We start from the raw sequence: 119,852 nt of genomic DNA, 5'->3' as shown, positions 1-119,852 counted from the left end.
TCACTATTTTTATTTCTTTATTTTTATTTATTTGTTTTGAGATGGAGTTTCACTCTTGTTGCCCAGACTGGAGTGCAATGGCACGATCTCGGCCTACTGCAACTTCTGCCTCCTGGGTTCAAGCAATTCTCCTGCCTCAGCCTCTGGAGCTGCTGGGATTACAGGCATGCACCACCACGCCCGGCTAATTTTGTATTTTTCATAGAGGCGGAGTTTCGCCTTATTGGTCAGGCTGGTCTCGAACTCCTGACCTCAGGTGATCTGCCCGCCTTGGCCTCCCAAAGTGCTGGAATTACACACAGGAGCCACCGTGCCTGGCCCCAGAATTTCATTCATTTTAATGGAAAAATCACACTGCATTTGATTCATCCATTCACCTGCTGAGGACATTTGGTTTATTTCTACCTTGTATATATTGTATTTGTTTGTTTGTTTGCTTGAGACGGAATCTCGTTCTGTTGCCCAGGCTGGAGTGCAGTATACGACCTCAGCTCACTGCAACCTCTGCCTCCTGGGTTTAAGTGATTCCCCTGCCTCAGCCTCCTAAGTAGTGGGACTACAGGCAGGCACCACCACACCCCCCTAATTTTTGTATTTTTAAAAAATATTTATTTATTTATCTATCTAGTTATTTTACCTAATGGATATGGAATGGTATCTTACTGTGGTTTTGATTTGCATTTCCCCAGTGACTAATGAGGTTGAGCATCTTTTCAAGTGCTTCGTGGCCATTTGTGTGTGGCATATGTATATTTTTTGTTTGTTTGTTTGTTTTGGAGACGGAGTCTCGCTCTGTCACCCAGACTGGAGTGCAGTGGCGCGATCTCGGCTCACGGCAACCTCTGCCTCCCAGGTTCAGGCGATTCTCCTGCCTCAGCCTCCTGAGTAGCTGGGACTACAGGTGCTTGCCACCACGCCTGACTAATTTTTTTGTATTTTTAGTAGAGACAGGGTTTCACCATGTTAGCCAGGCTGGTCTCCATCTGCTGACCTCATGATCCGCCCACGTCGGCCTCCCAAAGTGCTGGGATTACAGGTGTGAGGCACAGTGCCCAGCCATATTTTTTTTAAGACAGAGTCTCACACTGTTGCCCAGGCTGGAGTGCAGTGGTGCATTCTTGGCTCACTGGAACCTCTGTCTCCCAGGATCAAGCGATTCTCCCACCTCCGCCTCCCAAGTAGCTGGGATTATGGGCGCCCGCCCCTATACCCAGCAAATTTTTGTATTTGTAGTAGAGACGGGGTTTCACCGTGTTGGCCAGACTGTTCTCGAACTCCTGACCTCAAGGGATCCGCCTGCCTCGGCCTCCCAAAGTGCTGGGATTACAGGCGTGAGCCACTGCACCAGGGCATTTGTGTATCTTCTTTGAAGAAATGTCTATTCAAGTCCTTTACCCATTTTCATTATTTATTTTATTTTGAGACAGGGTCTCACTTTGTTGCCCAGCCTGGAATATATTGGCTCAATCACAGCTCACAGTGGCCTCAACCTCCTGGACTCAAATGATCCTCCCACCTCAGACTCCCAAAAAGCTGTGACTATAGGCTCACGCAACCATACCCAGCTAATGTTTGTATTTTTAGTAGAGACAGGGTTTCTTTCTTTTTTCTTTTTTTTTTTTTTTTTTTGAGACGGAGTCTCGCTCTGTTGCCCAGGCTGGAGTGCAGTGGCGCGATCTCGGCTCACTGCAAGCCCCGCCTCCTGGGTTCACGCCATTCTCTTGCCTCAGCCTCCCGCGTAGCTGGGACTACAGGTGCCCGCCACCACGCCCGGCTAATTTTGTGTAATTTTAGTAGAGATGGGGTTTCACCATGTTAGCCAGGATGGTCTCGATCTCCTGACCTCAAGATCTGCCCGTCTCGGCCTCCCAAAGTGCTGAGATTACAGGCGTGAGCCACCGCGCCCGGCCTGTTTTGGAGGATCTTCTATACATAAGACCATGCCATCTGCAAGTAGAAATAGTTTTCTTTTCCAATTTTGGATACCTTTAATTTCTTTTTCTTGATTAATGCTCTGGCTAGAACGTCCAGAACAATGTTGAACAGAAGCAGCAGCAGTGGGCATCCTTGTCTCTTTAAAAGGCTTTTTGTTTCTCACCATTGAGTATGATGGCTGTGTTTGTTTTTTGTTTGTTTGAGACAGTCTCCCTCTGTCATTCAGGGTGGAGTGCAGTGGTGCGATCTCGTCTCACTGCAGCCTCCACCTCCTGGATTCACGTAATTCTCGTGTCTCAGCCTCCTGAGTAGCTGGGACTATAGGCGTGCGCCACCATGCCCAGCTAATTTTAATTTTTGTATTTTTAGTGGAGATGGGATTTCAACATATTGGGCATCTGGTCTTGAACTCCTGACCTCAAGTGATCCACCCGCCTCGGCCTTCTGAAGTGCTGGGATTACAGGCGTGAGTCACGGTGCCCGGCCTGATGAAGTTTGTTTCTATTCCTAGTTTTTTGAGTCTTATTATCATGAAAGGGTTTTGAATTTTATGAAATTTTTTTTTCTGCATCAATTGAGATGATCGCATGGGTTTTTCTTCATTCTGTTAGAGTGGCGTATGACATTGAATTTCATCTGTTCACTCACCCTTGCATTCCTGGGATAAATCCCACTGGGTTATGGTGCATAATCCTTTAAAAAATGCTGTTTTTCAGCCAGGCACTGTGGCTCACACCTGTAATCCCAGCACTTTGGGAGGCCGAAGTGGGCGGATCATGAGGTCAGGAGTTTGTGACCAGCCTGGCCAACGTAGTGAAACCCTGTCTCTACTAAAAATACCAAAATTAACCGGGCGTGGTGGTTTGCGCCTGTAGTCCCAGCTGTTTGGGAGGCTGAGGCAGGAGAACTGCTGGAACTCGGGAGGCAGAGCTTATGGTGAGCTGAGATCACACCACTGCACTCCAGCCCTGGGTGACAGAGCAAGACTCCATCTCAAAAAAAAAAAAAAAAATGCTGCTTTTCTGGCAGGCAGCACTTTAAAAGGGACTGTGTTTGCTCATATTTTTTTGAGAACTTTTGCATCTATATTCATAAAGGATACTCATTTGGAATTTTCTTTTTGTGATGTCATTACTGTTGAGTTTTGAGAATTATTAATATTTTTTGTATACAAGCTATTTGCTGGATACATGATTGCTAATTTTTTAAAAAAATTTGTTTCTATTTTTTTATTTTTATTTTTTATTTATTTATTTATTTGTTTTGAGATGGAGTCTCGCTCTGTCACCCAGGCTGGAGTGCAGTGGTGCGATCTCGGCTCACTGCAAGCTCTGCCTCCCAGGTTCACGCCATTCCCTTGCCTCAGCTTCCTTAGTAGCTGGGACTACAGGCGCCTGCCAGCATGCCTGGCTAATTTTTTGTATTTTTAGTAGAGACGGGGTTTCACTGTGTTAGCCAGGATGGTCTCGATCTCCTGACTTTGTGATCCACCTGCCTTGGCCTCCCAAAGTGCTGGGATTACAGGCATGAGCCACCTCGCCCGGCCTATTTATTTATTTTTTGACAGAGTCTTGCTCTGCCGCCCAGGCCAGAGTGCAATGACGTGATCTCCGCTCACCGCAACCTCTGCCTCCTGGGTTCAAGCGATTCTCCTTCCTCAGCCTGCCAAGCAGCTGGGATTACAGGCACGCACCACCACGCCTGGCTAATTTTTTTTTTTTTTTTTTTGAGACGGAGTCTTGCTCTGTCACCCAGGCTGGAGTGCAGTGGCGCAATCTTGGCTCACTGCAATCTCCACCTCCCGGGTTCACGCCATTCTCCTGCCTCAGCCTCCTTAGTAGCTGGGATTACAGGCGCCCGCCACCACGCCCAGCTAATTTTTTTGTATTTTTTAGTAGAGACAGGGTTTCACCGTGTTAGCCAGGATGGTCTCGATCTCCTGACCTTGTGATCCGCCTGCCTCGGCCTCCCAAAGTGCTGGGATTACAGGCGTGAGCCACTGTGCCCGGCCAATTATTTGTGTTTTTAGTAGAGACGGGGTTTCACCATGTTGGCCAGGCTGGTCTTGAACTCCTGACCTGGTGATCCACCCGGCTCGGCCTCCCAAAGTGCTGGGATTACAGGCATGAGCCACCGCACCTGGTGTAGACAACCCAATTTTTAACAAAAGCAAAGATTTTTAACAGGCACATTCCAGAAGAGTTAACAGTTAACAGGCACATTCCAGAAGAGGGCATGCTGACAGTTAACAGGCACATGGGAGAAGTGGGGAAACATGAGTAGCCATCAGGAAAACGGACAACGTCCTACTGCACTAAAACGGAAAAAACATTGCCGGACGTGGCCATTTGCAAATACCGTTTCCTGGTCTGTGTCTTTTGATTCTCTTGACAGCATATTTGAGTTAATTTTTTAATGTGTAAGGTATGAGTGGAGGTCCTTATTAAAAATTGTTTAGGCTGGCTGTGTGGCTTATGCCTGTAATCACGGCACTTCGAGAGGCTGAAGTGGGAGGATCATTTGAGCCCAGGAGTTTGAGACCAGCTGGGCTGACATGGCGAAACCCTGTCTTTACAAAAAATAAGAAAATTAGCTGGGTGTGGCACCACGCATCTGTGGTCTCAGTTGTACAGGAGGCTGAGGCCAGAGGATCACTTGAACCCAGGAGATTGAGGCTGCAGTGAGCCATGGTTGCAGTGAGATGTGATCACATCCAGTTACATTTGATTTTCAGATAAACAACAGAAGTTTAGTATAGACTGGGGGCAGTGGTTCACACCTGTAATCCCAGCACTGTAGGAAGCTGAGGCACGTGGATCACCTGAGGTCAGGAGTTTGAGACCAGCCTGGCCAACATGATGAAACCCCGTCTCTACTAAAAATACAAAAAAATTAGCCGGGTGTGCTGGCGGGCACCTATAATCCCAGCTACTTGGGAGGCTGAGGCAGGAGAATCGCTTGAATCTGGGAGACAGAGGTTGCAGTAAGCCAAGATTGTGCTGCTGCACTCCAGCCTGGGCGATAAGAGTGAAACTCCGTCTCAAAAAAACAAAAAGAAATTGGGGCTGTCTTTTCTCATTGTTTTAAAAGCACCTTTATATTCTGGATCTGTGTATCAGAGATGTGTACTGCACACATCCTTTCTCCACCTAGCTTTGTTTTCACTCTTGGTGGTCGCAGACATCTTGGGGGCCACTTGAAGGAACTCTAAGCCACCAGAGGCTGGGCTGGACTCACCGTTTGGCGCCCAGCCGGAGACCCCAGGGCCACCCTCCCTGGTTCCATCCTGGGAGAGAAGAAACTCCCACTGTCCCAGTCTCTTCTGTGGTGACTTCTTTTTCTCAAGGGTTCTCAAGGGCGGCAGACTGATCTGCACAAGAGGGACTGAGCCTGGCTGCGGCCGTACCTGCTGCCTGTGCACACCTGCCCCTGGTGCAGGCCCTTCCCCTGCAGACCCGGTGACCTTGCCCTCTGACACTCCCGGTGCCTGCTCCTTCTCAGAGCCCTCATTTCTCCCTTTAACGCACACCCTGTCAGCGCCTCCATCTAGCCCGTGTCCTCCAGACCTTTGAGGTCAGGGGCCTCAATTCCTGGCACGGCCCCTCCACTCCAGGCCTCCCAGAAACAAAGACAAGAGCATCAGGATGTGCACCGCCTGGGGTCCCACAGAGTGGTGCCCCCTTTTAGTGTCTTCTAAGCCCCTTTAGTGAGAGACTACAGAAAATACCTCTCAAGTCACCCCTCTTTGATGAAGAGTCCATAGAATTCTCTGCTGCGCTTTGCAAGCACTTTCTCTTCTGCACGTTTGGAACCTGCCAGGGCCTGTCCTGTCTTTCTCCTTGCCTCCTCGCAAGCTGAACCTACTTCCGGTCCCAGGACCCCCTGCCCAGGGTCAGAAGGGCGCCAACCTAGCTGAGGGTCTTGGGCCGGAGGGAATGGAGGAGGGAGCGGGGTCGACCGCTCAGCTGTCTGCCCGGGGATGGAGGGTCGTGGGGGAGGTGCCGGCCCAGTTTCGGGGGTGGCCACGTGAGGACCAACTGTGCAACGAGTGGGGCCGCGGCTGACCGTGGTGGTCACGGGGGCTGAGGACCAGAGGCTGCTGGGGGACGGGGGTAGGGCTAGGCGTCGGCGGTTGAGTGGGGCGCGGAGTCGGGGGGGGGGTGCGTGGAGGGTGCGCGCGAGGTCGAGGCGAGTCCGCCGGGGAGGCGGTCAGAGCCTGAGCTCAGGTCTTTCGGCGTCTGGAGGAACGGGCCTGGGAGGGACGTCTTCCCAGATACCGGGTGGACCAGGTGGAGCGCCCGAGGGCCGGGACGCACGCACGGGCCGGGCAGGATGGCGCTGGCGTCGATGCCTGCGCGCTTCAGGGCCTGGTCTGGCCGTCCCGCCATCCTTGTCGGTTTCTCGGGTTGCGGACCCCGCGCGGTGCTGGGCGATGCTGGCCTGCCCATGGCCACCACCTCGCTTCATTCCAGTCTCTTTGGGCCGCCGCATTCGTCCATCTGCCCGTCTCTCCCTGCGCAAAATTCCAAGATCAGCAAATACTGGGCACACGGTGGAGCGCTGCGGGGGCCCCCCTGAGCGCGGGTCGGGGGCGGGACCAGGGTCCGGCTGGGGCGTGCCCGAGGGGAGGGACTCCCCGGCTTGTGGCCGGGTGCTGCCCGCGGTGCTCAGCGCCCGCCCAGGCGCGCCATGGGGAACCGCACCACCGCGGACGCGGACGGGCTGCTGGCTGGGCGCGGGCCGGACGCGGGGACTGCTGCGGGGGCATCTGCCGGGCTGGCTGGGCCGGGCGCGGTGGCGCTGGTGGGGGGCGTGCTGCTCATCGGCGCGGTGCTCGCGGGGAATTCGCTCGTGTGCTTGAGCGTGGCCACCGAGCGCGCCCTGCAGACGCCCACCAACTCTTTCATCGTGAGCCTGGCGGCCGCCGACCTCCTCCTCGCTCTCCTGGTGCTGCCGCTCTTCGTCTACTCCGAGGTGAGCCGCGTCCGGCCGCACGAGCATCCTCACCTGCTCCTCTGTTCCCCGTCCCTGTCCCTGCGGAGGACCCGGCGTGACCCGGCCCCTTTCTGCTCGGGAGCTTCCAGCTGGGGCGGCGGCAGGGGCGCTGCGCCTTGTCCCTCCGCGCTACACCCCTACACCCACCGCCGCCACCTCGCGACCTTCCATCCGCTGCGCTGTCTGTACCCCGACCCCCGTTCCTCTCCTCCCTTCCCCCTCTGTCTTGGCGTCTGCTATCCAGGAGATGCCCGTCCTTCGATCCAGGGACCCCAGAAACAGGCGACTTTGTCAAGCCCAGTCCCTTCCGTAGCTGGATTTCACCCCCAGGGCAGCCAGCTGGACAGACAGGCAGATGCAGGCTCAGCCCCCTGGCTGCCGTGGGACGGACACACACACACACTGCGCACGGCCACAGCCACTGCCCACCACGCACACCTAGTGCAGATGCTGGCACACCCCCAGAAGGAGGCTCACAGCTCACAGGGGAGACCTGGGCTGGACAGAACCCAGGGGCGGGGAGGGTGTGCGGGGGGCCAGGCCCCTGCTGAGAACCCTGGGGGGAAGCCTGCGGGGGAATTGGGGGATGGAGCCCACACTCCACACCAGGTCTGGCCCTCTAGTGGGTCGGCCTTGGTGCCAGCCCCTCTGCGTGCGGCCAGAGAAAAGCAGCTTAGAGCTGAGCTGGGGACGCGGTGTCCCGGACTGTGGGGGAGGGGGGACTCGGGGTTTCCCCTTGATGGACACGGTGAGTCCAGGCGGCTGGGGCAGAGACCAGCAGCACGGGACACGCATGACCTGTGCTCCTTTCGAGCCGCAGACGTCACAGTGACGACGTTTAAGCTCCTAATCTTCCCAAATCGGCGGGAAGGGATTAGAGGGGCTGCCTGCTCCTTTGCCCTTGGAGAGAGTCACTCCACGTGGAGTCCTACGCTGGGCACTGGGCATGGTCTTCATATTTTTATAATTTGTCTTCAAGACAATTATGATGTGGATACTATCATCACCCTCGTCTTATAGATGAGGAAACAGAAATGAATTAACGCGCCCAAGCCTCCCATAGAGAGCTTCACCAGACAGGCTGGCTCATGCCCTGAGGGACAGAGCAGCCAGCTTCACATCTAGGCCCAGCGGGGACCCTGCCTACCCCAGGCTGGGGGGGGGGCTCCCCTTGAGCCCGATGACATCAGGACCCGCCCCAGGGAATTCCCCAGGCCGTTCTCATGTTTGTAACAAAAGGGAGACCAAGGCCAGGAGCGGTGGCTCATGCCTGTAATCCCAGGACTTTGGGAGGCCAAGGCAGGGGATAGCTTGAGCCCAAGAGTTTGAGACCAGCCTGGGAAACATATCAGGCCCGGTATCTACAAAAAATTAAAATATCAGCCAGGGGTGGTGGCTGCGGCTGTTGTCTCAGCTATTCGGGGGAGCTGAGGCAGGAGAATCGCTTAAACCTGGGAGGCGGAGGTTGCAGTGAGTTGAGATCGCGCCACTGCACTCCAGCCTGGGCAACAAGAGCGAAACTCCGTCTCAAAAAACAAACAGAAAAACAAAACAAAGAAGTCACCGGGGGTGGTGGCGCGCGGCTGTAGTCCCAGCTACTCTGGAGACTAAGGTGGGAGGATCGCTTGAGTCCAGGAGTTCCAGGCTACAGTGAGCCATGATGGAGCCACAGCACTCCAGCCGCCGTGACACAGCGAGACCCTGACGCAAAACAAAGGGAGATCTGAGTGGGGAGGGGGTGTTTCTCTGCCCGCTCCTCTGGCCTCTGACTCACAGCCGGGCCCCCTTCTCCATATTCAGCCCTGGAACTACCCATAAGAGTTGGGGTCACAAGGGCCCGCGGTGGCTGGGAAACCTCAGGGCCTGTGGTGTCGCCGCGCAGGTCCAGGGTGGCGCGTGGCTGCTGAGCCCCCGCCTGTGCGACGCCCTCATGGCCATGGACGTCATGCTGTGCACCGCCTCCATCTTCAACCTGTGCGCCATCAGCGTGGACAGGTGCGCCGCCCTCCCCACCCGCGCCCCCGCGCCCCTCCCGCCGCCGCCGCCCTCACCGCGGCCTCTGCGCTGTCCGGCGCCCGCTCGGCGCTCCCCGCAGGTTCGTGGCCGTGGCCGTGCCGCTGCGCTACAACCGCCAGGGTGGGAGCCGCCGGCAGCTACTGCTCATCGGCGCCACGTGGCTGCTGTCCGCGGCGGTGGCGGCGCCTGTACTGTGCGGCCTCAACGACGTGCGCGGCCGCGACCCCGCCGTGTGCCGCCTGGAGGACCGCGACTACGTGGTCTACTCATCCGTGTGCTCCTTCTTCCTACCCTGCCCGCTCATGCTGCTGCTCTACTGGGCCACGTTCCGCGGCCTGCAGCGCTGGGAGGTGGCACGTCGCGCCAAGCTGCACGGCCGCGCGCCCCGCCGACCCAGCGGCCCCGGCCCGCCTTCCCCCACGCCCCCCGCGCCCCGCCTCCCACAGGACCCTTGCGGCCCTGACTGTGCGCCCCCCGCGCCCGGCCTTCCCCAGGGTCCCTGTAGCCCCGACTGCGCGTCCCCGGCGCCCGCCCTTCCCCAGGGTCCCTACGGCCCCGACTGTGCGCCCCCCGCGCCCGGCCTTCCCCAGGGTCCCTACGGCCCCGACTGTGCGTCCCCCGCGCCCGGCCTTCCCCGGGGTCCCTGCGGCCCCGACTGTGCGCACTCCGCGCCCGGCCTTCCTCGGGGTCCCTGCGGCCCCGACTGTGCGCCCGCTGTGCCCGGCCTTCCCTGGGGTCCCTGCGGCCCCGACTGTGCGGCCCCCGCGCCCGGCCTCCCCCCGGACCCCTGCGGCTCCAACTGTGCGCCCCCCGACGCCGTCAGAGCCGCCGCGCTCCCACCCCAGACTCCACCGCAGACCCGCAGGAGGCGGCGTGCCAAGATCACCGGCCGGGAGCGCAAGGCCATGAGGGTCCTGCCGGTGGTGGTCGGTGGGTTCCTGTCCTGGGGGAAGGGGGGGAGGGGAGTACGAGGCACGGATGGGCGGGGGGCGCTAACGCGGCTCTCGGCGCCCCCAGGGGCCTTCCTGCTGTGCTGGACGCCCTTCTTCGTGGTGCACATCACGCAGGCGCTGTGTCCTGCCTGCTCCGTGCCCCCGCGGCTGGTCAGCGCCGTCACCTGGCTGGGCTACGTTAACAGCGCCCTCAACCCCGTCATCTACACTGTCTTCAACGCCGAGTTCCGCAACGTCTTCCGCAAGGCCCTGCGTGCCTGCTGCTGAGCCGGGCACCCACGGACGCCCCCGGGCCTGATGTCCAGGCCTCAGGGACCAAGGAGACGGGGAGGGCGCTTTTGTACGTTAATTAAACAAATTCCTTCCCAAACTCAGCTGTGAAGGCTCCTGGGGGTTGATGGGGAGGGGGAAGGGGGGTTTCTGCCCCAGTGGCCCCAGGCCCCCCAGCCAGTTAATCTCTTCCTTCCCGCCAAGGAACCCACAGAGCAGACCCCACCAAGCCGGCCGCCTGCTCAGGGTGAGGTGGGAAGGGGCCCCCGGAGAGCCACTCAATTCGGCAGCGCTCAGGCCCAGCCTCCCCTCTCTGCAGGGGAGAGGAAATAGCACCCAGCAGAGCAAGGTGTCTCCTGGCCAAGCCCAGTTCCACTGGGAAGAGAGGAATGGGGAGAGGCGGGGTGGGGGGTGTCAGCCGCCAGGCCCTGCCCAGGCCAACTCCCACCTCTGAGAACCAGGCACAGGGGGCTCCAGGTTCTGCTGCCCCAGCACACCCCGGCAGGGGAGCCCAACCTATCATTTTAGAAGCTGCCTTGAGACCAGAGCATAGGTTCCTGCCAGTCCCTGGCCAGAGGATGCCCCAAGCCCCACAGCAAGGGGCCTGTGGTGATGGGTGGGGCCCCACCAAGTGGCTTCCCTGGAGGGAGCTCTGTGCTCAGTCACTCCTGGTGCCCAGCCAACCTCTGCCCAGCGTCCACCCATGTGGCTGGGCCAAGGGGTGGGAGCAGGGAGGAGGCAGCAGGGCCAGAGGGTGGGCAGAGCGACCCAAGCTGCCTGTCCGCACTGGGCTGCCTGGCTCCGTCAACCACAGTGCAGCCCCTGACCCTAGGGCATGAGGGGCGGCTCCCAGGGCCCTCCATGCAGGAACAGCCTACCCTGGACTGGATCCAGCTCTCTCCCAGGCCCAGGCTGTGGGAGAAATGGCGGGCCCTCCGCCTCCCAGTCATGCTGGCTGGAACTTTCCTGTGCTGGGGATGCGGCGTTTGCAGCCAGGGCGGCCAGTCAGGGTGCCAGGCTCCCGTCTGAACATTGACAGACTGTGGGCCGTGCAGTCTACAGCACTGGGCACAACCTCAGCTTGCTAAAATACTCAGTGCAGGCTGGGTGCGGTGGTCACGCCTGTAATCCTAGCTACTCGGGAGGCTGAGGCAGGAGGATCCCTTAAAGCTAGGGGGTCAAGGCTGCAGTGAGCCGAGATCGCGCCACTTCACTCCAGCCTGGGTGACAGAGTGAGACCCTGTCTCAAAAAAGAAAAGAAAATAAATACTGGGTGGAGAGACGACCAAGCCCAATTACTACTTTAGTGCGGCTGCCCCGTCCCGTCTGGTGACCACGCACTTCTGTCATGGCCTCAGCAACTGCCTCCTCCAGGACACCTTCCCTGACTACCTACCTCCCAGGACCAGCCTGTCCCAGTCACCCCCAGAACAGACTGAGTCACAGCGGATTCTTGTCAGACACCCATGAGAGTAAAGGAGGGGCTCCCGCCAGCTTTGTCCCAGGACCCACAGCCCCACATGTACCTCACTGACAGCACTGGAGGCCATGGGAGGTGCACATGCATCTGGGGGTCCTGGGGGTGCTGACAGCCCTGGGGCAGGGTGACCTCTGACCATCAGCCTCCCAGGCTTGGAAAGGAGGAGCTGTGGAAACCTGGGATCCCAACAGATGCGTGGTGCTCCGGCTTCCGTTTTATGGAAAATCGGGGAAGAGTAAGTTGCCCCCACAATTCCAGGGAGTACCCCCACTCCATTCCTGCAGGGCCTGGTCGCAGGAGGCCAGGTGACATCACTGCTGGCGGGGGTCACTGTGCCAGGGGGCTCCCACGGTGCCTCCCCCACCAGGCAGGGGTTCAGCTACTTCCTGCAGCTGTGCTCTCTGCAGAGATGCTGGTGTTCTCAGCTTTGGGGGATTATTCTTAAGAGGTGCAGGTCCTGGATTCCCTGCCACCTTTATGTTGGTTAAAACCCAAAGGAGCAGGCCCAGCCCTGCTGCCTCATGGAGGTCAACCCACAGCCCGCCTGCCTGGACAGGGCGAGGCTAAGCAGGGCCTCTGAGATGCCTCCACCCTGCGGCAATGGCGGACCCTGCTGGGTTGGACTAAATGCCGCTCATTGTAGAGTCTCAGAGGAAGGGCCAGGAGGGGTGAGGGTCAGAGGAAGGGACAGGCGGGGTGAGGGACAAGCGGGGTGAGGTGCAGCATCTGGAGCGTGTCCTGCAGCAGGCCAGACACGTTTTCCAGCCTCCACTGCTCACTGGCAGCACCAACGGTGCAGCACCGGGCACGCCTGAGCAAGACAATGAAAACATCAGTGGGAGCTTGGCCCGGCTGGGCAGAGACTTTACTAAGTAAATAGGCCGGGGCGGTGGCTCAAGCCTGTAACCCCAGCACTTTGGGAGGTCGAGGTGGGTGGATCACCTGAGGACAGGAGTTCGAGACCAGCCTGGCCAACACGGAGAAACCCCATCTCTACTGAAAATCCCTAAACTAGCTGGGTGTGGTGGTGGCCACCTACAATCCCAGCTACTCAGGAGGCTGAGGCAAGAGAACTGCTTGAACCTGGGAGGCGGAGGTTGCAGTGAGCCAAGATTGTGCCACTGCACTCCAGCCTGGGTGACAGGGTGAGACTCTGTCTCAAAGAAAAAAAAAAGAAAACCAGAATAAACCAGGTGGTCCCGAGAAACCCAGAGACTCAAAATACGGGAGGGCCTATGCGGGGCCCACAGAGCTAGTGAGCCCTGTTCCAGTGCACAGCCCCTTCCAAGGGGGCTTTGGCCACCTCTCGGGCTCAGCAACACCTGGTGCAGAAAGCGCTTCAGAGGCAAACATCAGAATCGCTGGTGCAGGTTCCTCCTGGCGCTGCCAGCCCACCCCAGGTGCCTGCTGAGCTATTGCTGAGTCTGTACTTTCTCGCCCCAATGCAGCCACAGCCATGGAGCCTTCTGTGTGCAGAGAACACAGGCCATGAGGGCAGAAGCTTCCAGAACAAGAGTGATGCTGCTCCAGCAGCGTTCTTGGTCAGGAGAGCAGGTGGGTCCCATGTCCAGGCCCAGCCCAGTGCCCAAACATGCTGGACGCGCCCCATTGTGCCCCCAGCAGGCTTCAGCCCTTTCTCTCTCCTCCACCTGGCGCCAGGGCCATGAGAAACAAGGGGGAGACCAGGAGGCCATGAGGCTCTGCATGTGGATCCCTGGACCGAGGCCACTGAGCTGTCCACCTGGACTCAACAGGCTGTGCTGGGCCATCGGGCTCGCTCAAGCAGCCTGGGCACAGGAGGGCACCATGTGCTCAGAAACCTGGTGGGAAGGGCCGCAGGCCTGCTGCACCTCCCAGCAGCCACGAGGTTCTCGTGGAACAGAAGGAATGAAGACCTCCTGGACTACATGTGCCACCAGACGCCAGGGCTCCGGCCTGGCCACGGTGCCCTGTGCACCGGAGGCTCCAGCCTGGCCACCCTGTCCGGTGCACCAGAGGTGCGGTGGGCTTGGTTTTCCCACCTGCACAGGAGGAGGAAGGGGAGGAAACCCCCCCGAGGGCTGGCACTTCAATGGGCCATCCGCGTGGGGCAGGGGGACCTTATTTACACTTTATTGACAGACACAACACGTATGTACATGCGTCACAGCACAGGCCCTGTGGGCAAGACCGGACGCTCATGATCCCAGGGATAAAAAATCTGTCCGCGAGCGGGCAGGGGGCCCAGGTGGGGGGAGTCCGCTCCCCAGGGCACCATTCGCTTAAAGTGTGTTAGTAACTTGTCCAGCAAGTTTCCTTACCTTCCCACACCCCTCTTCTCAACGTCCCCCCAGAGTCCTCAGGGGGGCCTTCGACCTGCAAAAGCCTCACAGGAGTGCAAGGGGCCCCAGCTCCCAGGGCGGCCGACGGAGCCTCACACGGTCACCTTCTCCATCACGCTTTCAGCCACGTGGACTTCGTCTGCCTGGACGGTGACAGCTGCTGACTGGCCGCATATGTGCTGGTGATCCTTCCAGTCCTGGAAGGGAGGACACACCCATGTCAGCAGGGTCTGGACAGGGTCCCCAAGGCGGACCCCAGGCTCCTCACCCCAGAGGGTGCAGCCTCTGTGAGCTCACCTGGGGGTGCTGAGAATGCCCTCCCCAGCCCCCGTGCACCCGTATTCTGGTGGTCTCTGCTCCAATACAGCTTTCCCCACACTCTCTTGTTTTGAGGAATTGGATCAAAAGGCAAACGACAGGCGGGGCATGGTGGCTCACACCTGTAATCCCAGCACTGTGGGAGGCCCAGGCGGGTGGATCCCCTGAGGTCAGGAGTTCGAGACCAGCCTGGCCAACATGGTGAAACCTCCTATCTACTAAAAATACAAAAATTAGCTGGGCATGGTGGCAAGTGCCTGTAATCCCAGCTACTCAGGAGGCTGAGGCAGGAGAACTACTTGGACCTGGGAGGTGGAGGTTGCAGGGAGCCGAGATGGTGCCACTGCACTCCAGCCCGGGTGACAGAACAACTCCATATAAAAAAAAAAAAAAAAAAGTCAAACAACAAACCATGATAAGACTCTCCAAACCAGTTGTTTTGTGTTAGGGATGTAAAAAAATATCACACATACAGAAAAACATTTAAATATGTAAATATTACATATATAAATTACGATCAAGTTCTGTGGGGTTTTTTTTTGTTGTTTTTGGGACAGATTTTCGCTCTTGTTGCCCAGGCTGGAGTGTAACATGCAATCTCAGCTCACCACAACCTCTCCCTGCTGGGTTCAAGCAATTCTCTTGCCTCAGCCTCCCTAGTAGCTGGGATTACAGGTGCACGCCACCACATCTGGCTAATGTTTTGCATTTTTAGTAGAGACAGGGTTTCACCATGTTGGTTAGGCTGGTCTCGAACTCCCGACCTCAGGGGATCCGCCCGCCTCAGCCTCCCGAAGTGCTGGGATTACAGGTGTGAGCCACCGTGCCCGGCCCCAGTTCTGTTTTCAATGGCAAAGATGAAAAAGCAAACTGGAACCAGCTTGGAAGAAGCCACAGCTCCTGTGAGGTCAGCACACACACCCAGGCCCTGCCTCCCTGCTACTTCGAGCACGTTGGAATAGAGCAGAACTCTGGAGGAAGCGCCAGGTGCTGAAGCTGAGGTGACCTCGTCAGACAGAGGCAGCTCCGTGCACGGGGGCGTGATAGGTACATATATAACACACAGAGCAGAAATAAATGCTTCCAAATGGTGACAGAGGAAGCATTTCCAAATGCTTCCAAATGCTTCCAAATTATTCCCTAGAGGGCAAAATTCCAGCTGATTATAATAAAAAAGCAAAATTAGGCCGGGCGCAGTGGTTCACGGCTGTAATCCCATCATGTTGGGAGGCCAAGGTGGGCAGATCACCTGAGGCCAGGAGCTCGAGACCAGCCTGCCAAACATGGCAAAACCCCATCTCTACTAAAAATACAAAAACTAGCCGCCTGTGGTCACGCACACCTGCAATCTCAGCTACTTCGGAGGCTGAGGCACAAGAATTGCTTGAACCTGGGAGGCGGAGGTTGCAGTGAGCCAAGATTGTGCCACAGCACTCCAGCCCGGGCCACAGAGTGAGACTACGTCTCAAAAAAAAAAAAAAAAAAAAAATTAAAATTACCTGGTAATAGACTATAAATCTACATAGCATGAAAGCACACACATCAGCAAACTGCAGCATCGGGTGCAGACCCACCGCCCGCCCCTCCCCGGCCTCCACTCTGGGGCAACCAGGAAGGGTTCCGGTTCCTGCCCAGACTCTGTGTGGGGTGAGGGGCCTGCACCCCTCATGGGAGCTGCCCCCAGTGAGAGGATGTGGGCCCCGGACAAGACCCCCAGGAGTTCTAGATGCTTCCTTCTCTGGTCTACAGGTTTGAGCCACTCCTTGGGGCCTGTGCAGATGGAGGGAGAGAGGGCGCACATCAGTGCTGACTCTGAGCTACAGGAGCTTCCATCAAGTTCTTCAAGCAAAGAGGCAAATGCCCAGGGTTGACTTTTAAAATCAGAACTACTGAGTTCTTTTTTAAAGCAAATTTTTCCATCTTAAACATCAATGTGATACTTCTTACAGTATAATGTTAAAATATTTTTGAAAAAAAATCATTATCTGAAAAGCCAGAACTAGAAATTAGTGTTTCAGTTTTTGAAAAATAGAAAAAAAAGGTTAAATTCACAAGAAGCTAACAATGAAAGTGCCTGATACAAATAAATGACAAAAGCCAACATCACAGACTTTAAAAAGAATGACTTTGGGAGGTTGAGGTCACTTGAGGTCAGGGGTTGGAGACCAGCCTGAGCAACATAGCAAGACCCTATCTCTATAAAAAAAAAAGTTTTGAAATTAGCTGGGTGTGGTGGCTCATGCCTGTGGTTCAAGCTACTTGGGAGACAGAGGCAGGAGGATCACTTGAGCCAGGAGGCACCACTGGACTCCAGCCTGAGTGACAAAGCGAGACCCTGTCTATAGAAAACCTAAAATAGGCTGGGTACGGTGGCTCATGCCAGTAATCTCAGCACTTTGGGAGGACAAGGCAGGCAGATCATGAGGTCAAGAGTTCAAGACCAGCCTGAACAACATGGTGAAACCCCGTCTCTGCTAAAATTACGAAAATTAGCCAGGTGTGGTGGCACACACCTGTAATCCCAGCTACTAGGGAGGCTGAGGCAGGAGAATCACTTGAACCTGGGAGGCGGAGGTTGCAGTGAGCCGAGATCGCGCCACTGCACTCCAGCCTGGGCGACAGAGCCAGACTCTGTCTCAAAAACAGAAACAAAACCAAAAACAAACGAACAAACAAAAACCAAAAATAAGTAATGAAATAAAAACAGTGACTAAAAATCCAATTAAGACACAATCCAAATCTGATTTACAGTGATCCAGGCCTCACAAATGAAAATAATGATGCATGGGGCTTGTTTTAAAATGCTCAGCCCTCAGCCCGAAGAGAGAGGGGGACAAGCCAGGAGGGCAGGCGCTAAAGCAGCTGATACAGGCGAGGGCGACGGGCCTCTCATGAGTGATCCAACTCATGTGCACGTCTCACATTTTCCAAAGTTAAGGATTAAAAGAAAGTGTTGCCACCACAGCAGGTAGGTGACTCAATCCAGGCGGTGCTGGGAGCAGGTGGGTGGACTTGACCCAGGCGGTGCTGGGAGCAGGCCACAGGCAGGACACCAGAGCTGGGTGGGGAAAAATGCCCAGAGCCTCCAGACCCTCCTAGGGAACAGGCCCTGCTGTGGGGACTGCAGAGGTGCCCTGTCTACAGGCGCGCGTGTGTGGAGAAAGCATAAAGAGCACAGGTGCCAGAAACACGCCTCAGCTGACGGCCCCCAGGCCTGGGAGGGGCTGAATCTCACGGAGCTTGGCCCCCAAGGCTGGCTTTCTTCAGGTGGATGCTGGGTGCAGGGGATTCCTGTTGGGGCTTCATAACATGCATAAACTCGTGTATACTTTTGTGTACATACCAAGTCCTGTATAATGAATTTTTAAAATTATCACTGCCTTTTTTTTTTTTTTTTGAGACGGAGTCTCCCTTTGTCACCCAGGCTGGAGTGCTGTGGTGCGATCTCGGCTCACTGCAAGCCCCGCCTCCTGGGTTCACGCCATTCTCCTGCCTAAGCCTCCCGAGTACCTGGGACTACAGGTGCCCACCACCACGCCCGGCTAATTTTTTTGTATTTTTAATAGAGACGGGGTTTCACCATATTAGCCAGGATGGTCTCGATCTCCTAACCTCGGGATCCGCCTGCCTCGGCCTCCCAAAGTGCTGGGATTCCAGGCGTGAGCCACTGCGCCCGGCTGAAGGCAGCTTTTTAAAGAACAGGATCTGAGGGAGGCTTGGAGACAGAGTGTCCTGGGCTGGAGGTCCGGCTGGAAGGCAGCTTTTTAAAGAACGGGATGTGTTCGTTCTGTAGGTGAAAGGAGCTCAGTAAGTGCTTATATTGGGGCCCAAATACTGTTTGCCAGGAATGTATACACTCAGCCTCTGCAGTATGCTTTCCCTGCTTGAGGAAATTCTATCCTCCCACTGAAACTGAGATAAATTAAAATGTGTATATATATATATATATTTTTTTTTTTTTTTTTTTTTGAGTCAGAGTCTGGCTCTGTCCCCCAGGCTGGAGTGCAGTGGCACCATCTCGGCTCACTGCAAGCTCCGCCTCCCGGGTTCACACCATTCTCCTGCCTCAGCCTCCCGAGTAGCTGGGACTACAGGCGCCCGCCACCACGCCCTGCTAATTTTTTTGTATTTTTAGTAGAGACAGGGTTTCACTATGTTGGCCAGGATGGTCTGGAACTCCTGACCTCGTGATCCGCCCACCTTGGCCTCCCAAAGTGCTGGGATTACAGGCGTGAGCCACCGCGCCTGGCCAAATTAAAATGTATATTGTAATACCTATAGCAGTAAGAAAATAACAATTTTAAAGATACTGTTTAAAAATGTTCAACAGAAGAATTGAAGTGGTACACTAGAAAATACACATTTAACAGAAAAGGCAGTGAAAGAACAGAGGAGCAAAACATGAAACATAAACTGCAAATACAAACACAAATCCACTCACATTTATAATTACATTAAATATGAGATTAGGTTTTGCGCAGTGGCTCATGCCTATAATCCCAGCACTTTGGGAGGCCAAGGTGGGCGGGTTACTTGAGCCCAGGAGTTCAAGACCAGCCTGGCCAACATGGCAAAACCCTATCTCAACAAAAATTAGCCCGGCATGGTGGCGCATGCCTGTAATCCCAACTACCTGGGAGGCTGGGGCAGGAGAATCACTTGAACCCGGGAAGCAGAGGTTGCAGTGAGCCGAGATCGCAGCACTGCACTCCAGCCTGGGCAACAGTGCAACACTCCGTCTCACACACACACAACAACAACAAAAAAACCGGGCATGGTGGCGGGTGCCTGTAATCCCAGTTACTAGGGAGGCTGAGGGAGGAGTATTGCTTGAACCCGGGAAGCGGAGGTTGCACTGAGCTGAGACTGTGCCACTGCACTCCGGCCTGGGTGACAGAGACTCCACTTAAAAAAAAAAACACAACAAACAAAACGGCCGGCTGCAGTGGCTCACACCTATAATCCCAGCACCTTGGGAGGCCGAGGCAGGCGGATCACTTGAGGTCAGGAGCTCAAGACCAGCCTGACCAACATGGTGAAACCCTGTGTCAACTAAAAATACAAAAATTAGCCGGGTCTGGTGGCACACTCCTGCAGTCCCAGTTACTCGGGAGAATGAAGCACAAGAATCCCTTGAACCCAGGAGGTGGAGGTTGCAGTGAGCCGAGATTACGCCAGTGCACTCCAGCCTGGACAACAGAGTGATACTCTGTCTCAATTCAAAAAACGAAACAGGCCGAGTGCCAGTGCGGTGGCTCACACCTGTAATCTTAGAACTTTGGGAGGCTGAGGCGTGTGGATCACCTGAGGTCAGGAATTCGAGACCAGCCTGGCCAACATGGAGAAACCCCATCTCTACTAAAAATACAAAAATTAGTTGGACGTGGTGGCTCATGCCTGTAATCCCAGCTACTCAGGAGGCTGAGGAAGGGGAATCACTTGAACCCGGGACGTTGAGGTTGCAGTGGGCTGAGATCGCGCCACTGCACTCCAGCCTGGCGACAGAACGAGATTGTCTAAAAAAACAAAAACAAAAACAGAAACAAAAACAAGGCCGGGTGCGGTGGCTCACGCTTGTAATCCCAGCACTTTGGGAGGCTGAGGCGGGCGGATCACGAGGTCAGGAGATCGAGACCACGGTGAAACCCCGTCTCTACTAAAAAAAAAAAATACAAAGAATTAGCCGGGTGTGGTGGCGGGAGCCTGTAGTCCCAGCTACTCAGAGAGGCTGAGGCAGGAGAATGGCATGAACCCGGGAGGCGGAGCTTGCAGTGAGCCGAGATTGGACCACTGCACTCCAGCCTGGGCGACAGAGCGAGACTCTATCTCAAAACAAAAAACAAAAAACAAAAAACAAAAACAAAAACAAAAACAAAAAAAAGTAGATCAAACACTTTAATCAAGAGGCAGAGACTACTGCGGTGGCTCACACCTGTAATCCCACCACTTTGGGAGGCTGAGGCAGGTGAATCCCTTGAGATCAAGAGTTTGAGACCAGCCTGGCCAACGTGGTGAAACCCTGTCTCTATTAAAAATACAAAAATTAGCGGAGTGTGGTGGCGGGAGCCTGTAATCCCAGCTACTCGGGAGGCTGAGGTATGAGAATCACTTGAACCCAGGAGATGGAGGTTGCAGTGAGTGGAGATCGAGCCACTGCACTCCAGCCTGAGGGACAGGGCGAGACTCTGTCTAAAAAAAAAAAAAAAAAAGGCAGAGACTATCAGACTAGATTAAAACCTAAGATCCAAGCACATTCTGTCTCTAAGGGAATGCTTAAGAGCCAAGGACACAAATTAGAAGTAACAAGATGTTTGTTTATTTATGTATTTATTTATTTAAAAAATAGAAGCAGGGGCCGGGCGCGGTGGCTCACGCTTGTAATCCCAGCACTTTGGGAGGCCGAGGCGGGTGGATCACGAGGTCAGGAGATCGAGACCACAGTGAAACCCCGTCTCTACTAAAAAATACAAACAAATTAGCCGGGCGTGGTGGCAGGCGCCTGTAGTCCCAGCTACTCGGAGAGGCTGAGGCAGGAGAATGGCGTGAACCCAGGAGGCGGAGCTTGCAGTGAGCCGAGACTGCGCCACTGCACTCCAGCCTGGGTGACAGAGTGAGACTCCGTCTCAAAAAAAAAAAAAAAAAATAGAAGCAGGGTCTTGCTTTGTTGGCCAGGCTGGTCCTGGGCTCAAGCGATCCTCCCCTCTTGGCCTCCCAAAGTATTGGAATTACTGGTGTGGGCCACTGCACCCAGCCAAAAAAATGTTTTTTAAAAAGATGCAGGCTGGGCGCAGTGACTCATGCCTGTCATCCAGCACTTTGGGGGGCCAAGCAGGGGTGGAACACTTGAGTCCAAGCGTTCGAGACCAGCCTGGGCAACATGGCGAAACCCCGTCTCAACTAAAAATACAAAAAATTAGCTGGGCCTGGGGTGTGTATCTGTAGAGGCTGCAGTGAGTCAAGATCATGCCACTGCACCCCAGTCTGGATGACAGAGTGAAACTCTGTCTCAAAAATAAAAGATGCAAACATTAACCATAAGACAGGTGGAGTGTCTATACTACTATCAGAAAAGATAATTTTTTTTTTTTTTGAGATGGAGTCTCACTCTGTTGCCCAGGATGGAGTGCAGTGGAGCGATCTCGGCTTACTGCAACCTCCACCTCCCAGGTTCAAGCAATCCTCCTGCCTCAGCCCCCCTAGTAGCTGGGATTACAGGCACGTGCCACCACGCCAGGCTAATTTTTGTATTTTTAGTAGAGATGGGGTCTTACCATGTTGGCCAAGTTGGTCTCAAACTCCTGACAGGTGATCCACCTGCCTCAACCTCCCAAAGTGCTGGGATGACAGGCATGAGTCACTGTGCCCAGCTAGAAAAAATATATTTTAATATAAAAACTTCTATTGGCTGGTGTAGTGCCTCATGCCTATAATCCTAGCACTTTGGGAGGCTGAGATGGGAGGATCGCCCGAAGCTAGGAGATGGAGACCAGGTTGGTCAACATAGTAAGACCCCATCTCTGTAAGAAAAAAAAAAAAAATTAAAGAAATAAAAAATAAAAACTTACTGAGACAAAGAAGGATGTTTTATAATGATAAAAGAGCTAATTCATCAGGAATGATAATTATAAACTAAACATATATGCACCTAACAACAGAGTCCCAAAATAAATGAAGCAAAAACAGGCATAATTGCAGATAAAAACAGATAATTCGGCCAGGCATGGTGGCTCACGCCTGTAATCCCAGCACTTTGAAAGGAGGCCGAGGAGGGCAGATCACAAGGTCAGGAGATCGAGACCATCCTGGCTAACACAGTGAAACCCCGTCTCTACTAAAAATACAAAAAATTAGCCGGGCGTGGTGGCGGGCACCTGTAGTCCCAGCTACTCGGGAGACTGAGGCAGAAGAATGGCGTGAACCCGGGAGGCGGAGCTTGCAGTGAGCCGAGATGGTGCCACTGCACTCCAGCCTGGGTGACAGAGCGAGACTCTGTCTCAAAACAAAAACAAAAACAAAAACCAGATAATTCAACAGTAATAGCTGGAGAGTTCAACACTGCACTCTAAATAAGGGGTAGAACAAGCAGAGAAAATCAGCAAGAATATGAAAGAGTTGAACAATACTATCAACCAACCTGATATCTATCTCACACTCCATCCAACAGAGCAGAATATACAAGCAACACTCTCCATGATAAGACCAAACGCTAGGCCCTAACACAAATCTCAATAAATTTAAAGGTACTGAAAAATACTAAGTATGTTCTTGAACCACAATGTAATTAAAGTAGAAATTAATTATAAAGGTACATTTAAGAAATCCAGAAATATTTGAAATTAGCATACTTCTACTTCTTTTTTAGATCTACTCCTGAATCCAGCACACACTTCCAAATAACTCATAGGTCACAGAAAAAAATCACACGGCAAATATTTTCAACTGCATAAAATATTTGAACTGAATAAAGATGAAACACAGGCCGGGTGCCGTGGCTCACACTTGTAATCCCAGCAATTTGGGAGGCCGAAGCAGGCAGATCACTTGAGGCCAGAAGTTTGAGACCAGCCTGGGCAACATGGTGAAACCCTGTCTCTACTAAAAACATAAAAATTACCTGGGGGTGGAGGTGCATGCCTGTAATCCCAGCTACTCAGGAGGTTGAGGTAGGAGAATCACTTGAACCTGGGAGGCGGAGGTTGCAGTGAGCCGAGATCGTGCCACTGCACTCCAGCCTGGGCTACAGAGCAAAACTGTCTCAAAAAGAAAATAGAGGAGGAGGCAGAAGGGCACACTTCCCAATTGATTCGAAAGCCCAGTGTTGCTCTGACACCAAAATGAGACAAAGACATCACAGGAGAAAACACAGACCAGCATCTCTCATAAATATGAGAAAAAAAAACATCAAAAAGATTAGTAAAGCTGCCAGGCACAGTAGCTCATGCTTCTAAATCCCAGCACTTTGGGAGGCCAAGGTGGGCGGATCACCTGAGGGTCAGGATTTTGACACCAGCCAGGCCAACACGGTGAAACCCCATCTCTACTAAAAATACAAAAATTGGCCGGGCGTGGTGGCACATGCCTGTAATCCCAGCTACTCGGGAGGCTGAGGCAGAAGAATCGCTTGAACCCGGGAGGCAGAGGTTGCAGTGAGCCGAGATCGCACTACTGCACTTCAGCCTGGGCGACAGAACGAGACTCTGTCTCAAAAAAAAAAAAAAAAAAAGAGTGACTAAATGCTCCCAAGTACTCTGATTATGGTAGAAAAAGTTATACAATCCTGAACTACCGTTTCTAGCCTACAAAATTTATCTTGAATTTCTGTGGAGCGGAGGGCTGAATAATAGAGGAACTGTGGACAGTCTCTTGCGTGGCTGTGCAGGGGTGTGGAGGGCTGGGAAGCGCTGACCAGCAGCCCTCAGGGTTTCCAGCCACCACCTGTGGGGCCTCACATGAGAGCACTACCTGGCCATGGCACATGTGAGCCTTCTGCAAGGTCTTCACGGAGCCAGGCAGGAGCCCCGGATTCCCAGAGGGAGGGACAGGGAGAGGAGTCAGGCGTGGTCTGAGGCACCAGGACCACAAGGGGACGGAGGGCCACCCAGGGGTCTTCGTAGCGAGGGAGGAGGTGGGGGCACTGGGCGTGGTGCAGGTGAGACCTACCTTGCGCTGGCAGAAGGTGGAGCAGTAGTTGACCTTGTGGCAGCCCGTGCACTCGCTCATAGCCTCCCGGCCACAGTTAACGCAGGATTGCTGCAAAAAGGACACAAGAGGCCGGTCAGTGACGTGGCCACGGAGAGCCCCTGAGACGCCGGGGACAGAGGCAGGTGCAGACGGGAGGCCCCGAGGTCTCCGGTCTCCCCATTGGACTTTTTTTTTTTTTTTTTGAGACGGAGTCTCGCTCTGTCCCCCAGGCTGGAGTGCAATGGCGCGATCTCGGCTCACTGCAACCTCCGCCTTCTGGGTTCAAGCAATTCTCCTGCCTCAGCCTCCTGAGCAGCTGGAGTTAGAGGTGCCTGCCACCACGCCCAGCTAATTTTTATATTTCTAATTTTTGTATTTTTAGTTGAGACAGGGTTTCACCATGTTGGTCAGGCTGGTCTTGAACCCCTGACCTCGTGATCCACCTGCCTCGGCCTCCCAAAGTGCTGGGATTACAGGCGTGAGCTACTGCGCCCAGCCCCCATTGGACTCTTGACTGGGCCTCCGCCCCAGTGCTGCTCAGAACATTCTCATCACCTCCAGAATCAGCTCTTTTCTGGCCTCAGTGCAGTTTGCCCCCTACATTCATTCACTGGAAGATCAGCATGGGCCAGGAGCAGTGGCTCACACCTGTAGTCCCAGGACTTTGGGCAGCCGAGGCAGGCGGATCACCTGAGGTCAGGAGTTCAGCACAGCCAACGCTGCAAAACCCCATCTCTAATAATAATACAAAAATTAGCTGGGTGTGGTGGTGGCCGCCTGTAATCCCAGCTACTTGGGAGGCTGAGGTGGGAGAATCACTTGCACCCGGGAGGTGGAGGTTTCAGTGAGCCGAGATCACACTACTGCACTCCAGCCTGGGTGACAGAGCGAGACTCTTGTCTCAAAAAAAAGGGAAATCAGGACCGGATGGGGTGGCTCGTGCCTGTAATCCCAGCACTTTGGGAGGCTGAGGTGGGCAGATCACGAAGTTAGGAGATCGAGACCATCCTGGCTAACACAGTGAAACCCTGAGATCGCACCACTGCACTCCAGCCTGGGTGACAGAGCAAGACTGTCTCAAAAAACAAAAACAAAAACAAACAAAAAAAACAAAGGGAAATCAGCATGGAAATCTTTCTCCAAACTCCAAGGAGCTTCACTCCAGCCAGGCCAGCACAGAAAATCAAACTCAGGAGTCCACCGCTCCCAGCACTCCTGAGCAGGGCTGTGGGCGTCAGCCTGGGCGCACCGTGGCAGGCGTGTGTCCCAAACGGCTGCGGCGGTGCCACGGCCAACACCCCCACCGCCCACCCGAGCCGGTTTCTGTGGTGGATTGAAAAGATGACACCAGAGGTTTGTATACTTTCTCCTGGAATTACATTATTGGAGCTTTTCTTTTTAATCAGCACATAGGTCACATGCTGTCAATGATTAATGTTTGCAGCATGACTAATGTGCTTGACAGTTGTGAGCTCCGCCGTCAATGCTCTCTGAGACGGAGAAGACCACCAGGCCTAGGAGAGGCCTTGGCGCCGCGACCCACACGCCCGGTAAGCGCTCAGATCATCCGCAGGTGCTGCGGGAGGGGCCGTGACCAGTGGGTGAGTGGCAGCGTATGTGAGCACCACAGGAAACGACTCCAGCGCGGCCACACGGCTCCTGCACGCGTGCAGACCTGCTCCGAGGTTCTGCTCTGATGCTTGCCTCCCGTCTTTGCAAACGTGATCTTTAACATTTTCCCAGTTGTAAGACATTCAGAGCTCCAACATTCAGTCACTCACTTCAGAAAACAGGAGCATTAGGAGGAATTTTGGTGCTAATTTAGGTTGCCCCCTGCCTCTACTTTATTATTATTTTTTGAGATGGAGTCTCACTCTGTCGCCAGGCTGGAGTGCAGTGGCACGATCTCAGCTCACTGCAACCTCTGCCTCCCGGGTTCAAGTGATTCTCCTGCCTCAACCTCCCAAGTAGCTGAGACTACAGGTGCCCGCCACCACACCTGGCTAATTTTTTTTTTTTTTTTTAAGTAGAGACAGGGTTTCACCATGTTGGCCAGGATGGTCTCGATCTCTTGATCTCATGATCCACCTGCCTTGGCTTTCCAAAGTGCTGGGATTACGGGCTTGAGCCACTGCACCCAGCCTTTTATTTATTTATTTATTCATTTTTGAGACAAAGTCTCGCTCTGTTGCCCAGGCTGGAGTGCAGTGGCGCAATCTTGGCTCATTGCAACCTCCACCTCCTGGGTTCAAGTGATTCTCGTGCCTCAGCCTCCCCACAGCTGGGACTACAGGCACGGACCACCACGCCTGGCTAATTTTTTTGTACTTTTAGTACAGATGGGGTTTCACCATATTGGTCAGGCTGGTCTTGAACTCCTGACCTCAAATGATCCACCTGAGTCGGCCTCCCAAAGTGCTGGGATTACAGGCAGGAGCCACCACGCCTCGCCTGTGCCTCTACTTTAAATGATAAAATTTTTTTTTTTTTTTTTTTTTTTTGAGATGGAATCTCGCTCTGTTGCCCAGGCTGGAGTGCAGTGGCACGATCTCAGCTCACTGTAACCACCACCTCCCAGGTTCAAGCAATGCTTCCAACTTAGCCTCCCAAGTAGCCGGGATTATAGGCGCTCGCCACCATGCCTGGCTAATTTTTGTATTTTTAGTAGAGACGGGGTTTCGCCCTGTTGGCCAGACTGGTCTCAAACTCCTGACCTCAGGTATCTGCCTGCCTTGGCCTCCTAAAATGCTGGGATTACCAGCATGAGCCACCGCGCCTGGCCGACAAAATATTTCTTAAAAAGTCTGTAACCACAGAGAAGTTTCTCGAAGGAGAACACAGCTTCTGTAGGCTTTATTAACATCCTGGGTTGCTCCGTGGATGGCCAGGCCAGGCAGGACCCTGGTCCAGCCCCTCACAGACAGAGGTCAGGTGGGGTGGGAGGCTGGCGGGAGCGTGGTCACTGTCCCGGGGAGCGGCCCCCACGCTGAGAAGGGCGCAAGGCTCCGTGTCCAGCAGTCCCTGAGCACCACACACCAGGACGTCCTGTACTTGCCACCCAGCATAGTTCCTGGAGGACAGCACCCCTGAACTGAACGGGAAGCCTGTCCTGTTGCCTCACAGGCGCCTCTTCGGCCTCAGCTGGGACTTTCAACTGCTTGGGCCTTTCGCAGTACGCCCTTTGCAAAACTTTTTTCTTTAAAAAAAAAAAAAAACTAAAAAATAACGCTCTAGGAAGGTTAGAAGGAGCTTTGGGGTCTGAATTAGAGTCAGAGGCAGTAGCATGAACTCATGTTCTCTTCACAGATACAGAAGTGGCTGCGGAGATGTTCATACACACAGGTGACACCCTCGTCCCTGCTCTGCAGCTGAACAGGTGACACCCTCTCCCTGCTCTGCAGCTGAGGGCCTCCAAGTGACAACATCCCAGCAACATCGGACCCACCTGGCACCCACTTGGCACCCAGGCCTCACTAAGACTCTCCAATAAAAGGACCCGGGGCTTCTTGGAGAAGGGGCTGATTCCCGGGCCAGGGCAGTGAATGCAGGAGGAGCCTGGAGCACCCTGCAGTGCCAGGAAGTCAGGACATGCCCCGAAATGAAAAGTCTGTTGATGGGGGTGCATCAGGGGACCCAGGAGCCGACGGCAGGAGCTCCCTAGGGCCAAGGACAGACAGTGTGATTCACAAAAGAGTAGTGTTGCATTCTAGCTCAGAGTTTAAAACATATATAAAATGAGCCCATCCTGATACAAACAAATGATCAAATAAATAAAGTCCAAACTATTCCGGATCCTCCGCTGTCTAGGAGAAGCCCCCCACGGCCATGGACTTGCTCCCTGACTAAATGTGCAAAGGGAGAAGCAATCCTGTCACCAAGGAAACACCTGCAGACACCTGACTCTGGTGAGGAAGGTCAGAGCTGTCTGTAATGTCACTTGGATGTCAGGGACGCCACAGTGGGGTGAGACAGGCGGCGGCACCCCTCCCTGAAACCTGTCGTCCACCCCCACGAGAAAGCACAAGACAAGCCTGGATCAGGGCACCTGGACAAACTGCCTGGCCAGGCCCTCTCAGAACTGCAGGGCATGGAAGACAAGGAAAGACTGAGAGACAGTCACAGGCCTGAGGGTGCTGGGCAAATGGTGCATGGGAGGCCGTCTCCCACAGGTGGCAGCGGGGACAAGGTCCTAGAGCAGAAACAGGACGTTGACAGTGAAATTCAAAGTCTGGAGTTCACAGTGACACCCAGCGCTGGTTTCTCAGCTACAACAGCCATGCCCTGTGGGCTTAGAAGTTACAGAGGGGAGGCTGCGGAGTGGCAGAAGGGACCCTCTGTGCTCACTTTGCCACTTTTCTGTAAACCTAAAATTATCCCGAAATACGTTTATTTTTAAAAATAACCTTTCATTAGCCGGGCACGGTGGCTCACACCTGTAATCCCACCAATTTGGGAGGCCGAGTCAGGCGGATCACGAGGTCAGGAGATCGAGACCATCCTGGCTAACACAGTGAAACCCTGTCTCTACTAAAAATACAAAAAAATTAGCCAGGCGTGTTGGCAGGTGCCTGTAGTTCCGGCTACTCGGGAGGCTGAGGCAGAAGAATGGCGTGAACCCAGGAGGCGGAGCTTGCGGTGAGCTGAGAACGCGCCACTGCACTCCAGCCTGGGTGACAGAGCGAGACTCCGTCTCAAAAAAAAAAAAAAAAAAAAAACATTCATTACTGCGGAAGAGGTGAGTGTGCGTTGCAGAAGGTTAGGACAAGAAACTGTGTTTCTGCAGCCAAGGACATCGACAAGTCCCATTCTGCGCTTTCAGGAAACCGTCAGGAAATCACAGGACTGCGGATGGCACAGAGGGCAGAAGTGCCCAGGCCTGCCCGGGCGCCCCGAGAAGCTCATGCTGCCAAGCAGCTGGCATTGCCATTGGCATTCAGAATTCTCTGGGCCGCGGGCGGGCAGACGAGGAGACTGCAGCAGAGCACCCTGTGGGGAGTCCTGCCCGAGCAGCGGGTCTGGCCCCTCAGTAGACTGCGAAGGGGTTTCCTGGCCTGCCTTCCCTGCTGCAGGGGCCCCCCATCTGCACATCACACAACAGGAACACACCTACCTTTGGCAACACAATAGTTGCTGTACTTTGGTCCAGGTGGAAAAAAGCCTTGTGAATCACATATGCTGGTTTCATTATAATTGATTTTTAAATTAGACGAATTACAGATGACAGAGCCACTCCTTTAGAAACAGCCAACCAAGAGTAAGACCATAAGATCACATACAAAATGCCTATTAATTTCTAACTATCAAAGAATAAGTTAATAATGTATTCATTATTCTTTCTGCAAATAAAACTAAGTCTAACTTGAAAACCTAGATACTGGCCAGGCACGGTGGCTACACCTGTAATCCCAGCACTTTGGGAGGCCGAGGCAGGAGCATCGCTTGAGCCCAAGAGTTTAAGGCCAGCCTGGGTGACATGGCAAAACCCTGTCTCTACAAAAACAAAAAAAAAACAAAAATTAGCTGGGCATGGTGGCATGCACCTCTCAGCTACTAGAGAGGCTGAGGTGGGAGGATTGCTTGAGCCTGGGAGATGGAGGTTGCAGTGAGCGGAGGTCGCACCAGTGCACTCCAGCCTGGGTGACAGAGGGAGAACATGTCTCAAATGATAAAAAAATAATGAAAAAGAAAACCTAGACACACCCCAGATGGAGCTGAGGCTGTGGTTGGAGGCAGCCTGGTGGACTGTGTATCTCACGAGGAGTGCTTTCTTTACGACTTATTCTTAGAGGATGTGAACGCTGCCAGGAGCCTCGATGGAGCCAACTCCATGTCACCATCACACCTGAACCAACTGGGGCCACAGGCCCACTGTGCACAGGGGACTCCACCTGCTTCAGGGGCCAGGTGATTGGAGGGCGAGTTGGACTCGGGGTTCAGAGCCGCTGGGAGAACCCTGAGTAGCCTTTGCAGATCCGCTCCTGGGTCTAGTCCCAGAGGCTCCTTTCCCAGCACTGCAGTGAGTTCAGGTGAAGCAGCCACCTAATTCCACAGGCCTGGCCTCCTCTGGAGAGACGGAGCAGGAGAGGGGAGAGTGAGCAAGAAGCCGGTGGTAGACGGGGCTTCAGGAGAACCTGCTGGACCCTGAGGCCGTGAACTGGAAGCTGGGGAGTCCCAGCGTCACCCTGCATGGAGGCTGAAATACAAAGTCCCCAACACAGGGCAGGTGGGGCCAGGCGGGGCTTGGGCAGGCGGGGCCCAAGGGGCTGCTGCTGCTCACCCTTGAGGTCTGTCCCCAGGACCACTGTGGCTTCACCAATGCCCACCATGGGGCAGGGGGCTCCCCATGACTGTGTCCTGTGAGAGCGCAGCAGCTCAGCTTAAAAGTAAGAGAAATACGGCCGGGTGTGGTGGCTCATGCCTATAATCCCAGCGCTTTGGGAGGCTGAGGCGGGCGGATCACAAGGTCAGGAGTTCGAGACCAGCCTGGCCAATATGGTAAAACCCTGTCTCTACTAAAAATACAAAAATTAGCTGGGCGTGGTGGCAGACACCTGTAGTCCCAGCTACTTGGGAGGCTGAGGCAGGAGAATCGCTTGAACCTGGGAGGCAGAGGTTGTCGTGAGCTGAGATCGGGTCACTGCACTCCAGCCTGGGAGACAGAGCGAGACTCCGTCTCAAAAAAAAAAAAAAAAAAAAAAGTAAGAGAAATGCAAATTAGACTGGATTACTCTCCCTCGAGGAAGCAACTGAAATAAGAGAAAACCCTCAAAAAATCAAGCAGGTTTATCTGAAAGCTGAGCCGCACACGTAAGGAGATCAAAGGATTAGTCTAATAGCATCCTTTTGAGCTGGGACAGAGTTTGCCGTTTCTATGAAATGACCATGATACAGATCTCTGAGGAAGCATCGGGCAAAATCAAATTTACAACCTGTCCCTGCCCCTGCCCCCAAAAGCCCACACACCTCATCCCGCTGGTCAGGCAGGGTCCCACTGAAGTGGGACTGCAAAGCCACCTCTGTGCTTTTCCCAGCCTGCCCCGCCAGTGCTGCCTCACCCCGTCCTGGGCACCTTTTCCCAGCCTGCCCCGCCAGTGCTGCCTCACCCCGTCCCGGGCACCTTTTCCCAGCCTGCCCCGCCAGCACCGCCTCACCCCGTCCCGGGCACCTGGCCGCCCCTCCCACCACCACACCCCCGGCTCCCTCGGGAGACTACAAGGCTGCATTTCCGTGGGCTTCCACGCTGCCAGGGGTGCTCCGAAGAGTTCCCTGGGGACACGGGGACGGCGGGCTGCTCCCAAGTATCCCAAAGACACCAGCAACCCTCGCTCACTCGGCCACGGCAGGACATTGGTCCAGCTTTGGAATCTGACCTTTGATGCAGAACAGGTGACTACGCTGTCTTGGGTCTCGCCAGGCCCATTTGGCTCACGTGAGTGTTAGGCGGACACTGCAGAACAAGGCAGGCAAAAGCCCTCATCTACAAAAGCCCCATACCTGGACTTCAAGGAAATGTCACTGAAACACAAGCCCCTCTCGGTGCTGCTTGTGGTACTGGCGGCCTTACAGTGTCGGGAGAGGCCCCGCGGGGAAGCGGGTGCTCTGGGGTCTGGCTCCATCCTTCCAGATCCCCAGGCACAGAGGCGCCATCCAGGTACAGCACAGACCTATTTCTGAGCTTCCTAGGAGTCAATGACATTGTTATTTACTGTCCAACTTACGTATTCTTCTCCCTTTCATACCCTTCTGTGCTGTACTATATTTAACACTTTAAAAGTAAGTTAGGGAGACTGGAGAAAGCCTGAGAGAGAGCTACTAGAAACGGGGACAGACTGGAGGAACGGGGTTTGCGCTCAGGGCAGCATGGCCAACAAGCTGAGGCCAGGGCAGTGAGTCCAAGACCCTGCAGCCACTCGGCTTCCACTGGACACTGTGCCCTTGACAGCCAAGGGCATCTGCTCTTCTGCCTTGTCGAATCTCTGCAGAGCTCATTACATACACACGAATGCAGATTTCCCATGGTTAAAACTGGCAACAATCCCCTTAATAGCTTCAGCTGGGCTACATTTGATTTTTTTTTTTTTTTTAATTCCAGATAAAAGGCCAGGCACGGAGGCTCATGCCTGTAATCCCAGCACTTTGGAAGGCCGAGGCAGGTGGATAACCTGAGGTCAGGGGTTCAACACCAGCCTGGCCAACATGGTGAAACACCGCGTCTACTAAAAATACAAAAATTAGCCAGGTGTGGTGGCAAGCGCCTGTAACCCCACCTACTTGGGAGGCTGAGGCAGAAGAATCACTTGAACCTGGGAGGCACAGGTTGCAGTGAGCTGAGATTGCACCACTGCACTCCAGCCTGGGCAACAAGAGTGAAACTCCGTCTCAAAAACAAACATTCCAGATAGAATGTGGAAGCGGCAGCATCAGGCCTGCCCTCCCACTGCTGGAGGCACGGCTGCTCTGTCAGGCTGCTCATGAGCAAGGCTTCCTCATTCCCACACATGGACCTTTCCATTCAGAGACAGCAGTGTCTGCCTTTCAAACCCTTCCTTTCCAGCACTAATTACAAATAACAATTTAATGGCACAAAGCAAGCTTGTCCAACCCATGGCCCGTGGGCCGCATGCAGCCCAGGATGGCTTTGCATGAGGCCCAACACACATTCGTAAACTTTCTTAAAACATCATGGGCCGGGCGCAGTGGCTCACGCCTATAATCCCAACACTTTGAGAGGCCGAGGTGGGCGGATCACCTGAGGTCAGGAGTTCAAGATCAGCCTGGCCAACATGGCAAAATACAAAAACTAGCTGGGTGCAGTAGTGCACACCTGTAATCCCACTTACTCAAGAGGCTGGAGCAAGAGAATCACTTGAACCCAGGAGGCAGAGGTTGTGTGTGGTGAGCCGAGATCACGCCACTGCACTCCAGCCTGGGCGACAGAGCAAGATTCCGTCTCATAAAACAAAAAAAATTATGAGATTTTTAATGTGTGGCCCAAGAGAATTCCTCTTCTTCCAGTGTGGCCCAGGGAAAAGATTGGACACCCCGGCATAAAGCCTTCCTCCCATTCTGCAGTGGCGTGGGATCAGGGAACGGAAACTCATTTTCACCCTACTGTTGTGGGGAACCATTCAGTACTTCCTACAGGGCAGGAGGACGCCAACATGCGACCACCTTCCTCCCCTCGCCAACTTCCAACTCCCGCCCGGCCCAGGCGACCCCAGGCTCCCGGAGGCCGCTCCGCGCTGCTGTTGCCGCAGGCTGAAGTGACACAGGTTTAGAGGCCCCTCCTTGTAGGACTTCTGAGCCTCACCCCCGAGCCCTCATAAGATACCTGTGGGGCTGATCTCAAAGAAATCTCCACATCTAATTCAGAACCATCATCTCACCAGGACCCAGCGGCCCTGCTCCTGCCTGGGTGCTGTAGCCATGATGGCACCACAATGGTCCAAGTGACCACCACCTTTGCTAGAACGGCTTCATGCATACAGAACCAGGCACAACCACGTCTCCAAGTGCCCGTGACTGTTCACCATGTCAACCCTCAGCAGGGCAGCAGGGGACAGCGGCACCATGAATCTCTCCTCAGGCAAGTGACCGTGCCATACCCCCAGGGGGCACGATGCCCATTCCCAGCCTCCCTAAGCACAACTGCCGTCCTGATGCTCTGAAAGGGATGATATCTTGCTTTTTACTACTGGCCTGGGGGCCAGAAGCAGGGGCTCAGGCCTAGAGTCCCAGCACTCTGGGAGGCTGACTCGGCGAATACCTTGAGACCAGGTGTTCAGGACCAGCCTCGGCAACATAGCGAGATCCTGTCTCTATAAAAAAAACAAAACCTAGCTGGGCGTGGTGGCTTCCGTCTGTAATCCCAGCACTTTGGGAGGCCAAGGAGAGTGGATCACCTGAACTCAGGGGTTGAAAACCAGCCTGGCTAATAGGGCGAAACCCCATCTGTACTAAAAATACAAAAATTAGCCAGTCGTGGTGGCGCATGCCTGTAATTCCAGCCACTCAGGAGACTGAGGCAGGAGAATCGCTTGAACCCGGGAGGCGGAGGTTGCAGTGAGCCGAGATCCTGCCACTGCACTTCAGCCTGGGTGACAGAGTGAGACTCAACAACAACAAAAAAGGACTGCCTCTGGAGTGAATACCAGGCTTTTGGCCTTTCCTCTCCCATCGCCTCAGCGACTGCCGCTGGAGTGATAACCAGGCTTTTGGCCCCTCCGCCTCTATCTCCTCAGTGACTGCCTCTGCAGTGAACACCAGGCTTTTGGCCTTTCCTCCTCCATGTCCTCAGCGACTGCCTCTGCAGTGAATATCAGGCTTTTGGCCTTTCCTCCTCCATCTCCTCAGTGGTTTTTCTTGTGAAGGTCTGGTCTGCTGGGCTCTAGGAGATGGCCACCTCACGGAAAGCACTGTGGTCCTGTCTGCTAGCATGGCTTCCCGAAGTTATACGTTCATTTATTTAAGATGTCTCAAGAAAATGGACAAAATAGGGCCTGGTGTGGTGGCTCACGCCTATAATCCCAGCTCTTTGGGAGGCTGAGGTGGGCGGATCACGTGAGGTTGGGAGTTCGAGACCAGTCTGACCGACATGAAGAAACCCCGTCTCTACTAAAAATACAAAAATTAGCCGGGCATGGTGGCACATGCCTGTATTCCCAGCTACTCAGGAGGCTGAGGTAGAAGAATCCCTTGAACCCAGGAGGCAGAGGTTGCTGTGAGCCAAGATCACGCCATTGCACTCCAGCCTGGGCAACAAGAGTGAAAATCTGTCTCAAGAAAAAAAGAAAAAAAAAAAAGAAAAAAGTTCACTTTTGTAGCCACCAGAGAAAAGAAAAAAAAAAGAAAATGAAACCCACTGTGTCTGGGCCACCCTGCAGGAGTGTGAAGCAGCGTCCACCCCAAGCCATGGCCCTGAGAGGAGGAAGACAGAAAGGGTATCACATTCGGAGCCTCTAAGTCCTGACTCCAGCTATTCACACCGAGAGGAGGAAGACAGGGCGTCACACTCGGTCATTCTAAGTCCTGGCTCAGCTATTCACACCGAGAGGAGGAGGACAGGGCGTCACACTCAGAGCCTCTAAGTCCTGGCTCAGCTATTCCCACTGAGAGGAGAAGGACAGGGGGTCACACTCAGTCACTCTAAGTCCTGACTCAGCTATTCCCACTGAGAGGAGAAGGACAGGGCATCACACTTGGACCCTCTAAGTCCTGACTCAGCTATTCACACTGACAGGAGGAGGACAGGGCATCACACTCGGACCCCCTAAGTCCTGACTCAGCTATTCAACTAATGGCTTTACGAATGACACGTCCGATACACAGCTTTAGAGAAAGGGAACACATCGCTTCTAACACTTCCTGACATTTCTTCTAACTCCTGACATTTTCAGAAGCACGGGATGTTCACTGCAACAGCTGCTTCCAGCCGAGAAAGGGGCCGCCCTTTCTAACTTTTTAAAAGGCTTAGCTGTCTACCAAACGGGATTTTAAGGATAAAGGGATTTCATGCCACATTTCTTTCATAGAAATACATAAAATTACAAATAAAATTCAAAGCCCAGCCTTTCAGGGCAGGGACCCAGGTGATGCAGCGGCATCAGATGCTCTGGCTGCCAAATGAGCAGGGGAGAGAGGCAGCCAGGTGACATAGCAGGGACAGGTGACGTAGCAGGGACAGGTGACGTAGCAGGGAGATGTAGCCAGGATGGCTTCTCCCGGAGGCAGCCCCAGGCCACCAGACATGGGTGGCCACACCATGGTAGCAGGCTGCAGTCACCCTGGCCAGAGCTGACAAAGTGGCTGGAAAATGAGGGGAGAAACTCTAGAAAGGAGCAGGCACAGAGACAGGACATCCCCGTCCAGCACATAAACGCTCCCCACGTCCCTGTCTGACCCTGAGCTGATGACACAGCGTCCCCAGGGGCCCAGCAGAAATGGACGGCTGAAGACCGAGAACACTGAGCAGAGACCGTGGCTGCTGCTCCCCACCTGAAAGAGTCTGGAGTTTGAACCTTCACAAGTTAGAGGCTGAAAAACACCACGGGCTTCCCAGGAACATCCAGAAAAACCACATCTTCGCAGATCCAAGACTAAGCATGTGTTAGGCCGAAGAAAAAGCCAGACAGACCTGCCCTAACAGCATCGACACTGAGCCTCTTCAGGGTGATCCACAGGAATTCAGCCTGCGAGAACGAAGCCCAACACTCTTCAGGGGAAGACAACAGAATCCAACAGAATTCAGTCTCTACCATATAAACAGTATATAAACTAAAATTCCAACAGACAATCAGGAAGTACTGGACGTGTGAAGAAGGGTAACAGGATCCATGCTGAAGGGAAAAAATAGCCAAAAGAAGTAGATCCTGAGGCTGGGCACAGTGGCTCACACCTGTAATCCCAGGCGGGCAGATCACGAGATCAGGAGATTGTGAACATCCTGGCTAACACAGTGAAACCTCCTCTCTACTAAAAATACAAAAAATTAGCCAGGCGTGGTGGCATGCACCTGTAGTCCCACCTACTTGGGAGGCTGAGGCAGGAGAATCACTTGAACCCGGGAGGCAGAGGTTGCAGTGAGCTGAGATCGTGCCACTGCACTCCAACCCTGGGCGACAGAGCAAGATTCTGTCTCAAAACAAAACAAAACAAAGTATTAGCCAGGTGTGGTGGTGCACACTTGTAGTCCCATCTACTTGGAAGGCTGAGGCAAGAGGATCGCTTGAACCTGGGAGGTGGAGCTTGCAGTGAGCTGAGATCGTGTCACTGCACTCTAGCCTGGGGAGCAAGACTCCGTCTCCAAAAATAAAAAAATAAAAAAATAAAGAGGGTGGAGCCAAGATGGCCGAATAGGAACAGCTCCGGTCTACAGCTCCCAGCCTGAGCGACACAGAAGACGGGTGATTTCTGCATTTCCGTTTGAGGTACCGGGTTCATCTCACTAGGGATTGCCAAACAGTGGGTGCAGGACAGTCGGTGCAGCGCACTGTGTGTGAGTCAAAGCAGGGCGAGGCATTGCCTCACTCGGGAAGCGCAAGGGGTCATGGAGTTCCCTTTCCTAGTCAAAGAAAGGGGTAACAGACGGCACCTGGAAAATCGGGTCAGTCCCACCCTAATACTGCGCTTTTCCAACGGGCCTGGAAAACGGCACACTAGGAGATTGTGTCCCACACCTGGCTCGGAGGGTCCTATGCCCACGGAGTCTCGCTGATTGCTAGCACAGCAGTCTGAGATCAAACTGCAAGGCTGCAGCGAGGCTGGGGGAGGGGCGCCTGCCATTGCCCAGGCTTGCTTAGGTAAACAAAGCAGCCAGGAAGCTCGAACTGGGTGGAGCCCACCACAGCTCAAGGAGGCCTGCCTGCCTCTGTAGGCTCCACCTCTGGGGGCAGGGCACAGACAAACAAAAATTCAGCAGGAACCTCTGCAGACTTAAATGTCCCTGTCTGACTGACAGCTTTGAAGAGAGTAGTGGTTCTCCCAGCACACAGGTGGAGATCTGAGAACGGACAGACTGCCTCCTAAAGTGGGTCCCTGACCCCCGAGCAGCCTAACTGGGAGGCACCCCCCAGTAGGAACAGAATGACACCTCACTCGGCCGGGTACTCCTCTGAGACAAAACTTCCAGAGGAACTATCAGACAGCTGAATTTGTGGTCTCACGAAAATCCGCTGTTCTGCAGCCACCACTGCTGACACCCAGCCAAACAGGGTCTGGAGTGGACCTCTAGTAAACTCCAACAGACCTGCAGCTGAGGGGCCTGTCTGGTAGAAGGAAAACTAACAAACAGAAAGGACATCCACACCAAAAACCCATCTGTACATCACCATCATCAAAGACCAAAAGTAGATAAAACCACAAACATGGGGAAAAAACAGAGCAGAAAAACTGGAAACTCTAAAAAGCAGAACACCTCTCCTCCTCCAAAGGAACACAGTTCCTCACCAGCAACGGAACAAAGCTGGACAGAGGATGACTTTGATGAGTTGAGAGAAGAAGGCTTCAGACGATCAAACTACTCTGAGCTACGGGAGGAAATTCAAAACAATAGCAAAGAAGTTAAAAACTTTGAAAAAAAATTAGATGAATGGATAACTAGAATAACCAATGGAGAGAAGGGCTTAAAGGAGCTGATGGAGCTGAAAGCCAAATTTCGAGAACTACGCGAAGATTGCAGAAGCCTCGGTAGCAGATGCGATCAACTGGAAGAAAGGGTATCGCTGATGGAAGATGAAATGAATGAAATGAAGCGAGAAGGGAAGTTTAGAGAAAAAAGAATAAAAAGAAATGAACAAAGCCTCCAAGAAATTTGGGACTATGTGAAAAGACCAAACCTACGCCTGATTGATGTACCTGAAAATGACGGGGAGAATGGAACCAAGTTGGAAAACACTCTGCAGGATATTATCCAGGAGAACTTCCCCAATCTAGCAAGGCAGGCCAACATTCAGATTCAGGAAATACAGAGAATGCCACAAAGATACTCCTCGAGAAGAGCAACTCCAAGACACATAATTGTCAGATTCACCAAAGTTGAAATGAAGGAAAAAATGTTAAGGGCAGCCAGACAGAAAGGTCGGGTTACCCACAAAGGGAAGCCCATCAGACTAACAGCTCATCTCTCAGCAGAAACTCTACAAGCCAGAAGAGAGTGGGGGCTGATATTCAACATTCTTAAAGAAAAGAATTTTCAACCCAGAATTTCATATCCAGCCAAACTAAGCTTCATAAGTGAAGGAGAAATAAAATACTTTACAGACAAGCAAACGCTGAGTGATTTTGTCACCACCAGGCCTGCCCTAAAAGAGCTCCTGAAGGAAGCACTAAACATGGAAAGGAACAACCAGTACCAGCCCCTGCAAAAACATGTCAAATTGTAAAGACCATCGAGGCTAGGAAGAAACTGCATCAACTAATGAGCAAAATAACCAACTAACATCATAATGACAGGATCAGATTCATACATAACAATATTAACTTTAAATGTAAATGGGCTAAATGCTCCAATTAAAAGACACAGACTGGCAAACTGGATAAGGAGTCAGGACCCATCAGTGTGCTGTATTCAGGAAACTCATCTCACGTGCAGAGACACACATAGACTCAAAATAAAGGGATGGAGGAAGATCTATCAAATAAATGGAAAACAGAAAAAGGCAGGGGTTGCAATCCTAGTCTCTGATAAAATAGACTTTAAACCAACAAAGATCAAAAGAGACAAAGGCCATTATATAATGGTAAAGGGATCAATTCAACAAGAAGAGCTAACTATCCTAAATATATATGCACCCAACACAGGAGCACCGAGATTCATAAAGCAAGTCCTGAGTGACCTACAAAGGGACTTAAACTCCCACACAATAATAATGGGAGATTTTAACACCCCACTGTCAACATTAGACAGATCAACAAGACAGAAAGTTAACAAGGATATCCAGGAATTGAACTCAGCTCTGCACAAAGTGGACCTAATAGACATCTACAGAACTCTCCACCCCAAATCAACAGAATATACATTTTTTTCAGCACCACACCACACCTATTCCAAAATTGACCACATAGTTGGAAGTAAAGCTCTCCTCAGCAAATGTAAAAGAACAGAAATTATAACAAACTGTCTCTCAGACCACAGTGCAATCAAACTAGAACTCAGGATTAAGAAACTGACTCAAAACCGCTCAACTACATGGAAACTGAACAACCTGCTCCTGAATGACTATTGGGTACACAATGAAATGAAGGCAGAAATAAAGATGTTCTTTGAAACCAACGAGAACAAAGACACAACATACCAGAATCTCTGGGACACGTTCAAAGCAGTGTGTAGAGGGAAATTTATAGCACTAAATGCCCACAAGAGAAAGCAGGAAAGATCCAAAATTGACACCCTAACATCACAATTAAAAGAACTAGAAAAGCAAGAGCAAGCACATTCAAAAGCTAGCAGAAGGCTAGAAATAACTAAAATCAGAGCAGAACTGAAGGAAATAGAGACACAAAAAACCCTTCAAAAAATTAATGAATCCAGGAGCTGGTTTTTTGAAAAGATCAACAAAACTGATAGATCGCCAGCAAGACTAATAAAGAAAAGAGAGAAGAATCAAATAGATGCAATAAAAAATGAAAAAGGGGATATCACCACCGATCCCACAGAAATACAATCTACCATCAGAGAATACTACAAACACCTCTATGCAAATAAACTAGAAAATCTAGAAGAAATGGATAAATTCCTCGACAAATACACCCTCCCAAGACTAAACCAGGAAGAAGTTGAATCTCTGAACAGACCAATAACAGGTTCTGAAATTGTGGCAACAATCAATAGCTTACCAACCAAAAAGAGTCCAGGACCTGATGGATTCACAGCTGAATTCTACCAGAGGTACAAGGAGGAACTGGTACCATTCCTTCTGAAACTATTCCAATCAATAGAAAAAGAGGGAATCCTCCCTAACCCATTTTATGAAGCCAGCATCTTCCTGATACCAAAGCCTGGCAGAGACATAACCAAAAAAGAGAATTTCAGACCAAGATCCTTGATGAACATTGATGCAAAAATCCTCAATAAAATACTGGAAAACCGAATCCAGCAGCACATCAAAAAGCTTATACAACATGATCAAGTGGGCTTCATCCCTGGGATGCAAGGCTGGTTCAACATAGGCAAATCAATAAATGTAATCCAGCATATAAACAGAACCAAAGACAAAAACCACACGATTATCTCAATAGATGCAGAAAAGGCCTTTGACAAAATTCAACAACCCTTCATGCTAAAAACTCTCAATAAATTAGGTATTGATGGGACGCATCTCAAAATAATAAGAGCTGTCTATGACAAACCCACAGCCAATATCATACTGAATGGGCAAAAACTGGAAGCATTCCCTTTGAAAACTGGCACAGGAGAGGGATGCCCTCTCTCACCACTCCTATTCAACATAGTGCTGGAAGTTCTGGCCAGAGCAATCAGGCAGGAGAAGGAAATAAAGGGTATTCAATTAGGAAAAGAGGAAGTCAAATTATCCCTGTTTGCAGATGACATGATTGTATATCTAGAAAACCCCATCGTCTCAGCCCAAAATCTCCTTAAGCTGATTAGCAACTTCACCAAAGCCTCAGGATACAAAATCAATGTACAAAAATCACAAGCATTCTTGTACACCAATCACAGACAAACAGAGAGCCAAATCATGAGTGAACTCCCATTCACAATTGCTTCAAAGAGAATAAAATACCTAGGAATCCAACTTACAAGGGATGTGAAGGACCTCTTCAAGGAGAACTACAAACCACTGCTCAATGAAATAAAAGAGGATACAAACAAATGGAAGAACATTCCATGCTCATGGGTTAGAAGAATCAATATCGTGAAAATGGCCATACTGCCCAAGGTAATTTATAGATTTAATGCCATCCCCATCAAGCTACCAATGACTTTCTTCACAGAATTGGAAAAAACTACTTTAAAGTTCATATGGAACCAAAAAAGAGCCCGCATCGCCAAGTCAATCCTAAGCCAAAAGAACAAAGCTGGAGGCATCATGCTACCTGACTTCAAACTATACTACAAGGCTACAGTAACCAAAACAGCATGGTACTGGTACCACAACAGAGACATAGATCAATGGAACAGAACAGAGCCCTCAGAAATGATGCCACATATCTACAACTATCTGATCTTTGACAAACCTGACAAAAACAAGAAATGGGGAAAGGATTCCCTATTTAATAAATGGTGCTGGGAAAACTGGCTAGCCATATGTAGAAAGCTGAAACTGGATCCCTTCCTTACACCTTATACAAAAATTAATTCAAGATGGATTAAAGACTTAAATGTTAGACCTAAAACCATTAAAATCCTACAAGAAAACCTAGGCAATACCATTCAGGACTATGGGCAAGGACTTCATGTCTAAAACACCAAAAGCAATGGCAACAAAAGCCAAAATTGACAAATGGGATCTCATTAAACTAAAGAGCTTCTGCACAGCAAAAGAAACTACCATCAGAGTGAACAGGCAACCTACAGAATGGGAGAAAATTTTTGTAACCTACTCATCTGACAAAGGGCTAATATCCAGAATCTACAATGAAGTCAAACAAATTTACAAGAAAAAAACAAACAACCCCATCAAAAAGTGGGCAAAGGACATGAATAATCACTTCTTAAAAGAAGACATTTATGCAGCCAAAAAACACATGAAAAAATGCTCATCATCACTGGCCATCAGAGAAATGCAAATCAAAACCACAGTGAGATACCATCTCACACCAGTTAGAATGGCCATCATTAAAAAGTCAGGAAACAACAGGTGCTGGAGAGGATGTGGAGAAATAGGAACACTTTTACACTATTGGTGGGACTGTAAACTAGTTCAACCATTGTGGAAGTGAGTGTGGCGATTCCTCAGGGATCTAGAACTAGAAATACCATTTGACCCAGCCATCCCATTACTGGGTATATACCCAAAGGACTATAAGTCATGCTGCTATAAAGACACATGCACACGTATGTTTATTGCAGCACTATTCACAATAGCAAAGAGTTGGAACCAACCCAAATGTCCAACAATGATAGACTGGATTAAGAAAATGTGGCACATATACACCATGGAATACTATGCAGCCACGAAAAAGATGAGTTCATGTCCTTTGTAGGGACATGGATGAAACTGGAAAACATCATTCTCAGTAAACTATCGCAAGGACAAAAAACCAAACACCGCATGTTCTCACTCATAGGTGGGAATTGAACAATGAGAACTCATGGACACAGGAAGGGGAACATCACACTCCGGGGACTGTTGTGGGGTGGGGGGAGGGGGGAGGGACAGCATTAGGAGATATACCTAATGCTAAATGACGAGTTAATGGGTGCAGCAAAACAACATGGCACATGGATACATATGTAACAAACCTGCACATTGTGCACATGTACCCTAAAACCTAAAGTATAATAAAAAAAAAAGAGATTAAAAAAAATAAATAAAATAAACAAAATAAAAAAATAAAAATAAATAGGTTATAGCCAGGAGCAGTGGCTCATGCTGGTAATCCCAGTACTTTGGGAGGCCAAGGAAGGTGGGTTGCTTGAGTCCAGGAGTTCAAGACCAGCCTGAGAAACATAGTGAAACCCCATCTATAAAAAAAAAAAAAAAAAGCTGGGCATGGTGGTACACATCTGTAGTCCCAGCTACTCAGAAGGCTGAGGCAAGAGGATCACTTGAGCCAAGGAGTTTGAGGCCAGCCTGGGCATCATGGTGAAACCCCAGCTAAAAAATTGGCCGGGCGTAGTGGCCAGTGCCGGTAGTCCTAGCTACTCTGGAGGCTGAGGGAAAATCACCTGAGCCCAGGAAGTCAAGGCCGCATTGAGATGTGATCACAACACTGCTTCTTAGCCTCGGTGACAGAGAGTGACCCTGTCTCAAAAAAGAAAGAAAAAGGAAAGAAGGAAGGAAGGGAGGGAGGGAGGGAAGGAAGGAGGGAAGGAGGAAAGGAAGGAAGGCAGGCAGGCAGGCTGGCCAGAAGATGATGGAAAGACATCTTTAAACTGGTGAATGATAAAAAGTGACAACCCAGGCTTGGCGCAGTAGGTCACGCCTATAATCCCAGCACTTTGGGAGGCCGAGGCAGGTGAATCACCTGAGGTCGGTCAGGAGTTCAAGACCGGTCTGGCCAACATGGCAAAACCCCGTCTCTAATAAAAAATACAAAAAATTAGCCGGGCATGGTGGTGTGTGCCTGTAATCCCAGCTACTCAGGAGGCGGAGGCAGGAGAATCGCTTGAACCAGGGAGTTGGAGGTTGCAGCGAGCCGAGACGGCACCACTGCACTCCAGCCTGGTGACAGAGCGAGACTTGGTCTCAAAAAATAATAAATAAATAGGCCGGTGTGTTAGCTCATGCCTGTAATCCCAGCACTTTGGGAGGCCCAGGAGGGTGGATCACTTGAGCCCAGGAGTTCAACACCAGCCTGAGCTCGGAGGTTGCAGCGAGCCGAGATGGCACCACTGCACTCCAGCCTGGTGACAGAGCAAGACTTGGTCTCAAAAAATAATAAATAAATAAATAAATAAATAAATAAATAAATAGGCCGGTGTGTTAGCTCACGCCTGTAATCCCAGCACTTTGGGAGGCCCAGGAGGGTGGATCACTTGAGCCCAGGAGTTCAACACCAGCCTGAGCAACATGGCGAAACCCCGTCTCTACCAAAAATACAAAAATTAGCTGGGTGTGGTGGCACACGCCTATAGTCCCAGCTACTCAGGAGGCTGAGGCAGGAGAATTGCTTGAACCCGGGAAGTGGAGGTTGCAGTGAGCTGAGTTCGCGCTCACTACACTCCAGCCTGGAAAACAAGAGCGAGATTCTGTCTCAAAAATAAAGGTGAAAGAGGGACATTACAGACAAACAAAAACAGAGAATTCATGGCCAACAGACCTATATGAAAAGAAAAGCTAAAAGTACATCTTTAGGTTGAAGAAAAACAAGATTTGAACCACACTATGAACCACCTTGACCTAATGACATTACTGAATAAAACTCTTTTCAAGTGTGTATGCAATATTCACCACGAAGAGTATATACATGATCATAAAACACATCTTTTTGTTTTTTGAGACAGGGTCTCATTCTGTTGCCCAGGCTGGAGCACAGCAGCATGATCACAGCTCGCTGCAGCCTCTACCCCTGGGCTCCAGTGATCTGGCTAATGAACAAAACATTTTGGCCAGGCACAGTGGTTCATGCCTGTCATCCCAGCACTTTGGGAAGCTGAGGTGGGTGGATGGCCTGAGCTCAGGAGTTTGAGATCAGCCTGGCAACACAGCGAGACCCTCTCTCTACGAAAAATATAAAAATTAGCCAAGCATGGTGGCACGTGCCCATAGTCCCAGCTACTTGGGGTGCTGAGGCCAGAGGATTGCTTGAGCCTGGGAACTTGAGGCTGCAGTGAGCTGAGGTCACACGTCTGTACTCCAGCCTGGGTGACAAAGTGAAACCCTTTAAAAAAAAGTTTTTTGTTTTTTTTTTTTAGACAGAGTCTCGCTCTGTAGCCCAGGCTGGACTGCAGTGGTGCAATCTCGGCTCACTGCAAGCCCCGCCTCCTGGATTCATGCCATTCTCCTGCCTCAGCCTCCTGAGCAGCTGGGACTATAGGCACCTGCCATCATGCCTGGATAATTTTTTGTATTTTTAGTAGAGAAGGGGTTTCACGGTGTTAGCCAGGATGGTCTCGATCTCCTGACCTCGTGATCTGCCCACCTTGGCCTCCCAAAGTGCTGGGATTATAGGTGTGAGTCACCATGCCTGGCCGAAATAAATCTTAATCAATGTAAAAGAACTGAAATCAGAGTATACTTTCTAAGCATATTGGAGTTGAATTAGAAATCAGTTGTGGTAGGAAATCTAGAAAATCAACTGGGTGCAGTACCTCACACCTGTCATCCCAGCACTTTGGGAGGCCAAGGTGGGCAGATCACCTGAGGTCAGGAGTTCGAGACCAGCCTGACCTAAATAAATGGTGAAACCCTGTCTTTACTGAAAATACAAAATTAGCTGGGCGTGGTGGCACATGCCTGTAATCTCAGCTACTTGAGAGGCTGAGGCAGGAGAATCTCTTGAACCTGGGAGGTGGAGGTTATGGTGAGCCAAGATTGTGCCATTGGATTCCAGCCTGGGCAACAAGAGCGAAACTCTGTCTCAAAAAAAAAGAAAAGAGGCCAGGTGCGGTGGCTCATGCCTCTAATCCCAGCACTTTGGTAAGCTGAGGCAGGAGGATCACCTGAGGTCAGGAGTTCAGGACCAGCCTGACCAACATGGTGAAACCTTGTCTCTACTAAAAATACAAAAATTTGCTGGGCATGGTGTCATGTGCCTGTAATCCCAGCTATTTGGGAGGCTGAGGCAGGAGAATCACTTGAACCTGGGAGGCGAAGGCTGCAGTGAGCTGAGACTGCACCAGTGCACTCCAGCCTGGGTGACACAGTGAGATGCTGTCTCAAAAGAGAAAAGAAAAAAGAAAACAAATAAATGAGAGCAGTGGCTGTCCATGGGGCAGGGGACCGGTGGAAGGGGACATGAGTGGCGCTTCTGCAGGGATTGAAATGGTCTCATGACTAGGTTCATGCATTCATCAAAACTCACTACATTTTATGGTGAAGACTGAGGCACTTTGCTGTACATACAGTTTACCTCAATTACCAAAAAAGACCAAAAGGACACACAGCAAGTGTTCACAGTCATTATCTTTGGGTGCAGGGTTATAGATTTTTTTGCCTTTAAACTTTCTTTTCCTCTATAAATTTCAGCATTAAGTAGCTGTTTATTTGGAAGTATACTTTTTTTTTTAAAAAAAAAAGTATTTTTCTGGCCAGGTGCGGTGGCTCACACCTGTAATCCCAACACTTTGGGAGGCCAAGGCAGGTAGATCACTTGAGGCCTGGAGTTTAAGACCAGCCTAGCCAACATGACGAAACCTCTTCTCTCCTAGAACACCAAAACATAGCTGGGCGTGGTTGCACACACCTGTAATTCCAGCTATCTGGGAAGCTGAGGCACAAGAATCGCTTGAACCCGGGAGGCGGAAGTTGCAGTGAGCCGAGATCACACCACTGCACTCTAGCCTGGGTGACACAGCAAGACCATCTCAAAAATATATATGTCTTTTTCTTTATTTTTTTCCTTTTTAATTTCTTTTTTTTTTTTTTGAGACAAGGTCTCACTCTGTTGCCCAGGCTGGAGTGCAGTGGTGTGATCACGGCTCACTGCAGCATCAACCTCCTAGGCTCAAGCCATCCTCACATTTCAGCCTCTTGACTGGCATGTCACCACACCTGGCTAATTTTTGGGTTTTTTTTTTTTTTTTTTTTTTTTTTGAGACAGAGTCTTACTTTGTCACCCAGGCTGGAGGGCAGTGGCGTGATCTCGGCTCACTGCAATCTCCACCTCCCGGGTTCACGCCATTCTCCTGCCTCAGCCTCTCCGAGTAGCTGGGACTACAGGCGCCCGCCACCACGCCCAGCTAATTTTTTTTTTTTTTTTATTTTTAGTAGAGACGGGGTTTCACCGTGGTCTCGATCTCCTGACCTTGTGATCTGCCTGCCTTGGCCTCCCAAAGTGCTGGGATTACAAGCGTGAGCCACCGCGCCCGGCCTAATTTTTTGTATTTTTAATAGAGACAGGGTTTCACCATGTTAGCCAGGATGGTCTCGATCTCCTGACCTTGTGATCCGCCCGCCTCAGCCTCCCAAGTGTTGGGATTACAGGCGTGAGCCACCGCGCCCGGCTTTTTGTTTGTTTTTTTGAGAGAGTTTTGCTCTGTCGCCAGGCTGGAGTGCAGTGCCCCGATCTCAGCTCACTGCAACCTCCGCCTCCTGGGTTCAAGCGAGTCTCCTGCCTCAGCCTCCTAAGTAGCTGAGACTACAGGCACCCACCACCACACCCAGCTAATTTTTACATTTTTTTGTAGAGACAGGGTTTCACCATGTTGTCCAAGCTGGACTCAAACTCCTGGGCTCAAAAGATCCTCCCACCTCAGCCTCTCAAAGTGCTGAGATTACAAGCGTGATCCACTGTGCCCAGTGAAAAAGTATTTTAAAATTATCTTTGTCTTCAGGAGTAGAAACGCTTTTCTTCCTTGAAAGAAAATTAAGACTGGGTCCACTGGCTCACGCCTGTAATCTCAGCACTTCGAGAGGCTGAGGCAGGAGGATCTCTTGAGCCCAGGAGTTTGAGAACACCTTGGGCAACATGGCAAGACCCAGTCTCTACAAAAAATAAAAAATAAAAAAATAAATTAGGCAGGCGTAGTGGCATGCATCTGTATTTCCAGGAGTTTGAGCCTACAATGAGCCATGAGCCTAGGCAACAGAGTGAGACCTTACCTCTTAAAAAAAACAAAAAACAAACAAAAAAACAAAACTAATCACATATTGATCAGTCATTTAAAAAATTAAGAATCTAAAAAGCTCTTCTGCTCGCCTGTCACCATTAAGACATGCTTTTCCTCCCGCTTTGCCGTCTGCCATGATGGTGAGACCTCCCCAGCCATGTGGAGCTGCAGTGTCGCTGCCATCACCTCAACAGTCATTGAGTGGTGTTGCTGTTGTTTGGAGCTGCAGCATAACTAAAGACCATGCATTCCTCCTACGGAAGGCTTCTGGACAATCACCACTACAGGTCCTGGGGAAACTACACAAACCCCTAACATTGAATACGGCCTGGGATGAGAATCACTGTTCGTTATGTGCTCGTCTAGTAGAATCTGTAACTAACCCCTAACATTGAATACGGCCTGGGATGAGAATCACTGTTCGTTATGTGCTCGTCTAGTAGAATCTGTAACTAACCCCTAACATTGAATACGGCCTGGGATGAGAATCACTGTTCGTTATGTGCTCGTCTAGTAGAATCTGTAACTAACCCCTAACATTGAATACGGCCTGGGATGAGAATCACTGTTCGTTATGTGCTCGTCTAGTAGAATCTGTAACAAACTCCTAACATTGAATACGGCCTGGGATGAGAATCACTGTTCGTTATGTGCTTGTCTAGCAGAATCTGTAACAAACTCCTAACATTGAATACAGCCTGGGATGAGAATCACTGTTCGTTATGTGCTCGTCTAGTAGAATCTGTAACTAACCCCTAACATTGAATACGGCCTGGGATGAGAATCACTGTTCGGTGTGCACTTATCTAGTAGAATCTGTAACAAGTACCTGATGTGCACTGAATGACAGAAAAATTTAAAAATTAAAAAATTAAAAAATAAGGCCGGGCGCAGTGGCTCACGCTTGTAATCCCAGCACTTTGGGAGGCCGAGGCGGGCGGACCACGAGGTCAGGAGATCGAGACCATGGTGAAACCCCGTCTCTACTAAAAAAATACAAAAAATTAGCCGGGCGTGGTGGCGGGCGCCTGTAGTCCCAGCTACTCGGAGAGGCTGAGGCAGGAGAATGGCGTGAACCCAGGAGGCGGAGCTTGCAGTGAGCCGAGATGGTGCCACTGCACTCCAGCCTGGGCGACAGAGCGAGACTCCGTCTCAAAAAAAAAAAAAAAATTTAAAAAATAAATAGGCCGGGCACGGTGGCTCACACCTGTAATCCCAGCACTTTGGGAGGCCGAGGTGGGTGGATCACCTGAGGTCAGGGGTTCGAGACCAGCCTGGCTAACATAGTGAAACCCCATCTTTACTAAAAATACAAAACATCAGCCAGGTGTGGTAGCACATGCCTGTAATCCCAGCTACTCCGGAGGCTGAGGCAGGAGAATCACTTGAACCCGGGAGGAGGAGGCTGCAGTGAGCTGAGATCGTGCCACTGCACTCCAGCCTGAGCGACACAGCAAGACTCCGTCTCAAAAAAAAAAAAAATTAAAAATAGATAAATAAATAAATACCTATAATCCCAGCACTTTAAGAGGCTGAGGCGAGTAGCTCGCTTAAGGTCAGGAGTTTGAGACCAGCCTGGCCAACACGGTGAAACCCTGTCTCTACTAAAAATACAAGAATTAGCCAGGCATGGCAGCAGGCACCTGCAGTCCCAGCTACTCGGGAGGCTGAGGCAGGAGAATTGCTTGATCCCAGGAAGTGGAGGTTACAGTTAGCAAAGATCGTGCCACTGCACTCCAGCCTGGGTGATGGAATGAGACTCCGTCTCAAAAAATAAAATAAAGTAAAATAAAGCAGCAACTAAAAAAAAAAAATAATAATGATAATAAAATAAATACATAAATAAAAAGTTCTTCTATAAAAAGTAGAAGCCGGGCATGGTGGCTCACATCTGCAATCCCAGCACTTTAAGAGGCTGAGGCAGGTAGATCACCTGAGCTCAGGAGTGTGAGACCAGCCTGGGCAACGTGGTAAAACTCCATCTCTACCAAAAATACAGAAAATTAGCCGGGTGTGGTGGTGAGTGCCTGTAGTCCTAGCTACTTGGGAGGCTGAGGCACAAGAATCGCTGGAGCCCGGGAGGCGAAGGTTGCGGTGAGCCGAGATTGTGCCACTACATTCTAGCCTGGGCGACAGAGTGACAGCCTGTTCCACAAATAAAAATAAAAATAGAAAGTAGAAATAGGGGAAAACGTTTCTTTCTTTTTTTTTTTGAGATGGAGTCTTGCTCTGTTGCCCAGGCTGGAGTGCAGTGGCGCAATCTCGGCTCACTGCAAGCTCCGCCTCCTGGGTTCACGCCATTCTCCTGCCTCAGCCTCTCCAAGTAGCTGGGACTACAGGCGCCCACCACCACACCTGGCTAATTTTTTTGTATTTTTAGTAGAGACGGGGTTTCACCATGGTCTCGATCTCCTGACCTCGTGATCCACCCGCCTCGGCCTCCCAAAGTGCTGGGTTTACAAGTGTGAGCCACCGCGCCCGGCCGAAAACGTTTCTTACGTAGATTTGGTGGGAAAAATATGAATTTGACTTTTGTTTACAAACCAAAGTCCACGTTACCATACCTGAAAAAGCAGCTACAACAAAATCCATCCCTGTCCTTTCCTGTGGCCTTCAGAGCTCCCCACCTGTGCCGAGGAGACTGGCGCCCTCCTCTCTCACCTTCTCATCCCCGTGCCCTGTGACACATAGTACCTGTCTGCTGGGTTTGGGCTATGAGAAGTAGGTGAGAAACCTCCACCCTCTCTCCAGCTTACTATGGCTCTAGTAATTTCTATCTACCCTATTCATGTCACCACCTGAACCTTTATATTACCTCAAAGTCTTCAATCTAAGTAAAGCGTTCATATGAAGTAGAGACTCCATATGAAAAGAGGCCGAAGGGGCCTAAGTGACCTTTTGCTTGTGCTGCAGTAAGAGGAAGCTGCAGAAAACATGGGCACGACACCCTGTGAGCCTCCCACCACGCACAGGAGCCACCTTCTGAAGAACGTGCCAGAAGCGGGGAGGGCTTTGTGACAGCAGATGGACGGAGCTCGGCTCCCAGGGAGGGGCTGAGCGTTTGCCCTGCCAGTCGCTCAACAGATGATGTTCTCCAAACTTCACAAAATATAAGCACATTTCACTACAGGAAGACAAAGGATGAATGATGCCTAGAAAAGGTGAGTATTCACAACAGCTGATGTGCACAAAATTGTTTCCCTTTCTGAAACAAAGCAATCTTATTTACAAAAACCAAAACCACCTTAACAATAAGGTGCAATAAGCTTTTCTATAGGAAAAGCTTCATTTGTAAATGACTCTCCACAGCTCCTTTTCCAGAAAGATGGGGCAGGGGCCTTGTGAGCCAAGGTGGGTCTTACAAAGCTGGGTGTAGGCACCAGGGCGGCGTAGGGGGACAAAGCACGGGTCGCGTCTTCCCATTTATTCTAAGGTTACCTCCTTCCGCTCTGCGTCAGCGTGGATCTTGGCCTGGTTTGCAGCAGCTTCTCGGTAGGTGCTGGCGTGTTTGGCTTGTTCAAACAGTGTCTTCAGCTGCTGCGCGGTGTTGAGCAAGGAGTTGACCATCTCTTCCAGGTACAGCCAGCTCCGCGGCTCTGACAGCTCCAGCCCATTAACCAACGCGGGAGGTGCCGCTTTGGTGGGAGTCGGGGGTGGGACTGCCAGCGCAGGCAATGATGTCAACACTAGAGCATTTGGAAAGCAAAATAAACCAAGAAATTAATACATTTCCTAGCTTCAAAATGGCCTCCGTTAAAAATTCTCAGCCGGGTGCGGTGGCTCACGCCTGTAATCCCAGTGCTTTAGGAGGCCAAGGCAGGCGGATCATGAGGTCAGGAGATCGAGACCATCCTGGCTAACACAATGAAACCCGGTGTTTCACTGTGTTAAAAAAAAAATACAAAAAATACAAAAAATTAGCTAAAAAAAAATACAAAAAATTAGCTGGACGTGGTAGTGGACACCTGTAGTCCCAGCTACCTCAGGAGGCTGAGGCAGGAGAAAGGTGTGAACCTGGGAGGCAGAGCTTGCAGTGAGCAGAGACTGCACCACTGCACTCCAGCCTGGGCAACAAAGCGAGACTCCATCTAGAAAAAAAAAAAAAATTAAATTAAAAAATAATAAATAAATAAAAATTCTCATCACCCGGCGCAGTGGCTCATGCCTGTAATCCCTGCACTTTGGGAGACTGAGGTGGGAGGATCCCTTGAGCCCAGGAGTTCAAGACCAGCCTGGGCAACATAGCAAGACCTTGTCTCTACAAAACAAAAATCAAAAACAAAACAACTAGCTGGGCATGGTGACATTCACCTGTGATCCCAGCTACTCAGTGGGAGGATGGTTTGAGCCCAGGTGGTCGAGGCTACAGTGAGCCATGACTGCGCCACTGTTCTTCGGCCTTGGTGACGTAATGAGACCCTGTCTCAAAAAGAAAAGAGGCCAGGCACGGTGGCTCACACGTGTAATCCCAGCACTTTGGGAGGCCGAGGTGGGCAGATCCCTTGAGGTCATGAGTTCGAGGCTAGCCTGGTCAACATGGCGAAACCCATCTCTACCAAAAAATACAAAAATTAGCTAGGTGTGAAAGCGTCTATAATCCCAGCTACCGGGGAGGCTGAGGCATAAGAATCATTTGAACCCGGGAGGCGGAAGTTGCGGTGAGCCGAGATCATACCAGTGCACTCAAGCGTGGGCGACAGAGTGAGACTCCATCTCAAAAAAGAAAAAACTCTCACGCAATGTTGGGAAGTCAGGTAAAAAAATGACCAACAAACAACAAATCACTGCCTGACATCCCCCAGCACCTGACATCCCCCAGCACCTGACATCCCCCCAGCACCTGACACCCCCCAGCATCTGACATCCCCCCAGCACCTGACATCCCCCAGCACACAGCCTGACATCCCCCAGCACCTGACATCCCCCAGCTAGCAGCTTGACATCCCCCTAGCACCTGACATCCCCCAGCACGCAGGATGACATCCCCCAGCACACAGCTTGATATCCCCCCAGCACCCGACACCCCCAGCACACAGCTTGACATCCCCCCAGCACCCGACATCCCCCCAGCACCCGACATCCCAACACCCGACATCCCCCAGCACCCGACATCCCCCAGCACCCGACATCCCCCCAGCACCCGACATCCCCCCAGCACCCGACATCCCCCAGCACCCGACATCCCCCCAACACCCGACATCCCCCAGCACCCGACATCCCCCAGCACCCGACATCCCCCAGCACCCGACATCCCCCCAACACCCGACATCCCCCAGCACCCCACATCCCCCAGCACCCGACATCCCAGCACCCGACATCCCCCAGCACCCGACATCCCCCAGCACCCGACATCCCCCAGCACCCGACATCCCCCAGCACCCGACATCCCCCAGCACCCGACATCCCCCAGCACCCGACATCCCCCAGCACCCGACATCCCCCAGCACCCGACATCCCCCAGCACCCGACATCCCCCAGCACCCGACATCCCCCAGCACCCGACATCCCCCAGCACCCGACATCCCCCAACACCCGACATCCCCCAGCACCCGACATCCCCCCAGCACCCGACATCCCCAGCACCCGACATCCCCCAGCACCCGACATCCCCCAGCACCCGACATCCCCCAGCACCCGACATCCCCCCAGCACCCGACATCCCCCAGCACCCGACATCCCCCACACCCGACATCCCCCAGCACCCGACATCCCCCCAGCACCCGACATCCCCCCAGCACCCGACATCCCCAGCACCCGACATCCCCCCAGCACCCACATCCCCAGCACCCGACATCCCAGCACCCGACATCCCCCAGCACCCGACATCCCCAGCACCCGACATCCCCCAGCACCCGACATCCCCAGCACCCGACATCCCCCAGCACCTGACATCCCCCCAGCAGGCAACAGAGGCGGGAGGATGTGCCATCACTCCCCGCTCCACCCACCCAGCTCCACCCACCCAGCTCCACCCACCCAGCTCCACGTTGTAAAACTCATCTGAATGCAGCTGCTGGACCCGGAAATGTTCACAGAATCAGCGCCGTGGACAATGACCAGGGGCGGGAAGTGGCTAAATCAGAGTCTCGCTGTGTCGCCCAGGCTGGAGGGCAGTGGCATCATCTTGGCTCACTGCCCTCCTGCGTTCAAGCGATTCGCCTGCCTCAGCCTCCCGAGTAGCTGGGATTACAGGCATCTGCCACCAGGCCTGGCTAATTTTGTATTTTTAGTAGAGACAGGGTTTCTCCACGTTGGTCAGGCTGGTCTCGAACTCCTGACCTCAGGTGATCCGCCTGCCTCAGCCTCCCAAAGTGCTGGGATTACAGGCGTGAGCCACCACGCCCAGCGGGGTTTCTTACAATTGGAGAAGAAAGTTACAAAGGAACTAGAACAAACCCTGAGGTTCCACACTGGAACTAGAGACACTGGGGCAAGCTCATGGCTTTCAACACACACAGACTTGGAGCACAAACATGCACACGTACACATGAGAACGTTTCTGACTTCTGCCCACCAAGGGCACCTGGGGACAGAGATCCAGGAGACACATGCACACCTTGCACCACGGGCGAGCGGTCGATGCGAACCCCAGCCCTCCTGGAGAAAAAGCTCTGATTTCAAGCATTTGCTGATTTCTTGGTATAAATGCTTTACCAACACCCACCCCACACTTTTTTTTTTTTTTCCAGTTAATAGAGATGGGGTCTCCTTATGTTGCCCAGGCTGGTCTCAAACTCCTGGCCTCGGCCTCCTAAAGTGCTGGGATTAAACGGGTGAGCCACACGCCTGTAATCCAAGCACTTTGGGAGGCCAAAGCAGGCAGATCACAAGGTCAAGAGATTAAGACCATCCTAGCCAAAGTGGTGAAACCCCATCTCTACTAAAAATACAAAAATTAGCCGGGCATGGTGGCGCGTGCCTGTAGTCTGCACTCCAGCCTGGGCAACAGATCAAGACTCCATCTCAAAAAAAAAAGATGAGCCACCACGCCCAGCCCTGAGGTAAGCTTTAAAGATGGAAAGAGTTTAGACAGGCAAAAGGGAGAATAATGAAACAAGCAAATGAAGATGAAAAGGTAAGTTTTTCATGAACAAGTTTCTTGCACTGTCTGTGATAGTGAAAAATGGAAAACATGCATTTGCCACCAGCAGGGGAGGGTTCAATCAATCATGTATTGATCATATGCACCCTTTAAAAAAGTATAATTATGGCTGGGCGCGATGGCTCACGCCTGTAATCCCAGCACTTTGGGAGGCTGAGGCAGGTGGATCATGAGGTCAGGAGTTCGAGACCAGCCTGACCAGTATGGTGAAACCCCGTCTCTACTAAAAATACAAAAAAAAAAAAAAATCAGCTGGGCATGGTGGCGTGCACCTGTAGTCCCAGCTACTCAGGAGGCTGAGGCAGGAGAATTGCTTGAACCTGGCAGGCAGAGGTTGCAGTGAACCGAGATTGCTCCACTGCACTCCAGCCTGGGCAACAGAGTGACACTCTGTCTCAAAAAAAACAAACAAACAAACAAAAAAAAACAAAAAAAAACCGTATAATTATACAGAAATCTTGGCTGCATGTGGTGGCTCACACCTGTAATCCCAGCACTTTGGGAGGCTGAGGTGGATGGATCACTTGAGGTCAGGAGTTCGAGACCTGTAATCTCAGCTACTTGGGAGGCTGAGGCAGGAGAATCACTTGAACCAGGCAGAGGTTGCAGCGAGCCAAGATTGTGCCACTGCACCCCAGCCTGGGCAACAGAGCGAGACTCCATCTCAAAAAAAATAAAAGTGCAGTTAAACGAAAAATCAAAGTTAGAATGCATTTACAATGTATCATCATTTTAAAGATTTAGGCCACATTTAGGCCTTGTTTTTTCTTTCTTTCAGCAGATACCGAATGTCTATGCCAGCTCTGGAGAGACCAAGACCTGCCACTGGGGAGTGTCTACCCTCAAGGGGACAACAGCAAACTCACCAGAAAGAACTTCAGACTTCACGGGCCAATTGGTTTCTAGGGGCTTGCCCTGCTGTTGTGCCAAAAGCAACTTCCACAGCACACACAGGAATGGACGTGGCTGTGTGTCAGTAAAACTTTATTTACAAACATAGGCAGTGGGCCACACTTTGCCAGCCACTGATCTAATGCATCAACAACAACAAAACAAAACAAAACGAATCGCATTTCACTTAGAAATTCTTTCATAGGAAGCAATTCTGAGGACAATAACCTGTACATATGTGAATTCTTTCAAACCTACCTATTTTGGGATGTGATGTTGGCAACGCAGCTTCTGGAAACGGTGCGATCTGGCAGCTGTCCTGATAGCCGGGGTAGTGAGGCTCAGGGTGGCTGGCCCTGCATGGGGGCTGCACGCTGGCCTCTTGGACTGTTGGGGAGAAAAGGGACAGGGAGCCTCGGGACAGTTGTCTGCACAGCAGACTCTAAAGATCACGCTCTATGGCTGCGCCATTCAGTACACATAGTAGCTTATGGCCACACGTGACTACTGACCCCCTGAAATGTGGTAAGCCTGAATTGCTGACATAATAGGATTGGGGTTGTATCAGGTGAAATAAAATAGATTATAAAAATCAGGCCAGGCGCAGTGGCTCACGCCTATAATCCCAGCACTTTGGGAGGCCAAGATTGGCGGATCACGAGGTCAGGAGATCAAGACCATCCTGGCTAACATAGTCAAACCCCGTCTCTACTAAAAATACAAAAAAAAAAGTAGCCGGGCATGGTGGCGGGCACCTGTAGTCCCAGCTACTTGGGAGGCTGCAGCAGGAGAATGGTGTCAACCCGGGAGGCGGAGTTTGCAGTGAGCTGAGATGGCGCCACTGCACTCCAGCCTGGGGGATGGAGCGAGACTCCACCTCAAAAAAAAAAAAAAAAAAATCAGTTCTAGCTCTTTCCTTTATTTTCCTCAGTGTGGCTACTAGAATATTCTCCAGCACACATCTGGCTAGGCCGCATTTCTGTTGCACAACTGCAGTCAAAAGCAGGAGCCGGCAGACACAGTATTTTCAGCTTTGCCGGCTCTGGCATCTGTCACAAGTAACCCACTGCCACACGCCAACCCTATCCACACTGCACCGCCCACCTGACGTGGCTCCCACGCTATCCCCACCAACAAACGCCTGGTTCAAGGCCCCGCTCGAGGTACCCAGCAGCCTACGCAGCCCAATGTGGTGTCGGGGAAGTGATGTCATAGTCAAGGATATACCGAGGACGTGTCAGGCAGGCACTGGAGCAGCTCACCCGTGGCTCCTGTGAAGACGTCGCCCTGGGCCGGACTCTCTGATATGACAGCAGTGGCCTCTACAGTGGATGCTCGGTCAAAGGTCAGTGCCCCCGAGGTCGTGATCTGTCCCGAGGGGGTCACGGTGACTGGAAAGGCAGAAGCACATTTCACATGGCCAGGCAGTGGCGCCCACGGCACACAGGTCCTGTGCCACCCGCGGGCACCAATCCTTGTGGGGGCCTGGGCTGAAGTGCAGGCAACGGTAACCGTACCCTCCCATGTGAAGGACACAGGGGAAATCCCAGATCTTGGAGGAGACCTCACAGGAGAAAACCAGGACGGCCAGGATGGCAACTTGCCACCACCAACTGTTCATTGTTTAAACTGTGAACCACGGAAACATGCTGCCCAGCCAAAAAACAAACACAAAATAAAACTTTCAATGATTTTTAAGTACTTTGTGGTTCGAATTAAGAAAACATCTTTAATCCAAGCTGAAGGTAAAAAGCAGCCGCGTCCCACAGCAAGGCTGCCTCTCCAGCTCAAAAACAAATCCTGGCGACAGATCTTGAGACTCTGCTGCTGTGAGACTCTTCCTGCACCCACCACCCAGGGCCTCAGGAAGGAGCCGACAGGGTGTTTTAGAAAGACCTTGCTCTATAAATGCAAAAACCCAGACTTATATTAGTTAACAAAAGCCTATTACAAAGACATTTTCTCCTATTGCTACCTCTCCCCATTTAAACCCTGTCTGTACAAAAAAATAAAAACATTAGCTGGGCATGGTGGCACGTGCCTGTGGTCCCAGCTACTTGGGAGGCTGAGGTGGGAGGAGTGCCTGAGCTTGGGAGACCGAGGCTGCAGCGAGCCGGGATCCTGACGCTGCCCTCCAGCCTGGCCACAGAGAAGGACCCACAGAGCTCTCTGCAGCCCTCGTCCAGCGCACTGAGAATCCCTCACCAAGGACGCCCCTGTCAGGAAACGTCTCCTGAGCGCGTGCTGGGCACTCGGTCATGCTCACTCACACTGGGAAACAGCCCAGGACAAGGCCGACAGTGGCTGGGTCCCAGGGAAGCAAGACTGAGCTGGGCACTGGGACAGCCCTTCCCACTCAGGGGCCGCACTGCAAAGGTGCACGAAAGCGTTGGCATCCCTCCAGCCACACAATGTGCTTTAGAAATGAGAATCCCACAGTGGCCGTGGGAGTGGTGATGAGAGAAGGCAACGCACTCAGGTCCCCTCAGTAAACTAGAGCTGTGTTTTCTCAAACTCACAGGTGGTAGCCGCGGTGGCTGGAAGCAACGTGATGTTCTTGGGGGAATCCTTCTTCACGGGAGTTGTGGGCAGTTCATTCTCCTTCTTGCGCCTTTTGTAAGGCACAAAAAGCCTGACCGGGCCACTCTGGGGGAGAAAGGAGAGAAGCCACCACGTTCATGTGTGCAAAAGCTATGCTGCGCTTGCAATTCCTCCTTGAGTGGTGGCACCGCAGGGTGTGTGAGTCACACGGTGAGACCACATTAAGATGGTAAGCGCCCCTAAAAATCCCACCTCTTTTTCTTTTTTGAGACGGAGTTTCACTCTAGTTGCCCACACTGGAGTGCAGTGGCGCGATCTCGGCTTACTGCAACCTCCGCCTCCCGGGTTCAGGTGATTCTCCTGCCTTAGCCCCCTCAGTAGCTGTGATTACAGGCATGTGTCACCAAACCCAGCTAATTTTCTTTCTCTTTTTTTTTTTTTTGAGACATGAGAGTCTCACTCTGTTGCCCAGGCTGGAGTGCAGTGGCACGATCTCCACTCACTGCAACCTCCGCCTCCGAGGTTCAAGTGATTCTCCTGCCACAGCCTCCTGAGTAGCTGGGATTGCAGATGCGCACCACCACGCCTGGCTAATTTTTGTATTTTTAGTAGAGACGGGGTTTCTCCATGTTGGTCAGGCTGATCTCAAACTCCCAACCTCAGGTGATCCTCCAGCCTCAGCCTCTCAAAGTGGTGGGATTACAGGTGTGAGCCACCGCACCCAGCCAAAATCCCACCTCTTCAGGCCCCAAATCCCTTAAAATGACAGAAAGGATACTTGAACATACGAGGCCGGGCGCGGTGGCTCACGCCTGTAATCCCAGCACTTTGGGAGGCCGAGGTGGGCGGATCACGAGATCAGGAGCTCGAGATCATCCTGGCTAACATGGTGAAACCCCGTCTCTACTAAAAATACAAAAAATTAGCCGGGCGTGGTGGCAGGTGCCTGTAGTCCCAGCTACTCAGGAGGCTGAGGCAGGAGAATGGCGTGAACCAGGGAGGCAGAGCGTGTAGTGAGCCGACATTGCGCCACTGCACTCCAGCCAGGGCGACAGCGAGACTCCATCTCAAAAAAAAAAAAAAAGGCCAGGAATTCCTAAAAGACAGAAAATAGATGGGGGTCAAGCAAGGGAGGAATGAGAAGAAGCCACAGAGGAGAAAGTTGGCAGCACAAGGGCATAGCTTCAGCAGCACCACGCCAGACAGGAGGAGGCATGGGAGCAATTAAAGAAGAAAACGGTAAAAGTCACCAAAGATCTCCCCATGGAAGAGGCCAAACCCTCACGCAGCTGGGCCTGGGACACTCCCGCCTCCGATCCGAGACCCTCGCAAGCCCAGCACCACACAAGGCTGCCAGACACACGCTCACAGCGTTGCTTCTGCCAGTTCAAACCTGTTGAGACTCTCTAGTGAAGTTTTCATTCAGTTATTCTTCTTTTCAAGTCTACAATTTCCATTTGACTTTTTTTTTTTTTTTTTTCCAGACGGAGTCTCACTCTGTCACCCAGGCTGGAGTGCAGTGGCACAATCTGGGCTCACTGCAAGCTCTGCCTCCCAGGTTCACGCTATTCTCCTGCTTCAGCCTCCCGAGTAGCTGGGACTACAGGCGCCCGCCACCAAGCCTGGCTAATTTTTTGTATTTTTAGTACAGACGGGGTTTCACCGTGTTAGCCAGGATGGTCTCGATCTCTTGACCTCGTGATCTGCCCACTTCGGCCTCCCAGTGCTGGGATTACAGGCGTGAGACACCGTGCCCGGCCGACTTTTTTTAGTAATTTATGTCTCTTCATTGACATTCTCCAGTGAGGAGACAGTGTCTTCAGACCTTCCATGCAATCTCTAGCTGTGGTTTCCTTTAGTCCTCTGAACATACTGAGGATGGTTATTTTAAAGCTTTTTCCTGTTAAACTCAACATCCGGGCCTCTCCAGACAATTTCTGTTGCCTGCGTTCTTCCTGTGTATGGTTCAAGGCTCTTTGCATGTCTTATCGTCTTTTGTTAAGAATAAGACGTCGCAGGTGATACATTGTAGCAACAGTGGAAAGCAGTTCTCCTTTCTCCAGGCTCCTTGCTGCTGTCAGCTTGTTTGTTATTCAGGGACGGGGCTGGACGGTTTTACTGAGCCAGTTCTCCGGGGGCGGCCTTGGCTGCTGCTCCTCTGAGGGCTCGGCCCTGGGTAGGGTGCAGCCACCTTTGGTGGTGGAGGTTTTGGCTGTCTCTCTCCCTGATCTCTGTTAAGCTGTTGGTTTAGTCAAGTGTCAGAATCAACTAACTGCCAGCGGCCTGCTCCATCACTTTCAACAATGCCCTGGGGCACACATTGCTCCGCTGTCTGAGCCAATTAAATTAGGCCTTCTTTACCGAGAGGTTAGATCTTGAAGGTCGGTTTCCCAGGTGGGTTCTTAGCTGTGGCTTTCCTCGCCTCTCTGGTGAACTTGCTGACCTACAGTTTAGTTTCTTGCTCTAATGGAACTGCCGGCCTCCTCTTAACTGCTTACCACCAAAATGTCCACTGTTTTCCAGGGCACTTTTAGGCTTGAACATCCCCACACTGTTTCAAATCAAGTCAGTTCCTCCGGGAGGGTCTTTGGAGCTCTCTGTTCTTATGGCCTCTCTCTCTTTTGGGCTGAATGTCTGAGCCCCTACTATAGACCTAGAGGCGGGAACAGTGCCTGAGTCTATCAGAGGGAATTCTGCTGCATCAGCCGGGCTCTGTGTGGGGGGCAGCAGCCTCTCACTGCATGGATGCTCCACCCTATGGGTAATCTGGGTTGAGGGAAATTGGGGCCTCCCTATGCTTGGCCTCCCACGCCTGGGTAAAGCCTCTGCCCTCTGAGTGGGGCTGATTGAAGAGATTTTCAGTCACACTTCCCAGGAATGTACTGCAACTCAGAGCTGAAGGGGTTGAGAAATGCTGGTGGCCTGCCCCTCCCAGTGAGATACCATATCCCTTGCCCGGGAGCTGCAAGGAGTGGGAACCCTGTTTTCTTGGTCACAACCACCCAGAATGGAGCCTCCTCCACAGGGAGCTGGGGGCAGAAAGGGAGGGAAGGAGCTGGCTGTAACTCAAACGTCACAATCCTCACTGCTCTTTCCAAGACTGACTACGTTTTCTTGGACATTTCTTTATTTGCTGTGTGCCCCCAGGACAATTTCTGGAGACCTTAAGGGGTTATTTTTTCACAATTTTCACTAGTTATTTCTCTGGAGAGTTGGTCCACTGAGCTCATCACACCACCATTCCCCAAGTGGAAGCCAAAAGTTTTAAAATTTGATAAAGTCCAATCCAAGAAATCCTAGTTCTAACTCCAGGTCAGGAAGATTTTCCAATGTGTTTTCTCCTAAAAATGTTATAGTTTTACCTTTCACTTTAGATCGATGACGCGTTTTGAATTCATTTTTCTACCAAGTGTGAAGTTTAGGTCATCCTCTGTCTCTGCCGACGAACGTCCAGCCGCTCCAAGGCCATTTGCTGGACTCTACCACGACGCTCTAGTCTGACCCAGACCCTGGGGTCTCTCCCTCTGCCAGTGCCACACTGTCTTGATTACCGTCACAACCTAGTAAGTCTTAAGACCCCGCGATGTGATTCCACCCATTTTAAACTTTTATTTCAAAACTGGTTTGGCTTTTTTATTTCCTTTACCTTTTTATGCAAATTTTAGAATCAGCTTGTCTGCATCTAAAAATAATCCTGCTGGCATTTTTTGTTTTGTTTTTTTTGAGACGGAGTCTCGCTCTGTCGCCCAGGCTGGAGTGCAGTGGTGCAATCTCGGCTCACTGCAAGCTCCGCCTCCCGGGTTCACGCCATTCTCCTGCCTCAGCCTCTCCGAGTAGCTGGGACTACAGGCGCCCGCCACTACGCCCGGCTAATTTTTTGTGTTTTTAGTAGAGATGGGGTTTCACCGTGGTCTCGATCTCCTGACCTCGTGATCCGCCCGCCTCGGCCTCCCAAAGTGCTGGGATTACAAGCGTGAGCCACCGCACCCGGCCTCCTGCTGGCATTTTGATAGTAATTGTGTTAAACCTATGAATCAACTTGGGAAAAAGTCACATCTTTACTATACTGAGTCTTCTAATCCACGGGCACAAGATGTCTTTTGACATATTTCAATCTTCTCTGGTGTCTTTCTTCAGCATTTTCTTCAGTATCTTCCACGTACAAACCCTGTACATGATTTCCTAGACTGACATCTAAGTACTTCAGTGTTGGAGCCCCTGCAAATGATCTACCCACAGGCTCAACTGCCAGTGGGACCGACGCCTCCTCCCGGCTCCTTTACTCCTGCAGTGTCTCTAAGAGTCTCACCTACTGGCTTTTCCCAATCAACTTCAAAATTATTTTACGTTCACAAAATTGTTTTTTCCACTAGAATCACATGAAATCTATTTATGAACTACACAATTCTAGGATGTTTAGTGTTTCACCCCGAGAACATGGTAGGTCTATGTTCTTTTTTTTGAGGTGCAGTGGCTCACGCCTGTAATGTCAACACTTTGGAAGGCCACGGCGGACGGATCACGTGGGTCAGGAATTTGAGACCAGCCTGACCAACGTGGCAAAACCCCATCTCTACTAAAAATACAAAAATTAGCCAGGCGTTGTGGCGCACGCCTGTAATCTCAGCTACTCGGGAGGCTGAGGCAGGAGAATTGCTTGAATCCGGGAGGCGGAGGTTGCAGTGAGCCGAGACCGTGCCACTGCACTCCAGTGTGGGCAACAGAGTCAGACTTCGTCTCAAAAAAAAAAAAGAAAGAAAAAAAATTATTTTGGGTCTTTGTGAAGTAGTTAAGAATTTAGAATAAGGAAATACGTCAAAAAGACGTTAAAAGCTCTATACATGAATAAGTTTACGATAGCATTTTTCTGACATGTTACAAAATGCAGAATATAAAATGGCACGCATACAAGGAAAAGTGTGTATGTTTAGTTTTAGAGTTAAGGCAGTGACATTATAACTGCTTTTCATTATTTAAGGTTTCCATAAATGTTCTTTGAGCAACATCTTGGGGGCCAACCACGTGTCCCCCCATCGAGACATCAGGATTCATCGTGGTGTATCAGGGAGCAGGGGACAGAACAACCCAGGAGAAGTGAGGACAGTGTCTCTCTCCAAGGCAGAGGGCAGGAGGGAAACAGCCAAGAGGCTAAGCGCTGTGGGACCCTTTCGGCCACCCCCAGCCCCACCAAGTGCTCCTGCTCCAGACACGCTGGCAACTTACTAAGGTCATGTCGTCGCAGCAGGCAGCACAGGTGCAAGAGGCAGCGTGAGGGTTTAAGATCCCATCCTGAGATGTAAAAAGAACCACCACACATTAGAAAGTTAGCCCCTAAATGTGTATCATTCAATAACAGAAGATTTCAACCACTTCTACCACTTACCTGCCATTCATAAATATAAAAATTCTTTTTTTTTTTTTTTGAGGCTGAAGTCTTGTTGGGTTGCCCAGGCTGGAGTGCAGTGGCACATTCTCGGCTCAGCGCAACCTCTGCCTCCCCAGCGCAAGCAATTCTTGTGCCTCAGCCTCCCAAGAAGCTGGGATTATAGGCTTGCACCACCACATCCAGCTAATTTTTGTCTCTTTAGTAGAGACAGGTTTTGCCATGTTGACCAGGCTGGTCTCGAACTCCTGGCCTCAAGCAATCTGCCCGCCTCGGCCTCTCGAAGTGCTGGGATTACAAGCGTAAGCCACCATGCCCAACCTCATAAAGATAAAAATTCTGCAAAATCAGGACCGGGCATGGTGGCTCATGCCTGTAATCCCAGGACTTTGAGAGGCCGAGGCAGGCAGACCACCTGAGCTCCGGAGCTAGAGACCAGCCTGGCCAACATGGTGAAACCTCATGTCTACTAAAAATACAAAAATTAGCTGGCGTGGTGGCGCATGCCCATAGTCCCAGCTACCTGGGAGGCTCAGGCAGGAGGATCGCTTGAACCAGGGAGGCAGAGGTTACATTGAGCTGAGATCGCACCACTGCACTCCAGCCTGGGCAACAGAGGGAGGCCTTTGCCTCAAAAAAAAAAAAAAAAAAAAAAAAAAAATTATGAGAAATCAGGTAATGCCCAGGCCAGGTGTGGTGGCTCACGCCTGTAATCCCAGCACTTTGGGAGGCTGAGGGGGGTGGCTCACTTAAGGTCAGGAGTTCAAGACCAACCTGACCAACATGGTTGGTCTCCATTAAAATACAAAAAGTAGGCCGGGTATTGTGGCTCACGCCTGTAATCTCGGCACTTTGAGAGGCGAGGCAGGTGGCTCAGTTGAGGTCGGGAGTTCGAGACCAGCCTGGCCAGCCTGGTGAAACCCCGTCCCTATGAAAAAATACAAAAAAAATAGGCCGGGTACTGTGGCTCACACCTGTAATCCCAGCACTTTGGGAGGCCGAGGCAGGCAGATCACCTGAGGTCAGGACTTCAAGACCAGCCTGGCCAACACGGTAAAACCCCATCTCTACTGGGGAAAAAAAAAAAAAAAAAAGCCAGGCGTGGTGGCAGGCACCTGTAATCCCAGCTACTCAGGAGGCTGAGGTGGGACAATCATCTGAGCCTGGGAGGCGGAGGTTGCAGTGAGCCAAGATCAAGCCACTGCACTCCAGCCTGGGCAACAGGGTGAGACTCTGTCTCAAAAAAAAACAAAAACAAAAACAAAACAAAAAGAGTAATTTCCAGAGCCTTCTCCTTTTCACAATGCCATTACTGGTGGCAGAACCTACCTCTTTCAAGATTTGCAAAAGACTCTACAGGAACTGCTTCCTTAATAACACCCAAGGAGCTAAACTGGAATAGGAATTAGAAGTCCTCTTTTCTTAGTAGACTGATGAGAAGTTAGGTGACTTTGAAAGGGTCACATGCATTCAAACAGAAGCGATTATCTTAACTTCCACTGTTTTCATTTTTTGTGTATTTGACACGCCCCCTTTCTGCAGCTATTCTGTGCCAGGAGCTGTGACCTCAGGCACTTCTCCCAACAGTCCTCACAGGGTCACAATCATCGTCATCCCCATGTGAAAGATCCAGAAACTGAAATACGAGAGGGTAAATCACTCGTCCAAGGCCACACAGACAGCAGGTGGAGGCTGCAAATCCCATTTGTCTGACCCCGTGGTCTGTGCCCTCCCTCTGGCTGGGCCGCCTCAGAGGGCCCCACGTCTGAGCTGTGTGCTGAGCACAGATGAGGGCGTGGACGATACCTGGATGAGGCACTGCAAGGGTCGGCCCGCGTAGCGAATGCTTCTTTTCCAGTCCTTACTGCTGGCTCTTCCTGCCATGGCCTCAAACTCGGTGGGACTGTACCAGTTCTCCCCCTGCTTGATGCACCGTCCTCGGCCGCCTGCAAGGAAGGGCAGCAGTCACGACGACGGCAGGTGGGAACGTCGCCTCTGATATCGCCTCCCTCCTGGCACCTCCTTAGCCGCTCCACCAGCACCAGCACCAGCACCCCAGCGGCTTGTGTGATCTCACCCACCCGCATACTTGGCCCTGACAGGGCCACCACGGGTCTGCCTTTGCAGCCTGTGCCTCTGACCCCGTAAGTGATCTCTTCATCAGCTGTCCACAGGCACTGCAAGCTCAACCAGGTCCCACACTGAGCACCTCTGGTACCCACTTCCAGAGCCTTCGTCTACAAGTCCCAAGCTGACCTGGCAACTTGAGGAACACGTCCCAGCCCTGCCTCCCTCCCGCTTCTTCTCGCTTGTCTCCTGTCCCGCGGGTCACGATGGCTTTTTACCCCCAGATGGTTCCCGGGCCCAGCCCTGCCCCGTGCCTCTCCCAAGCCTCAGCTCAGTTCACAGGAACTGGGCACCACTTGCACCTTCTGTCTTCTTTGTTTTTTTTTTTTTTTGAGACAGAGTCTCCCTCTGTCATCCAGGCTGGAGTGCAGTGGCGCGATCTCGGCTCACTGCAAACTCTGCCTCCGGGTTCACGCCAGTCTCCTGCCTCAGCCTCCTAAGTAGCTGGGACTATGGGACTATAGGCACCCGCCACTATGCTCCACTAATTTTTTGTATTTTTAGTAGAGACAGGGTTTCACCATGTTAGCCAGGATGGTCTCGATCTCCTGACCCCGTGATCTGCCCACCTCGGCTTCCCAAAGTGCTGGGATTACAGGTGTCAGCCACCGCGCCCGGCCCTGTCTTTTTTTTTTTTTTTTTTTTTTGAGACGGAGTCTTGCTCTGTCGCCCAGGCTGGAGTGCAGTGGCGCAATCTCGGCTCACTGCAAGCTCCGCCTCCCGGGTTCACGCCATTCTCCTGCCTCAGCCTCTCCGAGTAGCTAGGACTACAGGCGCCTGACACCACGCCCGGCTAATTTTTTGTATTTTTAGTAGAGACGGGGTTTCATCATGGTCTCGATCTCCTGACCTCGTGATCCACCCGCCTCGGCCTCCCAAAGTGCTGGGATTACAAGCGTGAGCCACTGCGCCCGGCCCCGGCCCTGTCTTCTTAACTAGTTCTAGGTGCCATGATTTTCATCTTTCTCAGCCCCCAGTTTATCCTAGGGGGGTTACAAAGGGGAATACGACTTTGGAGTCTGAAGCTGCAGTCCTCACCTGAGCCGAGCCTGTTCTTGTACAGAGTGCCGCTGATGTTCCGGCACCGTACGGGCAGCTCACTGTCGTACACAGAAGGGTCCCAGTTGTATTTAGTTCCACCTTTTTCTTGGCCGGGAGCCAGAGGGGTTGGAGGAGACTGAGGACCTTGGGCAGAGAAAGTGTTTGAAGGTGAGAGGCTGGATGCCAGAAAGCAAAGCACGCACTCATCTCAGACAACACCTCCCAGGCAGCGCCACCTCCTTCAATGGCGGAAAAACTCTTCTCGGCCAGGAAAATTCCACTGCTTCTACTTAAAATCTATTAATATTTGATATTCCAACTTTACCACAAAAAGAAACAAGTAAATAAATCTCTGAAATAAATTCTATCTATTCTGAAACGTGTTTTGCCCAAGGCCTGGGGTGCAGGCACCGCTGTACCTGGGGTGAGGGGAGCTGCCGGGCCCTTCAGCCCAGTGGTCTCCACGATGCTCCCATCCGTGTGGACGACAATCAGTGTGGCTTTTTCGGTGTTCAGGCTGTCCCCAATCTGAAGGGCCGTCCTACCAGACTAGAAGGAAAAACCGCTCCGTCAGGTCACGTCCGAGCGTGACACCAGGCGTGTCACTGAGCCCAGCTGGGCCATCCTCCAGCAGGACTCTGGCTGTTCTCACCAGGAAGGGATGCTCACCTAGGCACCCCATATCTTTTCCAAAGGTATCTCTCAAAGACTTAAAAACAGAGCCAAGAACAAGAACAGACAATGCTGAAGTCTGTGTGGTGCTGAGGAAAATGCTTGCCATCATTTGTCAAGGGAAGGAAGAAAGGTGCTCCACAAACAGGAAACACCCTCCCTTCCACCTGAGCAGCTCCCACAAGGTCTCCGTCTTCATGCAGGGTTTCCAACAGACCGAGTTGGCCGCCACAAACAAGGCCTTGTGCAGGACCGCCCTCCCTCTAGAGCCCTTTACAGATGGCGACTGGAGACCAGGGCCTCAAAACCACATTTGCACACTGGCTGAAGCTGCTGCAACTGCTGCCTGCTTCGAAAATCACCCTTTAGGCTGCACAGACCCCGCCACAGGCAGCCAGAGACCCCATGCCCACACACCACTGCTGAAACTTGAACCCCACCTTGGCCAAGTCATCCGGCAAACTCTGGCCTGCAGGCTGTGTTCATCCAGCAGTGGGGCAGACCAGAGACTTCCAGGGTCCTCTCCGAACCCAGTGTTCTGGGTGCTCCAAGGTTTTCATTCTGAATACAAAACCAACCGAGGCAAACCAAGAAGACAACTGTTTCTTTTTTCTCTTTTTTTTTTTTTTTTTTTTGAGACGGAGTCTCGCTCTGTCGCCCAGGTTGGAGTGCAGTGGCGCCATCTCGGCTCACTGCAAGCTCCACCTCCTGGGTTCACGCCATTCTCCTGCCTCAGCCTCCTAAGTAGCTGAGACTACACACGCCCGCCACCACACCCGGCTAATTTTTTGCATTTTTTTTTAGTAGAGATGGGGTTTCACCGTGTTAGCCAGGATGGTCTCGATCTTCTGACCTTGCGATCTGCCCGCCTCGGCCTCCCAAAGTGCCGGGATTACAGGCAGTAGCCACCGCACCCAGCCGACAACTGTTTCCTACATCTGAAAATGTCACTGTCAAATCAGGGCACTTGAGTAGAAGTTTATCATGGAGTTGAGGGACCCCCCCCAACACACATGCCTGGCACCTGGGCTCACGGAGGCCCCAGGACCAACACCTCACACAGGGGGTCCTACCCTGTGCCTGAGTCACCAAAGACCTGCAGCTCTTCACTGGAGAAAGGGAATGTCTTGTGTTCCCTTCTTAGGAAGGGAACATACAGTTATTTCAGACCGTGCCCCACTTTGTTGTCAGTTTCCAAACAGGAACACACCAGTCTCTGGTCTTCCTGGCCTGGAGGGGAGAAGACCAGCCTCAGCCTCTGCAGCCACTTGCAGGACACCCCCGCGCTCCATGACATCAGCACGTTCCAGGCACCCGCAGGTGCCTTGCGCTTCAGCCCCTCCTAGGAAATGAGGAGGGGCCCAGACCCCGCTGCCAGGAAGGAGCAGCCTGACTGAAAACACGGATCGCCACGTGGCCATGGGTCAGCTTGTGTGTGTTCTCACACCCACCAGAAATAAACCAAGTTTCTAGGCTGGGCGCGGTGGCTCATGCCTGTAATCCCAGCACATTGGGAGGCCGAGGTGGTAGCTACCTGAGATCAGGAGTTTGAGACCACCTGGACAACATGGCGAACCCAGGAGGTGGAGGTTGCAGTGAATTGAGATTACTCCACTGCCCTCCAGTCTGGGCAACAGAGCAAGACTCTGTCAAAAAGGAAGAAGGGGAGGGGAGGGGAGGGAAGAGGAGGGAAGGCAGGGGAGGGGAGAGAAGAGGAGGGGAAGGGAGGGAGGGGAGGGAGGGGAGGGGAGGGGAGGGAGGGGAGGGGAGGGGGGGAGGGAGGGAGGGGAGGGAGGGGAGGGGAGGGCAGGGGAGGGGAGGGCAGGGGAGGGGAGGGGAGGGGAGGGCGGGGAGGAGAGGGCAGGGGGGGGAGGGAAGGGGAGGGCAGGGGAGGGAGGGGAGGGGGAGGGGAGGGCAGGGGGAGGGCAGGGGAGGGCAGGGGAGGGAGGGAGGGGAGGGGAGGGAGGGAGGGGAGGGGAGGGGAGGGAGGGGAGGGCAGGGGAGGGCAGGGGAGGGCAGGGGAGGGCAGGGGGTTTCCAAGTTTCTTATGTTTTTACTGAAGTCCTTCACAAGTTTTGTTTGCTGCCATTCTAACAATAACTCTGCTTTCTGGCCAGGTGCGGTGGCTCACACCTGTAATCCTTATAATCCCATCACTTTGGGAGGTCAAGGCGGGCACCTGAGGTCAGGAGTTTGAGGCCAGCCTGGACAACATGGTGACCTGTCTCTACTAAAAATACAAAAATTAGCCTGGCATGGTGGCACACGCCTGTAATCCCAGCTACTCAGGAGGCTGAAGCACAAGAATGGCTTGAACTCATGAGGCAGAGGTTGCAATGATCCGAGATTGCACCACTGCACTCCAGTCTAGGTGACAGAGCAAGACTCCGTCTCAAAAACAAAACAAACAAATAACCACTCTGCTTTCAGGTATATGGAGATGATATCCCAGGTGTGTGACCAAGGCTGAAAAGACTACAAGTAACAGGTGCCAATGGTCCCAGGGAAAACCCCTTTCTGGAGACTGGACCCACCCCGGCACCTGCCACTTGGAAACAAGGTTGCCTGCCCTGGTTGACCAGATGTCCCCAGATTGCCGAAGGCCCCACATATAAAACATAAAACAAGCTGATAAAATATGATCACAACAGGGCTTTGAAGGTGGCACAGACACTATTTGAAACGCAGTTTCCTAAGTAGACGGCAGTCAGGTGTGCAGAATGAAGGAGCGTGGGAGACTGCACCATAAATGCTACGAGAACAGGATATGGGGGAGGGAAATGCCATGCTTCTTTCAGCTGGCCCTGCAGCTACAGGAGTAAGGAGCACAGACAGGGCCGGGCCTCGGGCAGAGGCTGAACTGTGGCCGGATGGCAGCCTGGGCTGGGTCGGGAGCTGGGAGTCCCTGCCCGACGCAGGCCACAAGCCCATCTGACGAGGTGCGACTCTTTACCTGGCCTTCTGAGGCAGCTTCTACCTCAGCTGTAATTTCTCCCACCCCCAGCACAGTCCGAAGGCTTCTGAGAGCAGAGCAAGCCAGTGCGTCCCTCCCCAGCTCACAGAGCAGAGGTTCACACGGTGGGCTGAACCCGGGGAGAGCCTCAGGGAAGCCCGAGGCCGCCAGCGTGGCACCTACCAGAACATGTCCTGAGATGGACGCCGCGTTCGCCACAGACGTGGTGAAGACATTGTCTGCGGCAGCTCCCACATTGGCCACTGTCACTGTGGTCACCTCTGCAACAGAAGGAGTCTCATGTAACAAGCAAGGAAAGCCAGAACAGACAAAGTGAACAGCCTCACTCATGTGCTTCAAACAAAGTGACTCCCCCTCAGGTACGTGCCCTTGTAACCAGGAAGATCTTAACGCTTCCATGAACATGCTCGACCAACATTTCTATTCCATTGTCTAAGTCATTCAGCTCTTCCAGGAAAAAGAGGAAATCTATTCTTCCCCAGTAAAGCCTTTTATGTGCAGTAAAAAATGCATACAACAAACCCACCCCCCCGCCCCCCCAGCCAGCCCCAGCTCTACCAAACCACCACAGGGCTTCTATCTCCTTCTGCGGCACAGCTGTGTGTTCTGCTGGTCAGGTGTGCCCCGCACCTACAAGGAGCTCTCGGCCTCCCCGCAGGTGAGGACGCCTCCTGGATCCACTCTTGTAGCTCCGTTCCTGCCTCTCCTCCACCGCAGGGGTCAGGCCACCGTCGTCAGGTGACCTCGGCCCCATGCTCGCTGCCAATTGCCCTTGGTCTCTGACCCCTTCCTCCTAAAAAGTACATGTAACCTGCCTATGCCCCTTGGTGCCACCCCACCGCACCCCCTACAACATGGAACTCAGCCCCCCGGCATGCAGACAGGCCCTCCGGCAGCGTCTGCGCACAGGGCAGTTACCACAGAGGTCAGCAGCACCCCACCTCCTGCCCCTGTCATCCCAGATAGGTCCTGCAGCTCCAGCCTCTGCGTGCTGGAGTGTTTCTAGAGAAACACTTTCTGTCACGAACACCCCCACACCCTCCTCTCTGCCTCTTCGAAGTCTTCCTGTGATGCTCCTAGGCCAAGCAAGTGGCTCTTCTGTCACCCAGAGTTCTAGAATGTCCTGTGTCCAGGGCAATCTCTGGCACACAGCAGATGTTTAAAAGATACTGGTTGAATGAGTTCTGACCATACCATTAACCGAGCACTCACCAAACTGCCCTAAAAATGCCTGTTTGCAGCCAGGCGCGGTGGCCCACACCTGTAATCCCAGCACTTTGGGAGGCTGAGGTGGGTGGATCACCTGAGGTCGGGAGTTCGAGACCAGCCTGACCAACATAGAGAAACCCCATCTCTACTAAAAATACAAAATTAGCCGGGCGTGGTGGCGCATGCCTGTAATCCCAGCTACTCAGGAGGCTGAGGCAGGAGAATCGCTTGAACCCGGGAGGCGGAGGTTGCAGTGAGCTGAGATCACGCCGTTGAACAACAGCAAAACTCCGTCTCAAAAAAAAAAAAAAAAAAAAAAAGGCATGTTTGCTGTCTGTCTCCACAACCAGACCACACTAGGCGCACGGCTCACTCATCCTCGCCTCTCAGCACCACAAGCCCCGGCACGCGGCGCGGGGCCACAGTGAGTGCTGAACGCCAGGCCCACGGCAGCCCTGGGAGCAGCCGCCCAAAGGCTCCTCAGGTGGGAGCGTGTCCTGCTGAATTACTTAAACCTGGAAACCACTTGACTTCAGCTATTCGTAATTGTTAAAAAGTATTGAAATGCTTTTACCACATCAAAATACAACGACCATATTTTTCAGAAGAAAACACACGTCAACATTATTTCTCTTGACATCGTGATGGACAGCATCATTTTTCTTTTATGCATTCAGAAAAATACGTGCAAAAATGACAAAAACCTGAAGTCAACCTCATGGCTCCAAATCCCAATGTCAAACCAGAGTTTAGTGATGAACGCCAACCCCTGAGAGTCACAACGCCTTCCCTCACTTTTTTTTCTTAACCAACCAAACAAGCAACAGTGACCCCCTTGCCTTCAAGGGCCACTCAGCTGACCAAGGGCAGGCCAGACGCTGCTGCTGGCCCCCACGCAGCCCCCAGGCCGAACAAGCACCCAAAGCACACACAATGCCCTGACATACCCAGCACACCAGGACTGGGATCCAGTTCCTCAACCCGCAAAGCTCCTTAGGGGAAAAGTGCCTCACAACGCAGCAAGAAGCTCCTCCCAAGGGTCTCAACACTGAGCTGTGAGTCCCTGGGGACACTCGGGAGCTCCAGTGAGGAAGAGTACAGTGCGTTAGGAAGCCAGTGGGTGGGGAAGTCTATGCCCCGCTGACACAAAGGCGGGACACAGGAGGTGGCTGGACGGCACCAGCCCCGTACGGCATCTGTGAGCTCTGCCCCAGGTTCCTAGCGTTTTGGAGCCTGAGAAGGAGACTGCTCTGTGTGGCAAGAAACTGTAAGCAGCTTATATAAAAATATGGGCTGGCAAGCCACAGCGGCCTCCCCAAAGGGAGCCCTACAGGAAGCGGGTCAGGAGGAGCAGGTCCTTAGGGAAAAAGGCAAGAGGAAGACGGAGGACTGGGAGAGGAGCCTGCACAGGTGGCTCTGCAGCCCCCCTGGGCCACCACACAGCCACGCTGACCTCTGGCATCATGGCCTCCAGCAGGCTGCCCACCCCTGGCTCCCCAGCGGTCAGGTCATGCCTGAACTGGCCCTCAGGAAGTGGGGGGTTCCTGGTGACCACAGGTGCCCACCCACCCCAGGGCTTCTCCAGGACAGGTGGGTGGGGGGAGCCAGGATGGACGAAAGCAGGACAGGGGCAGAGCTGCACAAGGGGGACCAGTAGGAGGCGGGGCTGCCACAAAGAAAAGGGGGGAAGGGGGCAGGTGTGTGCAGGGTAAAGCCAGGCCAGGTGAGGCTGGGCAGGTCACCTGGGCAGGTATGTGGGGCAGGTGGGGCAGGGCCCAATCACGTGGGGCAGGTGTTTGTGGCAAGTGGGGCAGGCAATCACCTGGAGCACTTATGTGGGGCAGGTGTGAGGGGCGGGTGGGGAGGGCTGGTCACGTGGGGCAGGTGTGAGGGGCAGGTGCGAGGGGCAGGGCTGGTCACGTGGGGCAGGTGTGCGGGGCAGGTGGGGCGGGCTGGTCACGTGGGGCAGGTGTGCGGAACAGGGGTGGCGGGCTGGTCACGTGGGGCAGTTGTGCGGGGCAAGCGCGCGGGGTAGGCGCGCGGGAACCGGACGAGGCGAGAGGCCGGCGGGCGCACTTGCCTGCGAAGGCTGCGGCAGCGGCGGCCTCGTCGGGGCCGGGCAGGGCCTCGGCGCCCATGTCCATGTGCCCGGGCTCCGCCGCCATCACCGCCACTGCCGTGACCCGCGGCGTCTCCCGCTCCGCCTCCGAGTCTGCGTCCTCCTCCGAGTCCTCGTCCCTGCTCAGCACCGGCTCCTCCGCTTCGCCTCCTGCCGCGGCCGCGGCCGCCGCCGCCACAGCGGCCGCGGCCGCCACCGCCGCCGCCTCAGCCAGGCCCAGCTGCTTTGCCGCCGAGTCCGAGTCCTCCATCCGGACTCCGCCGAGCCTTCCCGAAGGCGCCGTCCGGGGCCGCCCGAAGCGCCGGCCGCGGAGCCCGAAGCAGGGCCCGAAGAGGACGCCCGAGCCGGGCCGAGGCCGCCCGAAGCCGCCGCCCGAACAGGGACCGAAAAGGCAGCCAGCCGCCGAGCAGAGCCGAGCCGAGTCCGCCCGCGGAGCGGAGCCGAGGCGAACCGAGGTTGCCCGAGTAGAGCCGAACCTGCACGAAGCCGCCGGGCCGAAACCGAGTCCTGAACCGAGGAGGGTCGAAGTTCCCCCGAAGTGGGAAGCCGAACCAGTCCGAATAGGTCCGAGTCCGTACGAGGGCTTCCGAGAGACTCGGCCCCGGCTTTCCTCACCGTCTAACAGGCTGAGGCGGCTGTCGTCCCCGGCCTACAGGGCTGGACGGCTCTAGGCCGATTCTCGCCGGCGCCCGGCGCAATACTGCCTCTCAGAGAGAGCTTAGTGCCGCGCGTTTCGCCCGTTCCCGCGGCCGGCGGGAGCCGAGTCAGCCCGAGGCCAAGCCGAGACGAGCCGAATGTCCCCGAGCCCGAATGCTCCCGAACCTCGGTTCTCCACCTCCTCCCTTCCGAAAGTGCCCGATCGGTGCCGGACGGACTAATCGGGCCTCGGCCGTGACTCGGACGTCCTCTCCCGAAACGCGGCGCGGTCGGGCCCCTTCGTCAGGAGACGCGAAAATGGCCGAAGGAGCGCGAGCGAGCGGGCCGAGAGGCTGCCGGGATCGCGACGGAGCGGTGGGCGGGGCGGGTAAGATGGCGGCCGCGCGGCCAGGTGAGCTCGGGCGGGGTAGGGGCTTCCGGGCTTGCAGCGGCGGGCGCGGCGTTTCCCTGTGGTGACAATCCGGTTTCCGTTTTCGGTGCGCTCACGGGGCCGTGCCACCGTCTCTACGTGAGCGAGACAGCTCCGTCACCCCATCGAGAAGCGCGGCCTGGCCTGGCTGGCGGGCGTCCTGCACCCCGAGGAGCTCCCCCGCGCGCGGGCGCCTGGCCCCGGGCAGGGTGGGTGCGGAGCGGCTCTGGGGGCCCTGGTCCCTGGCAGCTTTTGTCCCGCGCGTGGTTTTTGTGAAGACACGTGGGCGGGATGGGCGCGGGGTTTCGGTAGCCTTGGAATCCTCGCCAAAGAAAATCGCGGGTGCCCGTGCCTCAGCCGTCCTGCCTGAGAGTCTCGCCTCCGAGAGGAGGAAGGGACAGACCAAAGCGGTAAATCGGCCATCCTTCAGAGGAGCCGCCTTCTGCTGTCTGTGGGTACAGCCAGAGCTCTCATACGCGGGCGCCGAAGTGCCAACCCTTCGTACGTGTTCTCTAGTAATTAGGTGCTTTGTTTTGAAAGAATAAAGAATGGCTACTCCATAGGTAGGGCAGCCTCTAGTAACCAGGTTTGTTTGTGTATTTTCATTTGGTTAAAAATTAAGTTTAGGTTGAGCGCAGTGGCTCACGCCTGTAAGCCTGACACTTTGGGAAGCCGAGGCTGCAGGATCATTTGAGACCAGCCTGGGCAACATAGCAAGACCCCCTCTCTACAAAAAAAATTGTAAACGTCAGCTAGGCGTGGTGGCGCACCCCTGTGGGCCAAGCTACTCTGGAGGCTGAGGCTGGCGGATCACTTGAGCCCAGGAGGTCGAGGCTGCAGTGAGCTGTGATGGCGCCACTGCACTCCAGCCTGGGCGACAGAGCGAGACCCCCCTCTACAAAAATTAAAAATTAGCCCAGGGAGCCTGTGGTCCCAGCTACGTGGGAGGCTGAGGCTGGTGGATCACTTGAGCCCAAGAGGTTGAGGCTGCAGTGAGCCGTGATCAGGCCACTGCACTCCAGCCTGGGCGACAGAGCGAGACCCCCTTCTACAAAAAAAAAAATTAAAAATTACCCCGGGGAAGGCCGGGCGCAGTGGCTCGCGCCTGTAATCCCAGCACTTTGGGAGGCCAAGGCGGGCGTATCACCTGAGGTCGAGGATTCAAGACCAGCCTGACCAACATGGAGAAACCCCGTCTCTACTAAAAATACAAAATTAGCCTGGCGTGATGGTGCATGCCTGTAATCCCAGCTACTTGAGAGTCTGAGGCAGGAGAATCGCTTGAACCCGGGGAATGGGGGGGGGGGGGTGGCGGAGGTTGCGGTGGGCCAAGATCGCACCATTGCACTCCAGCTTGGGCAACAAGAGTGAAACTGTCTCAAAAAAAAAAAAAAAAATTACCTCAGGGAATCTGTGGTCCCAGCTACATGGGAGGCTGCAGCTGGCGGATCACTGTAGCCCAGGAGGTTGAGGCCGCAGTAAGCTGTGATCAGGCCACTGCACTCCAGCCTGGGCAACAGAGCAAAACCCTGTCTCTAAAAAAATTAAGTGTATACCAGAACAAGATCTCTTAAGACACCTTGTCCATTACATCAGGGAAAACATTTGTTCTTTTTTACTTTCATGTTTAACTTCCGCCTGACACAGCTATTCGTAGCCACATTGTGATTATAGTAAGTCACTGACAAAAAATGTCCTGAAAGCCAAGGCTACGTTCAGTCAGAATGAGCTCCTGCAGGTCTGGAATTGTTAGAACAGCGTATCTGGTTATAGCCGCCCTTCATATTAATTATTGAAATGTTACATCACTTAAGGCTTTTATACAGTTTTTTCCCCCAAGCCCCATAACTTCAATCTATAACACTGAGCAACTAGCAGACACATTGGAAGTGTTTAAGAAGCCAACCTTTTAAGAAAAGGAACAGAAGGGACAAAAACCCCAATTAATGCGAAATCATCACAGATAATGACAGATATTTAGGTGGCCTGGTTTAGCTAGGGCCTGGAAAAGAACAGATCGGGTTTAAAGAGTGGCCGGCCAGTAACGCGATGCGACGTGGTCTGCCGTGCACTTGGCTTCCTGCTTCCAGCCTGTGGTGCCTCTTCCAGGAGCCCAGTTTTGAGTCTCTGATGCCGATGTCCTGTATTTACCGGCTTAAGACTCTTGCCCGTGTGAGATTCCACAAACTCTGGCACAGAAGGCCCCAGATCTGCCCAAGAAGCTGTGGGATCAGCCACAAAATCTCACCAACGCCGGGTTTCTGTCCTGCCCTCCCTGGCGCTGAAGGGGAAATAGAACAGAGGCTGTGTTCAGGTTGCTGTCCTGCCTGCCGCCCAGCGGTGCAGCTTGAGCCTCCTTTTATGAGAGGTTTCCGCCCAATTCTAGATCTGTATTGATGTATCTACACATGAAGAGACGTGCACGTATCACATGTGCAACTAGCGTGAGCCCTTTGCAGACAATTAGTCCGCTCCAGGTCACCGTGGATCCAAGATGAGTCAGGAGTCTTCAGATGCAAAACCTCAGAATCAAAAAGGAGGAAAGAGACTCCACTCACTCCTCAGGCTTCCTGTCATCTCTCAGGTGGGGGTGGGAGGAGGCCCAAGAGGTTGCATGATAAAAAAACTAGACGGCTGCGTTGCTGGTTTGGAAAATTCTTATTTTTGGAGGGATATTTGGGGAAAAAATTTCAGAGGAAAGCAAATGTCTCTTATCAATTATGAAAAAAGATTTGTTACAACCTAAGTCAGAAAAGGTTTTCATCTAGTCATGTATGTGTGGCAAATACGGAGAAGCCACGGACTACAGGGAGAGCAGCTGTTGGGGTAGGCTCCAGGATGCTGCTTCCCCTGAGGGCCAGCTGGGTCTGGCCCAGGTTTACTTCCCACCCTGGTGCCCCTGGTACTCACTGTCTCCAGCCTCAGGTTCTGAAAGGCAGAGACTCCTAGCCTCATTGAAGGATGGTTAGAGAGGCACGGGAGATACCTGGGGGCAGGCCCATGGTATATGTTTGCTGCTTTCTACAAAGACGAAATCAAAGGAAAGTAAAGCGGGTGGTTCCTGTCAGTGTGGAGCGAGACCAGGAAAGCATCCTGGTGGCTGTCAGGCCTTGCTCACGGCCCCTTTCTCTTTCAGGGAGAGGATCCTCCACAGTGGTATCCTGCTGCGTGCCCCTCCAGGACAGCACCCAGAGGCCCGAATTACTGCCGCGCAGAGAGCACTCAGCCTCACCCCACGTTTTCCCTAAGTTCTGTCTAGTCATTCCACTTTGGAGAGGGGGTGTTCCTTGACAGATTTAGAGAGTTGATGTAACTTCCTCGGATCAGTTGTGCTGGCTCCATCCCCTACCTGCTCCGCCCTGCACCAAGTGGCTAAGCACGCCACACTGCCCGGCTCCCAAGGGGATGGCCACCTGCCTCTGTCTCAGCCACTAGTGGCAGGAAGATGGAAATCCCTCACTTTGTCCCTAGATTCAGTTTATTTTATTTTTGTTTGTTTATGTTTTTTTAAGGACAGAGCCTTCCTCTCACCCAGGCTGGAGTGTGGCAATCACAGCTCACTGCAGCCTCGGCCTCCTGAAGCTCTGGCATCACAGGCGTGAGCCACTGTGCCTGGCTCCATAGACTCATGTTAGCATAAACAAATAGGAAATGTACACAGCTCAGGAAATGGCTACTAAATACTTAAGTCCCCCAAACAGAAATATATTTCCTCTGAAGAAAATGAAAAAAGTGACCGGGCACAGTGGCTCCTGCCTGTAATCCCAACACTGTGGGAGACTGAGGTGGACAGATCATTTGACACCAGGAGTTTCAGACCAGCCTGGCCAACATGGTGAAACCCTGTCCCTACTAAAAATACAAAAAATTGGCTGGGCATGGTGGTGCACGCCTGTAATCCTAGCTACTCAGGAGGCTGAGGCAGAAGAATCACTTGAACCCAGGAGGCGGAGGTTGCAGTGAGCCAAGATTGTGCCACTGCACTCCAGTCTGGGCAACAGAGCAAGACTCTATCAATGACAAAGTTATTTTTTCTCTCTAACTGATAACTGGGGCCAGAGTCAGGGTGACATCACTGGGAGTGCCAGTCTGTGGAGGCTGTCCCCTGACCAGTCCTGTCCACAGTCACTGAGGGCAGGGGCTGCGGTGCACAGACCGCATTGTTCTGGCATGGAGGGGGGTCCCACAAAGGCCTTGTCAGCTCATGGGACCACATTGGCAGCCAGCATAGTGATAGAAGCCTCAGATAGGCAGTGAGCCATTGCCAGGACCCCATGCTCCCTTGGTGTCTATGGCCACCAAACAGATGACAGAACCAGTCCCTCTAGTTCAGCCACCTGGGAGGCTGCTCCCAAGCCTGTTGAGCTTGAGGATCCTTAACCACTCACCAGCTCTCTTCAGTTCCCCTTCAAATGCTGTTTTATCTCAGCGGAACGTACTACGCCCTGTATTTCCTCGCCACACTCCTGATGATCACGTATAAAAGTAAGTCAGGGCTGGGCACAGTGGCTCATGCCTGTAATCCCAACACTTTGGGAGGCTGAGGCGGGTGGATCACTTGAGGTCAGGAGTTCGGGACCAGCCGGGCCAACATGGGGAAACCCCATCTCTACTAAAAACACAAAAAGTAGCCAGGTGTGGTGGTGGGCGCCTGTAGTCCCAGCTACTCGGGAGACTTAGGTGGGAGGATTGCTTGAACCCGGGAGGCGGAGGTTCCAGTGAGCCGAGATTGTGCCACTGCACTCCATCCTGGGTGACAGAGCAAGACCCTGTCTCAAAAAAAAAAAGAAAAGAAAAAGGCAAGCTGAGGTGGCTGCCGCGCCAGGTTACTTATGTTTCGTCTGTGCCTCTGCTCTTCAGCTCAGGTGTTCAGCTATCCTCACCACTACCTGGTCCTCGATCTTGCTCTGCTGTTTCTGATGGGGATTCTGGAAGCAGTTCGGTTATACCTGGGTGAGTGGACTGTTAACACCGTGAAGAACCTGTCCTAAGAGTTGCTATCTGTTTCCACAGCCTTTCAAGAATAATTATTTTATAGTATGGTTCTCAGAGACATTTTTTATCCAAACTGCTTACCCAGTTGCTTTGCAGGCTCACCTTACAGTGTCATTAAGTATTAATCGAGAAGTTTCGTCCCAGAGACAAGTAACACTGGGGGCATCGTTGGGAGAGACTGTGTTTGGAAGCATGTCTTGTAGAAGCCACTGGGTAATGGCACTGAGATCAGAAGCCCAGCGCACCACCACATCCGGAGCTCCGGAATATTCACCAGCACCCCTTTCCTTCCCCTTGGCCAGGTCCCAAAAAGCAGCAGAGTCTAGAGGGGTGGGAGTCCCCAGCCTCCCCAGTCCAGCTCTAGGGATCCCCAAGTCTGCAGCCCCTTCAGGTGACCTACTTTTTTTGAGACGAGGTCTCACTCTGTTGCCCAGGCTGGAGCGCAGTGGCGCAGTCACAGCTCACTGCAGCCTTGACCTCCTGGGCTGGAGCAATCCTCCTGCCTCAGCCTCCCCCTCCTCCCAAGTAGCTGGGACTACAGGCACCCGCCACCATGCCCAGCTAATTTTTTTTTTTTTTTTTTTTTTTGAGACAGAGTCTCACTGTGTTGCCCAGGCTGGAGTACAGTGGCATCAACTCGGCTCACTGCAAGCTCCACCTCTCAGGTTCATGCCAGTCTCCCGTCTCAGCCTCCCGAGTAACTGGGACTACAGGCGCCCGCCACCACGCCCAGCTCATTTTTGTATTTTTAGTAGAGATGAGATTTCACCATGTTAACCAGGATAGTCTCGATCTCCTGACGTGATCTGCCTGCCTCGGCCTCCCAAAGTGCCGGGATTACAGGCGTGAGCCACCACGCCTGGCCGGAGACAGGGTTTCACTATGTTGCCCTGGTTGGTCTTGAACTCCTGGGCTCAAGCAGTCTGCCCACCTTGCCCTCCCAAAGTGCCTGGCCTCACTCCCCTTTTTCTAACCACACAGTTTGTTCAAGGGTATGTTCTTGTACAAGATTCAAGGGGTGCAGAAGTAAAACATGGAAATTCGCCCTCCCCAGAGCTCACCTCTGTGGCCAGCGGGGTGCAGACTTCCAGCCCTCTGCGTGCTTGTGGTCATAACACATGCACCTAAACACACGTGTTTGTGAAACATTGTCCTGCCGTGGGGAACGCAATGGGCACTTCCAGGGCGCTGTGCCCCTGCCAGGCTGGAATCTTGGGCCCCTCTTGTTCACATACAGATACACCCCTGATGCCCGATGTCCAGTGAGGAACCGAGATTGCAGGGAAGGGTGGCCCCCACCCTTCCTCTTGTTATCAGGCCCAGACACACTAGGAGGATGGAGGCGAGTTCTCTCAGCTGCCCATCCCACTGAGGGGTGCCCGGCCATCAGTGCCTTGTCTGCACTCACAGATGGTCCCAGAGCCTCTACAGCTTGCCCCCCAGAGCGGGCACTGCTGGGAGGGTGCGAGCGCTGCTGCTGCACGGAGGCCCGGTTCTTGGCCGGATCTTCGGGGGCCTGGGCCTGCTGCGGGCTCCTAGGCCAACGGGACCCTCCCCAAGCGTGCCGCACACTGCAGGGTCTCCAGGCACCTGGGCTCAGCTAGTGACTGACCCATTTGTTTGCTAAATACGCAGTTTTGTTTTTAATACATATTCATGAAATTTTCCAGAACTGGCCTTGGACCAGAGAAAAATACTTTGGGAATTTTTCAAAAAAATCCCTTCAGTTCCACTTGGAATTAGGAAAACGTGGCAGATGCACTTGAATCATTTTAGAAACCAAATTCATCCCCGCCCACACAGCCGACCCAGAAGACCCAGAGACAGATGAAACCATGGTGTTGCAGGGGCACCTCCCTCAGGAGAGGCTCACGCCCGTGCTGCCCGTGCTCTCTGGCTCTCCTGAGTTCTGGGTGGCCATGGAGGCTGTTGCCCTGGGATTCCCCGGGCCCTGGAGGAACGCAGGGCAAGGAGCTGCTCTGGTCCCAGCAGCCCTCCAGGCACCTGTGGGCGGTGGGCTCCAGGGGGTGCCTCGCACCACCTTCATTCCTCCTTTGCTCTGTTCTCCAGGCACCAGGGGCAACCTGACAGAGGCTGAGAGGCCACTGGCCGCCAGCCTGGCCCTCACAGCTGGCACCACCCTCCTCTCTGCCCACTTCCTGCTTTGGCAGACTCTGGTGTTGTGGGCGGACTGGGCCCTCAGCGCCACGCTCCTGGCCCTTCACGGCCTGGAGGCCGTCCTGCAGGTGGTTGCGATCGCGGCCTTCACCAGGTAGCTACGGACACCCAGGATACCCCACACTGGGGCCCTCCTCCTGGGCCTGACCAGTCCCCCAGCTGTCACCTCCCCATTCCTGGACAGGAAGGGCACTTTTCCTAGTGACTGACCATAGATGGTTTTGGATGGTTCCGTCTGTCCTGGCAGGAGTGGGAGCAGGAGCCAGGGCAGAACAAACTGCTGGAGGCCCTGGTGTTGGGAACAGCTGCGGGGAGGGTAGGGACCAGACAGAACTGCCTTCAAGGTGAGTCCCAGGAGCGCACACTTAGCCCTGTCAGTGGGGTCTGGCTTCAGCAGCCAGGCCTCCAGAGACCCCCATGGGCTCCCAGGGCCGAGAGGGAGGACAGAGCACTTCAGAACAGAGGCCTCAACTCACTGCATCCCCTATCACCCCCTAGTTCTCTGATGGTCCTAATTTGTGTTCTGAGAGCCCAGTTTACTCCTTGGCCAGGCCCCACCTGTGTTTCCAAGTTGGGCTGGAGACGCAGGACGGGGTAGGCCTTGTGCTCTGAGCGACCCCAGCTCTGCCTCACAGGCAGGCAGGCCTGGGTGCAAGAGTGCACTCTGGGTTCCTAACGCAATAAATGCAAACAAGCCAACAGCTCTGCTGCCTGGCAATTTCCATCTCAGCCACACTTCTCCCTTCTGGGGCCTCAGAGAAGAGGTCAGGGGTGAGGCCGGGGATGGGACTGCAGGAGAGAGAGCAGTCATGGGGCCACATTCTGAGCCTCTGTCCACTCCACTTTTATCAACTTTTGCCTTTTGCACTGAGTGCTAAACAAATTCTAGCTCTGATTTTTTTTCCCATTCCCAGATTTACTATAAGTTCTCCTTAAAAAGTATCTAAGCTGTTAGAGTAGCTTTCCCTTCACTTGGTTCTATTGTGTGTTTTGTATGTTTGGAATAATTGCACCCAAATATCTAGATACTTTCTCTTCACCGCATTTTGTAAATAAAGAGATGTGTATGCCTCCCTGAATTCTCCTAATTATGCCACCTCCCCCACCCCATCTCCAGTTCTCCTGCCCTGCAAGAGAGCACACCCCACTTGCCAGCTGGTCAATTCCTGGCTGGCCTCGCCCTCGGGCCCTGGCTGCTGGGCACCTTCCGCTCGGTGCACTCCTGAGGGCAGGAGGCTGCGGGACTGTCCTGGGCCTCCACTGGGGCTCCCTCAGCTGGGGTGGCTCTGGCACCTGGACAGCCTTTCCTGCTTGTCTTCGTGGAAGTGGTGGGAGCATCCAGTTGTCCTGGGCCAACTTCCTTTGACATGCCTGTGGCCCCCAGAGGCCACGGTGAGCTGCAGGACAGCCCTGAGGACCCGCTTCACACGCCAGCACCTGAGCGCCTCGGGCCACCTCCCTCGCCAGCGCCTGCACTCACAGAGGACCGGCTGAGCACACCTGCCATCTGGAGGACTCAGCCCACGAACCGTGCAGACCAGGGAAGGGCCTCCTCCCTGAAGCTGGAGACCCGTTGCCTTCATGGTTAATGGATCCTGACACCTGCAGTCTCGGTGGGCACACAAAGGCAGCAGTCACCTGTTCCACAGGGAACGCCATGGCTCCAGGTGACCCGGAGTGGATGGGGCCCGAGAGACCAGGCTGGACTGTCCTGAGGGCAGGCTCCACGTTCACAATCGTGTGGACAGGCACCCGTTTAGGAGTGGAGATGGACCCCACCCCCGGGCTGTCCTCTCCAGCGCCTATTTCCCACTTGGCCACTCCCAGCTCTGCCTGCAGGAAGGGTGAGGGCACGGGTGCACCGTGGGGTTGGCGTGTGTGACCCTGAGCTCTGGGTCAAGGCAAGCTCATGCAAGGAGCAGGATCATGGCAGGTTCTTAGAGATCAAACTGCAAAGGAAAGCCAGGACTTGTCTTGGCTCGGAGGCAGGCACTGGGCCCGAAGGAGGAGGGCCACTTCTTGCCACCCCTCCACCGAGCTCACCTATGGTGCCTCCCCAGGAAGTGCTCTGGCCAGCCAAGGGTAAACACGCTAGCCCTGCTCCTCTGGGACCACAGCCCGGGGACCCAGACTCTTGGCCACACTCATTCCCACCCCTACCCAGGACCAGCAGCCAGAGCCTTGGGTCTCTGCATGGGTCTGGGGCACCCTGTGCCCCTTCACCCCCTCCTTGTCCAGTTTACTGCTGTGGCAGCCGGTGCTACCCTCTGTGTCCGCTGCACCCTGGCCCTGTTCTGAGCAGTCAGAGCAGCTGGGCAGAAGGGCCATCCTGGGAGCCAGGTAGATGAGGACAGAACCAGACAGTCGCCTCGTGGTGGGCAGAGGGTGGGGCGTGGGCCTGACCACGGGGCAGTGCAAGGAGAGAGGCATCCTGAGAGGGCCTGAGGTGTCCCCACCTCCCCCGACACCCCATCCCTCAGTGTCCAGGCTGGGCAGAAAGGGGGCCCTGGAGGAGCCCCTTCACTGTGAGCTCAGGGCTCCAGGCCTGGGGTGGGCGTGGTTGGGTCCTGCCTGACACCCACTCACTCACTGAAGCCTCTGCCCCAGCTTCCCTCGGCCTGGGGTGGGCCCGCTAAGGGAAGCGACTCTGCTCCACACCTGGGGCACCTGAGGGGTGCACCTGGCCCACCTGAGGGGTGCACCTGGCCCGGCGGAGGCTCTGACCTCCCCAGGGCTGGAGCCCTCCCCAGCATGGCGCCAGCCCTGCCCCCGAAGTCCCGTTGGCAGCATCCCGCCCGTCCCCCGGCCTGCTGGGGCGCAGCTAGGCCCTGCCCTGCTCATCCCCGCCTGTCCCCAGCGCCCCAGCTCTAGGGGCGAGGCCTGCGGAGGGGCACCCCAGGCGGGTGTTGGGGAGGACGAGGAGGGCTGCGGCTGGAGCCCAGGCGGGGCCGGGGGCGGGGCGGAGCTGGGTCCGAGGCCGGCGGGGGCGCCTCCATCCCACGCCCTCCTCCCCCGCGGGCCCGCCCGCTCTCCGGTGACTCCGCAACCTGTCGCTCAGGTTCCTCCTCTCCCGGCCCCGCCCCGGCCCGGCCCCGCCGAGCGTCCCACCCGCCCGCGGGAGAACTGGCGCCGCGGCCGAGGCGCGAACAGACGGACGCACGGGCGAGCGCCGAGGGGACAGGCCGAGCGCGGGGCACCGGAGGCAGGTGAGCACTGCGGACACGGGGGAGCGCGCCCGCCTGGGCCTCAGTTTACCCGATGACGATGGGACGCGGGGCTTCTGGTTCAGGACACCGGGACAAACGCGGCGTCACAGGGCGCGGGGCACTTGGAGAGCGGCTGGGCGCGGGGCAAGGGGCTGGGGGCCTGGCCGAGTCCCCACCTCTCCTGGATGGGTCCTGCTGCAGCCCGGCCTGTCCCCGTCGGTCCTGGGCGGCGGCCAGTGAGCAAGGATATTTTTAAGCCAGCGATGGGTGACTCACCTGCCCCGTCCTGCCCACTCCCAGCTCTGGGGCTTGGTAGGAGCAATTCCTGCGTCCGGAGAGCGCTGGTGGTAGGGAGGCTTCTCCCGGTTCTGTGGGCAGCAGGACCCTCCCGAGGGCCTGACCGTGGAGGTAGCACTGCACACCCACTCCCTGTGGGCCGGAGCCAGGAGGCACTTCCTGGGTGTCGGAGCCCAGAAGGAAACCAGTGGCCGGGAAACACCAGCTGGGTCAGTCTCCAGGTCAGGGTTGGGGGTGGGAGTTTCAGGGAGGAGGGGAGGCTGGGACAGGGGCTGCAGAGGCCTTGCCAGGCGAGGCAGGAAGGTGGGCTGGCAGGAGCCTGTGGGCATGCGAACTTCAGCCATCCTAGATTCCTGGTCCCTGGGTCCAGCCGCCTGGCATTGCCCCTTGCTGTGGGGTGTCCCTGGTGGCAGGGGAGCGGGAGGCAGGGCCGGGCATGCCTGCACCTCTGCCCCCACCCACCCCGTGCCCAGTCCCGGGGCGGCTGTGCTGGGAGGCAGACCCAGCTGGCGGCGGCCCCTCCTCGGTCCCAGCCTCTCCTGGGCCTGCTTAGCACCCTGGCCTTGTTGGCACAGCGCTCCCACCGGGCCTTCTCCGCCTGCCTTGGTCTCCTTTCCCACCCTCAGTGTCCCCAGTCTATCCCTTCCTCCCTCAAGCCATAGCTTCCAAACCAGGACACGGCCAGGGCCTGAGGGCCCCCCATTCCAGGGCCCCACCCCGTGCCCATGAGGACAGCGTGGAGCCCCTGTGACTCAGCTGACCCCTCCCCAAGGTCACTCAGCATGTGGAGCTGGAATTTGAACTTGGAGCCCGTCCCTCTACCCTCCTGCCCTGCTGGGACCTCCTCCCCTCCACAGCCCAACTGACCGGACACCCCGCTCTGCCTCACTTCACACCGGGAAAATGACCATAGTACAAAGTGCAGCCTGGGCCTCCACGGCTTCGTCCCCGCCCCCAGTGGGCCAAAGAAGCCTCCCCAGGGGGGCGGGGCTCCCACAGGTCAGGAGGCAGCCCCATACCCAGGTGTTTCAGACCCAGACACCACACCTGGACCCACCCCACTGCTGCCCGGCCCTGCCTGGGCCTGAGGTCCCCCATGCCCTGCAGGCAACCGAAGGCCAGGAACCTGTCCTTCCCCGGGGGGTCGCGTGTCACGGCCCTCCGTGTTTGCGTGCCCGCAGGCCTGAGTCTGCAGGGGTGCGTTGGTGTCTCACCCAGGTGTGTGCCTGAACACACGTGCCTGGCGCCCTTGGTGGAGCCCGCCAGGAATCCCATTAAGCAAACACTCAGGCTCGCCACTGAGCCTGTGAACATTCCAGACATTCTCCACGGATAGATGGATGGAGGAAGTGGCCATGCCCCCTTGGTGCACCCAGCCCCTCGTGTCAGAGGCAGTGCCCCTGGGCCTCCCAGACCCTCCCACTAGGCCAGACCTGGTCAAACCAGAAAGTCCCAGGTGCTCCGGGCCACTCCCTTGACCCTCCATACCAACAGCGGTGGCTGGTGACCCCCACCCTGGCAGACCCAAACTCTGAAGCCACAGGGGACGGCCCTGTGGCCCTGGCAGGAGGCGGATGGTGTGGACCTGTGGGGAGCTGACCACAGAGCCACGGAACAGCCAGGTCCCCACAGGGCATAGTCCCCTTGGGACAAGTCAGCCTGGTTCAGGGCCATCAGGCTCTGTCCATCCCCCCAGAAAGTCCCTAGGGTCCAGCCCAAATCAGACCCACCTGCCTGCCCCGGCAGCTGGGCCTTAGTTTCCCCAAAATGCTCGGGGGAGAGGTCAGCGCTAGGAACCCAGAGACAGGCTCTGGGGATTCTGCCCCTGGGGAGGCCAGAGGTGCCAAGTTGCCTGCCCTGTAGCCACCCTACCTCGTTGGAGGGGAGTGATACTGTGTGTTGGGGCCCCAAGCTGCCTGCCCCACAGCCACCCTACCTCGTTGGAGGGCAGTGATACTGTGCGTTGGGGCCACTGGACTGGCTCCCAGTCTCAGCCCCCACCACATCTGCCCTCCAGTCCCTCCCCTGGGCTTGGCTGCTGCCAAGGGTTCTGCGCTGGCCACCTGGCCACATCCCTGCCCTCGGGGTGAGGAAACACCGCACCCCAGGGACCCCAAAGTTTCCTGCCTGCGCAGCCTCTCCCCTGCCAGGTCTCCCAGGCCCAAGAAAGAGCCAAGGGCCGGCCTCTTTGCTGGGGCCTGGACAGAGGTGGCATGCGTGGGTGGCAAGTCCACATGCGGGTGCAGGAGCCCCTTGGGGTGCAGGCCTAGGGTGGGGCAGGAGTGGCGGCTAGAGCCGGGCTCCCTCTGGACTTCAGGACCTACCCCCAGCTCCAGCCTCACCTCTTCTGCCGTTCTGCAGCTCCCACCCGCCCTCCCCTAACCCCCACCACACCCCCACCTCGTCCCCCTCCCCTTACCCATCCCAACCCCCCGCCCCCAGCACCAGGGCCTTAAACTCAATGCTGCCCGGCTTGGAAGGCGCCTTCTCCCCCCAGGGCTCTTGTCAGAGCCTCCCAGTCAACCTCTGGGGGTCCCTGTGGAGCACCTAGGGTCTGGGGCATGACGAGGCTGATCGACTGCCAACTGGGACGTGGGGCCAACTGGGATTTCGGGCAGGGGCTCTGCCTCCCAAGGGACCCCCGCCCAGGCCAGGCCAGTCAGGGCTCTGGCCCAGGGAAGGAAAGGAGGAACCAGCCAGGCCGGAGGAAGTGTCAGCGCAGCCCCTCTGTCCACCCAGGTGTGGGACAGGCACTGGCCTCAGACCGGGGCCACACTGAGGTCTGCCCTTCTCCCGCTGGCCGCCACCCAGGACACCATGAGCCAGTCCGGGGCCATGAGCTGCTGCCCGGGTGCCACCAAGTGAGCCCCCACACCCATCCCGAATACCCCACCCTCACCCTCCAAACAGTCCCCAGGGAGGGGTGCAGTTCGGCCCTGCCCTGACAGCCCCTCCCCTGCAGCGGCAGCCTGGGCCGGTCCGACGGTGTGGCCAAGATGAGCCCCAAGGACCTGTTTGGTGAGTGAGGTTTGAGAACTGGCTGGACGTCACAGGGGAGAAATGAGCACTGCATCCAGGCGAGGGCCAGCCGCTCGTGCCCCACAGCTGTGCCTGGCCTGGCCCAGGGGATCCCTGGGTGCCCAGGGAGGCCTCTGGACCCTAATCAACCTTCCGAAAGCTCATGGCCACTGGATCCCCTCCCCCACACCCGTAAGGGGAGAGGCCTTTACTAATAATTCAGGGAGCATCAATATTGATTCCGCTGCACTTCTTGCTGCAACCTGATCACAGGGGGATTCAGGCAGGATGAGCCGCCAGGTGTCTGCTCCAGGAGGGGGGCCTGGCCAGCCCCCACTTCCCCCCGCCGCCCTTCCCCAGAGACGACCCTGCCCTCTCCCTAGCTAGATGCACCCTTCGCTTACGTCTTTGGACAAGGTGCCTAGTCTGGAAAGCGAGAAGCCCTGGGAGGGCAGGGAGAGTGAAGCTGGCAGCTCTCAGAGTGGGAAGAAACCTGGCTGTCCAGAGTGGGACCCCCTTTCTGTTCCCTCAACCTCCGGGACAGGAACCCGCCCGGCACAGGCTCCCGGTCCCCACTCTGAGCAAGCTCGTCGCCTTCTCCGAGCTGCGTCCTTCTCCAAGGGGGCTTCCCTGGAGGGAGGGAGGGGGCTTCCTGCAGGTCCTGATTTCACACCCACATCCTTCCTGGTGGCCAAGAGGTCCACAGAGCAGCCTCCCTCCGCTTGACTCCACCTTCCCTTGTGGGTCCAGTCCCACCTGGACGGGAGGCTGTGGGTCCCGCCCATCGGGGGAGTGACTGGTGTCTCCCGGTTCAGAGCAGAGGAAGAAGTATTCCAACTCCAACGTCATCATGCACGAGACCTCGCAGTACCACGTCCAGGTAAGGCCCCGCCCCAGGTAGGCCCCGCCCCCAGGTAGGCCCCGCCCCCAGGTAGCACCCTCAGGACATGGCTGTCCTCATGCTCTCGTCTCCACAAAAAATAAAATAATTAGACGGGCATGGTGGTGCCCGCCTGTAGGCCCAGCTACTGGGGAGGCTGAGGCGAGGGGGTCACTTGAGCCCGGGAGGCGGAGGCTGTAGTGGGCCAAGATCGCGCCACTGCACTCCAGCCTGGGTACCTGGGTGACAGAGCTAGACCCTGTGTCAAAACGAAAGAGAGAGAGAGAGAGAGAGAAAGAGAGAGAGAGGGAGGGAGGGAAGGAAGGGAGGGAGGGAGGGAGGGAAAGGAAGGAAGGAAGGAAGGAAGGAAGGAAGGAAGGAAGGAAGGAAGGAAGGAAGGAAGGAAGAAAGAAAGGGAAGGGAGGAAGGAAGGGAGGGAGGCAGGGAGGAAGGGAGGAAGGAAGGGGCAGGCGAGCTTGCTCCAGGGAGAGTGGTCAGCCCAGGTTCTGACACCCGCAGGGGCCGGGGAAGGCCAGAGCCAGAACTGCCGCACTGTCCCGGGCTCAGCCACGGGGTGGGGGAAAGCGCCCCTCTGGTTCCAGTCCTGGGAACTCGCGGTCTGGGGGGTGAGGCAGCCCAGGGTGTGCTGGGAAAACACTGTGGCTGCTGCACAGCCCTGGATGGGAAGAGCCCCTGGAGGAAATGATCATCCTGGCCCCAAAACAAGGAACTGGATCGGGAGGGAGCAGGCAGAACAAAGACGCCCTTGATGGAGGCTTCAGGGAGGCCCGGGCTGCTTCTCAGGGCTCAGACTGGGCTGCCTGCACGCCGGACCAGCCGCCAGGCCTGACGGCTTTTCTATTCTCCTAGGTCGGTTTCATTGACACGGAGAACTCAGGAAATATGTTTTTTGGGGGTTTTGTGTGCGTGTGTGTGTGTGAGTGCGTGTGTGTGTCTTTCTTCCTTTCTTTCTCTCTCTCTCTTTTCTCTCTTTCGTTTTGAGACAGGGTCTAGCTCTGTCACCCAGGTGCCCAGGCTGGAGTGCAGTGGCGTGATCTTGACTCACTACAGCCTCTGCCTCCCGGACTCAAGTGACCCCCTCACCTCAGCCTCCCCAGTAGCTGGGCCTACAGGCGGGCACCACCATGCCCGTCTAATTATTTTATTTTTTTGTGGAGATGGAAGTCTTCCTATGTTGCCCAGGCTGGTCTCAAACTCCTAGGCTCGAGCAATCCTCCCACCTCCTAGCCAGGCCTGGTAGTGTGAGCTTGTAGTCCAGCTACTTGGGAGGCTCAGGCAGGAGGATTGCTTGAGCCCAGGAGTTCAAGCTAGGATCCCACCACGGCTGTCCAGCAGCCTGGGCAACAAAGTCTTAGGCCAGGCGCGGTGGCTCACGCCTGTAATCCCAGCACTTTGGGAGGCTGAGGTGGGTGGATCACTTGAGGTTAGAGTTAGAAGTTCGAGACCAGCCTGGCCAACATGGCAAAACCCCATCTCTACTGAAAATACAAAATTAGCCAGGTGTCATGGTGCATACCTGTAATCCTAGCTACTCGGGAGGCTGAGGCAGGAGAATCACTTGAACCTGGGAGGCGGAGGTTGCAGTGAGCCGAGATCGCACCACTGCACTCCAGCGTGGGCGACAGAGCGAGACACCATCCCAAAAAAGAGAAAAAAAAAAGGGGGGAGGCCAGGCGCGGTGGCTCATACCTGTAATCCCAGCACTTTGGGAGGCCGAGGCGGGTGGATCACCTGATGTCAGGAGTTCGAGACCAGCCTGACCAACATGGTGAAGCCCCATCTCTACTAAAAATACAAAACTTAGCTGGACGTGGTGGTGGGAGCCTGTAATCCCAGCTACTTGGAAAGCTGAGACAGGAGAATGCCTAGAACCTGGGAGGTGTAGGTTGCAGTGAGCCGAGATCGCGCCAGTGTACTCCAGCCTAGGGGACAGGGCGAGACTCTGTCTCAAAAAAAAAAAAAGGCCCCTGCGCCTGGGTATGAGCCGGGGTCCCGGTTGTGGTCCGAGCCTGGGTACGAGCCGGGGTCCCGGTTGTGGTCCGAGCCTGGGTACGAGCCGGGGTCCTGGTGGCCGGCCTGGGTGCTGCCGGGTCCCGGTTGTGGTCTGAGCCTGGGTACGAGCTGGGGTCCTGGTTGTGGTCTGAGCCTACAGGACTGGGAAAAGGAGGGAGGGTAAGCGAGCCTGGAGCTGGGTCCTCCTGCAGGGCCAGGCCTTTCTGCCACAAACAGCCCTGGCTGGGGTCCCACGGTGCACCCTGGTTCCCCCTTGCTGTCCTCCACACCTGCAGAGGTGAGACAGGTCACTATTCTTTGAGCCTCAGTTTCCTCATCTGTACAATGGGTCCAAAGAGCCATCAGAAGTCCCTGAGCTCTTGAATTGGGCTGTTTTGGGTGACCAGGGCCCTCCCCGCAGCCTGGGCAGCTAGACCCTGCATACAGCCAGGCTGGTGACTTCAGCCAGCTCACTGTCCAGGGGAAGGCACGGAGCGGTGGCCGAGTTCTCTTTAGTCCCCTCTTCCTGGGCAGCTCCACCACCTTTCTCAGGGACTCTGCCCTCTTGGGGAGGAGGCTGGAGCCTCTCAGCCTGGCTCCTGGACTTTGGCCCCAGCTGGCCTGGCCCGGCCCCCAGCCAGCAGGAGCCTTTCCAGTCTGCCCAGAGGCCAACAGAGTGAGGAGTGGAGGGTGGCTGGGGCTTTCCTGCCTCTCCCAGATGAGGACACTGGGGACCAGAGAGAGGGTGAGAGTCTGGTGGGAAGTCTCTCCAGCCAGGTGGAGGCCGGATCAGATCTGCCCTGACAGTGGAGGGGGGCACCTGAGCCCGGGTCCGTGGTTTGCTTTTTTCTAAATTATCACACAGTAAAAGCCATGTGTATGTGGGGGTGTGGTTCTGTTACCACCACAGTCAGACCCATCAGCCCCATCACTCCGAACCTGTGAATCCCCGACCTTGGTGGCCACCCCCAACCTCTGGCAACACCTGCCTGCCTTCATCACCACAGTTTCTGTTTGTTTGTGTGTTTGAGACAGAGTCTCGCTCTGTCACCCAGGCTGGAGTGCAGTGGCGTGATCTTGGTTCACTGCAATCTCCGCCCCAAGGGTTCAAGCGATTCTCCTGCCTCAGCCTCCCCAGTACCTGGGATTACAGGCACGCACCACCACGCCCAGCTAATTTTTTATATCTTTAGCAGAGATGGGGTTTCACCATGTTGTCCAGGCTGGTCTCGAACTCCCGACCTCGAGTGATCCACCCACCTCAGCCTCCCAAAGTGGTGGAATTACAGGTGTGAGCCACCGCGCCTGGCCTAATTTTTGTATTTTTAGTAGAGATGGGGTTTCACCATGTTGGCCAGGCTGGTCCCCAACGCCTGACCTCAGGTGATCCACCTGCCTCCCACAGTGCTAGGATGATGGACTGAGTCACTGCGTCCGGCCTCCATCACTGTGGTTTGATAAGTGGAAATTAATTTTTATGATATCCATTCGTGTGTGTTTTTCTTTTATGGCTTAGGGTTTTTGGTATCCTAAGAAGTCATCCCTTGACCAAATTTCTGGAGATTTCTTCTGTGTTTTCTTTCATTTTTTGTAAATTAGGAATTCATTGTGCAAGCTCCTGTGTTTTCTTCTTCTTCTTTTTTTTTTTTTTTGAGATGGAGTTTTGCTGTGTCGCCCAGGCTGGAATGCAGTGGCGCGATCTTGGTTCGCTGCAACCTCCACCTCCTGGGTTCAAGCAATTCTCCTGCCTCAGCCTCCTGAGTATCTGGGATTACAGGAGCCCACCACCATGCCCGGCTCATTTTTTGTATTTTCAGCAGAGACAGCGTTTCACCATGTTGGCAGGGCTGGTCTCAAACTCCTGATCTCAGGTGATCCACCAGCCTTAGCCTCCCAAAGTGCTGGGTTTACAGGCGTGAGCAGCCGTGCCCGGCCAGTTCCTGTGTTTTCTTTTGGATGCTTCACTGTGTAGGCTTTTGCGTTTAGGGCCAGGATCCATTTCATTTCATTTCATTTCATATTTCATTTCATTTCATTATTTTATTTTATTGATTTTATTTATTTTATTTTATTTTTTTTTTTTTTGAGACAGAGTCTCAATGTACTGGACCACAGTGATTGACTGTTCTGAATGTTGAACCAGCCTAATCATTTATTCCAAGTGTGTGATCCTTTTTCCTGTGTTGAGGGACTGATGTGGTAATATTGTTGTTAGGGATGTTTTGCGTTGATGTCCATTAGAGGTACTGGTCTGTAATTTTTTAACCTTCTCATAACTAACTTTGGGCTCTGTTGATTTGTCTCTGTTGATAGTCTGTGTAAAGTGCATTGACCTCCTCTTAATCTTCTACCTTCCACTTACCATGGGTTTTATTTGATTCACTTTTTCTTTTTTCTTTTTTCTTTTTTTTTTTTTTTTGAGATGGAGTCTCCCTCTGTCACCCAGGCTGGAGTGCAGTGGCATGATCTCAACTCACTGCAAGCTCCGCTTCCTGGGTTCATGCCATTCTCCTGCCTCAGCCTCCTGAGTAGCTGGGACTACAGGCGCCTGCCACCATACCCGGCTAATTTTTTGTATTTTTAGTAGAGATGGGGTTTCACCGTGTTAGCCAGGATGGTCTCGATCTCATGACCTCGTGATCCGCCTGCCTCGGCCTCCCAAAGTGCTGGGATTCCAGGCGTGAGCCACCGTGCCTGGTGTTGATTCACTTTTCCTACCTGCTTAAGGTGAAACCTTAGATTATTTATCTTTTTTTTTTTTTTTCTGAGATAGAGTCTTGCTCTGTCGCCCAGGCTGGAGTGCACTGGTGCAATCTCAGCTCACTGCAACCTCTGCCTCCTGGGTTCAAGTGATTCTCCTGCCTCAGCCTCCCAAGTAGCTGAGGTTACAGGCATGCACCACCATGCCTGGCTAATTTTTGTGTGGTGGTTTTTTTTTGTTTGTTTTTTTTTTTTTGAGACAGAGTCTCGCTCTGTCACCCAGGCTGGAGTAGAGTGGCACCATCTCGGCTCACTGCAAGCTCTGCCTCCTGGGTTCATGCCATTCTCCCGCCTCAGCCTCCTGAGTAGCTGGGACTACAGGCGCACGCCACCCCACCCGGCTAATTTTTTGTATTTTTAGTAGAGATAGGTTTCACCGTGTTAGCCAGGATGGTCTCGATCTGACCTTGTGATCTGCCCGCCTCAGCCTCCCAAAGTTCTGGGATAATTTTTGTATTTTCAGTATAGACAAGAGTTTTGCCATGTTGGCCAGGCTGGTCTCAAACTCCTGATCTCAAGTGATCCGCCCTCCTTGGCCTCCCAAAGTGCTGGGATTACAGGCATGAGCCACCGTGCCCAGCCAGATTATTGATCTTAAGTCTTTTCTTTTTTTCTAAGATATTCATGGAAAGCTCTACATTCCCCTCGCAGCACTGGTTTAGTTGTATTCCACAAATTGTGATATGTATGTTCAGAATGCTTTCTAGTTTTCTTGTGACTTCATCTTTGATGCATGGGTTATTCAGAAATATGTTGCTTTATTTCTAAACATTTGGGGATTTTCTGGTTTTCTTTTTATTGGGGGTTTCTACCTTAATTCTGTTATGATCAGAAAACGTATTTTGTTGCAGTCACTGGAGAGTTACTGAGACTTGTTCTGTGGCCCAGCAGCCTGGTTTTTCTTGTTTGGTTGTATTGTGTGTTTCAGGCTTTACTCTGCCTCTCGCAGAGAGATGAGCAGCCTCATAGTCCCTTGCGTGTTTCCGCCCACTTATTATTTTATTTTTTTTGAGACAGAGTCTGACTCTGTCGCCCAGGCTGGAATGCAATGGCACGATCTCGGCTCACTGCAATCTCTACCTTCCGGGTTCAAGCGATTCTCTTAACTCAGCCTCCTGAGTAGCTGGGGTTACAGGCGCCCGCCACCACGCTGGGCTAATTTTTTATTTTTAGTAGAGACAGGGTTTCACCGTATTGGTCAGTGCTGGTCTCGAACTCCTGACCTTGTGATCCATCGGCCTTGGCCTCCCAAAGTGCTGGGATTACAGGCATGAGCCACCGTGCCCGGCCCTGTGCCCACTGTAACCTGTTGAACCTGCCCACTTCTTTAACCTGTTGATGGACATGTAGGCTGGGTCCAGTCTTTATTATTACAAATAGTTCTGCATTGAGCAACCTGGTACCGATGCCACATTTTGCACGTATGCAGATTACCTGTAGTAGAATTGGGAGGGGATGGTGTGTGCAGCTTTAGAGGTGCCACTGGCCTCTCCCCAGAGAGGCTGGGCAGGTGCTGGATGAGGGCACCCTTTCTCCACATCCTAACCCATAAGTATAACCCACAATGACTATTAGTATTGGGCAATAGAATAGGTAAAAAAAAATACAATTCCTGGCTGGGCAAGGTGGGTCATGCCTATAATCCCAGCACGTTGGGAGGCACAGGCAGGAGGATCGCTTCAGCCCAGGAGTTCAAGACCAGCCTGGGCAACATAGCAAGCCCTTGTCTCTAGAAAAAATAAATAGGCCGGGCGCAGTGGCTCACGTCTGTAACCCCAGCACTTTGAGAGGCCAAGGCGGGCGGATCACGAGGTCAGGACATCGAGACCATCCTGGCTAATATGGTGAAACCCCGTCTCTACTAAAAATACAAAAAATTAGCCAGGCGTGGTGGCAGGCGCCTGTAGTCCCAGCTACTCGGGAGGCTGAGGCAGGAGAATGGCATGAACCCGGGAGGCAGAGCTTGCAGTGAGCCGAGATTGTGCCACTGCACTCCAGCCTGGGCAGCGGAGTGAGACTCCATTTCAAAAAAAAGAAAAAAAAAAGTTAACCAAAAACCAAACAGAGGCTGGGTGCGGTGGCTCACGCCTGTAATCCCAGCACTTTGGGAGGCTGAGGCAGGCAGATAACCTGAAGTCAGTAGTTTGAGACCATTCTGGCCAACATGGAGAAACCTTGTCTCTACTAAAAATACAAAAATTAGTCGGGCATGGTGGTGGGTGCCAATAATCCCAGCTACTCGGGAAGCTGAAGCAGGAGTATCACTTGAACCCGGGAGGCGGAGCTTGCAGTGAGCCAAGATCACGCCACCGCATTCCAGCCTGGGTGACAGAGCGAGACTGTCTCAAAAACAAAATAAAAACAAACAAAAAAAACCAGGCCGGGTGCGGTGGCTCACGCTTGTAATCCCAGCACTTTGGGAGGCCCAGGCGGGCGGATCACGAGGTCAGGAGATTGAGACCACGGTGAAACCCCGCCTCTACTAAAAAAAAAAAAAAAAAAAAAAAAAAAAAAAAAAGTTAGCCGGGAGTGGTGGCCGGAGCCTGTAGTCCCAGCTACTCGGAGAGGCTGAGGCAGGAGAATGGCGTGAACCCGGAGGCGGAGCTTGCAGTGAGCCGAGATAGCACCACTGCACTCCAGCCTGGGTGACAGAGCGAGACTCCGTCTCAAAAAAAAAAAAAAAAAAAGCCCCGCCAAACCGACAAAACACTAAAATAAAAGAGGCTCAGAGTTTCAAATTGTAATTCTTTTGTTCAGTGGGTTTGCTTACAATTTTTTCTTTGAGTTTCTGAATAATTTTTTAATTTTTTTTTTTTTTTTTTAGTTTGAGACGGGGTCTCTCTCTGTTGCCTAGGCTAAGTGCAGTGGCATGAACATGGTTCACTGCAGCTTTGACCTCCTGGGCTCAAGCAATCCTCCCACTTCAGCCTCCCAAGTAGCTGGGACGACAGGCGTGTACCACCACACCTGGCTAATTTTTTAATTTAATTTTTTTTTTTTTTTGAGATGGAGTCTCACTCTGTCGCCCAGGCTGCAGTGCAGTGGCACGATCTCGGCTCACTGCAAGCTCCGCCTCCTGGATTCACGCCATTCTCCTGCCTCAGCCTCCCGAGTAGCTGGGCCTACAGGCGCCTGCCATCACGCCCAGCTAATTTTTTGTATTTTTAGTAGAGACGGGGTTTCACTGTGTTAGCCAGGATGGTCTCGATGTCCTGACCTTGTGATCTGCCTGCCTCGGCCTCCCAAAGTGTGGGATTACAGGCGTGAACCACCGTGCCTGACCTTTTTTTTTTTTTGAGACAGAGTCTTGCTCTGTTGCCCAGCCTGGAGTGCAGTGGTGCAATCTTGGCTCACTGTAACCTCTGCCTCCTGGGTTCAAGTGATTCTCCCACCTCAGCTTCCCGAGTAGCTGGGATTATGGGCACCCGCCACAATGCCTGGCTAATTTTTTGTATTTTTAGTAGAGACAGGGTTTCACCATGTTGGCTAGGCTGGTCTCGAACTCCTGACCTCAGGTGATCCACCCGCCTCGGCCTCCCACAGTGCTGTGATGACAGATGTGAGCCACTGCACCCGGCCACACAAACTTTTATGTTTTGCGTTTTGTGGTTGTCTTTCACTGTCCCGTAGTTCAAGTTAGTGTTTATCCAGCTGTGCCAGCATTGTGCACCGAACGGCCAACCCTTCGTGGGAGGGTTTTACTTAGCGAACAGGGCGGCTTGGCTGGAGGAGGGGGCCTGGGCCAGGCCTGGAAAGAGGAGAAGTGGAGGGCACAGGGCCGGGGCCAGGCTGGCCGCAGATCCCCAGGGATGGGCGCATCCCGCACACACTTGTCAAGGGTCCTCTGTGCACCAGGCTTTGCCCTGGACCTGGGGACACAGCTTAGCAAGTGGCAACCGGAACGGTGCCTTGGAGTAGCGAGCACGCTGGACACACAGCACGCCACGTGCAGCGCAACGTTGGGTCTGATTCAGGGAATTAGGGCAGGTCAGGATGGGGTGACGGCTGGCATTGTAGCCAGGTGGCCACAGAGAGGACATCTGAGAAGGAAGAGAGCTAGGGAGGCTGGCGCAGCCAGTGCAGTGGGCGGGTGCTGAGCCTGCACCAGGAGGTGGGCGGGTGAGGACGGTGGCGCGGGGCCGGGCAGCAGCTGGAAATCTTTTGAGGATATTTTCAGGATACAAGCATGGCCCCTACAGATGCCTGCCAAGGCAGAATAGACTCCCCCCACCAAAGGCGGGGCCGATCCCCGTTCTAGCCCCCTACCCAGGGTTGGCTGTGGCCCCTCAGCCCTTCAGGCTGTGGTCCCTGGGGACTGGGCTTTCAACACAAGGAGGGCTCTGCCCAGCAGTGACCGCCCACCCACCCCCAGCACCTGGCCACATTCATCATGGACAAGAGTGAAGCCATCACGTCTGTGGACGACGCCATCCGGAAGCTGGTGCAGCTGAGCTCCAAGGAGAAGATCTGGACCCAGGAGATGCTGCTGCAGGTGAACGACCAGTCGCTGCGGCTGCTGGACATCGAGTCTCAGGTGGGGCCCAGCGCCGCGGGGGACAGGGAGCACAGTGGGTAAAGGCGGTGGCAGCCACCGGCTGCAGCCCAGATGTGCGGCCGGTCCCCTCTGCAGGGCCGGCCATGCCCCATCATTCTGGTCCCTGGAAGAGGATGGGACGAGGGTGGGCAGAGAGGGCCGCATAGAGCTGAGAGTCCAGGGAAGTTTGGAAGCCGGGGTCAGCCTTGCTGTACAGCTGCGGGGTTGTCTGGGGGCTAGTCCTTATCTTCGGGAGCCCATTCCCCAGCGGCGCCAGAGGGGCCTGTACTCCAGGCGTGTCCACAGCTCCAGCCACTCCCTGCCAGTGCCTCGCGGGTGCCCATAGCTCCGGCTACTCCCTGCCGGAGTGCCGAGACCCCGGGTGCGAGTCGTGTCCGCGCGATGTGCCCCGCAGGAGGAGCTGGAAAACTTCCCGCTGCCCACCGTGCAGCGCAGCCAGACGGTCCTGAACCAGCTGCGCTACCCGTCTGTGCTGCTGCTCGTGTGCCAGGACTCCGAGCAGAGCAAGCCTGATGTCCACTTCTTCCACTGCGATGAGGTGGAGGTGAGGCGGTGCCGGGCGGGGCTGGGTGAGGCTCCGCAGCGCCGCGCCCCGCCCTCCTGGCCGCCTGACGCCCGCTTTCCCAGGCAGAGCTGGTGCACGAGGACATCGAGAGCGCGTTGGCCGACTGCCGGCTGGGCAAGAAGATGCGGCCGCAGACCCTGAAGTAGGGCAGCCGGCGGAGCGGGGTCGCAGGGGGCGGGGAGGGGAGGAGCCGGGAGGGGAGGGGAGGGGAGGAGCCGGGCAGGGAGGGAGAGTCAGGTGTGTTCCCGGCGGGGCTGAGCAGGACCCCCTCGCCCTCCAGGGGACACCAGGAGAAGATTCGGCAGCGGCAGTCCATCCTGCCCCCTCCCCAGGGCCCGGCGCCCATCCCCTTCCAGCACCGCGGCAGGGACTCCCCGCAGGCCAAGAATCGCGTGGGCCCGCAGGTGCCACTCAGCGAGCCAGGTAGACCGAGGGGCTGGAGGGGGCTCCACAGGGCTCGTTGTAGGGGGCTCGGTGAGCAGCCGCCGTGTCCCCCATCAGGTTTCCGCCGTCGGGAGTCGCAGGAGGAGGAGCCGCGGGCCGTGCTGGCTCAGAAGATAGAGAAGGAGACGGTGGGTGCCCGGGCCTGGCAGGTGGGCCCTCCCTTCCCCACCCCCAGCAGTGGACACTGGTCCTTGCTGTCCCTCCGTCCAGTCCCCAGCCTGTGGCTGCCCCTCTGAAGGTGTGGGGCCCAGCTCCTCCCATCATCTGTGGGGCTGTCTCTGCAGCAGGGCGGGTCGGTGGAGAGTGTCTGAGGCTGACCCCTGACCCCCTCTGACCCCAGCAAATCCTCAACTGCACCCTGGACGACATCGAGTGGTTTGTGGACCGGCTGCAGAAGGCGGCCGAGGCTTTCAAGCAGCTGAACCAGCGGAAGAAGGGAAAGAAGAAGGGCAAAAAGGGGCCAGCAGGTGCAGGGGACGGGACGGGGACAGGGCCAGGGACATCCATGCGGGCTACTCATGGATGTGGGGGAAGGTCCAGCCCACACAGATGGGCTGCATGGGACAGAAGGCGCAAGGGCTGGGGAGACCAGGGCCAGCCCGGCTCACACGGTGCCTCCCATGCCAGAGGGCGTCCTCACACTGCGGGCACGGCCCCCCTCTGAGGGCGAGTTCATCGACTGCTTCCAGAAAATCAAGCTGGCGATTAACTTGCTGGTGAGTCTGGTGGCCCCAGCCCCGCCCCGCCATCTGTGCTGAGGGGAGGGTGGAGGCCCCGCCCCGGCCCCTGCTCACTTGTTCCCACCCCCAGGCAAAGCTGCAGAAGCACATCCAGAACCCCAGCGCCGCGGAGCTTGTGCACTTCCTCTTCGGGCCTCTGGACCTGGTGCCTGGGGCCGGGCGGCAGGGGCGCGCAGGGTGGGGGCCCAGAGGCCTCTGGAGCATCTCCCCGGGGTCGGGGTTGGGGCAGCAGGTGCCCGCCTTGGGCAGCCCGGTTCATGCTGTGTGGCCACTCTCCCTGGGGTCCAAAGTCCCTTCCTGAGGGCCAGCCTGTGGAGCTAGGGGGCTGCTGGGCCAGGGTCTGTGGGCCTTAGTCCCTTCTGTACCTCACTGTGCCCCAGATCGTCAACACCTGCGGTGGCCCAGTCATCGCACGCTCTGTCTCCTGCCCACTGCTCTCCCGAGATGCCGTGGACTTCCTGCGCGGCCACCTGGTCCCTAAGGAGATGTCGCTGTGGGAGTCACTGGGAGAGAGCTGGATGCGGCCCCGGTAGGGCAGGGCGGAGAGGTGCTGGGGCTTCACGGGGGGCCAGAGCTGCATAGGGGCCAGCAAGGGGTCCTGTGTGGGCCAGTTCTGGAGGAGCAGGGCTGACTTCAGTACCTCTCACCCCAGCTCCGAGTGGCCGCGGGAGCCCCAGGTGCCCCAGTACGTGCCCAAGTTCCACAGCGGCTGGGAGCCTCCCGTGGATGTGCTGCAGGAGGCCCCGTGGGAGGTGGAGGGGCTGGCGTCTGCCCCCATCGAGGAGGTGAGAGCACCAGCAGCCCCCATTCCCACCCCAGCCCCAACACTTCCCCTCACCAGAGCTCCCCTCCCCAGCCCTGACACCCACCCCTCCCCAGAGCTCTCCTCCCCAGCCACTCACCCCACCACAGCCCCAACACCACCCCTCCCCAGAGCTCCCCTCCCCAGACACCCACCCCTCCCCAGAGCTCCCCTCCCCAGCCCCGACACCCACCCCTCCCCAGAGCTCCCCTCCCCAGCCAGACACCCACCCCTCCCCAGAGCTCCCCTCCCCAGCCCCGACACCCACCCCTCCCCAGAGCTCTCCTCCCCAGCCCCAACACCACCCCTCCCCAGAGCTGCCCTCCCGGGCCCACTTCCACTCACCGCCCCTTCAGCTGCAGCTCAGCTGCCCCCAGCCCCTGCCAGGAGAGGCAGCACATGCTGGCATCACCGGGCATCAGGCTCCATCACCCTCAGTGGTGCATCAGTCACAGGACATTAGCCCAGCCCCTGTCTTATGCCCCCTCGTCCTGGGACCCAGCCCCATCCCATGGCTAACTCAGGCCGCCCACCTTCCCCACAGGTGAGTCCAGTGAGCCGACAGTCCATACGAAACTCCCAGAAGCACAGCCCCACTTCAGAGCCCACCCCCCCGGGGGATGCCCTACCACCAGTCAGCTCCCCACATACTCACAGGTAAGCCTCCCTCAAAGTGAGGGAGCATGAAAGTGAAACCCTTCAGAACCTACAGTCTCTAAAAACATGGGTACGCTGCCACCAGGTGGTGGCAAGTGCATTGTTCAAGTGGTTTAAAATACTTTTCCAGATTTGAAGCGGTTTTCATTTTAACTGCATGACATATAAAGGAAACATTTCAAAAGTCATGCACAAATTCTCTACCCTAATATATCAGCTCTTTCTGTGCATCCACATGTATGTTTTAGAACCAAGGTTAGAAACTTACTAAACCACTGAACTTGAGTGGTTTCACCAAACACTATCACCCTGTTGGGGCTGATTCAGGCCCAACCTCTGGTAGAGCCAAAAGAGGAGACTGGGGTTCTGGGCTAGTGAAGCCTCTCCCTCCCCCAACCCCCAGCCCCAACCGTTTCCAAAGAGGAGAAAGAACAAGCCCATGGCACTAGGGGAGTCCCGTCTTTCCTTGCCTCCCCTCTTCCCTTCTGTGCTCATTCCTGGTCCAGGATCTACATGAGAAGCCCCTGACCCTGCCACACCCCAGGATTCAACTTTGGGGGAAAGGGGGGCCAGAAATCCATCTTCTAAGCAAGCATGGCCTCCCCTTGCCCACAGTGTCAGCCTGGCTCCCGTGGTCCCTGGCCTAGGACCACACTTAAAAATATTTCCACCCTTTGACTTCAGCTCCTGGTCTGTCCACCCTGGCCCTGTCCTGACAGTCCATGGCCCCTTCATTTCCCTGAGCACCTGGACACGGGAGCTGCCCTGATGACCAGGGCCACACTGACCAGGACGGACGGTCTGGCCAGGTGACAGCCACAGGCCTGCTACATGCCAAAGCCAGGACCCCTCAGCCAGGTCCCACCCCACAGAGAGAAGCTTGAGACCCGTCCTCCACTGGACCATTTGGGCTGTGTTCAGTCCTCAGAGGGGTCATGGCTCTGAAGACATGCTGGCCTTCATTAGCCAGCTGGGGGGAGCTGTGACCCTGGCGTTTCCCAGGAACGCCCCTGGCTCTGGTTCCCCTGGGGTGCCGGACTGGAGACCCCTCAGGTGGCCTGGGATGGGCCAGCCTTGCTGTGCCACAGGCCCCTGCGCCACGCCCACCTCCTGCCTGCCCCGCCTTCACGCAGGGCCCCAAAGCTCTGGGGCTGTCACAGTTTCCATTCCGGGCTGACGCTGCTGGCAGCCTCTCTCCACGGTGACCTCCAGAGCAGAAAAGAGGCAGCCAGTTGTGCACCTGGGAAGCTGCTGCCCCCCAGCCACTGCCCAGGTCCCACCAGCCTGGGCCTCAGCCCCTCCTGTTCCTCACAGGGGCTACCAGCCAACACCAGCCATGGCCAAGTACGTCAAGATCCTGTACGACTTCACAGCCCGAAATGCCAACGAGCTATCGGTGCTCAAGGATGAGGTCCTAGAGGTGAGGGGCTGGAGGAGGGGGTCCAAGAGGGGGAAACAGGGCAGGGCTTCAAGGGAGGGGCTACCAGGGGAGGTGGAGAGCAGTCTAGGGCCAGGCTGGGTGATGCCAGGACAGGGCACAGCTGCCGGCCCCTTTCTCCAGGGTCCCCACCCTTGGGCTCTGATCAGGATCCCCAGCCTGTTGGAGGGGCCTTCCCATCTTGGGGATCTCCAAAGGCATGCAGGGACCCCTGTGCCAGGCTGGGGGGAGCATCTGCACCACGTGGACCCAGCGGGGGCCTGTCATTCACACCCACCCAGGAGCCCCCACATCTGCACTGGCTGCATCTGCCAGCCGGAATCCAGGCCACCCACTGGGGGACAGAAAGTGGAGCAGGCTAGGGGGGAGTGGGCCACATCCACAGCTTGGCTCGGCGGCTCACGCCTGTAACCGCAGCACTGGGAGGCCAAGGCGACAGGATCCCTTTAGCCCACGAGCTCGAGACAAGCCTGGGCAACACCTCGAAACCCCATCTCTACAAAAAAATATAAAAATTAGCTGGATGTGTTGGTGTGCCCCTATGGTCCCAGCTACTCCGGAGGCTGAGGTGGGGGGATCGCCTGAACCCAGGAGGTGGAGGCTGCAGTGGGCAGTGATTGCACCACTGCATTCCAGCCTGGGCGGTAGAGTGAGACCCTGTCTCACAGGAAAAAAAGAGGGTCTCCCAGACTCCCTGAGGCAGGGTGGGGGAGGAGCAGCCCAGCGAGGGATGGAGGGGTGGAAACGGGTGCGGAGAGGATGGAGCGAAGCGGGGCTCCGGCAGACCCTAGGGCGCTCCCCGACCTCTGTAAAGCGGCGCCAGCGGGTGGTCCCAGCCCCGCAGAGCCTTGGCGTGGGGAGTTGCTGACGGCACGCCCCGCAGGTGCTGGAGGACGGCCGGCAGTGGTGGAAGCTGCGCAGCCGCAGCGGCCAGGCGGGGTACGTGCCCTGCAACATCCTAGGCGAGGCGCGGCCCGAGGACGCCGGCGCCCCCTTCGAGCAGGTGAGCCCGCGGGGGGTCGCTGGGGTCGCAGCCCCGCCTGCGCCTAGCCCCGCCCCAAGGCCAGCCCCGCGGCTGGAGAGGCTGGGGTAGGTGCAGGGCTCCCTGGGCAGAAGGGAAGGGCTGGTCCGCAGGCCGGGGCTGTAGGGGGGTCCTGGGCAGGTGCTGGGAGGCGGGGGCGGGGCGTGGGGAGCCTGATCGCCCCCCGCCCCCGCAGGCCGGTCAGAAGTACTGGGGCCCCGCCAGCCCGACCCACAAGCTGCCCCCAAGCTTCCCGGGGAACAAAGACGGTGAGAGCTGCTGCTTCGTGGCGGGAGTCCCGGGCCCAGGGCCACCTGGGGGAGGAAGTATGGGGGGGTCCCTGGGGCGGGGGCGGGGGCAGGGTCAAGGCAGCGGCGGGCTTGAGTCGCGCGCCCCCTCAGAGCTCATGCAGCACATGGACGAGGTCAACGACGAGCTCATCCGGAAAATCAGCAACATCAGGGCGCAGCCACAGAGGCACTTTCGCGTGGAGCGCAGCCAGCCCGTGAGCCAGCCGCTCACCTACGAGTCGGGTCCCGACGAGGTCCGCGCCTGGCTGGAAGCCAAGGCCTTCAGCCCGCGGTGAGCGGAGACGGGGGATGAGCGGGGGCCCGGGCGAGGGGTGGGAGGCGCGGCCGAAGGTGCGCAGCGGTCGGGGTGGGGGCCAGGCAGCCTCGCCCACAGCACGCCCCCGACGCCCACCCGCCCGCCCCCAGGATCGTGGAGAACCTGGGCATCCTGACCGGGCCGCAGCTCTTCTCCCTCAACAAGGAGGAGCTGAAAAAGGTGTGCGGCGAGGAGGGCGTCCGCGTGTACAGCCAGCTCACCGTGCAGAAGGCCTTCCTGGAGGTGAGCCCGCCTGCACTCCGGCGCCCCGCCCCTTCTGCCCCCTCCCCGCCCCCGCCGGTTCCTGGGGTCCCAGAGCAAGGGGGAGGCCGGCACCCGGACCCGTGGGACTCTTGGCTGAGGATGCCCCCATTTCTCCTCCCTAGAAGCAGCAAAGTGGGTCGGAACTGGAAGAACTCATGAACAAGTTTCATTCCATGAATCAGAGGAGGGGGGAGGACAGCTAGGCCCCGCTGCCGTGGGCGGGGGCCTGCGGAGGGGAAGCCCACCTGCAATGCATGGAGTATTATTTTTATATGTGTATGTATTTTGTACCAAGGACATGGAGGGGGTGTGGTGCTGGCTAGGGGTTCCTGCCCCTGTCCGGAGGCACAAGGCCCATCCTTAGACCCAGCAGTACCCAAGGCCCCAGCCCACACCAAGACCAATCTCAGCCAAACCTGCCGCCTGGTGGTGCCGGCCCCTTGTCCACCCTCCCCTGAGGCCACAGAACTCCCTGGGGCTGGGCCCTCTTTCTCTGGCCTCCCCTGTGCACCTGGGGGGTCCTGGCCCCTGTGATGCTCCCCCATCCCCACCCACTTCTACATCCATCCACCCCCCAGGGTGGGCTGGAGCTCCAGGCTGAGCCCCACACACACGCAGGGCTCTGCTCCCTGAGGGGGGCGTGGGAGGGGCTCCAGCAGGAGGCCGTGGCTGCCATTCCGGGGAAAGTGGGGGAATGACACACGCTTCACCTGCAAGGGCCGAGGATGCAGGGGACACCGTGCCGGCTTCAGACACTCCCAGCACCCACCCTCACAGGCCCAGGACTGGAGCTTTCTCCGGCCAAGTTTCAGGCCAATGATCCCTGCATGGTGTTGGGGATGCTGGTGTGTCTTGGTGCCTGGACTTGAGTCTCACCCTACAGATAAGAGGTGGCTGAGGCACCAGGGCTAAGCAATTAAATCAGTTAAGTCTCCCAGGAGCCGTGTGTCTCAGTTCCCTGGGAGTGGGAGTGGGTCCTGGAGGCCCTGGAAACTGCACCTTTTCTAAGCACTGCGGGGCAGAGGACCGGTCATCCGCCAGGCTGCTCTGCCCCTGAGCCCAGAGGGGACCCTGCCCACTTCTCTTCCTGTGGCCCTCCCAGGCCCGGCAACCAGAAGGCCCAAAGCCTGTCACCCAAGCCCGGCTTTCCCTGGGCACAACCCTAGTGGGAGCGGTGAGGACAGAGCCAGCTCAGCCAGACGGTCGGCAGGCCCCGGGAGGGCCGTGAGTCAGAAGGCAAGGCCAAAACTGGATTTGGAGATTTTAGCCCAGGCTGACGGAGGCTCCCGGAAGGGGGAGCAGGCCACACTCAGCGCCCTGCCTGGGAGGGGCACCTGACCGCCCATCTGGCGTCCACCTGAGCCGCACCCTTGGAGGGGCCTTTGGTGCCCTCTGCCGGCCGCTCCATGTGCTGCAGTGGGTGGCTGCCAGGGGTGCCCTCGCCCTGGATTGGTGGCAGGGGGCAACCCACAACCCATATGTCCCCATAGCAGCTGTGAACCCAACCCTGGTGCGGAGCATCCGGGGACGCAGTCCTGGGGTCTTGGCCTGGGCAGGGGCGACTGTGGGGCTGGGCTGGGGGAAGGGCGCATGTCCCTTGCCTGGTCCACCACCCAGCCAGGCCTGGACACGAGGCCACAGAAGCCCTGACTCACAGTTCAGGCCACACTGGGCCAAGTCTTAACCACAGTGTCCGGTCGGGGCAGCAGGGAGTGTCTGGTGCCCTCTGAGCCACGACCTGGGCTTGATGGCCACCACCGCTCCTCCAGGCCCCTGGAAGACGCCCCCCCCCCACCCTGTCAGATGGACCCGGCAGAGAGAGAGTCAGGCCCAAGAGGAAAAGGGGAGGGACAGGGGCACTGGCCCTCCTCCCTGCAACCCGCAGCTCCCGCTGCCTGCTGAGCCACCACCTCAGGATGGGGACAGATACCGGGGCTGCATCTGCTCCAAAAGGGGCCTCTGTGGGCCCTGGGATGCCAGGCCTTGGAAGTGAGGGAGGCTGCCCACTCCCCGACCACCCCCAGCAACAGGGCCCTTCCTTCACCAGGATGGTCTGGGCTTCATATGCAGCCTCCAGGCTGGGCTGGTCAGCTCCTGAGGGCCCCAGATCTACACCTGCTTCCTCAGCCCCCTCCCTGCCCACCTCCCCCAGCCCCATTTAGAGCCCCCCCACCTGCTGTGCCCCACTCTGCCTCCTGCACAGCTGAGGAGGCCCCAGGAAGCCAGACCCCCAGACTCTAGCCCCCAGATCCCAGCCCTAGGCCCCAAGCAGGCTCCCACCCCAGGAGCCCTGAGTCTGGGACACCCTGGCCCCAGCTGTCTGCTCGGACCTCTGGGCTTCCAGAAATCACCTCCCGTTTCTTCCAAGGGGCTTCCTGCCACCTCCTGTGACCCCCTCAAGAGCAGATGGGACCACCGACCCCACCAGCCTGGTGATGGGCACAGGGTCACCTGGCATCGGGTGGGCCGGCTGTGTCCCCTCTGGCCACCAGCCCCAGGGGTGAGGATTGCCCCCCTTCCTGCCCTGAGGGCATCACTATTGGGGGCCTGTGGTGTTTTGAGTGCTGCCCGCAGCCTCCAGAGGCCCCAGTGGCAGCCCCGTGAGGCAGGCGTGGATAAGAATGACCCGTAGAGGGGCCAGATCACCTGCCCAAGGCCTGAGTTTGGGGCAGGGGCTAGGGTTAACATGCAATCTTAGTTCCAACGTGTCCTTAACCACTCACCCCCTCCCTGGCCTCTCTACCCACCTCCCCATCAGGCAGGTCCACAGAAAGGAGGGTCTGCTGGTGCTGGCCCCGGTGGGGCTGGGGTTGCCGAGGGTCTGGCCATGGGTGTGGGAGAGTCCACACTGGGCGAGGAGGGAGGGCGGAGCTTTGAACCTCAGACCTCAGGGTGGGTGGCCTGAGCTGCCAGTGGGGCCGCCAGTAGCCACAAGCAAATATCTCCACCAACAAGGCCCATCTGTCTCAGGACAAGCATGTCTTTGTGGCGCTTGCTCCCCTTCTGTCCTCCCCCACAGCTGGCCCTGTCCGCCTGTGCCCACTTAGGCCCCGCAGGACCCAAGAGGGGCTTCCCATGCCATTTAGGAAGGGCTGTCACTTTTTTCAAAAAAATATCACAAGATGGTTGATTTCCCAAGAGGCTGACACAGCAGCACGTGCAGTAAGATGTTCCTCACACCTGCGGGGATAACATGGCCCCAGCCCGGGGCACCTGTTACCCAGGAAGGTGGTGAGTGGTGCTGGGAAAATGTGTGGAGGAACAGGGACCCCCACTAACCCCACAAAGCTGAACCAGCCCCAGCAGTACTAGACGTCATGAGAGGCAAAACGACCGAGTTCACAGAAGATGCCAGGATATCCATGTGGCGAAGAGGAAGAATAATTTTCTGTACAAAACTTCAAAAGCAGTGGATGTCAGGCACAGCAGCTCACGCCTGTAATCCCAGCACTTTGGAAGGCCAGGCGGGTGGATCACCTGAGGTCAGGAGTTCGAGACTAGCCTGGCCAACATGGTGAAACCCCCATCTCTACTAAAAATACAAAAATTAGCCAGGCACGGTGGCATGCGCCTGTAATCCCAGCTACTCAGGAGGTTGAGGCAGGAGACTCACTTGAACCCAGGGGGCAGAGGTTGCAGTGAACCAAAATTATGCCACTTCACTCCGGCCTAGGCCAAAGAGCAAAACTCTGTTTCAAAAATAAAATAATAAAAATTTTAAAAAAGGAGTCAATGAGTTTTATTTTGGCAAAATTAAAGACTTGCAGCCAGGTGCAGTAGCTCACACCTGTAATCCCAGCACTTTGATAGGCCAAGGCAAAGGATAACTTGAGCCCAGGGGTTCCAGACCAGCCTGGGCAAATGGCTAGACCCTGCCTCTACAAAAAAAATTATTAGGCCAGGCGCGGTGGCTCATGCCTGTAATCCCAGCACTTTGGGAGGCCAAGGTGGGCGGATCACGAGGTCAAGACATTGAGACCATCCTGGCTAATACGGTGAAAACTCATCTCTACTAGAAGTACAAAAAATTTTCCAGGCATGGTGGCGGGCACCTGTACTCTCAGCTACTAAGGAAGCTGAGGCACGAGAATTGCCTGAACCCAGGAGGCAGAGGTTGCAGTGAGCCAAGATCGCACCACTGCACTGCAGCCTGGGCAACAGAGAGAGACTGTCACAAAAAAAAAAAAAAAAAAAAAAAAGAAAGAAAAGAAAAGAAAAGAAAAAAAATTACTAAATTAGCCAGGCATGCTGGTGAGTGCCTGTGGTCTCAGTGCCTGTGCTACTCTGGAGGCTGAGTGGGGAGGATCCCTCGAGCCTGGGAGGCAGAGGTTGCAGTGAGCTGAGATGGCACCACTGCATTCCAGCCTGGGCGACGGAGTGAGATCCTGTCTCAAAAAAAATTTTTTTTTTAGACAGTTTCGCTCTGTTGCCCAGGCTAGAGTGCAGTGGCGCAGTCTTGGCTCACTGCAACCTCTGCCTCCCAGGTTCAAGTGATTCTCCTACCTCAGCCTCCCAAGTAGCTGAGACTACAGGTGGGTGCTACCATGCCCGGCTAATTTTTTGTATTTTTAGTAGAGATGGGATTTCACCATGTTAGCCAGGATGGTCTCGATCTCCTGACCTTGTGATCAACCTGCCTTGGCCTCCCAAAGTGCTGGGATTACAGGCGTGAGCCACTGCACCCAGCCAAAAACAAAAAATTTTAATGAAAACATTTTTTTAAAAGACTTGCATTCACCAAAGGCCACTTGGACGGGACACTGACCGGCAAGCAGAGCAGACACCAAGGACAGTCTCTGGGAGACCTAAGACCCTTTCAGAGCATTGTGAGCTCTAGACGGTGTTTTTTTTGTGGTTTTTTGTTTTTTTTTTTTGAGATGGAGTTTTGATCTTGTTGCCCAGGCTGGAGTTCAGTGGCGCAATCTCGGCTCATCGCAACCTCCGTCTCCTGGGTCAAGTGATTCTCCTGCCTCAGCCTCCCGAGTAGCTGGGATTACAGGCGCTTGCCACCACGCCCAGCTAGTTTTGTATTTTTAGTAGAGATGGGGTTTCTCCATGTTGGTCAGGCTGATCTCGAACTCCTGACCTCAGGTGATCCGCCCATCTTGGCCTCCCAAAGTGCTGGGATTACAGGCGTGAGCCACCAAGCCCAGCCCTCTACACTGTTTTTATAGCAAGACTGAGAAGCAGGCCGGGCATATGGCTCACACCTGTAATCCCAGCGCCTTGGGAGGCCAAAGCAGGTGGATTGTTTGAGCCCAGGAATTTGAGATTAGCCTGGGCAACATAGACAGACCCTGTCTCTACCAAAAATTTTAAAATTGGCCAGGCGCAGTGGCTCACACCTGTAATCCCAGCACTTTGGGAGGCTGAGGCGGGTGGATCACAAGGTCAGGAGATCGAGACCATCCTGGCTAATACAGTGAAACCCCGTCTTTACAAGAAATTAGCCGGGCGTGGTGGCGGGCGCCTATAGTCCCAGCTACTCAGGAGGCTGAGGCAGGAGAATGGCGTGAACCCGGGAGGCAGAGCTTGCAGTGAGCCGAGATCGCACCACTGCACTCCAGCCTGGGCGATGAGTAAGACTCCGTCTCAAAAAAAAAGAAAGAAATGTAAAAATTAGCCAGGTGTGGTGATGTGCATCTGTGGTCCCAGCTACTTAGGAGGCTGATTCGAGAGAACTGTTTCAGCCCAGGAATTCAAGGCTGCAATGAGCTGTGATGGTGTCACTGCAACTCCAGCCTGGGTGACAGGGCAAGACACTGTCTCAAAAAAGGGGGTGCTCTGGGTTGAATTATGTCCTTCCGAAATTCATATTTCAGTCCTTGTCCCAGCACCTCAGACTATTGCCCTATTTGGGTCACTGTGGATGTAATTAAGATGAGGCCATCCTGGAGTACGGTGGCCCTAATATATAAAAAGGGGAGGCCGGATGAGGTGGCTCACACCTGTAATCCCAGCACTTTGGGAGGCCGAGGTGGGCAGATCACTTGAGGTCAAGAGTTCGAGACCAGCCTGGCCAACATGGTGAAACCCCATCTCTACTAAAAATACAAAAATTAGCCGGGCGTGGTGGCGGGCACCTGTAGTCCCAGCTACTCGGGAGGCTGAGACAGGAGAATCGCTTGAACCTGGGAGGCAGAGGTTGCATGAGCCAAGATCTGACCATTGCACGCCAGCCTGGGCAAGAAAAATTAAAACAAAACAACAAATAAAAAGGGGAAATGTGGACACAGACACGATCGTGGTGATCGCCGGCGGAGGGGGAGGTTTCTACATGCCAGGGAGCACCACGGAGCGGCAGCTCCCACAGACTCCTGGAGAGGCCCAGAGCAGAGGTTCCCACACAGCCTCAAAGGAACCAGCCCTGGCCATGCCTGCATCTCAGACTCCAGCCTCTAGAACCAAGAGAGGAGACGCGTCTGTTGTCCACACCACCCAGTGTGCCGCGTTTGCCATGGCAGCCCCGTGAAACACAGAAGCCTGCCTTCTGAACCACACTTACCTTTGCTCAAATATGGGCAGCCCCCCTTCTTCCCCGACACACACACTCATGGGGATGCCCTGGGTGGACCAGCAAACGTCACTGATTTGATGCAGTCTCACCTGGCCCGGAAGTGTAAGCATCTGGCGTCCCGGGCGCCTGCTGCCCAGGTGTTGGGGCTGCCCGGGAAGAGCTGGGAGCCATGTCCCAGCCGTGACTGACCTGGCCAGCTTCCCCAGGTTACTTGAAAGAACCTCGTGTCGAGATGTGGGTAGTCATTGTCTCCAAAATGAACAAAGTTAAAACAACGGACCGTCTTCACTGCCATGATAAATCTGCATTTTCCAGTGAACATTAGAGTTTTGGAACCTACCACCATAGGCAAGGCTGCTCCACCACCTGAAGCTTTTTTTTTTCTTTTTGAGACGGAGTCTCGCTGTGTCACCCAGGCTGGAGTGCAGTGGCCCGACCTCGTAGCTGGGACCTCATGATCTGCCTGCCTCAGCCTCCCAAACTGCTGGGATTACAGGCATGAGCCACCATGCCGGGCCCTGAAGCTCCTTCTGATAGGCTCAGTTAGGGAGCGTGCACGTTCCTTATTGTAATTGGAGGGGTCAGCACATGGGGGTCTGGGAAACCCCACGACCAAGGCAGGACATTCCATTATCACTCACAGGCCTAAGAGCCAGTCACAGAAGGTCCACAGTGATCCAGAAAGGCTATCAGGGTGCCCTTCCCTGTTCCGACTACAAATCTGGATGAAGCCAGATTTTCCTCACGTACTTCACCTAGAACAATGATTCCCAGAGGCCTAGGCAGGCCCTGCGAGGAGGACCCCTGGGCCTAGGAAACCGGCATGATGGAGATTTTGCAAACGTGGATACCAATGCCACTCTGCTCACTAGATTTTTTGTTTAACAAAGATGTACTAGGCCAGGTGCAGGGGCTCACACCTGCAATCCTAGCACTTTGGGAGGCTGAGGCAGATGCATTACTTGAGCTCAGGAGTTTGAAACCAGCCTGGGCAACATGGTGAAAACCCATTTCTACTAAAATACAAAAATTATCCGGGAGTGGTGGCGGGCACCTGTAATCCCAGCTACCTGGGAAGCTGAGGCAGGAGAATCTCTTGAACCCGAGAGGCGGAGGTTGCAGTGAGCCAAGATTGCGGCACTGTATTCCAGCCTTGGTGACAGAGCCAGACTCCGTCTAGAAAAAAAAAAAAACAAACCCACAAAAATTAGCTGGGCACGGTAGTACCTGCCTGTAGTCTCAGCTACTTGGGAGGCTGAGGCAGGAGGATCACTCGAGTGCAGGAGATCACGGTTGCCGTGATCACAGCACTGCCCTACAGCCTAGGCAACCGAGCAAGACCCCGTCTCAAAAAAAATGCGTAACTGTTTATAGAAATATGCTCTTTAAGTGTGAAAGCACTAGCTCCTAGGACAGCCACGAAGCCACGGGTCGTTGACACAGCCAAGTGGGCGCCATTGCTGGAGCCGGAACCCACCTGAGGGTCTTCACGGGGGCTGAGTGGGCGCCATTGCTGGAGCCGGAACCTCACCTGAGGGTCTTCACGGGGTCTGAGTGGGCGCCATTGCTGGAGCTGGAACCTCACCTGAGGGTCTTCACGGCGTCTGAGTGGGCGCCATTGCTGGAGCCGGAACCCACCTGAGGGTCTTCACGGGGGCTGAGTGGGCGCCATTGCTGGAGCTGGAACCTCACCTGAGGGTCTTCACGGCGTCTGAGTGGGCGCCATTGCTGGAGCCGGAACCTCACCTGAGGGTCTTCACGGCGTCTGAGTGGGCGCCATTGCTGGAGCCGGAACCCACCTGAGGGTCTTCACGGGGGCTGAGTGGGCGCCATTGCTGGAGCCAGAACCCACCTGAGGGTCTTCACGGGGGCTGAGGGGAGAGGAGGGCCAGGGGTGGGCGTGTGGACGGTTTTGGGGTGTGGCTTCAGGTGAGTCTTTAGGAGGCTTCGTTAGGATTGGGCATGTTTGGGATGGAACTGGTTCAGGACTGATGGACATAAGAAGGGTTTGGAGTGAGTCTGGAGACTGTGAGCCCAGCTGAGCTATCCATTCACGGGTCCTAGGCAACAACTTTCAGGAAGTTCCCAAAATAAGCCAATCACAACCTCATCTTCCTGGGTAATTTCCTGGTATGATACACAGCTCAATGGTCTATGATTGTTTTTTGTTTTCTTTTGTTTTTGTTTTTTGTTTTGAGGCGGAGTCTCGCTCTGTCGCCCAGGCTGGAGTGCAGTGGCGCGATCTCGGCTCACTGCAAGCTCCGCCTCCCGGGTTCACGCCATTCTCCTGCCTCCCCGAGTAGCTGGGACTGCAGGCACCTGCCACCACGCCCAGCTAATTTTTTTGGATTTTTAGTAGAGACGGGGTTTCACCACGTTAGCCAGGATGGTCTCGATCTCCTGACCTCGTGATCTGCCCGCCTCGGCCTCCCAAAGTGCTGGGGATTACAGGCGTGAGCCACCGCGCCTGGCCTGTTGTGTTTTGTTTTTGAGACAGCGTCTCGCTCTGTTGCCCAGACTGGAGTGCAGTGGGGCAATTGGGGTTCACTGCAGCCTCGACCTCCTGGGTTCAAGGGATCCTCCCAGCCTCCACCTCCCAAAGACCTGGGATTATAGGCGCGAGTCGCTGCACCCGGCTCCATCTTTTTTTTCCCCCAAAACTGGCTGTCAAGAACAAGGAAAATTAAAAAAAAAAAAAATTTACCATCTTAACCATTTTCAATTGTACAGTTCAGTGGCATTGACAAAGTGGAAAAACTCAAAACCGTGTTCCCTCTGCTCTCACTGCACAGCAATAATCAGCACAGAGAACTTCTGTTTCTCCCGCACACCCAGCAAGCAGCCAGCTCCGTTTTTCCTGCACACTGAGCAGGCAGTCAGCTGTTTCTCCCGCACACCGAGCAAGCCGTCCGCTTTGCCACAGACACTGGCTGGGTGTTCTCCCTTTCAGTTCGCTTCTGAGGCTACCTGCAGTCAGTTCACTTCTGAGGCTGTTTACCTGCAGTTAGCCCCAGATCCACAGGCTGGGGGCTCATTGCCTCAAGACTGCCCCACACTCCCACCAGTCGTGAGTCCAGGCCTCTGGAAGGTGTCACCAAATGGCCTTAAATTGGAGTTCCCACCACCGCCGCCCTCTTTGGGTTTGATTAATTTGCTAGAGAGGCTCACAGAACTCAGGGAAACACGTTTACCGATTTATCACAAAGAATATTTAAAAGCATAGAAAGACAGCCAGATGAAGAAACGCACAAGGTGGGGTCTGGAAGGGCCCCGAGAGCAGGAGCTTCCGTCCCCGTGCAGTTGGGGTGCTCCACCCTCCCTGCACACAGAGGAGTTCCTGTTCACCTTCCTGTCGGCCCCCACGTGTTCAGTTATCCGGATGCTCCCCAAACCCTGTCCTCCTGGGCCTTTTATGCAGACTTCACTGGATAGGCATGATTGACAGCCATGTACAAATGGGACTGGACCAAAAGGGTGTGATCTAAACCCAGCAGGGCCTGTCTGTGCAGATTCTTCCCGGCCTCTCTGTGCGGCATTCCTTCCCCAGGGGTGTGGGGCAGGGCCCCTTCTGAAATGGGGGTCTTGTGACCCACAGTCAGACAAGGTAGCTCAGATAATTTATTTATGGCCCGCTCCAAGACAGAAAGGCGAGGGGAGGTTAGAGTCTTATTTTTAGTTTTTTGTTTTTTCTTTTTGAGAAAGAGTCTTGCTCTGTTGCCCAGGCTGGAGTGCAGTGGTGTGATCTCGGCTCACTGCAACCTGCGCCTCCCGGTTTTAAGCGATTCTCCTGCCTCAGCCTCTCAAGTAGCTGGGATTACAGGCCTGAGCCACTGTGCCCAGCTAATTTTTTTTTTTTTTTTTTTTTTTTGAGACGGAGTCTCGCTTTGTCCCCCAGGTTGGAGTGCAGTGGTGCAATCTTAGCTCACTGCAAGCTCTGCCTCCCGGGTTCAGGCCATTCTCCTGCCTTAGCCTCCCGAGTAGCTGGGACTACAGGCCCCCGCCAACACGCCCGGCTAATTTTTTGTATTTTTAGTAGAAACGGCGTTTCACCATGTTAGCCAAGATGATCTCAATCTCCTGACCTCGTGATCCGCCCGTCTTGGCCTCCCAAAGTGCTGGGATTACAGGCATGAGCCACCACGCCGGGCCCCAGCTAATTCTTTTGTATTTTTAGTAGAGATGGGGTTTTGTCATGTTGGCCAGGCTGGTCTTGAACTCCTGACCTCAGGTGATCCGCCCTCCTCGGCCTCCCAAAGTGTTGGGATTACAGACGTGAGCCACTGCAACCGGCCTATTTTTTGGTGTTTTGGCTGGCTTTGGGGAAAAGTGGTTCTGGTTTCTATGGGAGAAAGAGGAGCCAGAGACAGGAGGGCAGAGAGAAATTTTGCTTCTAAAGGCTTAAAGCACCTCAACATTATAACAAGAGACTGTAACAAGAGCTGTGGGAGGTAGGAGTCAGGAACCCTGCATGAAAACCTCTGTGGGGCTGGGTGCGCTGGCTCACACCTTAATCGCAGCACTTTAGGAGGCTGAGGCGGGAGGATCACTTAAGCGCTGGTTTTTTTTTTTTTTTTGAGACGGAGTCTTGCTCTGTCACCCAGGCTGGAGTACAGTGGTGCGATCTTGGCTCACTGCCACCTCTGCCTCCCAGGTTCAAGCGATTCTCCTGCCCCAGCCTCCTGAGTAGCTAGGATTACAGGCGCCCGCCACCACCCCTGGCTAATTTCGTATTTTGGTAGAGATGGGATTTCATCATGTTGGCCAGGCTGGTCTTGAACTCCTGACCTCAGGTGATCCACCCTCCTCGGCTTCCCAAAGTGCTGGGATTACAGACATGAGCTGCCCCGCCTGGCTGAGCTCAGGATTTCAAGACCAGCCAGGGCAACATAGTGAGACCTCATCTCTAAAAGCTATATATACACCTCTATCGATACAGGGATTGATCGATCTATCTAATCTGTATCTATCTCTACCTATCTCTATGTATCAATCTACCTTTCTGTGTATCTATGTCGTTCTATCTATACCTGTCGCTCTGTCTATATCCATTATCTAATTTATCAGAATATCACAGGATTAAGTATACTCATAATGTTGTACAGCCATCATCACTACTGTCTCCAGAACTTTCTCATCTTGCAAAACTGAAACTCTGTCCTCATAAAACACTCACTCCCCATTTCCCTCCTCCAGTCCCTGGCACCCACCATTCTGCTTTCTGCCTCTGTGGGACCACTCTCCGGACCTCAGATGACTGAATCACACGGTGCTTGTCCTTTCGGGACTGGCTCATTTCGCTCAGTGTAATATCCTCAAGGTTCATCCTTGTTGTAGCCTATGTCAGAATTCCCTTACTTTTTTTGTTTTTTTGTTTTTTTTTTGAGACAGTCAGTCTGTCGCCCAGGCTGGAGTGCAGTGGCTCAATCTCAGCTCACTGCAAGCCCCGCCTCCCAGGTTCACGCCATTCTCCTGCCTCAGCCTTTCCGAGTAGCTGGGACTACAGGCGCCCGCCACCACGCCCGGCTAATTTTTTGTATTTTTTTAGTAGAGACGGGGTTTCACTGTGGTCTCAATCTCCTGACCTCGTGATCCGCCCGCCTCGGCCTCCTAGAGTGCTGGGATTACAAGCGTGAGCCACCACGCCCGGCCTCCCTTTTTTTATTCTTTTTTTTTTTTTTTGAGATGGGAATCTCACTCTTGTCACCCAGGGCTGGAGTGCAGTGGCTCGATCTCAGCTCACTCCAACCTCTGCCTCCCAGGTTCAAGCGATTCTCCTGCCTCAGCCTCCCGAGTAGCTAGGATTACAGGTGCCCGCCACCACGCCCAGCTAATTTTTGTATTTTTAGTACAGATGGGGTTTCACCATTTTGGTCAGGCTGGTCTAAAACTCCTGACCTTGTGAACTGCCCGCCTTGGTGTGCTCGGTGACTTATGCCTGTAATCTCAGCACTCTGGGAGGCCAAAGTGGGCAGATTGCCTGAAGTCAGGAATTTGAGACCAGCATGGCCAACATGGTGAAACCCTGACTTTACCAAAAATACAAAAATTTGGCTGGGCATGGCCGGGCGTGGTGGCTCAGGTCTGTAAGCTCGGCACTTTGGGAGGCCGAGGCAAGCAGATCACAATGTCAGGAGTTCAAGACCAGCCTGGCCAAAGTGGTAAAAACCCATCTCTACTAAAAATACAAAAATTAGCTGGGCATGGTGGCAGACACCTGTAATCCCAGCTACTCGAGAGGCTGAGAAAGGAGAACAGCTTGAACAGCTTGAGGTAGAGGTTGCAGTGAGCCAAGATCGTGTCACTGTACTTCAGCCTGGGCAACAGAGTGAGACTGTCCCTCTTCCAAAAAAAAAAAAATTAGCCCAGTGTGGTAGTGGGCACCTGTAATCCCAGCTACTAGGGAGACTGAGAGAGGAGAGTCACTTGAACCCAGGAGGCGAAAGTTGCAGTGAGCTAAGATCACACCACTGCACTCCAGCCTGCGAGACAGAGTGGAACTCTGTCTCAAAAAAAAAAAAAAAAAAACTGGCTGTTGTGGCTCACGCCTGTAATCCCAGGACTTTGGGAGGCCGAGGTGGGCAAATCACCTGAGGTCGAGAGTTCGAGACCAGCCTGACCAACATGGGGAAACACTGTCTCTACTAAAAATACAAAATTAGCCGAGTGTGGTGGTGCATGCCTGTAATCCCAGCTACTTGAGAGGCTGAAGCAGAAGAATCGCTTGAACCTGGGAGGCAGAAGTTGTGGTGAGCAGATCACGCCATTGCACTCCAGCCTGGGCAACAGGAGCGAAACTCCATCTCAAACCAAAAAAAAAAAAAAAAAAAGAATTCAAGGTGAGTCCATAATGTGAAAACAAGTTTATCAGGCCAGGCGCGGTGGCTCACACCTGTAATCCCAGCACTTTGGGAGGCTGAGGCGGGTAGATCACCTAAGGTCAGGAGTTCGAGACCAGTTTGGCTAACATGGTGAAACCTTGTCTCTACTAAAAATACAAAAATCAACCGGGTGTTGTGGTGTGTGCCTGCAGTCCCAGGTACTTGGGAGGCTGAGGCAGGAGAATCACCTGAACCCAGGAAGCGGAGGTTGAGGGGAGCCGAGATTGTGCCATTGCACTCCAGCCTGAGCAACAAGAATAAGACTCCAGCCGGGCGCAGTGGCTCATGCCTGTAATCCCAGCACTTTGGGAGGCTGAGGCGGGCGGATCACGAGGTCAGGAGATTGAGACCATCCTGGCTAACACAGTGAAACTCCGTCTCTACTAAAAATACAAAAAATTAGCCAAGCGTGGTGGTGGGTGCCTGTAGTCCCAGGTACTTGGGAGGCTGAGGCAGGAGAATGGCTTGAACCCGGGAGGCAGAGCTTGCAGTGAGCCGAGATTGCGCCACTGCACTCCAGCCTGGGCGACAGAGCGAGACTCTGTCTCAAAAAAAAAAAAAAAAAAAAAAAAAGAACAAGACTCCATCTCAAAAAAAAAAAAAGAAAAAGGAACAAATAGAAAAGTTTATCAGAGAAGTAAAGAAACTGAAGGATGTCTACTCCATAGGCAGAGCAGGGGCACGGGTCATGGGCTGTTCTACTGAGCATACTTAGGGTTCTTTGTTGATTATATGCTAAACAAGGGGTGGATTATTCATGAGTTTTCCAGGAAAGGGGTGGGCAGTTCCCAGAACTGAGGGTTCCTCCTCTTTTAGATTACATAGAGTAACTTCCTGACATTGCCATGGCATTTGTAAACTCATGGCCCTGGTGGGAGTGTCTGTTAGCATGCTAATGCATTATCATTAGCTCATAATGAGCAGTGAGGACGACCAGAGGTCACTTTCTTTTTTTTTTTTTTTTTTTTTCTTTTTTTTCCGAGATGGAGTCTTGCTCTGTCGCCCAGGCTGGAATGCAGTGGCATGATCTG

General features: G+C 54.4%; 4 protein-coding genes across 11 annotated transcripts; 3 read left to right on the top strand and 1 right to left on the bottom strand.

Annotated features, from left to right (window-relative positions):
• The first annotated feature begins 6,280 nt into the window (after positions 1–6,280).
• Positions 6,281–10,269, top strand: DRD4 (dopamine receptor D4). Its single transcript, XM_030801744.1, has 3 exons — positions 6,281–6,909; positions 8,813–8,925; positions 9,026–10,269. The coding sequence occupies exons 1-3, from the start codon at positions 6,625–6,627 to the stop codon at positions 10,164–10,166; spliced, it is 1,539 nt and encodes a 512-aa protein (XP_030657604.1). The 5' UTR covers positions 6,281–6,624; the 3' UTR covers positions 10,167–10,269.
• Positions 10,270–13,737: 3,468 nt separating this feature from the next.
• On the bottom strand, positions 13,738–74,877 carry DEAF1 (DEAF1 transcription factor). 2 transcript variants are annotated; one of them, XM_030801562.1, is made up of 12 exons: positions 73,883–74,877; positions 70,756–70,853; positions 67,367–67,496; positions 66,945–67,091; positions 65,586–65,725; positions 63,620–63,685; positions 58,375–58,501; positions 57,118–57,246; positions 56,114–56,242; positions 51,301–51,548; positions 23,949–24,038; positions 13,738–14,167 (listed from the first exon to the last, which is right to left on the bottom strand). In XM_030801562.1, the coding sequence occupies exons 1-12, from the start codon at positions 74,169–74,171 to the stop codon at positions 14,063–14,065; spliced, it is 1,698 nt and encodes a 565-aa protein (XP_030657422.1). In that variant the 5' UTR covers positions 74,172–74,877; the 3' UTR covers positions 13,738–14,062. The 2 variants fall into 2 exon arrangements, with proteins under 2 accessions (XP_030657422.1, XP_030657423.1); XM_030801563.1 differs by lacking the exons at positions 58,375–58,501; positions 65,586–65,725 and adding an exon at positions 24,618–24,659.
• TMEM80 (transmembrane protein 80) lies at positions 74,720–84,126 on the top strand. 2 transcript variants are annotated; one of them, XM_004091793.3, is made up of 6 exons: positions 74,720–74,969; positions 78,124–78,143; positions 79,379–79,472; positions 79,848–79,940; positions 82,053–82,254; positions 83,545–84,126. In XM_004091793.3, exons 1-6 carry the CDS (start codon positions 74,732–74,734, stop codon positions 83,747–83,749), a joined length of 852 nt encoding a protein of 283 aa, XP_004091841.2. In that variant the 5' UTR covers positions 74,720–74,731; the 3' UTR covers positions 83,750–84,126. The 2 variants fall into 2 exon arrangements, with proteins under 2 accessions (XP_004091841.2, XP_003281354.2); XM_003281306.4 differs by lacking the exon at positions 83,545–84,126 and having other exon boundaries at positions 74,732–74,945; positions 82,053–83,239.
• Positions 84,127–85,203: 1,077 nt separating this feature from the next.
• Positions 85,204–106,366, top strand: EPS8L2 (EPS8 like 2). 6 transcript variants are annotated; one of them, XM_030801557.1, is made up of 21 exons: positions 85,204–85,366; positions 88,403–88,524; positions 88,626–88,681; positions 89,497–89,561; positions 98,707–98,868; positions 99,284–99,433; positions 99,517–99,596; positions 99,735–99,877; positions 99,956–100,026; positions 100,239–100,365; positions 100,526–100,614; positions 100,709–100,783; positions 101,019–101,167; positions 101,291–101,423; positions 101,985–102,097; positions 103,412–103,517; positions 104,419–104,538; positions 104,753–104,825; positions 104,958–105,138; positions 105,273–105,405; positions 105,549–106,366. In XM_030801557.1, the coding sequence occupies exons 2-21, from the start codon at positions 88,481–88,483 to the stop codon at positions 105,627–105,629; spliced, it is 2,151 nt and encodes a 716-aa protein (XP_030657417.1). In that variant the 5' UTR covers positions 85,204–85,366; positions 88,403–88,480; the 3' UTR covers positions 105,630–106,366. The 6 variants fall into 6 exon arrangements, 5 of the variants coding, with proteins under 5 accessions (XP_030657417.1, XP_030657419.1, XP_030657418.1 ...); XM_030801558.1 differs by having other exon boundaries at positions 85,287–85,366; positions 98,707–98,826; XM_030801559.1 differs by lacking the exon at positions 100,709–100,783 and having other exon boundaries at positions 85,225–85,366.
• Positions 106,367–119,852: the final 13,486 nt, after the last annotated feature.

Source organism: Nomascus leucogenys, chromosome 21 (genome assembly GCF_006542625.1).
Source record: "Nomascus leucogenys isolate Asia chromosome 21, Asia_NLE_v1, whole genome shotgun sequence".
Taxonomy (NCBI): Eukaryota; Metazoa; Chordata; class Mammalia; order Primates; family Hylobatidae; genus Nomascus; species Nomascus leucogenys.
This window is presented reverse-complemented; position numbering and strand designations above follow the sequence as displayed.

Coding starts and splice junctions, on each gene's coding strand:
- DRD4 (XM_030801744.1), top strand. CDS start 6,625: ATGGGGAACCGCACCACCGCGGACGCGGACGGGCTGCTGGCTGGGCGC. Junction 6,910..8,812: donor CGCTCTTCGTCTACTCCGAG/GTGAGCCGCGTC, acceptor GTCGCCGCGCAG/GTCCAGGGTGGCGCGTGGCT. Junction 8,926..9,025: donor TGCGCCATCAGCGTGGACAG/GTGCGCCGCCCT, acceptor CGCTCCCCGCAG/GTTCGTGGCCGTGGCCGTGC.
- DEAF1 (XM_030801562.1), bottom strand. CDS start 74,171: ATGGAGGACTCGGACTCGGCGGCAAAGCAGCTGGGCCTGGCTGAGGCG. Junction 65,726..66,944: donor CAAGAACAGGCTCGGCTCAG/GTGAGGACTGCA, acceptor CCTTCCTTGCAG/GCGGCCGAGGACGGTGCATC. Junction 56,243..57,117: donor CGTCTTCACAGGAGCCACGG/GTGAGCTGCTCC, acceptor TCTCCCCAACAG/TCCAAGAGGCCAGCGTGCAG.
- TMEM80 (XM_004091793.3), top strand. CDS start 74,732: ATGCTCCCGAACCTCGGTTCTCCACCTCCTCCCTTCCGAAAGTGCCCG. Junction 79,941..82,052: donor AGCAGTTCGGTTATACCTGG/GTGAGTGGACTG, acceptor TCTGTTCTCCAG/GCACCAGGGGCAACCTGACA. Junction 82,255..83,544: donor GCGATCGCGGCCTTCACCAG/GTAGCTACGGAC, acceptor TGTGGCCCCCAG/AGGCCACGGTGAGCTGCAGG.
- EPS8L2 (XM_030801557.1), top strand. CDS start 88,481: ATGAGCCAGTCCGGGGCCATGAGCTGCTGCCCGGGTGCCACCAA. Junction 103,518..104,418: donor TCAAGGATGAGGTCCTAGAG/GTGAGGGGCTGG, acceptor CACGCCCCGCAG/GTGCTGGAGGACGGCCGGCA. Junction 104,826..104,957: donor CTTCCCGGGGAACAAAGACG/GTGAGAGCTGCT, acceptor GCGCCCCCTCAG/AGCTCATGCAGCACATGGAC.